We start from the raw sequence: 144179 nt of genomic DNA, 5'->3' as shown, positions 1-144179 counted from the left end.
GGCGGAATCCTGAATCGGGAAAGGGATAAAAAGTATCCTATAACCTTCTACAGATCAAGACGAACAAATTAAAAAAAAATTAGGCGAATCCGTCCAGCCGTTTGTGAGTGATGCTGTTACACACGAACAGTTTCATTTATATATATATATATATATATATAGATAGATCTTAGTATATTAGACCGTTTTATGACAAAACGCAGTTACTAAAACTGGTGGATAATTTAAGTTTCACTATCTTACCTTTACAACCCTACCGCATTCTGATACATGGTTTGACTTAGTTTGTTGTAATGACATGGACAAAGTGAAGAATTAGTGACAGGTTCCAGCATCCGGGTTATCTTACCATGAAATGATATATTTGGAAATAGGTCTAAAAGTTAAGGTAAGTAGTAATTGTACAAATGTAGTTAGAGATTTTAAAAATATTAATACTGAGGAACTTAAAACCGAATGTGCTAATGTACAGTAGAATGATTTGTATGAACAAAGATCTATTGACGATAAAGAAAAAATACTTGTTAATAATCTTAATATTTTATTTCATAAGAATACATAAAAAGAGTCCTGGCGTTGGCTGGATACTGATGTAAAAAATATGATAACTGAGAGAAATATTTTGTAAAGATATTATGTTTTATATTTTGTACAGATTTATCGAGCTTTGAATATAATCTCTTCAAATTCAGTTGGTCCAGATGGGGTTCAAGTTAGATTTCTTGAGTTAATTTTCAAGGAAGTTAAGCATGTACTATGTCACATTGTTAATGACTCCATTAGTGTTTATCGCAATGAATAGAAAAAAGCCAACATCTTGCCTTTATCTAAAATAGCTAATCATGTGCAATGTAATAATTTTAGACCAAGAAATATACTAAATGTACTGGGAGAGTTACTTGATAAGCTGGTAATATTACCAATTAAATAAATTTGTTAATATAAATAACATAATGTTTAAGTACCAGCCACGTTACAGAAGTTGTTACAGCACACAAACATCGCTAATTACATTTACCGTTGATATTAGAAGAACTATTAACAATAAAAGTCTAACTGTACTTGTGTTATTGGCTTTCAACCCCGCTTTCGACTGTGTCAACCATTTATTGTTAATGTCCACTTTTAAATCATAATTTTGGCAATGCATCTATCGAATGGTTTGATTCCTATTTGTGTCGTAGAATGCAAAGACTACCACAAGGCTCTACGTTATCAGCCCTTTTGTTTAATTTGTATATAAATAGGATAAGTGATAATATATTGTTTTGTAATACGATGAGGTACGCGGATGATATGCAGATATATATTCATTGTGACGTGATTGAATCATACAATTACGAACCTCCCTAATATTGATTATGATTTCTCATAACCTGTGTTAACCCAAAAAACAGACAAAATGATGAAATGATTGACTTTATGACTGTGTACTTTAGGTATAGAGATCATGGCTTGAACCTAAATATAACCAAATGTAAAGGAAGACCAATTTTAATTCGATCTGCTAGACTGCTAAACAACATTTTACAAAATAATAAAGCTCCGATAAAAATTTGTGAACGGACTGTTATACTTGAAAGAGATGTTGTTAACTTAAGGTCTAAGGTTCAGTGATACATTGTTTTGCAATAATAAATTAATTAATTATGTCACTAAAAGAATCTATCAATGCATATGTCTAATTAGACGCCTACGTCTTAAACCTACCTTGGATGTAAGAAAGCAATATTAGTCCCGTCTTTAGTGTTTCCTATAATTGATTACGGAATTGCAGCTTATTGTGATGTTAATAATGTACTAACATATCAATCGCAAAAAGCTCAGAATGCTTGCATACTTTATATTTATAACTTAAAATACGATGAGCGTGTAACACCGTACTATTAACAAATGAAATGGTTAAAAGTAAAAGAAAAAAGAACTTAGTGTATTAAATTTAGCTTTTAAGATTTTAAAGTATAAAAAACCAGAATCCCCCCTCTCCCCTCTACACCATCTCCCCCCTCATCCCTTTCTCTACTATTTTAATTTGTTTCAAAACCTTGGTTGTAAAATCCCCTATTCAGTAACAGTGGAAAGTTGCAGGAATATAGGTTTTTGTGTGCGATTCTAGACTCGAAGATGTATGGAACATCGATATTATGTTGTAAAATCCCCTATAAATATTCAGTAACAGTGGAAAGTTGCAGGAATATAGGTTGGTGTGCAATTCTAGACTCGAAGATGGATGGAACATCGATATTAGGTTAGCAGATTTTTCGTTCAAATTAAATTACTTAAAACAGCCGCTTCCGTTTTTATGGGGTTAATACCACAGCATTGCATAATTTAAACATGAAGTCTATAACATGAAATATAGAAAATCCGCTGAAAATCACCATATTCATATTGAATTATGATAGTATAGATTAGAAATTATTAAATATAAAACTTCAATATTGTTAGTGAAAACTAACTCCTTGTTGTTATGCACTGAAACAGTATGAATAAACAAGTTGACAAGGAAACTATAAAGCACGAGAGTAATGTAAGTTGATCTGCCAAGATGGCTGATAGAGGAGGCAGTCCTTGGGGAGTGTAGGTAGAGATGTGCTCGTTGGCTTGTAAATAACAAATTTAATTCATAAATGTTCAGAGAAACATGAATTATGAAAACTCTTACCTGAGCCATACATCTTGTATAATTATTAAGAAAAAACATTATATATTTAATTATTAAACATTACTATCAATGCTATAGAATATTGTTAACGTTTGCTTTCAACACTCGTAAACTATTAATAATAATCAATGGCATAAGGACATTGAAATGTCAAGATCAGTAAATTGAAGTTATAACATCAATACTCTCATAATACTTATACAGATTTATTTATATAGTTGATATTGTTATAACAACATCTTACTGTTTTCATTGGGAATAGGATATTATTTCTTGGCATTTGTATTTTTATATGCACTAAAAGTGTATAAAACTCTACAAAAGGTTACTAAGTTCTACATTTATTCATAACACTGAGCAAGATGCTTGTCAAGGCTTGTGAGTCAGTCTTGTCCACTCTCTGTTGGCTAGGGCTGGTAATCATATATAATTGTGTCTTAGTGCTTGATTGACTGTAGGAAAAATAGGCTGATAAACAAAATTGCGTCGTGTCTTGTCCACTCTCTGTTGGCTAGGGCTGGTAATCATAATATATAATTGTGTCTTAGTGCTTGCTTGACTGTAAAAAAATAGGCTGATAAAAAAAATTGCGTCGTGTCTTGTCCACTCTCTGTTGGATAGAGCTGGTAATCATATAGAATTTTGTCTTAGTGCTTGCTTGACTGTAGAATAAATAGGCTGATAAACAAAATTGCGTCGTGTCTTGTCCACTCTCTGTTGGCTAGGACTGTTAATCATAAAGAATTTTGTCTTAGTGCTTGCTTGACTGTAGAAAAATAGGCTGATAAACAAAATTGCGTCGTGTGTTGTCCACTCTATGTTGGCTAGGGCTGGTAATCATATAGAATTTTGTCTCAGTGCATGCTTGACTGTAGAAAAAATAGTCTGATAAACAAAATTGCGTCGTGTCTTGTCCATTCACTGTTGGCTAGGGCTGGTGATCATACAGTATATAATTTTGTCCCAGTGCTTGCTTGACTGTACACAAATAGGCTGGCAAACAAAATTGTGTCGTGTCTTGTCCATTCACTGTTGGCTAGGGCTGGTAATCATATAGAATTTTGTCTTAGTGCTTGCTTGACTGTAGAATAAATAGGCTGATAAACAAAATTGCGTCGTGTCTTGTCCACTCTCTGTTGGCTAAGGCTAGTAAACATATAGAATTTTGTCTCAGTGCTTGCTTGACTGTAGAAAAAATAGGCTGATAAACAAAATTGCGTCGTGTCTTGTCCACTCTCTGTTGGCTAGGGCTGGTAATCATATAGAATTTTGTCTCAGTGCTTGCTTGACTGTAGAAAATATAGGCTGATAAACAAAACTGCGTCGTGTCTCGTCCACTCTCTGTTGGCTAGGGCTGGTAATCATATAGAATTTTGTCTCAGTGCTTGCATGACTGTAGAAAATATAGGCTGATAAACATAATTGCGTCGTGTCTTGTCCTCTCTTTGTTGGCTAGGGCTGGTAATCATATAGAATTTTGTCTCAGTGCATGCTTGACTGTAGAAAAAATAGGCTGATAAACAAAATTGCGTAGTGTGTTGTCCACTCTAGGTTGGCTAGAGCTGGTAATCATATAGAATTTTGTCTCAGTGCTTGCTTGACTGTAGAAAATATAGTCTGATAAACAAAATTGCGTCGTGTCTTGTCCATTCACTGTTGGCTAGGGCTGGTGATCATATATAATTTTGTCTCAGTGCTTGCTTGACTGTAGAAAAATAGGCTGATAAACAAAATTGCGTCGTGTGTTGTCCACTCTATGTTGGCTAGGGCTGGTAATCATATAGAATTTTGTCTCAGTGCTTGCTTGACTGTAGAAAAAATAGTCTGATAAACAAAATTGCGTCGTGTCTTGTCCATTCACTGTCGGCTAGGGCTGGTAATCATATAGAATTTTGTCTCAGTGCTTGCTTGACTGTAGAAAAAATAGGCTGATAAACAAAACTGCGTCGTGTCTTGTCCACTCTCTGTTGGCTAGGGCTGGTAATCATATAGAATTTTGTCTCAGTGCTTGCTTGACTGTAGAAAAAATAGGCTGATAAACAAAATTGCGTCGTGTCTTGTCCACTCTCTGTTGGCTAGGGCTAGTAATCATATAGAATTTTGTCTCAGTGCTTGCTTGACTGTAGAAAAAATAGGCTGATAAACAAAATTGCGTCGTGTCTTGTCCACTCTCTGTTGGCTAGGACTGTTAATCATAAAGAATTTTGTCTTAGTGCTTGCTTGACTGTAGAAAAATAGGCTGATAAACAAAATTGCGTCGTGTGTTGTCCACTCTATGTTGGCTAGGGCTGGTAATCATATAGAATTTTGTCTCAGTGCATGCTTGACTGTAGAAAAAATAGGCTGATAAACAAAATTGCGTCGTGTGTTGTCCAGTCTATGTTGGCTAGAGCTGGTAATCATAAAGAATTTTGTCTCAGTGCTTGCTTGACTGTAGAAAAAATAGTCTGATAAACAAAATTGCGTCGTGTCTTGTCCATTCACTGTTGGCTATGGCTGGTAATCATATAGAATTTTGTCTCAGTGCTTGCTTGACTGTACACAAATAGTCTGATAAACAAAATTGCGTCGTGTCTTGTCCATTCACTGTTGGCTAGGGCTGGTAATCATATAGAATTTTGTCTCAGTGCTTGCTTGACTGTACACAAATAGGCTGATAAACAAAATTGCGTCGTGTCTTGTCCATTCACTGTTGGCTAGGGCTGGTAATCATATATAATTTTGTCTCAGTGCTTGCTTGACTGTACACAAATAGGCTGGCAAACAAAATTGCGTCGTGTCTTGTCCACTCTCTGTTGGCTAGGGCTGGTAATCATATAGAATTTTGTCTTAGTGCTTGCTTGACTGTAGAAAAAATAGGCTGATAAACAAAATTGCGTCGTGTCTTGTCCACTCTCTGTTGGCTAGGGCTGGTAATCATATAGAATTTTGTCTCAGTGCTTGCTTGACTGTAGAAAAAATAGGCTGATAAACAAAATTGCGTCGTGTGTTGTCCACTCTATGTTGGCTAGAGCTGGTAATCATAAAGAATTTTGTCTCAGTGCTTGCTTGACTGTAGAAAAAATAGGCTGATAAACAAAATTGCGTCGTGTCTTGTCCATTCACTGTTGGCTAGGGCTGGTAATCATATAGAATTTTGTCTCAGTGCTTGCTTGACTGTAGAAAAAATAGGCTGATAAACAAAATTGCGTCGTGTCTTGTCCACTCTCTGTTGGCTAGGGCTGGTAATCATATAGAATTTTGTCTCAGTGATTGCTTGACTGTAGAAAAAATAGGCTGATAAACAAAATTGCGTCGTGTCTTGTCCACTCTCTGTTGGATAGAGCTGGTAATCATATAGAATTTTGTCTTAGTGCTTGCTTGACTGTAGAAAAAATAGTCTGATAAACAAAATTGTGTCGTGTCTTGTCCACTCTCTGTTAGCTAGGGCTAGTTATCATGTAGAATTTTGTCTCAGTGCTTGCTTGACTGGAGAAAAAATAGGCTGATAAACAAAATCGCGTCGTGTGTTGTCCACTCTATGTTGGCTACGACTGTTAATCATAAAGAATTTTGTCTCAGTGCTTGCTTGACTGTACACAAATAGGCTGGCAAACAAAATTGTGTCGTGTCTTGTCCACTCTCTGTTGGCTAGGGCTGGTAATCATATAGAATTTTGTATCAGTGATTGCTTGACTGTAGAAAAAATAGTCTGATAAACAAAATTGCGTCGTGTCTTATCCACTCTCTGTTGGCTAGGGCTAGTAATCATATAGAATTTTGTCTCAGTGCTTGCTTGACTGTAGAAAACATAGGCTGATAAACAAAATTGCGTCGTGTCTTGTCCACTCTCTGTTGGCTAGGACTGTTAATCATAAAGAATTTTGTCTTAGTGCTTGCTTGACTGTGGTAAAATAGGCTGATAAACAAAATTTCGTCGTGTGTTGTCCACTCTATGTTGGCTAGGGCTGGTAATCATATAGAATTTTGTCTCAGTGATTGCTTGACTGTAGAAAATATAGGCTGATAAACATAATTGCGTCGTGTCTTGTCCACTCTCTGTTGGCCAGGGCTGGTAATCATATAGAATTTTGTCTTAGTGCTTGCTTGACTGTAGAAAAAATAGGCTGATAAACAAAATTGCGTCGTGTCTTGTCCACTCTCTGTTGGCTAGGGCTAGTAATCATATAGAATTTTGTCTCAGTGCTTGCTTGACTGTAGAAAAAATAGGCTGATAAACAAAATTGCGTCGTGTCTTGTCCACTCTCTGTTGGCGAGGGCTTGTAATCATATAGAATTTTGTTCTCAGTGCTTGCTTGCCTGTAGAAAAATAGGCTGATAAACAAAATTGCGTCGTCCTCTCCACTCTCTGTTGGTAAGGGCTGGTAATCATATAGAATTTTGTGTAAATATTGTGTATAAAGATGTTTTGTAATCATTCGTATTAATAATAATATCATTTTAGTTTAGTGATTATAAATTGATCTCATTTCTAAATATAATTTTACTGGAAAGGGACATTATATTATTTTGAGGTTTTATGCGAAACTTCTAATCAATATCACAATTTTGAATATAAAAGCTTGTGATGGAATATTGTAATATAAGAATAAAAATGAATTTGGAAGCCAAAGATCTAAATATGAGCTAGTAGCTTTGGAACTTTAAAAGAGAATATTGGTTATTGCTGGTTATTATTTGGAGATGGATATATGCCACCGAGGAAGTTTTTGTAGGCCTTGTTAAAATGTACAAATCCTTAGTGCACTATTTTAAATTAATTTAATTTTTAGTACATTAAGTCATAAGGTTTAGTCAGCAATAACAATTTAAGCGCTAAAAATATCAACCCGACCTAGTTTATAACGAAACCAACAGTAAAAACCGTATCACAATCCGTTGAGTAGTTAAGAAAATATGAATGCACAATCAGACCAATACGAAAAGTAACTAATTTATACTACGTATTTATTGATTATTGATATTGAAGGTAAAAACAGAAGCTGACTTGATGATCAGATCAGCTGCTTTTCGATATATTAGTGCTGTATCAGTTAAGTATTGCCATAAGATGTTCGTTTAGTGCCTTAATATTATGACCTAAAGTTTAAGGTTTATATATACAGTCTGAAAAATTATATGGTTCTTTTCTTGTTTCAGTAAAATAATCCTATAAATCCATTCATAATTTTTATAGTTAAAAATATTACATACTTTTTTTCTTAAAAGTTTCCTATAACTTCTATTAATTATAACAATATAAAATAAATATTTAATTTAAAACAGACCTTTAAATTGATCTCTATAAAACATTCTTTTGAAAAAAAAAATTAAAGTTGATATTTTGATATTTTTAGAAAAATAACAATGCAGTATTTATACATTTAAATTTTAAAATTGTTATTGTAGCGCAAAAATTGCACATAACACTCATCGTACATAATAAAATGAAACATAAAAAGTAAACTCATGTCGTGTAACTGTGTAATTTCAGATAGACCCTGTTCCCATAACTATTTTATATATACATATATATATATATATATATATATATATATATATATATATATAACTATTATATATATATACACATATATAACTATTGTATATATGTATATATATATATATATATATATATATATAATAGTTATATATATATATGCGTATTTTACACATATATATATAATAATAATATTACACTTGTAATATATATTAGTGTAAGAAGTAATAAAACAAAACGGCGTCACTTACTCAAAACAGATTCAGCTAAGTATTGCAGGTTTAGAGTATACAAACTCGACAGGCACTTTAACACACTCATTTCATGAAATTTTAATGCTCATTTATTTAAAAGTGTGGTTTCAATGAGTTTAAGTATTTTATTGATTACAAAAATGCCATATATGTTATACTTTCACTGTGGGTTTCGTTAAATAGTTCATAAAACCCCATTGTTGCTTGAAGAGGATTTTTATAATATTATTGATTGTTTTATTTATTATACTGACGTGGATCAACATTGCAAAAAAATGTTGTTTTGCTAATGTTGCTTATATTTATTAATACAATTTAAGAAACGCTTTGGATTCGGGTTTAATACCTTTTGGATAATAAAACTTTATCATACCTTAAGTAAGGTATTCAAAAGTGGAATTCTTCCTATTTTCCATCACATTTTAAGAAGAAATAGTAACATTTTCGCTCTTACGAGCGCCATACGCTCTCCTAGTTCTACATAAAGACGATGGTTTTAAAATCACAAACAATAATAGTTCCATTGTCATTAAAATATTAACCACTTCAATCGAAGCAATATTTGTAAACACCAGAAACATCCTTGCAAAAAACAATCATTTGTTTAGAATCATAAAGAACCTCAAATATATCGGAATCATTTTTATCACTTTACTGTAATTTGCTGGCAACTTCCGGACAGAAATCTATGCACGAGCATCTAAAACAGCAACGGAGTTGTCGCGCCCGAGCTCTTAAAGCCCATTAGGTAAGAGCTTTCTTGTGGTGTAGTGGTTGCATCTCAGCGAACAAGTCAATATTTCACAATTTTTAAAAGTATTTTACTTTGGTCTGTTTTTGAACCATGTCTCTTAAAGCCCATTAGGTAAGAGCTTTCTTGTGGTGTAGTGGTTGCATCTTCAGCAAACAAGTCAATATTTCACAATTTTTAAAAGTATTTTGCTTTTTGTTTCTGAACCATATCTTTCAAAGCTCATTAGCTTTCCTATGGTGTGGTGGTTGCATCTAAGCAAACAAGTAAATATTTCGCCATTTTTAAAAGTATTTTGCTTTGGTGTGTTTTTGAACCATGTCTCTTAAAGCTCATTAGGTAAGAGATTTCTTGTGGTGTAATGGTTGCATCTCAGCGAACAAGTCAATATTTCACAATTTTTAAAAGTATTTTGCTTTTTGTTTCTGAACCATATCTTTTAAAGCTCATTAGCTTTCCTATGGTGAGTGGTGGTTGCATCTAAGCAAACAAGTCAATATTTCGCCATTTTAAAAGTATTTTGCTTTGGTCTGTTTTTGAACCTTGTCTCTTAAAAGCTCATTAGGTAAGAGATTTCTTGTGGTGTAGTGGTTGCATCTTCAGCGAACAAGTCAATATTTCACAATTTTTAAAAGTATTTTGCTTTTTGTTTTTGAACCATATCTTTCACATCTCACTAGCTTTTCTAAGGTGTGGTGGTTGCATCTTAGCAAACAAGTCAATATTTTACCATTTTAAAAAGTACTTTGCTTTGGTCTGTTCATGAACCATGTCTCTCAAAGCTCATTAGGTTAGAGCTTTCCAATGGTGTAGTGTTTAGCATCTCAGCGAACAAACAATGTCTCACAATTTCCATCAGTTCATTTTTACTTTATTCTATTTTTGAACCTTCTGCATTTTTTTAAAGCAATTAAAAACAACCGTAGATTTTTAATTTAAATTTATCTATAGTTAAAATGCTTTATATAGCCAAAATACGCCTTTGTTTATCCGTGGCCTGGGTAAGTTACACAATCCATGTTGATAATCCTCGCACAAGATGACGACTTGCTACAATTGAAAAATGTCGAGTGAAAGAAAAGACCAACCCGTCCCTCCCCTCGCGAACAATATTGTCTGTGTTTCAATTGTCAAGAATTGCTGTCAACGTTTTCTTTTTATGCAACTATATTCACTGTTCGAAAAATTTAATCTCTTTCGAAGAGAGCAACAACTCCCTACAACAGTCATTCAATAAGAACTTTAGTGCAAACTTTAATTTTAGTGAAACACAGTTCACTTGGGGGTATAACTAGTAATACAGACAGGCATTGAACGATGTTTAAACATAAATATGATAAATATAAACACTATTATTATCTGTTTCACAGTCGGAATATACCTACTGCACTGTTAAACCTACAACATTAGGTTGTGTGCTATGTTAGGTGGTAATTTGCAGGAATTTGTTCATCTCGTATTATTTATATACTAAGTAATCTGTAAAAATTCGGTTTACCTCGTTTATTGCAATTGACCAGTCAGAGAGTGATTATAGAAGGAAATATAATAAGAGGAAAAAACCAATTATGGGGTTCGGGGTACCTGATAGTATAACATACTAGAAGTCCTCAACCCTATGATCGACGTATGAGGGAATTCAAAGGTCCCTTTTTTGTTTTTCACCCATTTGAGTAGAGGTTGTGCTTTAGAAAATTTCCTTCGAACAACGCCCATAGCTGAGTTTTCTGCTTGACTTTCCTTCCAGAATCATTCTTTGACAAGAATAAAAATCATTATCATACATCGATCGGGCCTGTACATAAATCATAATTGAATGAGTCTGTCAAATGTAATCAACTGTTCTGTGTAAACATGGTTCATTATTTACAATTTGTTTACATGGTATAGTGAGTACATTTTTTAAAAGTAACCATAAGTTTTGACTCCGTTTTAGAATGTAGCGATTAGCTAGAACTAATCTACCTTAGAAAATATCTTAAACATAAGAAGGTTAGAATTTTGACACCAAAGAATCCCTTTGAAGCAGTCGACTATGCTGGATGAAATTTCGCTGGACTGTTATTTTTGAACTAATGTACCAATTCTAGCCTTAATTGTACTAAACTATTTAAACACTTTTGCTATAAAAATAAAGACTGATAAAAAACCCATATTAGTTATATTTTGACAGAAGTAGGTTTCTCTGATCTGTGTTATATTATTTTCTTTATCGGGAAACAAAACAAAATCAACTATGGCACCGGAAATACGATTCACTCGAACCACAAGTGCTCACACACGTGCAAACCCTTCGAAATTGCGTGTACATCCGCGGGTAACTACTATTAAATATAATAAAGTTATAAATCATTGTATTTTGAATATTGTGCTGATCTCTGTTGTTTAGTATAGAGGGTGTATTTTTAACCATCCACCATTGGCATCTTGTAAAGTTGAAAAGTATAGCAAAATTTTAAAGAGGTTTAAATATAAGGATTTGGAAAAGTCCTGCAATAGGCAAATATTTTCCATTATGGTGGTCAACTTTTTTTGTTTATAATTATTCGTTCTTGAATATTTGTTTTATAATCTCAACTGTATATCAAACTAATTTTGGTACACAATAAAACCACAAAGCATGTGCTCATTTGAAAACATAATTAACAGCTTTCTATTCAGGATATTGTGGTGACCTCCTTCTCCTTAAATTGTTCGTACTGTCAGATCTGCCATTATATTGCAGCGGGGTTTATTAATTTCATCTTTTTAATATCCCCAAACCAAGAAGTCCTCAGGTTTAAAGACCTCACCAGGCCAGGGCAATTTCTACTCAATAACTTCCCGAATCGTACGTGTATTCATATTAAAACGGAATATTATATTTTACAATACACACATCAGAAGAAATTGCTGTAGTATATTTATTATTAATTATTAATGTTTCTTTTCGAACAATATATTTCAAAATTCATCAATTTATTGTACGTCTACTAGAGTGGAATCTATGTTGCCAGCTATACGAATATACATTATAAACTGACTCAATAGGCTTCTTGGATTTACTTAGGGTTTGTTTCTTTTTTGGGGGGCATTTGTTTGATCTTAATAAATACAGCACTTAAACTAAGGTTGTTTTTGTTAATATAATATAATACTTATATTCATGTTCATAGTTCACGTGGAGTACGCCTATCCTCTCGTAATACGATAAAATGATAAAATTAGGAGAATTCATTTACCTTACAACCAACAGATCCACAAAACTTTCAACGTGTTCTATCTTATTCTGTGATACCGGGTAGTAAAATCATGCAAAATAGAAGTGTCACTAACTAGTCAAAGTGATACACCTCTAATTTGGTACACGTACAAAGATGATATTTTTATGATTTTGGCAGTACGATATAAAAAAATCTTTATTGTATTTAAACATTTCCTAGTACGATATAAAACATCTTTATTGTATTTAAACATTTCCTTAGGGGTAGCCAACTTAACTTTCTCTCCAATCTTAATAAATGTGATGTAATTTGAAATTCACTTGATCTATCTCAATATACTCAGTAACATACTTAGATATTGATGTATGTCTTGAAAATCGTAATACTAAAACTTAAAGTCATATCAAAGACTACAACAACATGCAATATTTGCTACCATCCAAATCACATTAAAAATCAATCCCTAATAACCAATCAATAAAGACAAAAAGTCTTTATAGCAAATTAATCTGACCTTTATGACTATATAACTAAACTCGTCTACAATGTCCTTTTTGAAAGGGGACAACCAGGATAACGAATTGGAGCAACTAAAAGCAATTTAAATGTTATTAATCCTAACGATCCTAATTCATTACTTGTTTAAATAACAAGTAATGAATTAGGATCACTTGTTAGCATTACTTGTTATTAAACAAGTAATGAATTAGGATCACTTGTTAGCATTACTTGTTATTAAACAAGTAATGAATTAGGATCATAATTCTTCAATTGTAGAAGAATTCTTCAAATTCTTCATAATTGAAGAAATTCTTTTCCCGTTTGAAATCCATACCTAATACAGGAAATTGATTTTGTAAACACCCTAATAACATTAAAAAACTGTCTGTTTATAAACAATTCTTTCAAAATCGAAATGAAACTATGAAGGCAATTCAGGAAATAATAACATGAAATGTTTTGTGTGCAATCCCTGTAATAATAGCCAAGATGTGGAGTTTATAAGATGTAAATCAGTTTTTATACATCTTTTAAAAGTATCACAATAGAAAAAGAATATTCCATGAAAGGTAATATCTAAATAAAATTAATATTTCAATAAAACTTTCTTTCCTGTTTAAAACTGTAAATTATTCAACAGAACAGCTGACTTTAAACTTGTTGTTTATCTGTATTTGCGCGCGCACACGCACACACGCGCACGCACACACGCGCGCGCACACACACACACGCGCGCACACACACACACATATTTTGTTTATAATATTTTTTGTTTATATTATTTATTAGTTTGAGATATATTTGTAAAAAAGAGGAGCTCTAAAGAAGTGTTGTGGTATTCCGCAAATTACATGTGTTAAGTTAACACATTAATAAAAGAAAATTAACAATGCAACTTCATGTTTGCATCTCAAGGCAGTACAAAATGGTGGCTAATTATAATTTAAAATATTTTTAATAATATAAGTAATGAGTATCAATATTTATTTATTTACGGTGAGGAAACCCCACAATAACATTTATAGCAAGCTTTGGTCTGCCTCGACAAACTACGGTCTCCGGCCTTATCAATTGATGTTTGACATAAGGAAACGTTCCTATTAGTTTATTGATGGTGTTCACAAAGATAAGAAGAGGTTATTCATGTATACAGGGTGTCAATTAAGTCTGGAACCTCTTTTTTAATTTTTGAACCACAATATAAAGAAATACCAAAGTTCACACGTGCTTACTGGTGGTAGTAACGCACACATCTGCCGAATTACCGACCGGATAATCCCTTTGGGGGACGGTCCACAATAAAAATAGAATTTTGTCTGACTCCTTGTCAATGACACAGTCAATGAACATGGACGTGTAAACGATATCGGGTCGGATTAAATGACCTTCATATTTATTGCCATTATTAAAATAGTGGTAATAAAAGTCAGCATTCAAATAACTCAACATTAAATGTTTGAAAACTATATTTTACAAAACAAAAACAAAAAAGAATATTTAGTAGAAAATATTATTACAAATCTTTATAGGTTTACAAATTTAATTATTAATTAAAAATTATTGCTTTACGGATAAAAAATAATTTGGCTGTAACCTATCAGGCCATAATAGAAAATATCCCATTATATATATCGTATTCTAACTTCCAGTCTTACGTCTTCTTGTCTATACACCAAAACTAAATAAGATTAAAAGCTAACATTAAAATTATTTCAGTGTACAAAAGTACTTGCATAACGTCTAAAGGTAAAAGTCTTACCTGTTTAAAGTTACCTCAGTACACAAAGTACTTGCATGATGTCTAAAGGTTGAAGAAATCTAATCTTCCTCACAAAGCTAGCCCAACACCTTTAGCCATTCAACCCCTGCTTGCTTCACTGAAATTATGCAAACCAGCCAAACCGCCCGGATATACAGATTATGTGTTTCAAACTGAGCGTTTCATAGTTTTAGTCGTGTCACTACAATCACATGTCAGGTCTTCTTACATACTCCATTATGTTGCCACAAATTGATCTGCCACTCCAATTTTAAATTTATTAGTTACATGAAAATCGATTCAGTGACGTTCCCTCTTTTCGAAGATGGTTTATATTCCATCGACTGCGTTTGTAGGCTCCGAAACTATATAATTATTATGAAATTCGAGGGTTTGCCAAATTTATCAGCTTTTGTTTTTTAAACACTATATATTTATTCTATGCTTCATAATAAATTAATACCACCTGGTTTTACACTCCAATTCATTTCCATTCAACTAAGAAATTTAGCGCAAGGTAGGTTTTCTTGACTTAAATAGATTTTCACGAGGTGAGAAATCTTGCATTATGGGAATGTGTAGGGCACATAAATACTCCTTTAGCAGTGCCTCTTCACCCCGAATCTCTGGCAAATCTGTATTACACAACACTGGGAGCCAGGGAACGTGGGGCACATAATACTCCTTGAGTAGTGTTTCTTCACGCCGAATCTCTGGCGGATCTGTATTACACAGCACTGGGAGCCAGGGAACGTGGGGCACATAATACTCCTTGAGTAGTGTTTCTTCACGCCGAATCTTTGGCAAATCTGTATTACACAACACTGGGAGCCAGGGAACGTGGGGCACATAATACTCCTTGAGTAGTGTTTCTTCACCCCGAATCTCTGGTGGATCTGTATTACACAGCACTGGGAGCCAGGGAACGTGGGGCACATAATACTCCTTGAGTAGTGTTTCTTCACGCCGAATCTCTGGCGGATCTGTATTACACAGCACTGGGAGCCAAGTAATGTGGGGCACATAATACTCCTTGAGTAGTTTCTCTTCACACCGAATCTCTGGTGGATCTGTATTACACAGCACAGGGAGCCAAGTAATGTGGGGCACATAATACTCCTTGAGTAGTGTCTCTTCACACCGAATCTCTGGTGGATCTGTATTACACAGCACAGGGAGCCAAGTAATGTGGGGCACATAATACTCCTTGAGTAGTGTCTCTTCACACCGAGTCTCTGGTGGAGCTGTATTACACAGCACAGGGAGCCAAGTAATGTGGGGCACATAATACTCCTTGAGTAGTGTCTCTTCACACCGAGTCTCTGGTGGAGCTGTATTAAACAACACTGCGGTCTAGAGGATGGTAGTGCCACATAGTACTCCTTGAGTAGTGTCTCTTCACACCGAGTCTCTGGTGGAGCTGTATTAAACAACACTGCGGTCTAGAGGATGGTAGTGCCACATAGTACTCCTTGAGTAGTGTCTCTTCACACCGAGTCTCTGGTGGAGCTGTATTAAACAACACTGCGGTCTAGAGGATTGTAGTGCCACATAGTAGGCTATTCCTTGAGTAGTGTCTCTTCACACCGAGTATCTGGTGGAGCTGTATTAAACAACACTGCGGTCTAGAGGATTGTAGTGCCACATAGTACTCCTTGAGTAGTGCCACTTATTGTCCTTATGGTCCGCTCGTACATGATCACTGTTCAGGCACAGCAGAGCGCAATATTCAGCAGTGGGATATACCAGGGTCATAGCAGCAGCGCTTTTACTCCTCTTGCCGATCCGGCAAATTTGCTATACGGTATTTACTCCTGTGCTCTTTTACTTTTACTACTGTTTTTTTTTGAAGGTATGAGGGATCGGTCTAACATAAATCCCAGGTACGCCTATAGATCATTGTGTTTAACGCCATTGAAGTGAATGTTAAGCTTATAATTAGTCAGTGTATTGTTTATGTGTGAAAATTGCCTCCGTCTTAACTGGGTTGAGCTTTAAGTCCCAGGTTTCTGAGGCAGGAGTTTCTGGGATTACTTTTGGATTAATTTGATAATTAAGACGGAAAACAAAACATGTTAGATTAAAAATTTAATTTCCATTCCAACATAATTTTTAATTATCTAAGTCAGGTTCAATCTGAACCATCTGCTGTTCATACTCACACTACTGATAACGCCAAGTGCAGTGAAGGGGTGTGGATTACCTAACCTGTCTTGTAACATCTAACTGTTAATGTCACGGTGTTTCGTCTGCTGCTATGCCGTGTATATGTAGTTTTAATGCGTCTCTGTGAAATGGATGTTTGTTGTGTTATATTTGTGTGTTTACCCTATCAATCCCATAATTTTTCGCGAGAATCTGCCTGAGTCCCGGCTCCTGGCACTGAGTGATCTTGTGTGTTTTGAGTATCCCAGTCCCAGCTATATTCTACTAGAAATGTTGACGTTAGTTAACCATTGTATAAATATATTCGGAAATTTCTTTTAGAACGTAACAAAAATACGTTGGAATTGAAAAGGCTACAAAAACGAAGAAGCCATTCGGTGGATTAAAATGTACGCTGTATTCTGATGGTGGTTTAATATCCAAAATATATAAATTTTGATAAAATCCTTAACGGTTGTTTTTGGACTTGACGAATGTAAGAATCGAACAAATTTATTTTAATTACTTCCACACAATTTTATTTCAAAAAGCGTTTTCGCCGGTAGGGCATCATCAGTTAATATAAACAGAAAACGTTTATACAAGTAAAATAAAAAACATAGCAGTTAAAATCAAATTTAAAGCTAATGGTAAAGACCAAAATTATTAATTTATACAAGTATTATGTGGAGAAATATGGTTTATAATTTTTATTTTTACTGGTTTTCTTCTTTTACCGAACAAATATAGGGAAATATCACTAAAGTTTACGGAATATTGAGAAATACATTCATTTTTGAAAACAATCATACATGCAATTTTATTTCTTTTGGTCCATGAAGATTCTAACTCACTCGATGATTCAAAGATTCTTATTAAAACTTATAAGATTTGATAATGGGATTCTGTTTCAATTGTTTATTGTTTCCCCAGTCATGAAAAATCCCACCGTTCCAAAACGTATTCTACAAACAACGTATTATTTTAGTTTTTTAGCCTTCGTCACAATTGTTAGTCGATAAGCATAATTCCAATCTAAGGTCCAATCTACTGATGTAAATGCGCGTTGATACTGAAGGTAGAAGAACTGGAGTGGGACTTGTCCAGTGTCAAGTCAGTCTTCCAGTGTGCTTCTTGTTCATCACTATCCCTCGCCCTATTACCTATTAAACAATATACTGACGACTACGAGTATTTCTAACATCTATCAGCACGTAGCTAAAGAGTCCTATTTCATTACAAAGACACAGCACGATTGTTTAAATGTTTTACAACAGTCATTTCCCCCTGATATGTTTATTTGTAGTGGAATGTCATTCTGAGAATACATATACCCATTTCCATTCAAGCACAAATTTGTATATTTTGCAAATTTAGGGATTATGGACATATTAGATGTTAAATGGAAGAGAAATGCTTAGTCTTAACTTCGACTCCAATAAAGCCAAAGCTTTATTTCATTTTTCAATTAATGTTATAATTATTTCTTATCACGAATCTTGGGAAATATCAGCACTACAGGTATATGTGGTCTACTAACAATTCTGATCTTCCTACAAGTTTCGTATCTCTCTAAGTAACTCCGTACAAATTACCAAATTTATTAAGGTACCTTATTACCTATTTAAAAAACGCAATAAATTCAGTTTGATAAAATCAGCTGCTTGCCAGACATACTCCTCGCCTCATCTCAAAATAAGTACGGTAGGATAATGCATTTTATGAAATAATATGGACTTAATTGCAAATTGTTGTTTCCATTAAATTGGAAATGACAGATTTCAACTGTCCTTTCTAATTCCACATAAAATATTAAGTTATGGGTAAATTAAGTAATTAAATCAAAACAAATCCAAAATGTGGCCATATGTCTATAGGAGTGTTTGACACTGTCTCGCCGGTCTTTTTAAAACAAATCCAAAATGTGGCCATATGTCTATAGGAGTGTTCGACACTGTCTCGCCAGTCTTTTTAAAACAAATCCAAAATGTGGCCATATGTCTATAGGAGTGTTTGACACTGTCTCGCCAGTCTTTTTAAAACAAATCCAAAATGTGGCCATATGTCTATAGGAGTGTTTGACACTGTCTCGCCAGTCTTTTTAAAACAAATCCAAAATGTGGCCATATGTCTATAGGAGTGTTTGACACTGTCTCGCCAGTCTTTTTAAAACAAATCCAAAATGTGGCCATATGTCTATAGGAGTGTTTGACACTGTCTCGCCGGTCTTTTTAAAACAAATCCAAAATGTGGCCATATGTCTATAGGAGTGTTTGACACTGTCTCGCCAGTCTTTTTAAAACAAATCCAAAATGTGGCCATATGTCTATAGGAGTGTTTGACACTGTCTCGCCAGTCTTTTTAAAACAAATCCAAAATGTGGCCATATGTCTATAGGAGTGTTTGACACTGTCTCGCCAGTCTTTTTAAAACAAATCCAAAATGTGGCCATATGTCTATAGGAGTGTTTGACACTGTCTCGCCAGTCTTTTTAAAACAAATCCAAAATGTGGCCATATGTCTATAGGAGTGTTTGACACTGTCTCGCCGGTCTTTTTAAAACAATTCCCTCTCGACACTGCGAATCCATATTTATATTAAAATAAAAATGCTTATTTAAGTTTGATAAAGATGGACATAATTACACAAGCCTATATCGCGTATGAGAACCTACGCCTCACATCGCGACATAAAGAAAGAGGGAGGGACATTTTCTGCTCTTCTCAAAAAAGTTTGAACAGTAAAAGTTTATCAAATGCCCAAATAAATAAATTTGTGTGCAGGTGAGTAGTATGCTTATGCAATGCATGATTTTAGTTTTAATTAAACTCTTGGTGAAGGAGCTATAGTTCAAATCTTTGTTCTACGTGTTATTTGAATATCGCATAGAATACACAACACCTTCGTAGAGTAAACATTAAGTCGTATTTACGTATATAAATATAATCTGTGAATTTAATTGGTCACATTTCTATTTTATGATGCGGTAGTGTGCGCACGTTGTTAAAATTTAATATTCATGCGAAGTATTCAGTAACTTATTATAGCATAATTATTTTTTATAACCCTGTCTTTCATTAATTCTCACTATTATATGTACAAAATATCAGATTTTTGTCACACATACCACGAGCCCTTTGTGTGTTTTAGGCCTCAATAGAATTAAAGCTTTCGAGAGAGCAATAATAATTATTATTATATTTCTATAATATGTAAAATTATATTTTAAAACTTCTATATAGGATAACATTTATAACTTATATTTGTGATGAGATATGAGATTCATGTGAAAGATTTAAATACTGAACGCGTATTTCCTTTAAGCAAATGACAGACAGCAAATTTGTGTTCAGTTGTGTATAGTCACTCGGCTCTGGGAAGCTGTTTAAAACTGGGATACTTGGTATCCAATCTAAACACCTTGGATTCACTATTGTTTTAACATCTGCTTAACATTTTTTGTGACTACTAATACATACATACGTGTGTGTGTGTGTGTGTGTGTGTGTGTGTGTGTGTGTGTGTGTGTGTGTGTGTGTGTGTGTGTGTGTGTGTGTGTGTGTGTGTGTGTGTGTGTGTGTGTGTGTGTGTGTGTGTGTGTGTGTGTGTGTGCGCGCGTGTGTGTGTGTGTGTGTGTGTGTGTGTGTGTGTGATAATTATATATTATATTATATACCGTATATATATATAAAGAATACGTGAATATAGTGTACTGTTTTTCAACAGGAAATTGCGTGTGAAGCCGTGGGCAACTGCTTGTATATATATATATATATATATATGGAATTATATATATTATATTTATATTTTATATATATCTGCAAGTGAGAGATCCGGGTTCGACTCCCGGCGGAGCAAGTACTTTTTGTGATTCAATGTTTATACCGTATATATACAAGCAGTTGCCCGCGGCTTCACTCGCAATTTCCTGTTGAAAAACAGTACACTATATTCACGTATTCTTTTTCTATCACATTCTACATACTCCTGACATAATTTATTAATAGTCGTTCCTTAGTGAGCCTTTTGAGCACATTATGAAGGTAGGTACTATAGGCTATTTCCTGCCTCTATCTTTCGTGGTTTTTGCTAGGTGTTGATAAGTTGTTTAGTACAATTAATTTATATGGATGAATTTCGATAAACTAATTAGGTTAAAAAGAATTAAATTTGGTCTGTTAAAATTAATTTTCTGTCTAAGATATTTCCAGTATTATTGTGGTGTTTGCCTTGTGCTCTGATCAAGAAAATGTGTCAACGAAAACCTTTTTTGATCATAAAGCGTCGTCTTTCGGCTCTTTTCATCTATCTTCGATCCAACCAAATTCGATTACCTTATGTGCAGACATTTACGGCTTTTTGAGGTGGTTTTTATAACAACGTTTAATAGTATTTTCATTGCATTAGATAGTTTATTGATCATTGGTGTAATCTAAATTTTAAATGAGGCAATAACTTCTTCTATCCAATCTGCATTACATTACTGATCAAGCACGTTACAATAATAATTTTCTAAATTTTAAATGTAAACAAATGTTTCTGCCTCTTTGATGAACTTCAGCTGCAAGTATTAAGTATCAGTTCACTTTGTATTACGTGTCGTAGCGCAGTCTGCCGGATCGAAGGTAAAACATTCCAAAATCAACAACTGTTTATAAATAAAATATTTATTAAATAAACAATTTAAATTGGACCAAATTGTGAATTTAAACAATTCTCGGATTCCATTGAAAACACACACAAAATTTCATCAAAATCTGTCCAGTCGTTTAGGAGGAGTTCAGTCACATACACACGAACACAAGAAATATATATATGTATATATATATATATATATATATATATATATATATATATATACTAAATGACATTAATGACTCTTCAGTTATAATATAACCTTTCAGCCACCAGGTGTTTGTGAGGGTGAGTGGGTGTTAAGGTGGTGGAGGGGGGGTGGACTGGCCGGGGGCTTGTTGACTGTAGACACACTCACTCAACTCATCTGCCCATTCAACCTGTTTTTCCACGGAAGATTAAAGATAAATCTTGCTACCTCGGTAGCGCAGATTACGAAGTGTTCTAATGAACTCTTGGTGTAAATTATGTACACGTTTTTTAAGCCAACGTTGTACAAATCATTGGTTATTGAAATGTTTACCAATTATCGTTATTGTTTATTAAGGAAAGTTACATGTGTTTGATTGTGTATTTGGTCTCCCTATGTGTTAAACAAATCTTATATAGGCTATCGTAAGCTGTATAAATATGTATCATTATGGTTTTCGATATTTTCGTTGGTGTGTGTAGGGAATTAACAACTAGAACATATGTTGTGATCTGAATAAGTTAGTAAGAATAAATTTTAATTCCGACAATAGTTTAGAGTTTAAAAGCCAACAAGAGGAGTCATTAAAGCTTGCTGTTGAAACGATGATTTGTAATATAAAAAAATATGATATACCTGCAATCGCCTTTTACGGAAATTAGGTTATAACACAATTATTTTCTGGAACATTCACTTTTACCTCAGTTCTGGTTACTAACATTGGTGCTCGCGCGCGCGTTTGTGTATGCGTGTGTGCGTGCGTGTTATTTACTTTCCCTCTTCCACGTTCCTACATACTACACCTCTCTCCCACTGTCAACCTTAAGGAGAGTCCAATCGCAATTTCAGCATTTATAGAAATATTTGTTAATATATTTAAAATGTTTTGTTCTTTCTATGATTTTGAAATAAAGATATGAATCATTTTGTTATTTTTAGATTTTAATAACTGTTTTTAAACTTGCTGCAAATAAGTTATGTTTATTTAGATTTACTATAGTTAGGTTTGTTATAAAATAGTAGTTTATTTTCTAGAATTTAAACTGAAAATGTTGGGAAATGCCTGTCTACACATTTGCGTATTTTTTAATTCAACGTCTAGACTGTTTTAATTGACACAGAAACGGTGTTTAGAAAGTTGTAAACTCCATTTTTTTACTCAAATAGCGATAGGCTACATACAGAACTGTACGCAACACAACAAAAAAATTATAAACTTTGATCACTAAATCACTGATAAAGAAACGTGAAATGACGTCAAACGTCAAATGGCTTTTGAATGTTAAACTTTGTAATATAATATTTAAGCTAGAGTATTACATTTACTTTATATTATTTAATCAGTGGGGTAATATAAAAAAAGAAGATCGGAGTGATTTTCATCAATCTGCGAGTTGCCGTGCACTCACTGTATTTATGACTCGTTTTCATGGAGTAGCCTAAGTGTCGTTGTTTAATGCTCTATATATACATATATAGAGTATTATATATTATACAATATAATATCTCTACATTATACAGTTCTTTTTGAATAACAAACTAAGCATATTATTTAGTTTTGGATATTCGTTAATGCTTTGTTGTTTGCAATTTATTAACGCTATTCGTTACAGGATGAATATGCTAAGCGTAATATTAGTTTAACTTGCGTATCACACAAGAACAAACTAATATTTAATACTGGCAATATCCATGTTTATCTTAATTATAGCTACGGTAAATATACTTTTTCTGTCATCGAAAATAATTTAAAGCAATGGCATTAGAGCATTAAAGTAAAGATGGTAAACAAATTGTTCTAACATACAGTACTAACCAGATCATTGAGAACGGCAGTATACATTCCTAACCATATGCCCGGGAACGGCAGAATGCAATACTAACTATATCATTGAGGATGGCAGTATACTATCTTACTGAACAACTTGAGATAGTAAAATGCGGCTCTCGCCAGATTATTGAAGGCAGTTTTGCAGTCCTGCCAAATACTTAGAGACGGTATGATGCCCATGCCAGATCGTTAGAGACTTTATTATCTGGTCATGATCAATTCACCAGGGACATCACTATACTGTTATGATCACCTTAGATTTGAGAAGGAATTGTGAACTCTTGGACGAATAGCTTAAATACTTCTTGGCAGATCACCTGAGGCTGATGTATATTAATTACCGGGAGCCAATGTGCGGGCTGGTATGTTGGATGTTGCCGATCTCCTATGTCGGCACTTTGTTACTTATAGTCCAGTGATGAGGATTTAAGCCCGTAATTTAACCGTTACAATAAAGCGGTATCACGGAAACCCCTCCCACACTCAGTCAAAGTCGCTTTGTTGTCGTGATCTCTATAATATACTGTACGGGAGCTTTCTACCACTTCAAACTTGAACTAATACACAGTCTTTTGTAGTAGCAATGTTGGGCTTAACAAAATAACTACAAAGATTACAGATTCTCATATCTCTTCTTGCATTCACTGTCACTTTCATCTAGCGATGTCTATAAATATCTTGTACTGCAGCTGTAAAATTTGAAACGATTAATAGAATGTCTTATCAATTTCATATCATACTGAAGAGATTATATATTGTGTTGTAACTTGTAGTAATAATTGAAATGTTGTTGTTGTTTAATTTACTAAAATAACTGTAGCTCCGTGCGTTTTTATAGTAATTTTATTATTAATTTACTATGTAGATGTTTTGATCAGGTAACTAAACAGTTGCGAAAGAACTCACAAATAGAAACACTCGTTATAACGTATATGACGTAGTTGTGGTATGCCGTTTTATGTGAAAGGCATTGGCAAAGTTAACCAGAATAAACAATCGCAGTCCAACACCGTCACTCCTGTTGTCATGCTATGCTACTTTATGCTGAAGGCATTGGCAAAGTTAACCAGAATAAACAATCGCAATCTAACACCGTCACTCCTGTTGTCATGCTATGTTACTTTATGCGGAAGGCATTGGCAAAGTTAACAAGAATAAACAATCGCAGTCTAACACCGTCACTCCTGTTGTCATGCTATGCTACTTTATGCGGAAGGCATTGGCAAAGTTAACCAGAATAAACAATCGCAGTCCAACACCGTCACTCCTGTTGTCATGCTATGCTACTTTATGCGGAAGGCATTGGCAAAGTTAACCAGAATAAACAATCGCAATCTAACACCGTCACTCCTGTTGTCATGCTATGTTACTTTATGCGGAAGGCATTGGCAAAGTTAACAAGAATAAACAATCGCAGTCTAACACCGTCACTCATGTTGTCATGCTATGATACTTTATGCGGAAGGCATTGGCAAAGTTAACCAGAATAAACAATCGCAGTCTAACACCGTCACTCCTGTTGTCATGCTATGCTACTTTATGCGGAAGGCATATGCAATGTTTTCATCTTAATAAACTATCCGCAATTTCATAAAAATATTGTCGCACTCATTGTTATGCTGTCGAGGTTTGTTAATGCTGGTTGTAGCGGTACACTATCACTTGGGTTTGCATATGTTGTTCTTATTGTGACTTGCCTCCTTGTATACTATCACTTATTGTTGCCCGTTACGGAATTGCGACGTCGTGAAGGTGTGTGCACTCTTTTTCACTGTTGAACCAGAACACATAACTAGTCTAACACTAAGATTTTCGCACTCACTGTTAATCGCTACGGTGTATCGCGATTACCGATACTAGTAATCTATAAAGTCTTGGAGTCTTACTTTAAGAGTAACTATTCCAAGGGGGTATTAACCAGTGACAACATAAGTTCAATCTCATAAACTATTGCACTCACTGTTATGTTGTGAGTAATCGCCACGGTGTATCGCGATTACCGATACTAGTAATCTATAAAGTCGTGTGGAGTCTTACTTTAAGAGTAACTATTCCAAGGGGATATTAACCAGTGACAACATAAGTTCAATCTCATAAACTATTGCACTCACTGTTACTGTGCATGGGAGAAAACTACGATATGCTGTTGACTGTTGCTTGTATAGTTCTCCGATATGGTAAAAAAATCAAATTGTATTTTCATAGGCGATTACTTGAACAAAAATAAATATAGTTTTGTAAGTTTTGATGGTAATTCTAAATTAAGACTTTTGAGTTTATCTACCCTATTACACCATAAATGATTAAGTTCAGTTTGTTTTAATATTTAAATACTTGAGAATTTAAGAATATAGTTATTGTCTTAAATCTTTTACTTCTGAAATAGAAATATACAATAATTAAATATGCTACACAGAGATAAATGTATATTTAAATGTCGGAAATCACTCTTTACAAAATACAAACCGACAACACGTTATTTATAGCTATTTAAATCAATTTCCACTCATCGAGAATGTTTTTTATATTGGACTGGGTAGCAAACTTGTTAGACATTTGGTGTGAGACTTACAGAATGTATACGTTGTACCGAGTGTAACTGAGGTTTTCCCAGACAGGTCCATGATGCTTGGGCAGCTGAGTGGACCGTAGATGACTTGTAGGACACGGTATCACGACATTTGTACCGACGGGCGAGTCTCTGTGAGATGATGTAGATGAGATGACGCGGGGAGTGGGTGGGGTACGTACCTGTGGACAGCGTGCTGGTCCGGGCTCCTGTGGCCGGGGCAGGGTGTGCCTCACCGCGCGCGTGCGCACACAGCCATTGATCGTATACCTCATACTCTCGGCCTCGGTCCACATCTCTGTTACGGTACCGAGGTAAACAAAAAGCACCCGATGGTATAAATAAAGTAAGTGATTCAGACATTGCCGCACCTTACACACGTGTGTGTAACACTTCATAAGGACATTTTATTTCGTTTTTTGTCACGCATGTTAAAATTTAACATCAATACAATTTTAAGACAAATATATATTATTATTCAGTTACCATGTACGATAAACGAACAAAAAATTAAATTGCAACAGATAGACAAAGATAATACAGTGTATAATATATAATCCGAATTACTAATATAAAATGAACTTATGAACATAAAACCTGACATATAATAAAATGTTTTGAATTGGACATGCGTTTTTAGCTTATTATACATTTTAATTTGTGAGACAAAAAGGACCAACCAGTAAAAATAATGTAAGAGTTCGTGTATCGAATGTAAAAATTTTATCTTTTGTTCTTGAGGATGAGGAGTTGGAGCCCAAACCTCAACATTTCAATTCTTTAGAATATCTTTTTACTTAAAAGTAGTTGAACACTCGTATTGTGTACCAAAAGCACACACTTGCCTAATGTCATACAAGTTGGTTAGTGTGGTTGGTAGGAGTAATATAATCTGCCATCCTATTAGTGTTTACAGTCGCACTTTGCGTCATATTAACCACTTATCACAGGGCTGTTTTTTAGTTTAATTTTTAGAAAGATAAAAGGAACCCAAATCTTTTCAGAAAGATTGGGTTCTTTTGTGTTGGGTTTAATTATTGGCATAGCTTTAGCGGGACCTAAAATTCCATTTCTGTTCGTCTATCTGGCCGCACAATATCTCGGAAACAATCTATCAGGAACTATAAATAGACTTGTAATTTTGCATGAAGCTACATTTCTACATGAGCAACACTATGTTCTATGATGGTGCATGTCACTCCATGGGGTTTTACTGAGCGTTAGCGAATATTCCACACTGGTCTTATGGGCAACCTTGACGGGAACAAGAAAATAGCAGAATAAATAAATTTTAAACAAGCTGAGTACAACCTTACTTGATTTCAGCATGTTATATTTTTATTCATATAGTAAAACGAAAAATAATAGACAGATGTCATTGTTAAAAGTCGGTGACAAGAATTGATTTCAACGCACTGTTAAGTTGTAGTGCCCTCTCTACCTCAATGGAACTTTTATTAAGTCCTCCCCCGTAGACTAATGGTTATAGTCTCGGCTCTCTAACTGAGAGATCACGGGTTCAAATCCCGGGGAGGGCCAATCATGTATAGACACGAGATAAACCAGTGAACATCGAAGCCTACATAGCTGTAGCTGAGGCTTAAAAAAGAGAGAGAAAAAACTTTTATTATTTGAACACTGCTATGCAAACTAACTGAATGAACAAAATTGTGAATTATCATGTACAAGAAATATTGATAAATATCGTCTGCAGACGTTAAACTTTGCACAAAACTTAATTTTTACATAAACATAAAGTTTTTTCTATGATGACGCTCGTCCAAACATGGAATTAACGGAACATAATTTGAGTCTAAGATTGACACAATTTTAGGCTGACACAATTTCTTTTTGTCCACCAGGTGGATGTAAAAATTGTTTTTTCTCTATTATATCTGTCTGTCTCTCTGACATTAGGTCATCTCGAGAATGAAACGTATATAGATTTGAAATTTTGCTAGTAGCATCAGAGAAGCGCGAAGTGTGGCGTAAACCTACCTTGTAACAGTGTACGATTACTGAACAGTTTAACCCACGTAATTCTATTCGTACATATATTATGATCGTGGAACATTGTACTATATTTCTATTGCATCGTATAGTGACTGTCTTTAGTCATGAAGGCATGCAGATGAGTGTTAATAACACTACATGGGCACCTGTACTATTTTAAGAATTTCAAGATGCCAACGGACAAAGTCTTAAGAGACTACCTGTTTCTGCGACTTCGGATGGATTCTCCTGCAGTGTAACAGATGGTTAAACCGGAACCGTTTTCAAGCAGAAGTCAACCACGGTTGCCTCTTAAGCACCAGTTATATAGGGTGAATACCACCCTTCCTAAGCACCCTTCCACAATGAATGGCGCCTAAATCGATAAATACTTCTTCTTTTTAACGAATACCTCCAAATGTTGACCTCTAGAAAATTATTTTTAACACCTAAAAAACTCCCAAACTGGCACTTTTTGGAGAGGGTTATTTATTAAAGTCTCTCTCTCTCTTTTCAGAGAACATTATGTATAAAAAGTTTTCATTGATTTCACTTCCTGTATGCAGGGTCGTTCAAAATGTAAAAAGTTGTAAGGTTTCAGTTTTTTTTACTGTTAACGCGTTACAATTTTTATCAAATTCAAATATTTATCCAAGGTTACGAAAGAAATACTTTTTCTAAAAAATATGCGGCAGTTGTCACAGCTCCGGCACATTTAAATTATTTTTAATTGTTCTAATTTAGGATATTTCAAACTAATAAAACTTAAAGAATTGAAATAGCAAGGTATGACTTTCATTACATGTATCAATAGCTCACGTAAAAACTAAATTGTTGTGTATTTAAAGTTTGGCTGTGTCTTTGATGGTACAGAAATAGCAGCTGCAATACTAATTGTCATGACATTACGTTGCATTTGCTATCTTTACATTTGAACATCTTTCAAAAATACTCTCCCCCCTCCCGAAGTGCCATTCTGGGTATTTTTTGGGTTCGAAAAAGGGGTTTTCGTGAAATTTAACTGAAATGACGATCAGTTAAACATCCAACGATCTGAACTTGCTCTATCAATCCCCAACTGAATGAAGACAAGGAAGCGCTCCTCAGGACTACAGACTTCGTAATCCGATTAAGTTACAAATCTATACTGCAATGTTTCGTACCTGAAATACTTGGTACTTCCGTTGTCTGTCTGTCTGTCTGTCAGTTCGTGTGCGTTAACTCTTGGTAGAATTAACCTATAAGTTTCTTTTACAATGCTTCTGAGTTTGTTGGCTTAAAATTTGTTATGTAGATTGTTCTTGGTCCAAGAAAGAACGCTTTCAATTGTGGTATTTACAGGACGAAGGGCATCATAAGTTTACTAAAAAGGTTCAAGGACTACGCGCTTAGCAGGGAATAAGTGGTGTTGCGGGCATTGGATAGAAGGCGTCGTAAGTTTCCGAATTACTACTTTCTGGTTTCTATTCGGTAAGAACTTTCGTTTCGTTCAATCGGTTCCTTCGATACTTCATTGTATTAGTTTATTGATATTATAAGATAGACGACGACGGATAAGGGATGGTAAGGAAATAAATATGGAAGGAATAATAAAACGGGCACTGGTTTGGCATTTGCCTTCAGGTGGGTGCGATCGAGTTTTGGTTTGGATATATATATATGTTCTATGTTATGAATAAAATAAACAACATTTTGCAATAAAAACTTTCACTTCTCTTTCGGTCGTATTTTTACTGTTAATTAAATTATCAAAAATAATTCAGAAAGAGAGGTTTGTGAATATTTTGAAAAATATTTGTCCAAACATCTGAACATTAGAATTATTCCACTTTTACACATAAATAAATATACAGTCTGGAGGCTAGTATAGATCTTAGCTTAGCAGGAAGTTACCACAATAACAGGCAATGTAATAGTACAAATAATTTGTAATATAATTCTATATTATTACTAGCAGTTGCCTGCGGCTTCGCACGCAATTTCCTGTTGAAAAACAGTACACTATATTCACGTATTCTTTTTCTATCACATTCTAAACATTGCTGAGATAATTAATTGATAGTCGTTGCTTCGTGAGCCTCTTGGGCGCATTATGAAGATATGTACTATATTTCCTGCCTCTATCTTTCGTGGTTTTTGCTGGGTGCTGATAATTTATTCAGAACAATTAATTTATATGGATGAATCTCGATAAACTAATTAGGTTATAAAGAATCAAATTCGGTCTGTTAAATTTAATCTTCTGTCTAAGATACTTCCAGTATTATTGTGGTGTTTGCCTTGTGCTCTGATCAAGAAAATGTATCAACGAAAACTATTTACCTTCGATTTAACAAAATTCGATTACCTTATGTTCAAACATTCACGGATTTGTACAATGAGGTTGTTTTCATAATAGCGTGTAATAGTATTTTCATTGCATTAGATAGTTTATTGATAATTGGTGCAATCTGAATTTAAAATTAGGCAACGACGTCTTCTATGCAACCTGCTATTACACTACTAATCAAGCACTTTACAATAACAATTTTCTAACTTTTAAATGTAAACAATAATGTTTCTGCCTCTTTGATCAACTTCAGCTGGAAGTATTAACAGCTGTTAAGTATCAGTTCGCTTTGTATTACGTGTCGTAGCGCAGTCTGTCGGATCCAATATAAAACACTCCAACATCAACAACAATATATAATTAAAAAATTAATTAAATAAACCGTTTAAATTGGATCAAATTGTGAATCTGAACCATTCTCAAATCCCCAAATCCCCTTCAACACACACAAAACATTTCGTCAAAAATGATCCAGTCGTTTAGGAAGAGTTCAGTCACATACACACGAACACAAGAAACACACACACACACACACACACACACACACACACACACACACACACACACACACACACACACACACACACACACACATATATATATATATATATATATATATATATATATATATATATGTATGTATGTATGTATGTATTATATATAAATATAATGGTATTAAATTAATCCTGTCCATATTTTAATAAATTATTATCATATATTTTACATGCGCCGGTATAACAACAATACTAATATCCAAACGCGTCTCATGCCACAAACATAGAATGAATGAATTGATTCCAGGGTATCTTGAAGGTCCTAAATAATTACCTAGATGTTCGAGTTTAATTATTGCTGGGTTTAAACATTAAACCATAAGGAGTTTGTCCATCAATAATTTTGATTTATACACTTTCTTACGGACTTAATTCATTACAGTTTTATTATAACTTGTATTTCGTTACACCTTCAGTTAGATTATATCATCTAAGTTGTAGCTGGTACATAACCTTGCTCTCAAAATTGTCCTTTTTTATATACAACACCATTTGTTCATAATATTTATCAGTTATAATTCAATAATACTCACCATTTACATTATTAGTCAATAAGTGTACGCACGCACGCACGCACCCCCACACTCAGGAGCGCAGAGGATTGAGGCCAGCCCGGCACCTGCCGTTTTCCTTCTCGGGTTTTCAGTGACATTTTACACTCAAGACTATGCAATACTCTGTGACAATTTCAGTGTATTATATCACTTTTCAGTGTATCAGTGGTATCTTTATGTAGTTCGTAGAACACATAATTTGGTACATAGGTTAGCCTTGCGCCATAGGAAGACTTTTCTCTCCGACATCAGGGCATCGCCCTACTGGCCTCCAAAGTTGGGAAAATTCTAATAAGAACTGCAATGCAACAAATTGTCATTTGACTACAGTTTTAAATATATATATATAGTTTTGAAGGCATAGAGTTAGCTTGATAGTAAAAACACATATTAATTCAATCTTTTCTGCAATCGCTGATGACACAGAGTATATTGAAATAAGAAAACTAGAAGTTTCATGAGTGTACTTTTAACTCTACATTTTAGCATAGATATTAGCAGTTACCCGCAGCTTCGCACGCCACTTCGCACGCCAGGTTTTGCATCTGTATGAGCACTTCTGGTTCAAGTGTATTATATTTCCGACGCTAAATTGAGTTTGCCTTCTTTCCACGACCAAGAAAATTTGTTTAAAAGCGCATATTTATGGTCATTTTAATTTACTTCGGTCTTTGTATTTCTTTTCATTGCTGAAGAAAATATATATATATATATATACATACATATACAGCTTTGTGAATCTTACTTTTGTCAAAAGACAACTAATTTAGGTTTGATAACAGTCTTTAAATGTAAAGTAAATGTTAGACTACATCGTCTCTTACATCTGCACTGCTACAAGTTACCCGCTCCTTTGCACGCAATTTAGTAGGCGTTTTACGTGTATGACCACTGCTGGTTCGGGTTAACTATATTTCCGACGCCAACGTTGAGTTTGCATAGTTGCTACGATCAAGAAAATCTGTCAAAACGTTTATATTTATGGCAATTTTAATTTACTTTGTTAGATAGTAATCTTATATTTGATATCTAATACTTAATATTTATTTGATAAAAATATACCACTAAAAGTACATTAACATTTACACTACCCTTTTTCTTCTTTATAAACTGAAAATATTGTTTATGTTTTTAAAACATTTTTAGAGCTGGAATTAGTAAATTAGTTCAAAAGCATAGTTCAGTGAACTTTCACCTAGCATACTTCTTGCCGACTGCTTCAAAGGGAGTTTTAGATGTCAAATTCTGATCTTATGTTTTGGGGCATGAATAAGATAGATGAGTAGTTACCTCATCGATAAAATCTGAAACGGCGTTAAAAATATTTGTTCTCACTATAAATGCAAACAAATTGAAAATAATAAACAATTTTACACAGAACGGTTGTGTAAAAATATGTTTGTTTTATTGTTTTTCATGTTTATGTACATTAGAAATGCTCTTTTAATTAATATTTCACAACTTTAAAGATCAAGATGGGATTTTGTTGCTGCTTTAAAGACCAGTGGGGCCTACCCCGGATATATTTTCGAAATAAAAATATGCCTATACAAAGCACAGTATAGCATAGTTTAGTTTCATTTTTTTCTGTAATTATTTCTGTAACTGGGGTTATTGGGATCCTTAGTCCCAGGGACCCTAAGGATATCCATATCAAATTTCAGCGCAATCGGTTGAAAAGCTTATGCGTGAAAGCAAAATAAACAAACATACGCACTTTTGCATTTATAATACTATTAGGATTAGGATTTGTAGATACAGTTTTGAGTAATTATAACAAAAATAAATTCATGTGTTGTGACAGTAAATGTTCTAATATGTAAGGTAAGACAAAAAAATTAAGTTAATTTTACAAACACACAATAATTCAAGTACTGTTTAATAAATAATGAAAATTCTTTATCACGGCCATTACTGCTGATATTTATAAAATGAATAATGAACGATTTTAATTTTTTTTGTAGACTGAGGTGTCCTGCGAATCACAACAACACTATAAAAAGCAAGCTACGCGTACATGTACTTTATTATAAAGTGGTTTAAGACTCAAGTTTTAAGTTCAACCATAAGTTTATTTTAAAGACACATAATATACATCATAACTTGGTGCCCCTAGTGTTTGGCTACTTAATACGTAATTGTCTCTAAACAGCAGTGTATAGTGTGCAGACGCTTTGGAAACTTATCTTTTATCTTTTAAATATAATTTGTAACTGCTTACATTTGTAAATCTAAACCATTCTCAAATCCACCTGAAGACACACAAAACTCATTAAAATAGGTCCAGCCGTTTAGGAGGAGTTCAATGATATACACACGATACATGAAATATATATATATGCAACGCAAAATCAACTTTGGCGTCGGAAATATAATTGTTCATAAACGCACAAATACAAAAATAAGAACAAATGTGCAATTTCGCTTAACATCTTAAGCGTTGAACACTGACATAATATGTACCTAAAATATACTAAGGTACACAGTTTCTACACTACATAGACACCAATCATGTATTACTGAAAATATTAGGACCTAGACATTAGGATTCCTCCACATTAGCCTAAAATAGTTCAGGCTAATTTTCACTGAAATCGTTGGAGATATCCAAGCATGCAATGTTGGAGACAAATTAGAGATATTTCACGTGTACTTATAAAACTGTTTCATTCTCCGACTTCAGGGTCCCAAAACATTGTTCTTTAAACTGAAATCTAAAATACCTCAGAAGATATTTTAATGGCGGTGACTTATCAATTATACTTTAATTAATTTATGTAAAAGTAAATAAGTTGTTGAAACACAAGCTCCTTTATTGTCACTGCCATCTACATACTGTTTTAATACAATGACAATCCACAAATATTTAAACAATAACTTAGCATCGTGATTTCGCAATCAATTTTCAAATTCGAAATCCTTTCAATTAGCATTATGTATATGTCAGATGTGCATTTATTTCAGTGTTCGTAGTTAAAAAAAGATCAGAGAATCAGCGAATTTGTGACTGACATTCATATTAGCATTTACACGTATATGAGCGTTACTGGTTAGAATTAATTGTATTTCCGTCTACTTTCAGGCTTTGTAATCTACTTCCGGTCTAAAATATTTCCGATGCAATTGATGAGTTTGGTTTGTTGTCCTGGTGAGGAATATATACTTAAGCCTGGGAAGATTACAAGGGCGATTCATTTTTATTTATAAGATATCGAATTATATACGAACTGTAAAATACTTGTAAAACAAATCATTACAAGCATCCCTTGCTGTGCCATTCAGGATTTAGCTCACATATCTATAAATAATTGTACAGACAATAAAAACTTGGTAAGTCTAGTAAAATAGAAGTATGTTTTTTATTTTATTTTATATTATATTTTCTTAGTAGTATGAAAAATTGAATTCTTTAGAAGAATATCTAAATATAATAATTATTTTTCACTGTAGAGAAAACGTAAATGTCAAATAGAAGTGTGAAAACAATCTACATATTAATAAATTTACCAAATATTTGTTTTTTAATGTGATCATACTAACTCTTATTAGATTGTGTTAAAATAAACAAAATAAAAAGTTATATTTAATTTATGTCGCTAGTGATAAATTATATAACAAACGTTTAAAATGGACTAAAGTGGAGACATGTTACTGTACCACATATCGCATAAATTATAATATATTTCAGTAACACTTATTCATTCTGAATACCCACTCGAGAATGTGATAAACCATAAGTAGGTTTACAATAAAATTGAAGACACCACAATATGAGTGTTTTATCCTGGTGCGACGCATCAAGGCAACAGCGACGTCGCACTGTTCCGTTACTGGCCGGACCCCAACAGACTCCCTTGCTGCTCTCGGGTATACCCATGCCGACAGAGATATTACGTAGTTCTTCATCTTATTCTGCACTTTAAACAGACTGTCAAGTACAATTGCTGCTGCGTTAGTATAGTTTAATTCAATAATAATAATAAGTTTTTATACGTTTAATCATACAAATTATATAGCTTTCATATATGTTTGTGGACACATTAATTTGTACTTTTTGGGCAGTTTTATTTTTTAGTATTTATATAATTTGTATTTTTTTATGTGAGAGATTATTCGAAATAAAGAGGAGAAGTAAGAAGTAATCGACGTATAAATATATTTTTTTTGTAATTATCCAATAAATTACAATATTGCTAAATAGTAGTTTATTGTATATTTTGTATAAATTATTTCTCAAAGTAAGTTTGACGGTGACACTGTAAGACTTGGATTGTAAGAATTTTGTAAAACAGTTTTTTTTATTTCTAAAACTAGTTCAATCTATTTAACAACCGTTAGTAACTTGAATATCACATGCTTCAGTTATCATAGCAGTGCTCATGAAATGATGATTCTAATGATACAAATATTGGAGATAAGGAGAAAGCGTCACTGTCAGGACGCTCGGCTCGCTCAGAGCAATCAGCTGCTGAGCTTTATTTGATCTTTACAATTTCCGCCGCACTGATCCCTCCTCCCTCCTCAGTCTTCACTATCAGGAAGCGTTCATTTCAAGAAATCTGATCATTGCTCATTTAATTTTACCAATGATCTTTATAATTTCCATTCGATAGTTTAATATTTAAGGAAGGGTTTGTTATTAATGTTTGAACGCGTTTATTTAAAGTAACGTTTTTCCGCATTTATTAAGTATATTTTAATCACAAATTACTACCTAAAGATATTTTTTATAACATACTAGCTGTTTCCCGCGGCTTCGCACGCTTTTCGTTAGCTTTGCCTTACGAATGTGTTTGCCTCACAGTATGTGTACTTATGGATCGAGTGAAGTACATTTCGAACGCCGATATAAAGTTTGCGTTGTTGCCACAATCATGAAAATATGTGTATGCTTATAACCATTGTACACGTACATGTAATTTATTATGAAGGGGTCTAAACCTCAAGCTTTAAGTTCAACCAGAGATTTATCTTAAAGACAAATATACATAATAACTTAGCGCCTTCAATTAGTGTTTCTATTTAATATACGTAACTGTCTTGTAATTGCAGTTTATAATGTGCAGACACTTCTAAAACAATAATAATTAGGTTTTATCTTCAGCATCAACGCCTGGTTGCGTGTTAAATCAATGGCCATAACATATAAACCTTCTCCCTGTAAAATTACACATACATACAAATTTGCATAATGATAGGTCAAATAGTTTACGATTCTATATAGGACAAACACACAAACATTCGTTTATATATATATATATATATATATATATATATATATATATATATATATATATATATATATATATAAAATATAATATATATATAAAATAGAATTAATAAACTGTTTATATATATATATATATAGATAAACAGTTTATTAATTCTATTTTGTTACCACGAAATCATGTATAATTAGGAATGGTCTTATTATTCCCTTAACGGCCGAATTCGTTTAATTTGGACAAGCCTTTAATGTTATTCTTTTCACACATCTCTTTTAATGTTGTTCTCAATGGAAATAATGTAAACTTCTGTAACTTCCAGCCATTTACAAAAAGTATCAGTAAGAAGGGAAAAGCCATGCCCCGTGAAGATCCCAGCATTAGAGTAGTCAATGTGCGTGCACTCTTTACCATACTAAATTTTTGTAGTTTCACGGACGGAAAGGTTTTTGAATGTTTATCTTATTTTAAAGCAGGATTGGCAACAACTAGTCCTATTTTAACCTTTTAATCAATGTTGTGCCATAAAAAATAACCTCGAGCACAACGGCCGCTCTAGGCCAGTGCAACCCGTGCAGCTCCGTACATGGAAGCCGTCTGCAGGAAGGTGCCAAATCAAAAGAAACATTAAAATATACGTAAAAAATTGTTTTCATTTTACAATTATATCCATAACGAGAATTGATACCTGTACTTCTCTTCATTGTTCTTCTGAGAACTCAAAAATAGACTATGTTATAAACAGCATCCGATCCGTGTTTTATGTACTATCTTGTACTACTCAACGGGAACTGGGTGAATGAAACTACTTTTAGTATATAATAACGGCCGTGGGAATAACACACTGGACGGAGTATCGAGGTTACGGTTCATGACTGAGGTATTTAGAGGTGGTGGTAGGACAAGGAGGGGGGAGCGTCATCCCTTGGCCAATAAGATTTATTCATACGATACCCATTGTCAACATATTACATACACTGTAAGAATAGATATAGTCCTGCACTATATAATATACCACAGATATCACATTTTAGAATTTGAGTAAATTCAAAACCCGCCAACTAAAATAAAACTACCTATTATCACGGCATATTCGGGAGATCTAGGAGGGCTTACACCCCTCCCAAAAAAGAACCCTCTGACAAGGGCATACCATTTATTAAAACTTTCGCAAAGTTAAAAATTTTAGGAATTTCCAATTTGATGAATTAAAATTTGTTTATTGATTTAGGAGTACAAATTTGGATTAGCTACGTCCTTCAAACACTACCACATAACAAAACACTGCTTTCTTCAGTGGCACGGCAGGTGAGCTTACTTGTTGTAACATAATACTTGGAAGCTGGTGAGTAGAGATTTGGACTAGCATTTCATTATTTGACTAGAACGCAATTTCTTTACGTTATGAAAACGTTTGTGAATATCGTGGAAATAAAATAGGAAACCAATTTAAATCTGTCAGATATTTATTATATAGGTATAACTTAGGTAATTTAAGATTAAAGATGTTATAGAAATCCGTTTCCGATTCTAATATATTCTTGAAGCTGACTGTCATTAATATATGTTTAGGAGAAATAAAGTGTAAATTACTACAACATTGCAAGTAGGGACATAGTACCATGCACTGTATTAAGTAGATGATGAGTGTGTTTGGAGAAATTACTTTATTTTTTAAAATTGTTTTTGTATAAAATCCTATACCCAGCTATTAAGTAAACATTCTATTTCTTTAAACATATTATAAAAAAAAACTAAATATCAATCTACTACTCTTACTCAAAAAACATGAGTTAATGGGTTTTGCCCTCAAACTCAAATTCTGTTTATGTCACTGTGTAACTGCATATACTATTAATTCTGTTCTCACTTCACTCATAACAAACTCTTATACTAAAAACATGGAAATTGCACAAATACATGTCAACTGTAGGGAAGTTTGGAGCTGTGGTCATTACAGAATGGATAATAAGTATTAAAAATATATTATATAAAGTTAAAAAATTAATATGTTGGAGCGGTAATAAAAAAGAAAGAGAACAGTAGTGGATTTAAAGGTGTATGTTAGAAGCAAGAGATTTAACCAGTCTTTAAAGAAGCACAAAAATTAAGCAAACTAAATCACCCATTTCCAAAAGAACCCTAATTCCTTTGTTATTATAGATAATATTCAAAACATAAAATTGTTACACTTCTTAAGAAAATTGCTTATCCGAACATGAGTGTGACTGAAATAGAAGACATATGTTTATTTGGCATGAAAAATGAAGTTAAATGTAAATGATTATACCACTATTAACTGCCTGCTTTAACAATACCCTACATAACAAATGTATAAAGGCATAAAAAAATGACGCCTTTATCCATTTGGCTATGAATTTGTTCATTCGATGGTATAATGTAATTCAATGGTATATAAATAATTAATATTATTTTTTTTTTAGTTCCTATTAAAAAAATTATGTACAAAAGAAGTGAAAATAAATTATTCTTATTCTTAATGTAAACCTATATGTTTTTTCTTCGCTATTTCCTCCTTAATACAATCCTTCCTTCTTAAATGATTGATCACATTAGTTAAACTCTATTCACCTTCGGCTTAGTCCAGTGTCTGATCTCTGACACCGATACTAGCTTAACTCAATATTTGCATAAAATCAACTCTTTCCACCATAGCAATGTTTTGTGTAGAAAACTTGGTAGCTCCACTGTGCTTTGAAATCGCATCTAAAAACATCATAGTGTGCCTAATGAGACAATGAAAATACCTCTTCTTCTAGACTGCACTCTGGATAACTTCTGGTTAATCATACTGAGCTCCTTTGTAGCCTGAGTACAAGATGTATTTGATCTCAAATAGATGTGAATAGTTTGTTTTAAACATCTTTGTCGCTGACTTGTTATATAACATTATAACACATACTGGTGAGTTTAAAGTAACTTATGTGAAAACATTCATAACTTTGTTAATTAAGGTTGGTTACATAACAGTGTTTAAATAATATTTATAAAGCATTAGATTATTTGAAATGAAACGTTTATTCCATCTTCAAAATCAATTAATTGTAACAAAACAACAATAATATTATATTTCTGTACCTAGTTTTTGATCAAATAAAGTGTTAACTAATTAGGATGTATTTTTCTATTCTTGAAAACAAACGTTACAATAGGAACTATTAAACGAAACAGAAATATAAGCTGTTGCAGAACTGCTGAGAGAATAAATACACACACAAGAGAAGATAAATTCCGTTTTTGCGTGGGAGTCACCAGGATTTTATATTTTCAATTTGGAATTTTACTGTTGTCTCCTGTTAACCTAGACAAATACGCATGCACACAAACACACACACACATATCCACACATCCAATATGAAAACATATGCTATCACATGTAATATTGCCGTATCTATTCGATCGTATCTCTCTTGAGGCAACTACTTTTGAGGCAAAAATAATTTACGCAAAAGTAAATTTGTTTATAACTTTATTTTTTTTAATAGATTTTTTTACTTATTCTTAAGAAAAATGTAGTTAGTAACTAGTTTAATACAGCAAACAATTGTTCCAATTGATTAGTATCATGATTCAAGAGCCAATCCTTGACATGGATTTTTAAGGTTTTCATTGTGGGTGAATTTTTAATGTAAACAGGTAAACTATTGTAAAACTTGGATCCGAGGTATATAAAAGACTTCTGCAGCAAAGAGCTATTCTTTCTCGGTAGCCTAATCTAATTCTATCTGCCTGGTAATATATCCTCCATGTGTTGTTTGCAGATCAATAGTGACTCCTGGATTACCACTAATTTGGAAAAATAACCATAGCACTTTAAAAACATATAGATGCTGCAGTGGAAGTATTTTTAGCTTAAAAACAATGGAAAAGCATATTCATGTCTATTTTTCCGAAAAATAATTCTGATGAATGATTTTTGAATACTTGTAATTTTCTTTAAATGTACTGCCTCAGCATGACAGACCATAGTTTAATTTAGAATTAACAAATGCATAATACATTTTTATTAATACATCGTCATGACAAAGTTGTCTAATAACATTTTCTAAGAAATACAAGTAAATATGTTGTAATTGTTTTTACATGTACTTTCCAAAGAATGTTTTCATCAATTTGGAGTCCCAAGTACTCCACAGTGTTGCCCTGAGTAAGGGTGTCACAATCACATTGATTCTGTTGACAACTCAAATTACCGTACTTCAAAGGTTCATCATAATTGAAAGTTTGAGTTAATGAAAAATTTATATAATATATATATAGTGATTTTTGAGCATTTAACACATTTCACGACGTAGGTGATAACTACCTTCGTAATTAAGTGGCGTGTTGATATCGGTAAAATCTGTCAGAAATGCGTATGTTGTTTTTTTTGCTTAAATCACTCGACAGCAGTTATAAAATATGTGCAAAACTATCAAAACGTAAATTAAACAATTTTTTGATGAACTTTTATACATTAAATATGTGCGTGTACCACATGTGGTACACGACGCGCTGAACTAATAAGACATTAATCTACCGCGTCGTGTACCACACGTGGTACATGTGTTGCTTTCTAACCTGCGTCTAGCTAGACATTTAGCGAGCATCGTTGGCGCGCTTTTGTCTTTCTTCTGTCAGTCTGGTTCGGTTAATTTGTAGGTTACCACTGCTAGTGACTGGGTGTGTGTTGAATGAAAGTTATTTTGTGGTGTTTTCGTAGTGAAATTGTAATAAAATGGACGAACAAGAGATCGATGATGCTCTTGAAGGCCACAGTGATAGTGAACTTACTGATTTTTTCTGTGTCAGGGAGCGAATACTTACCATCTGAAGCAGATAGTGAGGATTTTCAAATGCAGACGGTAATGATGAGGAACTTGATGCAAATGAAGTAAGTCAATGCATTAAATATCGAAGAAAATGTAATTGTTACTTCAGATGACGTAAGCCTTCAGAATGCAGTTCTTTATTTCTCACAAAATATAAGCTTAAGTGATGAATTAGGTTTAAATATTTATGAAAATAATACAAGATCAGAATTAGAAGAACCTTATCAGCAAAATAATGAAACCGCCAATGGCGATGTGGCCCGAAACTGATGATGGGCCAAATGGTGAAAACTGAAACAAGTACCGGAATGATGACGATGGTAATGAGTGGGATGACATAAAGAGTACTGTCAGACAATTTCCCTATACTGACAATGAAGGGTTAGTATATGATTTTGACATATCAAATCCTGTAACAGTATTAGAGCAGTTTTTAACAGACGATATTATTAACCTCATCGTAGAAGAAACAAACCGATATGCCCGGCAAGATATTTTCAAACAATATCCCCAAACAGAGGTCTTTTATGAGGCAGTGGATTGACTGTAACTAGTGGAGAAATAAAACAATTTCTAGGGATTTTGATTGTGATGGGGATGTGCCCTTTGCCTCAAATAAGGTTTTACTGGTCAAATGACACCATGTTTAAAAATGACTTCATAAAACAGGGCTATGAAGAGAGAAGCGGTTTGAAATGCTTCTTCGATGTCTTCATTTTCATAATAATGAAGAAGCATAGGCGAAGAACCCAGGATGAAAAAGCTCCAAAAACTGCAGGTCATATTAAATGATAGATTCAAAGCTGTCAGGATTCCAGGTGAAACTGTAGTTATAGATGAGACCATGGTCCCGTGGAGAGGCAGGCTTAATTTCCGGCAGTACTTGCCGCACAAATCACACAAATATGGTGTAAAAATATACAAGCTTTGTTCTCCTGATGGCTATACCTGCAAGTTCAAAATATACGTAGGTAAAGGTGACATTACATCTGGAAAAAGGCCACAAACAAAAATAATGCTGCATCTTATTCATGATTTCTTAGGCCCACGGCGTTTTGCTGTACGCTGATAATTATTACAACAGCGTCGAGTTAGCTGAGGCCTTGCTTAAAAGAAAAACTTACCTTTGTGGTACCTTGAGAAAGGATTTGAAGCCCAATCCGAAGACTGTTATAAGCAAGAAATTGAAAAAGGGTGAAGTGTAATGCGCAGGAGAACAAACAAGGTGTAAAAGTAATCAGCTGGGTCGACAAGAGGCGAGTAAACTTGATAAGTACTCGACCTGAGGATGGGGACAACTTATTGCCCAGTAAAAAAACCAATAGAATTAACGAACCAATCATGAAACCTAGCTGTGTTTTAGCTTACAATGATGCCAAAAAGGGGCGTAGACGTATCAGACCAAATGAGTTCGTATTATAGCCCATTGAGCAAAACATCTAAATGGTACAAGAAGGTTGCACTAGAGTTATTGCTGGGTACATGTGTTGTGAACGCCTTTGTGGTATTCAACAGTGTTAGGGAAAAGAAAGCTAAATGGGATATGCTAAAATTCCGATCTGTTTTGGCAAGAAAGCTTGTAGAGGAAAACAAGTAACTGTAATCCTGCTTCTAACCAAACTCTCAACACCTCCGATTTCAGGTAATCTTATTTATAACTAGTGTATATCATTTAAAATTATATAATCTGAATCCGTATTGTTTTTAGGAAACAGAACAAATAGTTTACACGTAAATTAGGCCTCAAAGTCAGTACAAACAATTTTAATTATAAGCTTCTTGAACATTTGACTTTAACCATATTTTCAACATTTAATGTGCTGTTTTCAGCAAGACGATTACCTACTCAAAAACACAAATTAGTTAAGAGAGATGGCCTTGCTAAGCAATCAAGAAAACGATGTTTACCTTGCTATGAGTCTCTAGTTGCCTGTCATGGAACAACAGAAGCCAGAAAACGTTGCAAGAGAGTTACAACTTTCTGCAAAGACTGCACAGATAATCCAGCGATGTGTTTGGACTGTTTCAATAACAAACATTAGACGAAAAATGTCATGTAAATTTAGAGTTATTTTAATACTTTAGTTATTTTCATTACTTTATTTAATTTTACGAAGTATTTGTTAGGTTAGACTTGTCACTTTCTGCTGATTAAACTCATAACTTATAACGTGAGCAACTTTTTTATCTACCCGTAATAACTACTCTAAATGTATGAACATATATTAAGTTTAAGAACATAAAGGTTTACAGGTTCATCTTTGCTGATAGGCTTATTAGCTATCACAAAACACGGCAAACAACTATTCAGATACTATGGCAATTTTTTACACCAATTTTGGGCAAAACGAGTTTGCATTGAATGAAAAATATTATAAGAGTTTTATAGATGGCGTAGACAGAAATGTAGAACCTTCTAGGCAAACGTTAGTTTAAGAGAGCCATTTGAAAATGCATTGTTCGTGTACCACGGGTGGTAACATGACGCGATGCTGTAATGTGGGCCGTGCGCCACACGTGGTACACGACGCGCTCGTGAGAAGATCGCCGTGTACCACACGTGGCGCACGTCGTCGTGAATGTGTTAATGCAAGTCCATTGTTACTAAGCCATAATTGAAGATAGTATAGATCTTGTTATATATAATTCCACAGAAGTCGTTTAGTTGGAGCACTATAAGATAAAGCTGTATCATCAGCGAACCTAGTTAGTTTACCCTAAAAGGGGCCTCTATAAAGATCATTAATAAAAATTTAAAATAATATGGGATCCAAAACAGATCCTTGCGGCACACCTGATTTAAATCCATCACTGGCGCAATCTGGATTGAAATTGATATATTATTAACTTCATATTTACTGTCTGCATTATACTACTGATCAATCACTGTTTACTTAATATTTCATCAAATTTATATGTTAACAGATGTTTCAGCTGATTTGTCGACATAAATCTGAAGGTTTGAACAGCTGTTTAGTGTCAGTTTAATTTGGATTATAAAACGTAAAAACTATTTTTCTGAATTTAAAAATATTCAAGGTAACTTTCCTTATATTTTGCTTCATAAAACCTTCCATGGAGTTCAATGAGCAATTTACAAAAGGAATAATTAATCAAAGTGGTCCAGTTGTTCTTAAGATTTCCGCTTAGCAACACATTTTGTGATTAGTTTTTATTTATAAGGTAGGAAGATAAAAGTACAAGGTTGTATTCTCCAAGAAACACTTCCAAGATTTTGATGAATTTTTGTCAGACTTGTAAAAATTCAAGTTGCACAAAGATAAGGTGCAAGTTTTTCAATAAATCTGTGAAGAATCTGAGCCATATCTGTGTCTAAGACAGTTATGGCTCACATAAAGATGAATATAAGCCATTTTAAACAACAGGTTCTAAGAATGTGTCTCAATATTGAGAAATACTTAGGTTTGGACTAATACTATAACAAATTCATACCTGTTTTAGCTCATTTAAGATATTTATTATACAATATCTTACAGAGAGTGTCAAAAATTACATAGACCAATACATGTGATCACATAACGTAGCCATGGGGGAAGGGGTTGATTCAATACAAATATTGAGTTAAGCTCTATTCACCTTCCGCTTAGTGCAGCGACTAAAATCTGACACTGGTACAGATGAACACTAACATGCCTCAACGATTCATTGTTTCCCTGGCTACAGTCCAAAAAGCAAGACTGGTATAATGCAAAACTTTAATAACGATTATTTTGGAATGTTGCATAACCTTGATAAGGATTTTCCCCTTATACCTAAAGTATATAAGAATTAGGTAGGACTTCCCCCTAGGTCGTAATAGGCTTTTCAGTCCTACTTATGTGTGTATTTTCTTCATCAGGACAAGGCAAACTCAACTATGTCAACAGGATTTTGACCATAATAGATTTCTGAGAACTAGATAATTGAACATATACAGTATTTTGATCGAGGCAATATGGCAAGCTAAACTGTGACATAGTACGTAAGTGAATTTAAATGGTCTTAAGTAGGAACTTTTTAACCGAATTAGGCATCTCGGTCCTACATAAGTATATTTTTTCTTCGTCAGAACAACAAGGCACTCTACTATGGTACTGGAAATATCTTAGACCTGAAATATATGACAAGGACTGGAAATATACGCTTTTTGACCGAAGTAAGTTTCCGAGACCTGTGTGATCCGAGATTTTGTGAGATTCTTGATCGGGATGACAAGGCAGATTCAGCTATGACGTTATGTATATAATTAATTAGAACCAGAAATGCTCCTACAGGTGCCAAACATGATATAATAATTAAGTTCAACTCTGATACTATTTACCATGAACTTAAATAATATCTACCTGATGTATGCTTACTTACGTTTTAAAATGTTTGTAGGACTCCCATCATATTACATCATAATTGCTTTTACTAAGTAATATAAGGAATTCCGTTCTAAAGATTGAGTGCGAAGCCGCGGGTAACAGCTAATAGTATCATAAAAGTATGAGAAACATTAAAAATCCTTAAGATGTCTGGTTAATTATATTTCCAAACTGCTCTTACACTTGAACTCATAAATATAAGTCTATTGACTTTGAACTCACCAATATGTGTATTTACATCTGAATTTTGGCAATGTTTTCATCTATCGATATAATACGAGTGTAAGTAGGCATGGCGTATATAAAGTATGCAGAATAACTTTCCACTGCTCATGTTTGTAAATTTATCTTCGTTCTTTAAATGTTAGCGCATTACATGTTAGAATTATTAGGCAGGATAGAAAATAACGGGAGCTGTCCAATCGATCTAGCCACCAATACTAGTTTGAAAAAAAATTCACAGCCATTAATTCGTTGAATTAAACAGCCTTTTCTTGAACAAGCCCCATTTAAAGGAGTTCCTCTCTCTCTTTCCTGGGAAAACCAACCAAAAAAAAAACCCTTCAACCACTTTATCATACTGGAATTGGTTTGCTGTTTGTCTATTTTCAAGAGTCTGGTCAGAAGAAGTAGCACAATATTTTTTTAGTTTTACACATTTTCTTCAGTTGGTTTTTTACAAATTGCAGGTTTGCCAACGTTAAACTATGTGGCAAATTTAGTCTCACTTATCTTAACGATTTAGGGCTCTAGCTTTAAGAGTAACAGTGGTATGCTTTCGCTTACTCGCCATACAATCAGCTCTCTTTTAATACACAAATAATCACAATAGTGGAATCAATGTTTCCACTGAGACAACAAACAACACACTGTCGACCACTGCAGACTACAGTGCAAAGTCCAGTTGTTCTATAAGTCAGTGTGTGTATTTTTGGTGCACCAAGGAAGGCGGAGTACAGTCTGGTCCATAGCGCGTGGACATGTGCAATGTAAACTCACACTGGTTTGGAATACCTAACTCTTCACTTAGAGAACATTTGAACTCCCAGAAAATGTGTTTTAATAAACAATATTGATAATTTTATAACAAAATAAACCCACTCTCATGCTTGAAACCATGTTTTTCTGTCATTCCGGCTAATCTGAAAAATCGCGTAATCCGAACTGGTTTGGTCTCAATTAGTTCGGATTAGCGGGACTCCAATGTACTAGAGGTGTAGTAAAATATGTTTCTGTGTGATACAAATTGAATTTCTAAAACCATTGATTTCTTTTAAAAAGATCTACATACACGGGAAACAAATAAAACAAAACACAAGTATTACAAATTTGTTATTATTATTTAACAATATAATACACTGAGCACAAAATTTACAATAAAAAAGATTCAGGCCTTAGCTAATAGTGCATTAATATAAGGATTGTTTCGTGATAGTGCTTCTTTTTTTAGTTTTGCGATGGCTGCTGCTACATCACTATCAACAAGATTCTGTTGTTTCAATTTCTTGCACTCCTCTATAATTTCTTCCATTATCTTCTCTCCATCCTGAAAAAAATAAACATATGGAATTATAATTATAATTTATAACAAATAAGTAAAACAAATTAATAAATGTTTAAATATGTACTATTACTGTTTTATACAGTGTTTTTAAACTCTTGTCTGATATTCTAAGGGCTCGCTACTGGTCCATAAATAATGAAATATTATTACAGATTAAAATGCTTAGTTGTTCATTAGTGTAATTTGCTTTTCCTTACATATTTGCACCTAAAGCATGGTTTAAGTTACAGCTATGTAATTTTATATAATTACCTTAAAAAAAAAACGAAAATTGTTGCAAAATACATACTTGAACTAATTTTAAAATAGCAGCTGTTTCAACATTTTAATGTTATACTGATGTTTTACTGTTAAATATTAGTTTGACATATGTTGAATAATTTCTTTATAAACAGCAAATAAAGTTTATAAGCCTATACTATTTCTTACACTCTTTTGAAATGCAAGGGCAATCCAGAAAGTTGATTATGTTTTGATAAAAACTAAGTACAAGAAAAAATGTTATTATATACATTTGAAAGTAAGACTAAAATACAATTTTTCAAAATAGGCACCATACAACTTTAGGCACTTATCATAGTGGTGAACCAGTTTTAAAATTCCAGTGTTATAAGATTCTGCTGCCTGAGACTTTAATTTACGGTAACCTAAATTCTGCCTAGTAATTTTGTGTTACCAACTCAATTGGTTATTCTGCTTAGCCAACCGTATTACCAACCACACACAACTCATGGGATTTTCAATTATGTCATACATTTTAACCTGCTATTATAAAGCAAAATAATTAGCAGTTTACACATTAGAAAAATTCAAATTCAAAATGTAAGAAATTTGTTCAGAAATATTTAGTAAGCTATAATATAGTGTTTTTCAAATATAAAAGGTTGAAGTTTTTGGAATTCAGCAAGGGATACTTGATATTACTGTGATTTTTTTATAAATTATTCTGTATTATTTGTATGTGTGGGTGTGTGTGTGTGTGCATGTATTTTTTTGAATATGCAAGTGTAATGTGAATGTATGTATGTATTGAAAATATGTATGTGTACATGTTCATAGTAAGTTGTATTAGTGAATATAAGGATACATATTGATGATATTCTATTGTGAGATGTGTGAAAGAATTCTTGTGCTTGAGTATAGGTCGGATTTTTTATTTATTAATATTAATATTCTAGATATTTACATTTAGTTAAAGCGGTTAATTTTGATAACTCAAGATACAACTTTTTTTACTAAGTCTCTCATATTATATTGTTCAATGAGGCCTACTTATTAAATTGTATATATAATTTATAATAATGTCTTTTATAAGAATTCAAATTTCATATACTATTTTAATTCTTAGGGAGTTGGGTCAATAATACTGGAATATAGAGCCCTGTATCACTTGACGGCAATTTCTTATCCAATAAGTACACGTTATTTCCTCCAATCAGGCTTTGCCTTGGAGGTTTCATTTCCCAAAAACAACCAACAAAAATACTGTTCATTGTATTTTCCTTTTTTTAACTGGTAAGTGTAAACTTGGTCAGCCTGAGCAAATCATTTTTGTTTTGTATATGCTATGTTATGTTTTTTTATATATGCTATGTAATGTTTACCTTATTTTGAATTATTGTATTACTGTTGGATTTATTGTAATTATGTGTTGTTATTTGGAAATAAATTTATTATTATTTAGCAGTCTTGTAAGAAATTTCAGAAAAGTAATTATTTTGATAAATGAAATATTTAGAGTTACTTAAAATGAAACAGAAAGTTAGCACTTACTACCAAAATGATATAGGTTGTAATATCTAACAATAAGGGTTCAGTGATGGTCCAGGGTACAATGAAGGGGATGGAAACTGGAAGCCCTTCTTCATAGCATTGCAGACTGCTTTATACAGCAATTTTTTTCTAAATTCCAAAGTATTTTTTTGCTGTGAATTATACTTTGGTATTACCATTTTACTGAAGTAAATTGTTGACACAACTGTATGACTCATTTTACGAAGAAAAAATAATAAAATCAAACATACTAAGTTTTTTAAGAATTGGAAATAGGCCTAGCTTAAACTTAATCATTCATGCAACAATGTTACTTGATCTGGAAACAAAAATCAAGCCCTACATATAACGGTACCACTCACAGATACTTGTCATAAAATTCAATAATATAAATTGCTCTATTTCCATACCTGGATAATTTTGCGTTTTTTTTCCATCATTCTCTGCTATTATCAGACTCTGATGATCTTCAAGTTCTGAGAGCTTCCTCTTAGCGTCCTACAACATAATATGAGATACAGAACTAATCCATGCTTGATAACTATAACATAAGCAATGTCATTGTCGGTGCTGCTCCATCCCCTGGCTCTCGGAAAGGTGATGAGTGTAGTTTTGGTGACATACTACTTATTGGAAGATCTTAAGTTATCCGTTATATAAATTCATATAGGTTGTAATAACTTAAGAAAGGAGTTCAGGGGTGCTCCAGGTTACAATGGAGGGAATAGAAAATGGAAAGATGTTGATGCATACTGAAAGAGAGACCGGGGTTCACTTCAACAGGAGAAGTGGTACACGCTTGAGTGTTACTTGTTGTTTGTGACCACTATGTCTGAGGCTCTACGATCCTTGGCTGCAGTGTCAAGTTATCTCTTTGAGACCATGGTGGGACTGAGTCACAAGGAATAATGAGACAGAAGATGGAGCTGACTGTTCCTTTAACCGTGATGACTATGGGCGTGTTCTTGGGGTTACCCACCTAATCACGAGGGATCCGGGTTCAATGACATGTGTTCATTGGTGGCCATTTTCATATTCAATGCTTGGCTCCATCCTGGTACACCCTCAGATAACTTTATTATGCCAAGGTACACCTTACTGTGACTGCCAATTATAAGACAATGTAGTGGTGTTGCCTTACACATAAAATCTATTTTAATATGAGCAGTGTTTACTGTCATAGACCCTGGTATAGAATGAGTTTAGAAGGAGTCACGCATAACTAGTGTGTGGTGTACAGCCTACCTTGCATTAATTACAACCACCTGGATCTTTTTTTTCATGCCTTGTTTGTCAAACTAGCAATGGAAGTCAAATCTGTCATCTACCTGGGGAACATGAATTTAAATATGTTTTCAAAAGCAGACCAGAATATCAAATCTACACCTACTCTTGAAGGAATCAAATGCAACCTACTAAAGTAACAGCAACCTTGGCCTCTTTTTTTAGAACATGTCATAGTGGACAACTCGGTTGAGGTCAAAAGGAATGGCATCATTGATGTCCGAAGTATATTAAATTATAGGAAGATGAGTGGCCACAAACTTGTTTATTTTTATATTTTGTGCAGAAAAAAATTAGGAGGCAAACATAATTCATAGTTTACAGACATTTCTCAAAATTTAATGTATTTTCTCAGCAGTTACAAGCAGAGAGAAACTGGGATGAGGTATAAGCTGGGTAATGTGAATGAATTAGAAAATTTTATATCCACAAAACTTTTTATACGTGTTTGGCCTAATTGTATGTAGTTAAACAACAACAACAAAAAAAACCCTGAAAACTCGAGAATCTACAGATTGGGAAAAATACAGAGTACTCTGAAATAGATTAAACAATTTAATTTAATAAAGAGGATTTTTGAAACAAATTAGACTCCGTACTAACTTCTAAAGATTTCTGGTGCTGTTTGAGAAAATGTGATATAGTTGGAAAAAGTGAGAATGTAAATCTCCTGTAAAATACAAATACTAACAATGTGATCAAATACTTTGCTAAAATGAGGTTGGGATATAAGGTTTATTCAGACACTTTGACGTTTTCAAATCAAACAAACATAATGAAGATATTTATAACCTTAAATTTACTGCCAAGAAACTGCCAGAACATGAGATAAATTCCGTTATCGCTATATATAAACGGCAAAGATCTCACCCACATATTAGTAATTCTCCAACTTCCTGAAATCACAGAGAGTTGAAATTTGGTGTATGTAAGCCTCATGACTTAAATAGAAAAACAAAATATTTTCAAACTATCAAATATCCACAGGAGTTGAAAAGGGATTGCAACTTCTAGAAGAACTATATTTTTGTTTTCCAATTTTCAGATATTCTAGAAAGATGAAATTTGACAAACACATGCTTTATGAAGTAGGTCATGTATACGGAAGTAGATGACGATGACCAGAAGAAGATTCTTTTTCAATGAATATTTTCCAGACCAATGAATTTATAGATTATCTTAATCAGGGCAAACACTACAACAGAACAGCCTTGGACTGGAAGTCAGTTATAATGACTGGAAGTAGATGCTTTTTAATCAAAAAAGACTTCAGACATATTTATGTGATTTGTGTGTGTATTTTGTATGATATTTATGTTTGTGTGTGTTGTGTATTTTCAATAAAGGGGCAAAAATACAAATTCTACAACACAATACAATGGCCAAAAGCAGAGGCCTTTCGACTGAGGTAGACTATTCAGACCAACATATACATTTATTTTCTTTTATCAGACAACAATGGAAATGCTACTAGGGCACCTCAGTAACTTAGACAGGAAGAAGATTACAAGGACCGAAAATAGTTTACCAAGTAGGCTTCTCAAATAAAGTTTTTTTTTTATTGTGACAACAAGGCAAACTTCACTAAAGTGTGTTAAATATGATTGATTTTATCCAGAAATGTTTCTTTACACTATATGCCCGAAATAAGAGGCAGTTTTAATATAAAAGACATTTTTATTTCTTCCACAATTTTAATTTATTTTAAAAGCGCTTTTGCCAGTTAAGGCGCCATCAGGATTGTTTACAGAAAAACATATGTACAAAATAGTTAGAATAAAATGTAAAACTGATTGTAAAGACAAAAAAAAACTAATAAATTATGTAGAAAAATATAGTTTGCAATTCATAACTTTTCAATAAATTTTTTTTTTACTAATGGTAGCAAAATGTCACTAAAATTTATGGAAGGGTTGGAAATACATTCATCTTTCAAACTGTCATGCTTTCAATTTTGTTTCGTTTAGTCTGGGAAGTTTCTTTAAAAACTACACTTGATGATTCAAAATTTATATGGTGATTTTCCTTTTATAGCATGTTCAACTAATTTAGATTTTTCAATGTTTTCTTTTTTATAATTGTTAATATGTTCTTTTAGCTTTGTTTCCACAGGTCTACTAGGTTCAACTAGGTCGTTGTTATGATATAGTCATGTTTACTGTCATGTACAGTATGTGTCTATTACTAGCTGATCTGAAGCCTCCTGCCAAGCAAGAACTGAGTCAGCATATACCAGTGTCAGATTTCCGATGCTGCACTAAGTGGAAGCTGAAATGGAGCTTGACTCAATATTCAAACCTGTAAGTGTTGAACATTATTAACATGTTGACTGTGACAGATGCCCTAGTGTACTTGCTGCCTCATAAGATTACTCATCGTCACTCAATATAGACCAGCAGTAAAGGTGTTAACATGTAAGTTTGGTAGTACACATTGGCCCCAGGAGGGAACACTCCTGGATGTTTATATCTCAGTTGAACGTAACCCTATGTGTGTCAAGGAGTGGCACATCACTAACTGCAAAAGTCAAGAATACTGGAGTGCTAGGGTCAAAGTCAAAGTCAAAGTCAAATTCTTTATTGCCATAAACACATTGTATACATGTATGACATCGTCAATATTTAAACAGTGATACTAATAAATGTATTTAATAATTAGTACAATATAAAATGAACTCTTTTACATCATAGATACTTAATTCAATCAACAATGACTTAAGCTTAATTTTAAATTTATTGTCATCTAAGCATTTAATTTCCCTAGGTAACATATTATAAATTTTAATCCCCATTTCATATGTTGATTTAATGGTTGCTTGATAATTGCATTGCCTGATTCTAAGCAAGTTTCTTTGTCTAGTATCATGATCATGAATTGAACTATTTGTAGGTAAAACATTTAAATTTATCCTAACATACAATAATAACTGTAGTATATACAATGATGTAACAGTCAGAATACCTAAATCTTTAAATAAAGGCTTACAGTGAGTCCTACAGCTAGCATTGCACATAATTCTTAAAACTCTCTTTTGCAAGATTAAAAGTTTTTTTATATTACTATCACAGCCCCAAACAATGATTCCATAAGATAAATGACTTTGTATGTATGCATAATATACTGACAATAATACATCTAGAGTTACATATTGTTTCAGTCTTCTAATCATAAAGGTACCTTTAGAAATCTTATTACAGACATTTACAATATGAGCCTCCCATTTAATATTTGACTGTAACAACACACCCAAAAACTTAACATCATTGACATCAATAGAGTTACTCAAACTAAATTTAATACATTGAGTTTTATCTTTATTTAGACATAAACCATTGGCCGCAGTCCAATCCTCAGCTACAGAGTTAAAATGAGACATTATTTGATTTACTAGATTTATATTTGAACAACTAATTTGTATTGCTAAGTCATCCGCATACATAAAAGATGATACACAAACATTATTAAGGGCAGAGGGCAAGTCATTAATATAAACAATAAACATAGTTGGTCCTAATATTGACCCTTGTGGCACACCTGTAATTACTTCCAAGTATTGAGAGAAGCAACCATTATAAAACACTGATTGAAACCTATCAGATAAATATGAATGAACAAGTTTAACAGACTTTTCATCAAATCCATAAAATTTGAGTTTATTTAAAAGTATCACATGATCAATAGTGTCAAAGGCCTTCGACATATCGTAAAAACTACCAACCACAAATTTTCTTGCGTCTACATTAATTGTACACTCCTTCACATAATCGACTAACGCCATACTGGTACTCTTCCCTGGTCTAAAGCCATACTGACTATTGGAAAAAAGATTATTATGTTCAAAATACTTAATTACTTGGTTATTTAAAAGAACTTCAAAAACCTTAGATACAACAGGTACTATTGACACAGGACGATAATTAACATAGTCACCTGTTGAGCCCTTCTTATGCAAGGGAACAACCTTCACTAACTTAAGACATTGTGGGACAATACACCCTTCAATACAGATATTAAACAAGTATGACAAAATTTCAGCAATAAATGGTGATGCCAATTTTAAAACATGAGAGTTGAGATTGTATACATCTAAACATGAACTATTACTCAAAGATAAAATAGCTTTATGAACCTGTTCAACACTAACACAGCCAAATGAAAAAGTTGAATTTACATTATTACCTTTAATGACACTTGTTAATCTTAACTTATCAAGATAGTATGACATATCATGTATTTGCTGAGGCACTTCTTGGACAATAGACTCAACTTTACTTACGAAAAAATTATTAAAACCACTACTAGTTAAATTTACATCAACCTTATTAACAGAGGAACATTCATTAGCACCTAAGGTTTCTTTTACAATTGACCAGATTGCTTTAGGTTTATCTATAGCATTCTTAACTTTATTACCATAATGAGCTCGCTTGGCTTGCCTTACATTGCATTTATACCTTGATTTCAGAACTCTGTATGAATCCTTAAAACAAACCTGACCAGTATTTTTAAACAATTCATACATAAACAAACATTGCTCTTTCACTAATCTAAGCTGCTCATTATACCAGTTTGGCTTTTTAGGCTTATTTTTAACAACCCTACTGTATTTAATAGGGCAGGCTATATCAACAATTTCTAAAAACTTAGCTAAAAACAACTCAAACTTATCATTAACTGAGCTTAACGAATACAATACCAACCAGTTAACCTTGCTTAGCAGGAACCCAAAATATGCACTAGTGACATTATCAATTGATCTGGATATCTTAAAATTAGGCCTACTTTTAAAATTTTTGTTACCAATTGAGACATCATTTTGACATGGATCCAATTTACCTTTAAAAACCACGCTATGGTGGTCAGACATTGCCATTGGTTGCACAAAAGCAGAACAAATTCTATCAGGATGCACAGATACAGCTATGTTGTCAATACATGTACCAACAGAATAACCATATAGGCTAGGTCTAGTAATATCATACACAGTATTCCTCAAGTTAAAACTCAAAAACAAGTTGTTTAAAACCCTATTATGCAAGCTGTCACTTAAAATATCTACATTAAAATCATTACATAAAATAATCGAGGCACCAGTTTTATTTTTATCAGATAAAATATTTAACACATTATGCAAGTTTTCAATAAAACTATCAAAATTTTCATATACAGGAACTCTATAAATTTCTAAACAAATAACATTTAAATTCTCAATATAAACCGCCGCTACTTCACACACAGAAGGTACGGAGAGATTTACAAGAAAAGACAATTCTTTAAACTTCAAATCAGATTTGAGAAAAACTGCTGTGCCACCTCGTTTAGCTGAAGGCCGATGATACGCACTTGCCAATACGAACCCAGGAATGACCAATTCTGCAAGATTGTCTCGATGCTCCCAATGTTCACATATGCAGACCACATGACAGCCAAATTTGTTAGAGAGAAGACTAATTTCATCTATCTTATGAAGGACACCCTGAACATTCCAGTGAACCACTGTGAAGTCTACATATTGAATTGCAGAGGGATCTGAACTAGGCTCACTTAGGTGGCCCGAAGTGACTGATTGTTGCTGTCCAAAAAAGAATCATTTCTTTTCACAAAAGGCTTAGGCCTATTCCTAGGAGCCCGGTAGATTGACTGGTCTTGACAACTGTGGAGAATGACTGTTGGACTTAGTGGGGCTCTTTAAGTGTTGCTAGCCTGAACATAAAGGCATGCCATCCCCTGTCCGCTTTAACAGAAGAGCTTCTTTGGGTACAGAGCTACCTTCTCCATACACTTGTTTTTAACATTTCAATCAGCTGTTTCTTGTCTTTGAATATACAAAAGGCAAACAAGATTTTCACTAGATTAAAAAATATAATTCATTAAAACTAATTACAAGAAGAACTTTACCAAATTTCAGATCATTTTAATAATGTTTGTCGTTTGAGTACTACCAAAAATTAATTTAGTCATTTTTTGTACATCCAAGGTCTAATCACTGGTAAAATGGTTAATAATAAGTCAATGTCTAAGATCATACAAAACAAACATTATGGTAAATGAGGACACACATTTCATGATCAGCAATAAAAACTGAGATGCAGTTCTGAAGGATCGTCACTGAGAACTGGGATGCAGTATTGAAGAACAAGACTTATGTAATGATAATATTGCTTTATATAGTCATAGCCCTTAGATTATGGTAGTGAGTATTTTTGTAGTTGTTATATTGACACCATAAAGAAAATGGTGAAGGATCATCCCTAATTTTGTTGCAAGTCACATGTCACCTAGTAATATGGTCTCCTCTACAATGTTCAAAATAATACACTTTCTAAATTATGTTTCACACCTGTGATTGTGGCAATAATAACATTGTAAAGCTAGCTATTATTCTTATTCTAGACACTGTACCTGTATGACTGATGGTGGGAACCTGGCCATTTGGGCAATATGGATTCCAAAGCTCTGGTCACAGGCACCTGGGCGCACCTGGTACAGCAGAGTCAGAGTGTCTTGCTCAGTTACTGCAGTCACATGCAGATTGGCCAGTGTCTTTACACTCTCTGACAACCGAGTCAGCTCATGGAAGTGAGTGGCAAACAATGTGAATGATTTTGATGTTACTGCTAAATGCCTAGACAATTATCAACAACAAAAATAAACACATAATTACATTAGAATAGTTATATTACTATAATGTTCTAAAAGATTAAATATTTTTCTACAATTATAATTATTATTATTATTAACCCTAAAAGTAGACATGGCGGTACGCGAGGTTAGGTTGGTGATTACCGCAAACGATGTAACATCCATAATTAAAGGTATTTTTCAATGTATTTTACACAGTAAGAAACTTGAAAAATGGCACTATTAATACTAGCTGGTTTTATTTTTTTAAGTTTTAAAACTAATCAGTTGAAGTAATTATTTGACTTTGTCAGATCTGCTTTCAGCAGACAGAAATAACACATTTTTTAAATGCGAAAGTCGTATATGCAGTATTTTCTTATTTGTAATGAATGTTTCATTATTTTGTACATTTTTAATTGTTATTTGAGTGGGTTTAGTTGAGTGCTATGCTGTGCCAAATTTGATAGAAGTAAAAACTTTTTTCAGAAAACAGATAATAAATTTTCAACAAGGAAGGGTAATGAAATGTAATTATTTTTTCTTAATCCGTAGCTCTTTTCCGTAGCTGAAAAACTATATATATACTATGTTATATTTAGTTAATTATTTTGTACTTATTATGTACTTTCAACATATGCTATCAAACTCCTGAAAATTTGTAGCACTATAAGTGAATATAGTCAGCACTTTGAAGGTTAAAGGTGTTTACTAACAAAACATTAAACACAAAGCAAGATCTACCTTACTACCTATCACTAGAGGTGTCCCTCAGGGATCGATTTTGGGACCAGTACTTTTTATTCTGCTAACGAATGACCTTCCAAGCTATCTTCTTGACTGGGCCCAAGCAATGCTATATGCAGATGACACAGCCCTTCTTATTGCACAAAAAGACTCAATATCCCTCGAACTTAACTCTTTTATAGCCCTGAATATGACTAAACAATACTGCCAACATAACAATCTTGTTCTTAATGAGAGCAAAACACAGCAACTTATATAGAAAGGCCGAAGAACCAGTGACTAGTATGGCTTACCAGAAGCTCAAGATAACGAAGCAAAGTACCTCGGCATTATAATAGATGACAAGCCATCTTGGAATCCACACATTGACGATCTCTGTAGTAAGCTTAACTCCAGTATTTATGCTCTTAAAAGAGTAAAAAGTTCTTGTAACCAAGATACTACCAGGACAGCATATTTCTCTCTAGTTGAGTTCCACCTGAGGTATGGATTATTAGCATGGGGCAACTCTTCAGCAAGAAACAGGGACCGTGTTCTAGTTCTGCAAAAAAAAGGCTATTCGAATATTAGCAGAACTGACTCCTCATGAGTCATGCCGTCAGGCTTTTGAAGAACTTGGAATCCTGACAGTGGTCTCACTCTATATTTGCGAGGCCACCTGCTACACAATAGCTCAGAAACCTGACCACCTAAGGTAACAATCATAACTATAACACTAGAAACGTATATGACTATGCCCTGCCAACGCACCACCTCACTCTGTTTGAAAAGAAACCTACCTACATGGGGAGAAAACTTTTCAACCAACTCCCAGAAGATCTGAGAGACGTAGAGAAGACAAGAACTTCAAGACATCGCTCAAGACCTGGCTGCTACAGAAATCTTTTTACACCCTAGAAGAATTTTTCAATGCCTCACTATTTATGGTAACATTTCTGTACCATATATAAACTTAGCTTCATCGTCTCTTTTTAACTCTAACTGTTACCTATTTATATCTTCTTGACTGATTTCAAATAAGCTATTATTGTTCATACAATTTTAAGATATGAAATGTACACATCTTTAACAATGACGCCATTACTGTACTATATGTTCATGTAAATAAAGAATTTTGATTTGATTTGACACATTGTCATTGTTAATCTTATGGTATTTGGTTAAAAACATGGTGCCTGTAATTATTTTCAATAAAATAAGCTAAACAGTAAAATACACATGAGAGATGATTGGAAACAAAAGGAGCTAAAATTAGATGCTGCTTACTACTTAATAATTCTGACATTGGCAAATTCTAAAAGTGACTTTAACACACTCAGAAACAGAATTTTGTTTATTTTATATATATATATATATATATATATATATATATATATATATATATATTATGTTATTAACTCCACTTATAGGGTCATCTATCTATATATATATATATATATATATATATTAATGTAATGAAACTTTAGTAGGTGACATATACAAGTAAAAAACTAAAATACAGTACTTTTTTGATCTATATATATAAAAATGAAACTGTTCGTGTGTAACAGCATCACTCACAAACGGCTGGACGGATTCGCCTAATTTTTTTTTTAATTTGTTCGTCTTGATCTGTAGAAGGTTATAGGATACTTTTTATCCCTTTCCCGATTCAGGATTCCGCCCCACTGGTTACAGAAATACCCGTAAGAAATGCATTGCAGCAAACATATGTTATTAAGTGAAAGAGTCTTTTCAAATTTTTAATCAGCTGTTCTTTGTAAACATATATAATGCGACAAAAAATATATTTATATATAAATTTCTTTACACTTATAGTTTTAAAGCATAGAGTAAGCTTAAGAGAAACGACAAATTTTGTTTAAACTGTTTCTGCAATCATAATATATAAAAATGAATGTTTGTGTGTTTGTCCTTTATAGACTCAGAAACTATTGGACCGATCACCATGAAAATTTGTATTTTTCTATGTAGAAGGTTTATACGCAATGCCCATTGATGTAACTAACCACCAGGCTGTACTGCAAGATATAAAAGTTATCAAAGCGCCTGCACATTATAAACTGCAATTACAACACAGTAGTTACGTATATTAAAATATCCAAACACTATTTGAAGGCAAAGAAATATACGGGCAAAGCTTAAGAGACGCGTGCGAAGCCGCGGGAAACAGCTAGTAGTTATTAAAAAACTATAAATATTTTTAGTATGGGAACTTTTTTTTAAACAATTGTATGAAAACTTTTTTTATCGTTGAATAGAGTACAAGTACACAAGGTTTCAGACAAATTTAGCAAAATATAATGTTTCTATGGATTATCAACTAAGCATGTCATCAGACAAACCCATGCACTCAGCCAGCTGGGAGTGAACATCAAACAAAGAGAACTAAAATATTCACTAGCCATTTGAAAAGTCCCAATTCTGTAGCAACTATGATCAATTAAGTGTTTTGATGTAGTATTTATAGCTTTAATGTAAACGATTTTTTAAATTATGTCTTTAATTGGATAACTACAAATAAACAAAAGTTTCAATAGTCGGAAAACCAACAAATCTTATTTTGTTTGTAAATACGACATAAAAACTATTTTATTACTGTTATTTATAGCAAACAAAAGCCTATTATCTGTAATATAGTTTTATTACTTTTGTAGTCATTATCGGTCAGCAGTCATCATGACACAGCTGTTTCTAAAGCAACCATTTTGTAGGTTTTTACATCACCCACGAGTCAGTTTGGGTTGTTTATTGTACGGTGCGCATGTTGACTTTGTAATTAAAACAATAATATATAATTTTCTTTTACTATAACACGTAATTTGAAGAATCGTATAGTTCAATATATATTTACGTAATTTCATGTAAACAATAATTTGTTTTTCAGTTGTGATATAAACACATATAATCATTTTGGGAAGAAATACTTTATTACAAGTTATAACTATTACTGAGATAATGTTATTCTAGGTGTATTTTTTATGTGAAGGATTGAAAGCGCCATCAATTTTTTGATACAAATTCTAACTTTGAAATTTCATTAAGGAGTAATTTAAGAGTTGTAACAAAATCAAAAATTGCAAAAATGTGTACAGTTTTATAAGGAATAATATAATATGCAGCAGTATTAAATAGAAGTAAAATTTTATTTATGGCGTTATGTTTAATAAACTCACTAGAAAGTGTTAATTTGTATATTCATAACTATTATATGTATATATGTATACTCAAAAGAGTATATTATTAGAAAATAATATTATTTGATTTACTTCAACAAATTAAAAAAATGTATAAACACACAAAAAAACTGTTTTACCATGAAATTGCAAAAATATTGTAAAAAAACTTAAAAAGAAGAAATGTAATACTTCAAAATATAATCAAGTGATAACAAAATATAGAAATGCCCGTACATTTAATAAATTTTGGTTCAATAAAGTTAGAGCTAGCGACATAAAATAAAGTACGAAAAAATTTTTAGGATTTTTGACATCTAATATTATGTTAGACCAAAATGTTGTGAAGAAGAACATACAATCTTCATTGGTATTGTGTAAAAATAAATATATAAGAAGAGTTTATAAAAATCAAAACATGATGAAATTTTGTATAACAATAAAAGTCCTCAGTATAAGTTTGAGTTACTATAAAATAATTTTAAGAACATTTCTACATCTAATATTAGGTTCGACCATAAATAGCATAATCGTGGTACATAATGTACTACAAAATATCATGTCAATTTCTTGATAAAGTTTTGAAATAGGCCAAGGCCTACAGAGTATTATATCAGACTAGTAAAGACTATTTATACTGAGTTATACTGTAATTAGAAATCATTATGTGTTGTAAATAGTAAACTACAGTTATTATTATTATAGTTCTCTGACGCTAAACGTATGTTTCAGTTTCAGACAAACTAGAGTTAGCCATTGTTTCAACTGAACAATGGTTTTTCACTCAAATAAATCTATTAATAACAAATACAATTATTAAGACATTATCACAACATTGTAACTCATACACTTACACAAGATTATACACAAATCACACATTACTGACAATACATGACAAACTCGATTAGCCTACAATACAAAAATGGCTACAGCAAACTCTGCTATTTTGTGTGAGAGAGAGATTTCTTTTAAGAAATCAGTCAGTATTCGACAACCTATATCATGAAATACTAAACTGATAGAATGTTTCTTCTGCTACAACTACATATTTTTCTATTTTTGCAATAAATAACTAAAAGTATATATTTTGTTTCAAAAACCGTCCCATATGTCTTTATACCACTTTCTAAATTATCTCTTGCAAAGGTTAAAAAAAACATTTTTGGTAAATAAAATGGCAGACATACTGAAAGAAGACAGATTATTTCCTACTGCAGATTACACAATAAGCCAACCTGTTTAATGTCAAACGAGTGAATACGATGGGGTACCCAAAAAAAAACCGGAATTATTTTATAAAAATTATATATTATCAAATTTTTTACAATATATCTCCTTCAAAATAATCTCCATTACAACTAATACACTTGTCCCAACAGTATTTCCATTGATCAAAACATTTTTTGTAGTCATCTTTAGAAATGGCTGCAAGCTCAAGCTTCATTTTTTTTCTTAACCTCTTCAACGCTGTCAAATCGTTGACCTTTCAAGCCTCTTTTCATGTGTGGAAATAAAAAAAAGTCGCATGGAGCGAGGTCAGGCGAGTAAGGTGCGTGGGGCAGCGGAACCATGCCGTTTTTGGCTAAAAACTGCCTAACTGAGATGGCTGTGTGTGCCAGTGCGTTGTCGTGGTGGAAGAACCAGTCTCCAGTCTGCCACAAATCGGGTCTTTTCTGGCGAACACTGTTGCGCAATCTTCTTAAAATCTCCAAATAAAATGTTTGGTTGACAGTCTGACCTGGAGGAACAAACTCAGAATGAACAATGCCTTTAGCATCAAAAAAGCAAATCAACATCGTTTTGATGTTTGATTTGACTTGCCGACATTTTTTTGGACGAGGTGAAGATGGCGACTTCCATTGTCTTGACTGTTGCTTCGTTTCTGGGTCATAACCGTAGCACCATGACTCATCACCAGTAATTACCTTTTCCAGAAAATCGGGATCATTTTCGAGATGTTCTTTCAGAAGGCGGCAAGTTTCAACTCGATGTGCCTTTTGATGGTCAGTCAGAAGTCGAGGAACAAATTTGGCAGCAACTCTTTTCAGTCCTAAATCTCCTGTTAAAATTCGCTGAACCGAGCTCCAAGTTAACCCACTACTCTCTGATAGTTCCTCAATTGTCTGCCAACGGTCGGTGAGCACAAGTTCACGAATTTTCTCAACATTTTCGTCCGTTCGAGAGGTTGATGGACGTCCAGAACGAGGTTTGTCTTCAATCGACATGTCGCCATTTTTAAATCGAGCGAACCACTCGTAGACCTGAGTTTTCCCCATAGCATCATCTTTGTAAGCTGTATTCAACATTAAAATAGTTTCTGCAGCATTTTTACCAAGTAAAAAACAAAATTTCACAGCTGCACGTTGTTCACTTAAACTTGCCATGACAAAAAACGAAACAAAACAGGGTTAGCGAAAACAGTCACTACGAACGAACAGAATGCACTAGGACAACGGAACTGGGGTCACTGAGCTCGCAATGGGTTGCGCAACACACGCCTAGCGGCAGGCAGGAATGTGTACTACACGCTGCCGGCTGCCAGTAATACAATTCCGGTTTTTTTTTGGGTACCCCCTCGTATCTTTGATTGGTTGTAAATGGCGTATATTGTGGGTTCCGCTCTCTTGATTGACTTCTAGAGTTAAAAATAATGTCAGATACCTTTTATAAATACAAATATAATTTTTTATTAAGTACTGTTTAGTAATGGACAAACACAAACTTTATTTATAAATGTAAATTGTATCAGACAAAATTTTTTTTTTTTTCAATAGAGCCACCATTAACCCTTTAAGTACCAAGGACTTACTGAGGGGATGAGCACTCAGTGCCAATCATTTACAACAGGTTACATCCCTCAGTGCCAAGCACTCTTTTGGTGTTTGTATAGTGTTCCACCAAATGATTCACAACTTTAAAAAAGACATAATGATATGAATTTCTTTTAATATGTATTAATATTTATTTTTATGATAAAATCTGTTACATTTTAAAAATAATAAGTTTTTAATTTTTGAAATAAGAGAATAAAAGTTGCACTTTTTTATTGTTGCATATATAAATAAGAACAAATATACCAAGTTGGAAAATGTAATGTACTGTATAACTGGGTTTAGAAGTTTTTATATCAGAGCAGAAAAAAAGCACCTGCAACTGATTTTCATATTTGGTAAATAGCTTTCTTCATCAAATCAAATCAAGATGGTTAATCTATTTTATTTTATTTATAATGCATAAAATAAAACTAAGTACAATGCCATATATCAACATTTAGTAACAAAATAATAAGTATTCGAAAAACCGATCTAGTTGGCCATCTGCACTTTTCGGAAGTACAGGCAGGCCGCCCTCATTGGCACTTGGCACTCAAAGGATTAATATATAATCCGTGGCACCGGCTTTAGGATCTCCTCATCAAAGGACTCTGCTGCCTGACTATTATTATGAGTTAGTAACAATTTCTGTTAATATCTCATCACTTTTTAATTACTTCCCACCAAGAAATCCCTTATGCTATGAAAAAATGAAAATTTGCCGATACTACTGTATTATGGATGGTCTAGTGATTCCCAATGAAAAGTGTCTTCGTTCTTGCCACAAATGAGTCCAAGCATTATTCTGAACAATGTTTGAGAGAAAACCCAATTCAATTGGCAGAAAGTGCAAAACCCAATATCCCGACCATCTCTGGATACTGACTGGCAAGACTCTGAAGATCAACCTGACAAAGTGGCAGACAGACTTGATCCATCTACATGCACCCCGGAAAATTTTGAAAATGTTTTAAACTTAAATTAACAAAATCATTTGAGAAATGAGCTTACTCTGCAATTGCCCAGGCTATTCCACAACCTTCAAACGTAGATGTTCCTCTTCCTAATTCATCAATTATCACCAAAGAGTTGCTCGTAGCAGTCTGAAATAATTCACAATATTTAGACAAAGTTCTAATGAAATCAACATATTTTTAATAAACTATAGTAAGTATAGTACACTTCCATAACATTACATATATATATTAACCTTTTAAGAAGTAATCATGTCATATGACATGGTACGAAACCTACATGAGTAAAAAGTCGTACATGAATAGGACTTGTGCATATTACATGTGAATAAAGTAAGAACTGTTTTGTAGTTGTAAATATGTCTAAAAGATTTTATTTTAGCTAAAAACACATTTTAAATAAGTAGTAATAAATATTATAATTTTTAAGACTTGTTTTTTACAACTTTCACAAAATTTTATAAGAGTAAGATTAGAAAAATTATATTGTGTGGTACTAAGCAAAATGTGAATTAATGCACAATGCTCTCTACATTCATAGGAAGTGGATTTCATTTTCTTGGATTTTGTTTCAGTGTTGCTGCAGACAAAACATTGGTACTGAATCTTCCGTTTCCGCTTTCCACCGAGTGGCAAAAAAGTCGAAAAATGCCACTCAACAAGGTGCATTGGATTCTTGTACCCTAATAGTGAATGTTGTATTTTTATTTTTTTCTTGGTACAGAATGAACTTAAAATCGTTGTATTATGAGATTTAGTCTGAAATCACTGCAAGTCTGCTTTTTATTGGTGGCAGGTACTATTTTATGCTTGTCATGTACATTGAGCACAGTGACATACACCAAGTGGAAAAATAACTTGCAGTACTGTTTAGCAGTTTTTTTGTGATATATCACTAGATGATATTACTACTATATCTGCTTTTTCAACAGCCCCATGTTTTTGTTGTAGTTACAAACAGATACTGGTTTGTTTGTAATGTTTCAAAACTTTACTGTGGGTACCATTTTTTCATGTTTGTAAATGGTTGATAGTATAGCCACGAGCCACACCACTTTTAAGCAAGCAACTTATCCGTATGACACCCCAACACTTTCCCTTTTTTATTTTTGTAGGAAAACATTACATACATTGGTGGTCACTTCTAACAGTTTCACAATTACCAGAGGCATTATCAAATAACCAACATACCGCTGAGGGCTGGAATACCAGTAGTTGTCCAGGTAAATTACATAATTCAATCTAACGTATGGTGCAGATATAACTAGGTCCACACCAAGTGTATCATATTATACTATGAAATATCAGAAGTTGTCCAGGTAAATTACATAATTCAATCTAACGTATGGTGCAGATATAACTAGGTCCACACCAAGTGTATCATATTATACTATGAAATAAAAGTAGTTGTCCAGGTAAATTACATAATTCAATCTAACGTATGGTGCAGATATAACTAGGTCCACACCAAGTGTATCATATTATACTATGAAATACCAGTAGTTGTCAAGGTAAATTACATAATTCAATCTAACGTATGGTGCAGATATAACTAGGTCCACACCAAGTGTATCATATTATACTATGAAATACCAGTAGTTGTCCAGGTAAATTACATAATTCAATCTAACGTATGGTGCAGATATAACTAGGTCCACACCAAGTGTATCATATTATACTATGAAATACCAGTAGTTGTCCAGGTAAATTACATAATTCAATCTAACATATGGTGCAGATATAACTAGGTCCACACCAAGTGTATCATATTATACTATGAAATACCAGTAGTTGTCCAGATAAATTACATAATTCAATCTAACATATGGTGCAGATATAACTAGGTCCACACCAAGTGTATCATATTATACTATGAAATACCAGTAGTTGTCCAGGTAAATTACATAATTCAATCTAACGTATGGTGCAGATATAACTAGGTCCACACCAAGTGTATCATATTATACTATGAAATCCAAAACATTACCATTGTTACAGTCATACAGAACACAGAATTTTATTCAAAAGCGTTTCCCTTTTTTTGTAATGTATTGCCTCCAACCTAATCTGCCTTTCCATCTAACCAAGGTTTTCATCAATTACTAAGTTTTGTTTTAGAAAGTCATGTATATGTGCCTAGTATATAATTAGTGTACATATTTGATACAATTAGTTCTGACTAGTTAGAAGTGAATTGTCATCAATGTGTATCATATGTGATAACAGAAAAAACCTTTCTAGACTAAAAGGTGAATTTTGGATTCTAGTAGAGGATCAGTATTCCAGTATTTTTTTATTAAGTTATCTTGTTATGTGACGTGAGCATAATAACAGCCACGTAACAATAAATTGCATGTGGGCTGATTTAAATCCAGCGTTTTAGTTTTAAGAAATTAGTAATTTCATGTTGAAAATTAGTGTGAGCATATTTATTAGTATCTCCTGCTATGTGGGAAATTATATCCCAACAAAACAGCTGATATAAAATATTGCTTTCATTTAACTTCTTAAGAGTTTTGCCATCTACCTCTAAATTAAGGCTGGATTTAGATTTATCAAATTTTTTGGCTGAAAACTATCGTTGTGGTGCTACTGACGTATATTACACAAAAGGTCATTATCTGTACTCACGCCATTATTAGGTAATCGCTCATTTTCCATAAGATCCGGTTCTGGAGTTTGTATTACTGAAACGTTTGTAAAATTCAGGGGTTTATTGTTTGTTGTAGTGGAATCAATTTCAATGTCCATAGAGTCAAAACTGTTAGTTTAATCATCAAAAACATCTGCATCAGAATCATACACTATGTCACCATCTTCTTTACTAATCAAACATTCCACTTCCCTTATAATTTCATCACTTCATAACAAACAATCCCGATCATACTCCATTTTCACAAGAATTCTCACAAAAATACAATAGTTTATGGCAATACACTTAGGTCCTTGCACTAAAAGGAAAATTCAATCATTAACTGATGACCACATAAAAGGCATAATGTTACAATCAAGCTGAAAGAAAGGTGGGAATTCCAACAACGATGTTGGTGGGCGTTTAGTTTAGCATAATAAAGTGGATTTCATCACAATCTGAGGAAAATAATCAAACTTTCTCTGTTCTGTTGTGGATAGTTGCTATGTTGTGCGCACTGTAGTTTACATATGGCATAACAACAGCATACTAATAACTATAGCATATTATTTTGTTAACATTATGTTTCAAAATATAAACTCCAAATCTGTCATATGACATGATTACTCCTCTACAGCAAAATAGATCACGTCAAATAATACGATTAATATTTTAATGAATCTTTTCATACTTGCTAGAAGGATAATATTAAAATAACTACGCAACTGCGGACATAAAGTAGAAGTATTGTTAATAAAATTTGAGACAACATCTTTTGAAATGAAATGAAATATGCCTTTATTCAAGAGGCGGAGTTAGGGCCTTAACTTTATCTTTTGTGACTTAAGAGTACTCTATTTTTTTAAATAATACAGTAATAATTGCTCGTTATATGTAACTATTTTTAAACGCATATCTAACATAACCTTATGGAGAAGTAATAAAAAGAAAACTTAAAAATCACAAGTGCCAAGATATAGTAAGTTGATGTCAATATTGTGCATTAAAGCATGACATCTTTTGTGGTTATCTCAATTTAATTATGCGAAAATAAAATCAACAATGATCTGAACATCTTCAATGGGTTTTACACGAAAAAAAGTTTTTAATTGTGAACCTGTGAAGTTTCTTGGAGCAATTGGACAGATTTTACTTTGATACAATTAGTAATGATCATAAATTTTTCCAACATTTATTTATATTTTTCCAGGCCTTTTGAAATCAAAGATTTGATCGTAAAGTGACTCCACAAATAAATATATATTTACATCCCTCAAAATAATAAATATTAAAATAACATACGGCAAAGGATTAGGAAATATGGCAAGTCAATATAAAATTAACAAATAGAGTTACATTTTAATTTTCTTATAAATTGAGATGAAAGTAGAATTGAATTTTCAATAGGTTTGTCATCATTATTCAAGGTTATACTTGGTTCTTATTTAATTAATGATTGGAAAACATTTTACGAAAACAAAAATCAAGAAAACTTATCTAAAATGAAGTTTTGATTGATTGACACGATCCTCTCGAGTGTTGTGTATCGATGCATAAACCAAGACTTTTAACCTTTCCCTTAATTAGAAGTCCATGCACGTTAAATCCGGGGATCTGACTGGTCCACCTTTCCCAATCCATTTTTGAGGACATTCCAAACCCAGAGTTTATCCACATTTCTTGGATTGTTTGTTCAGGAATTTTAAGCAATAAATTAGGCAAGTTCAACCAATAAACGAAGAAGCGGTCTTAAAGACTATAAAGTTCAATTCCAGGGTAGAACTTTGGAAAACAAAGGATTACAGTTCAAACATCTGTAAATAAGGTTAGTTGAATAACATAATTGTTGAACTAAAATAGTTAGAACCAAGGTAATTGTAGGAAAAATAATGACTTAAATTACAGCATATAACGGGGAAAAAGTTTTAAAAAAGATCAAACATTCACTAAAAACTTACAGCAAGTACAGAAGTTCAAAATGCTGTAATGCAACAAAACGTCAAAAAAATTAGTATTCTAGGTGGCATTTCTCAACCATCCAAGATAAAGCAAAACCTTAAATCCCAAATTTTTCTTGTTTTTAAAAGATATATTGACAGGTGTAATGAAATTCAAACCTTGCTATTTCAGTTCTTTAAATTTTACTAATTTGAAATATCCTACATTTTAAGTATTAAAAAAAAATTGGAATTTACTAAAAAAGTGACAACTGTAACATATTTTTAGAAAGAGTTTTTCTTTGCTAATCTTGGCTAAAAATTTGTAATGAGATAACAGTTAAAAAATCTGTGAAACCATACAACTTTGATGTTTTGGATGACTATGTGTACAAGAAGTGAAATCAATTAAAACTTTTTTCAAAACGATTCAGTTGAGCTCAATCATTTTGAACTGATTGATGAATTGAGCTCTTTAAAATAAGGTACGACTCAACATACCTTTACATTTAAGTATTTCAAAAATGATCCCTAACCCCCAAAAGTGGCATTTAGGGTGTTACAAAGTATTTTCCCAAATTTTGTGAGGTCGAAATATGAGGGTTTTTGTTAGAATGAAGAAGGTAGGTTTCTCGGTTCAGCCGCTATACATCACAGATAGGTGGTCTGCCTCTGTAAGTATCTGTGCAAGATAACTCAGAGCACTTGTCTTGCTAAGTTTATTTCAGATCAGCTGGAGTTCAGCAATAAATGAATTGGAAAGAATTAATACAAATAAAATGCTCCACTTCCATGTCCCAACTCCACCTACTGAAACAAGTTTGCTCGCAGGTGTCATGTCCCACACTGGTTGTTTGTGTGACTTGCACCATTTATACCAATCACTACAATGTGTTGTAAACCAATCAATACTCTAAACAGAACATGAATACTGTAGTGAACTGACCCTGATAATAGAAGCAGTTTCCACCATTTCTACCATGAAAGTGGACATCCCCTTGACTTGAGAATCGCTGGCTCCAACACGGGCAAGAATACTGTCCAACACCGATATCTCAGCAAACTCGCAGGGCACGAAACTGCCAATATGTGCGAGAAGTGCCACTACACCAATACTGCGGATGAATGTACTTTTACCTCCCATGTTTGGTCCTGTCACCATGCAGAATGTGCATTCGCCTATTACAAAAACAGAAAGATCTATTCATTATTTTTCCTTTATTCAAATGTATACATTTATTTGTGAAATTTCTTCTGGCAATTACAGTGAATTCAACTTTTATTTCTATTAAATAACACCACATTATGGACATTACAGATATTTAACAGCAAAAGCATTAAAGAAAAAACAAAGATTGGCTAATAGTATTGTTGTGTTTTAATTAATTTAGGCATCACAAAATGAAACCTAAGTTGTGCAAGTAAAAAATAGCCATGATAGGTGCAAAATCTTTACCTGTTACCCATGAGCTAAATCCAACGTATAAATAAATCAAGAATTGTTTTAAAATATGGCCTTCAAAGATTTTGTACCTGCTTCATATACAATTTTATAATTCTTATAAGGAAATATTATTATATTTTAGTTGATATAAAACACTGATGTCAAAGATTACATAATAGTTACAAACCTTGTTTGAAATTCACATCATTAGCAATGTACGAGACTGCCTCTTGCATTTCTAGGCAAGGATGGCGAGCCTGTTTGAGTGAGAGGATTCCAGTGTCTTTAGCGTGCATGACTGGGCGCACATACGGCACAGGAGCACTCACTGCTACCATTGCCAGACTTGTCAACACGTCCAGCTGAGCGACCAGATGACCTAGGCTCTGAAGTGTCTGGCTGTACCCGGCTGAAACATGACACTCTTACATTCAGGCAGAAGAACCAGGACTTATTAACAAATCTTTTAGGTGTAATTATGTAATTAGAAATTGTCCAGCTTCCTTGCTCAGGAGATTGAGAGAGAGAAAACGATCTGTTTGATATTATTGCACATTATTTATTGTTAATGTTTAACTTTTACTTGCTGCTACCTCTATGTCTGATGGGAATAGATAATGTTTTTTAATCTTTTTAAGTATTACCTAAAATTAGTATTAATGTTATGTTATCCAATTTTGCGTCATTTTAATAAAAATTATTACTTTTCTGAAAAGAAAATAAGAACACAATAAATTTTGTCTTTCTAATCTATGATGATCTAAAGAAATTTATCTTTAAACAACAAAATTGGTTTCAGCCTTTAGAAAACTTTATATTTAGTACAAAACTGAAATTTGTACCTAGGTCCCTAAGGCAATAAGCTGTGATGCTAAAACTCAGCTACTAGGACAACAAACCTTCCATTATACAAAAAACCTTGGAATTATACATTTTAGAATCAGATGTAATGAGGACATTTTGGTTTTTAAATAACTGAAAGTGGATTTTAATGGGTTAAGTGGACTAAATTAAATGGTATGTAACAAAATCCTTTTCTTTAGAAGAGTTCACTATTGGCTGTCTCATACTCCTGGGTTGAACCTATACTGGGCACAGAAAAAACTGACGTGTTATTTACATCTGTACAACCCTATTGTCCAAGAGTACCACGTGACTAACCACAAGTGTCATAATATTGGGGTAAAAAGATGGATCGATTGTTCCACTTTGTGGTAATAAACATCTACCACATTTGAAACTGTGAAGGAAACAGGATTTTTCCGGACATGTGCCATCGTTCAGTGATAAAAAAATCAGTAACACTATTTCGAGATCTGCAATCTGATCTCTTCTTCAGGTAAATACAGTAACTAACCTAACACATAATTACAAACTAGGTTAAAATAAATAAATCATACCAAAGCGTTGTGACACGCGTAAGTCAGGAATCACAACCACAACCACCATGTTGTGTGTCAACTACACTAAAACATGCAATCAATCAAAAACTAAATACAACACTAATTATTAAAACTAAGCTACAGAATACAGGTTACAATAGGTCTGCATTCGCCAACCAACCACCTACGACTGACCAGAGGGCAATAGCAAATGGTAATCATCATGGCAGAAACAAAATGGTGGCAAAAAAGGAAGGGGTGGGTGTTTTTTATCATTGGTTCATACTAGATGAACTTCTTAAAACCATACTGTGAATCCGCATTGGTTTATTACAAATATCTAATCTGTTTCATACTTTTGGTTTTCTTTTCAGTTCATTTTTCACAATTGGCAACCAAAACGGCCTAATCTCGACTGATTGGTTGGTCTGCCAATTTAATGTATGTAGCCTCGATTAATTTCCTTTTAAAGAAATGAGGTTCCCGATGTATTATGTCATGTTATGAAACATAGTGTTACTGATTTTTTTGTATCGCTGAACAATGACAAATGTTCGCAAAAATCCTGTTTCCTTCACAATCCTTCCAACGTCAAAAACAAACTTCAAACAAAGGACATTTGAAAATGTTTTGACGAGGTATAATACTATATTTTTAGCTCATTATACCATGGCTACAGACTACAAGTTTTGATGAGAAATAGAGCCCATTATCACTCCTGAAAGAATCTCGACAGAAGGCAGCTCCCACCACCAACCTTACCCATCCTGACAATCTAATCACTCCGAAAGCAAGCACAAGGTCCTTTCAAGACTAAGTTTTGTCCTAAAAAAAAAATGGAAAAAATCCTTACATCAACTTATGAAATTCTAAGCAGACTTAGTCTTCAGCGTGCATAAAGCTGAAGATGTAAACACAATAAATAACTAACTTTAAAAGTATTATGATAATGGTGGTACCTGCAACACTTATAACCTCGGCAACAATAGCCTCCTGCTGTTTGGTATACTCATCTCTTGCTTGTTGATATTCATTGTTAAGATCCGTCAACTCGTTGCTGCGGAACCGCACTCCACTCTTGTTTGCATCCAACTCTGTGTATCCTTTTACATTGCGAATCACTTTTTCATCCTACAACACAGATTAATCTTATTGTTTTATTTATTATAGATAGAAGGGTTCACAGTTCTACTTTAATGTTGAACTGAGTAATGTTATGAGTTACTCTTGTACCTAATTTTACTAACATACCTTTAAAGTCACTCTGAAGAAATAACCATATTGTGAGTTGGACTCCAATTTGATTGTCTTGCCAGGTTCCAATGAAAGATCTCTTGCAGCTTTGTTCAAAGTTTTTCTAATGTCATCTTCATAACTGTCCATTTTATACCTCAGTTCTAGAAAACACAAGTAAAACAATGTTTGTTGCATTTTGAAATTGAATAAAGCATGTAAACTTGTGGTAATTCAAATAAGTTATCTGTATTTTATTGCGTTTTTACTGCATTCCCTTTTTATCTTGATTTTTGTGTTTATCTGGATCACTTCCAGTCTTAATTAATCCAGATAAACGAGATTGTACTGTATGTGATCTGATAATTGGATTATTTACATCACAAACATTTATAAAAATTGGCAAGTTTAAAAATAACACAAAAGTTACATATGAGATGTGACATATTAATTATTTTCAGCTTGTTGTTTTTGTGAAACCTCATTGTTTTCAAGCTGTTTTAAGGGTTCCTAGTGGTCAGGTGCTATTGGTCAGTTTGTGAGTGGAAGTCCTCACTATAAAATATAAGAGAAGAGAAATTTCAATGTTATAAACATTTGTTTATTAAACATGTGGAAGCGCAACAGTACATGTTCAAATTATTGTAATACAATCAGAGCAAACATTTTTTTGACAACAGTTCAGCTCTGCTACAGCTACTTGGAATAACTGTGCTCCTATTTGCGCTTAATGCTGGCCGCACACCAAACTTCATGTGACCTGATATGACTCCTAGACCATTGTAACAAATGGGATTGTCACACACCACTTTAACATGACAGGAAACATGAATGTTGAACAACAGCGCTGTTGCAGCCAACATAGTATTATGACAAGACATGACTGAGCCAACAAAACTGTGCATGTGCGACTCCTCTTCACAGTTCAGCAGAACTCTCAACAACAGCCTGATTTTAGGATCACTAGAAACTGAAACTAGATTGTACAAATTCAATGGAAAAATTCTTATTTTACTTGCACAAATTCCAGAAATATCCTTAAGGCCACCAGTTCTTAAAGACCAGAAACTGCTTAAGGTTGGAGCTGCTGGAAACTGGTAACAACCAAAAGCTGGAAGCACTATAAAACCGAGACCTGCCAGGGGCTGAGCGGTCAGAAACCGGGAACTGTCTGAATGCTTCCCTGGACTGGCTTCTAGAGTCAAAAAATAAAGGAGACTAAGAGCTGTTAGAAGCCAGGAATCCTCAGAAGTTGAGAACCTGAAAGAGCTTTCAGGAGGAGTTTTCAAAAGTTGAGTGCTACTAGAAATTGGGAAGTCTCAGAGGCTGGGAGCTCTCATAGTTTAGATGCTTTTAGTTTGAATTTCAATGTAAAAAGCAATACCTGACCATTTTATGAATTAGAAAATGTTTTAAAAATGGTTTTTATTCTATTTAATTTTATTTCTTTTATGAATAAAACTAATCTGCTCCATTATTAACGGATATTGGAAAACACCTTTAGTTAACACTTTCACTGCCGCACTGTCACCCATTTTAAGGATTTTAAAATAAATATAGTCTTTTAACCAATTATAAGATAACCATGGGACTTAAACATTTTTTAAACTTAGTTATTCCTCTTTCTACACAAATGCTCATACATAAATATTTTTAAACAGAAAGTCTTGTTTTAAATCTTAAAAACATAATGTATTTGTGTAAAAAAGAAACAGTTGACCAAAAAACATCACCACGTACTAGTTTATAACATAAATAAATTTCTTATTATTATTTGCTGTATTTAGCATTGTCAATATTGTCACTATAGCTACACATATTTACAATTGAAATCCACTAATGTTTGAATATTTTTACAGTGTGGAAATTCTTGAAACATGGTTCTTTGCATATGGCAATTTTGCACTCGCTACACTGATAGGAAGTGTCTCTTCTTGCAGACATGTCTGATTGTTTTTAGTTATCAAAGAGCATAATACAAGTTTTTATTACTATTTTGCTTATATTTGTTATTGGAGTTAAAAAACAATGTCAACATACTTGTTTGCATCTCCAAGATGTACATCGGTAGTAAACTCAGGATCATTATCTGAATCATCACTTTCATTGTCACTTGAAAATATGAGTAACTCTCTTCGATACTGTCACGATTCATTATATTTATTCACAAAATAATCGTTGTAAACTAAAGTAATAGCAATCAAAACAATAATAGTGCAGATGACAATTTAGCAGAATGATAGCAGTGCGACAACAAACGGGCGACATGGCTTGACGACGAGTTTGTAAACAAACCACTTTTCCTGATATTGCAGATGACTGCCAACATAGATAATCATAGATCATAATCCATAGAGTAAGAAATAAAAACATGGAAATAGCGAATTACTATCAATACCGAAGTACAAATACATTTTAATTCATTTTTATTATTCTAAAAGTAGATGCCATCAAAAGACGTTGCCGGCAGTCTCTAGAATTATATGCATGACATCAAATGACATTGTCTGCAGTTAAAGTGTTAAGAGTATAAACTACTATTTACATATATTATATTTATTAATCTAACATTTTTAGAAATTTTAAAATTAATGCCTCATTCAAAAAAATTTTCTTATAGGTCAAGATGTTGCCGATGGAGGAAATATGCAGGATGTTCAGCGGCTGAATGGTCCACAAAATTCTTTCCCTCAATGAACCGCGATACCTAGGTGAGAGGCTCACATTTCAGGCGGAGGTGTCTCAGAGGGAGAGTCGCCATGGTGGAGCGGTGCACTTTCCAAAAGTATCAAAAGAGTGTGGGAGAAAAAGTTTTTCATTTTTTGGCCAAAAATTGTATAATGACCTCCCGCATAGCCTTAAAGAAAACATATCTGTAGATACTTTCAAACGTAGATTAAGAAAAATGCTCATTAGTAAGTAAGTATGTCACTTGTGATTTATTTATATCTTAATGGAACTATGTATTAACTTGAGTTGTTCTGTAAATCAGTGTACCTAAGAAACGCTTCAAAATAAAGGCATTTTTATTTATTTATTATTTATTTATTATTATTTAGGTGGTATCAGTTAAAAAAGTATGTAATTTTAATTTTTTTAACTAATAAATTATTTTAATGGTTATTGGCATAGTTAGTGCAAAGTTAAGAGCAAACACTTTTTTCTGAAGTATACACTTATGTTCAGTCTCTGTAATTGGGGTTTTATAAGTTCCAGTATGCTTTCTAAAATAGGAATGTTCATCCTGATATAATTGTGAAACTTGTTATGGGTAACTCTAATTTCAACTACCTACCCACCATGCAGCAATATCCCTAGCTTGGTTTATACTGTAAATCTACGAGTATACTTCCTCTGAAGACCAACAATTGGATATAGTTCCAAAACATCACAATCTTACAGGTATTACCATTACTTCCCATGTAACACCAACTAGACTATCTTTTTACATACTTCTCCCACAATGGTAACAACAAGCGGGGACTAAACAGCTTTGACATCCCTCCTTTTCGTCAATATTAGCAACAGAGTTGTGTTAGGGAGTAGCCCTCTACCATGTGTGACAATATGTTTAATGATTTGACCTTTATTCTTGTTCTGTCATGTGGTGTTGAATTGAGTGTGTGGCCAGCTTAACATGTATCCACACTAACATCTGTTGCCCCACTTCTTTCCAACATTGTTTATCAACCCATGAATGATCCAAGAATTGAATAAACTAGTACTGTATTACAACAACTAACTTAAAATATATTAATTTTTATTCACAGGTTTTACATCATATTGGTAGTAGAGAGAAAAAATTACATATAGTGCATAGCTATGTTTAAAATGTTTTACTAAATTTTATTATCATTAGATCAAAACTAAATTATACCTCAGTCATGAACATTATTAAAATTACCGTACCTACATGTGCTAATCTTACCTGATACATTCAAGGTGTTCATATAACAGTTCCAAGATTTTTACTTACCTTTTAGATCATCATCAAATTCTGGTTTTATCAAAAACTCTCCTTTGTCAACCAAACTGAAATCCAGTGTAGATTCAATCATTTCCTGGAGATTTTGCATGTCCAGTAATAGAGCTTGCATGGGTTGAAAGAATACACTACTTATTGTAACATTTTCTTCACCTAGAGTCTCGAGAAGAAATGGGAATTTCTTTAAAGCTTGATATATCCTATAAGGGAAAACAAGAACAAACAATATAACAAATTAGTATTTATTACATACAAACAATCAGTTTGTATACTACTTCAATCTTTATTTTGTAAATAACATAAACTATAATGTTGGTAGAAAAATTTAAAAACTATTTTTGAAACAAATGTAATGCAGTATGGACAAGACAATCATGATTTTCTTCCAATTTCATTTATAATAATCACAAAGAAGAAAATACTAAAAAAGAACCCAAATTTAGTCCCTAGGGGAGTAAGTCAATGGTGATTTAATTTTGTTATTTAACCCTCGAGCGCTTTTCGTCGTGGCCGTGACTAATTAATGCCTATTATGACAGCCAAAGTCACGCCTGTGACTATATAACAGCGCTTTGTATTATATTCATATTAAAATAGCAGTAAAATAGTCAAATTCGATATCATTTGAAAGATGAAGATTTGTTATAGTACATATAATCGGAACAATGAATAATTGTGGAGCCAGTGCATTACGTCATACTTTGTTTTGACGATACGTTACAACTGCGTACTGTTGACAGCTAACTGCGGTGTTGCGTGATTTTACAAACATGGATCATGATACTTTGGAACATTCTAGTGAAATTCCAGATGTTTTATATGAATATGTATCTAGTGAAAATGATGCAAGTGACATTGAAGCTCCTGATATACGAGGGGGTACCCAAAAAAAAACCGGAATTACTTTATAAAAATTATATATTATCAAATTTTTTACAATACGACCTTATCTCCTTCAAAATAATCTCCATTACAACTAATACACTTGTCCCAACGGTATTTCCATTGATCAAAACATTTTTTGTAGTCATCTTTAGAAATGGCTGCAAACTCGAACTTCGTTTTTTTCTTAACCTCTTCAACGCTGTCAAATCGTTGACCTTTCAAGCCTCTTTTCATGTGTGGAAATAAATAAAAGTCGCATGGAACGAGGTCAGGCGAGTAAGGTGCGTGGGGCAGCCGAAACATGCCGTTTTTGGCTAAAAACTGCCTAATTGCCTAACAGCCATCTGTGTGTGCCGGTGCGTTGTTGTGGTGGAAGAACCAGTCTCCAATCTGCCACAAATCGGGTCTTTTCTGGCGAACACTGTTGCGCAATCTTCTTAAAATCTCCAAATAAAATGTTTGGTTGACAGTCTGACCTGGAGGAACAAACTCAGAATGAACAATGCCTTTAGCATCAAAAAAGCAAATCAACATGGTTTTGATGTTTGATTTGACTTGCCGACATTTTTTTGGACGAGGTGAAGATGGCGACTTCCATTGGCTTGACTGTTGCTTCGTTTCTGGGTCATAACCATAGCACCATGACTCATCATCAGTAATTACCTTTTCCAGAAAATCGGGATCATTTTCGAGATGTTCTTTCAGAAGGCGGCAAGTTTCAACTCGATGTGCCTTTTGATGGTCAGTCAGAAGTCGAGGAACAAATTTGGCAGCAACCCTTTTCAGTCCTAAATCTCCTGTTAAAATTCGCTGAACCGAGCTCCAAGTTAACCCACTACTCTCTGATAGTTCCTCAATTGTCTGTCGACGGTCGGTGAGCACAAGTTCACGAATTTTCTCAACATTTTCGTCCGTTCGAGAGGTTGATGGACGTCCAGAACGAGGTTTGTCTTCAATCGACATGTCGCCATTTTTAAATCGAGCGAACCACTCGTAGACCTGAGTTTTCCCCATAGCATCATCTTTGTAAGCTGTATTCAACATTAAAATAGTTTCTGCAGCATTTTTACCAAGTAAAAAACAAAATTTCACAGCTGCACGTTGTTCACTTAAACTTGCCATGACAAAAAACGAAACAAGAACAAAACAGGGTTAGCGAAAACAGTCACTACGAACGAACAGAATGCACTAGGACAACGGAACTGGGGTCACTGAGCTCGCAATGGGTTGCGCGACACACGCCTAGCGGCAGGAATGTGTACTTCACGCTGCCGGCAATACAATTCCGGTTACTTTTGGGTACCCCCTCGTACCTTCAGACATTTCACTTTGTGATCTTTCAAGTGGCAGTAGTGAAGAGTAGGAAAAGGACCCTAATGAACTTTCAAGCTAGGGTCAAATTACGCCAGTGCACAGTTTCCTAAAGCCAAAAAAAGGGCCGAAGCATATTTTGGTGCTCTGGCTGTAATACAGGTGTGCACAGGGAATGTTTCCACTTATTAGAACATTTCTGGAGACCCCTTAGGCCAGAGAAAAAAAGTAAGGCATCACAAAGCAGTGACTCCGAGTAATCACGGGGAAAAAATTGTGTACAAAGTGTATATATTTGTAAAACTTATTAAATTTGGAATAATATGGCTATTTTGAAACTGTTTTTTTTGTGTACATAGTGTAATCTTGAGTAGTAGATGTTAGGACATGACAAAATTTTGAAACTTTTTTTACTTCGGAGGGCTACAAACCTGAACAGGCAGAGGGTAAGTACAATACTGTTATACTTCGTTTATTCCTTATTGTTTTGTGAATACACTGATACATAACATGAACAATTTAATTACAAAATTGTATTTTATACGGTTTTTTAAAAAGAGAACTGTAAAAACACCAAAAAAGCTGTGGCACTAAGGAAGTGGGTATGTGGCACTCGGAGGGTTAAATATTAAGGTTTTTGTTTCAATAACTTAAATTTCTTTTCTCATATAATTTTGTTTAAGCTTTTCACACCTGAGGAAGAGAGTGTTTTATTTTTGTAATATACAATGATATCATACATATGTTGTCCTAATATCCTTTCAAATTATTTATTGTCAATAACTAACTTTAAACAAAAATTATTCAGCAATTGAGAAAACACACATTCAGAAGCATGTGCATGTGCTTGCACATGACATATTGCATATACAAACAATCACACACACGTAAAATTACATAAAGATACTTTTGTTCTGTTTTCTACATATTTAAATAATGACTGCAAAAACTTAAATTAAAAATAGCCATCTGAACAAATCCTAGATTATAGGAAATTTGTAAATCACCTGTAACAATCTTGCATTGATGCCTTTTTTCGTTGGAGACGATTTGATAGAACTTGAAGATCAGGTATGTGACGTAAGTTCTCCTCTGTCAGGGCTTGACGGAGCCCTGTATCATTGGCTATAGTATTTACTATATCATGACGTTCATTAATAGCTGCCAGGTCTCTCAGAGGCTGCTTCACCCATTGAGCCATCAATCTACAACAGTCGGAACTGTAATAACTGTCAGATTTAACACATTATCAATTGATTATTTTTGTATTTCAAGTGATTTTTTTGTGTTTCAGTTGTAATTTATAATTTTATACATAAATTAAATTAATTCTTGATAAGTTTTCATATGTGCTTGGTGACTATTTGTAATCCTTTACCACAAATTAATTTATAATTCTTAAATATTTAAAATATAAATATAGTTTTACACTTTCCTCACTATATCCTTGCATTGTAATACAATTACAAAATTACTGTCCTCAAATAGTGTGCAACATTACTAAGATGCAACACTATGTTGCTTGAGATCTGATATATACTGACAATGATATATATATATATATATATATATATATATATGTATTGAAATGTATGGACACACGCAAGGCAAACACGTGACTTGTCTACTCACTTAGTAACTCTTGTGAGTTAAAATTAATAACTCATGTACATACTTAATAACAAAATAAACTATTAAAATTTGTTTAGGAAAAAATTAAAATTAGGCACAATAATTAGGCGGAATGTCTCCCGAGTGCAACTGTATGGAAAGTCTAGAGAATGGATTTAGCTTTTAAAATAAACACCACGGAAAATTGGTATTATTATTGACTTTGGCAATACAATGTATATATATTACATTCGGCTATATATATTGTCAACGCAATAAATATATTCTATTATAAGCATTTCACGGTCAAGAGAAAATCGTAAATGGTGGAAAAATTAGAATTGTCCACAATATATATATCCATGGGATTGTGTACCTTCACTGGGTTCCTGAAGGACAAACAATAAAATTAATCAATATTACTCTCGAGGTACTTTCTAAAGTATGTAAAAGAGTAGAAAAAAACTACCCAAAATGTGGATGGACAAATCATCGCTTCTCTACCAAGACAATGCATCAGCTTATTCCGGGTTATCTGTCAAGAGGTTCCTAGTCAAGTACTGCATCCCAGTGTTAGAACATCCACCTTATTCACCAGATCTTGCACCATGTGATTTCTATCTGTTCTTTAAAGTGAAATCTGCATTAAAAGGGACAAGATTTTTTAGTATGTGGAAGCTGTAAAAGAAAAAGCGGCACATGCCCTGAAGGAGCTGACAGAAGAAGACTTCCAGCACTATTTTCAGCAATGGAAAATTAGCATAGAGCGTTTAGGGGTAGTGTTGGTAATAATAAGTGATTATGTATAAAATTAAAATAATTTTTTTTACGTCAGTCTCGTTATTTAATAGCCACACCTTGAATTTACATAAATGCATCACCATTTTTTAATGTCTGACGTAGCTTTTCTCCCAATAAACATAAATTATTGTTCAATAATTTTACTTTACTTTACAAAATTTAAACCAAAAATATGTGCTTTACCGATGACCTTGCTGGGTTCGACAGTGGTCCAGCAGTCCTAAGACACTGTGATGTTTAGCAGCTGAGTGTCCAGGCTGTGGCAGTAAACTGAGGGCAGCCACTGCAGCCGAGTCCAGGTGAACAAACCTACTGTGGTCCAGAAGCTGCAGTTTGAACTGTCCAAAGTTTTCTCCATCATTACACAGCTACAACGAGACATTACAAACATATAAATAGCCTGCTATATCGTATTCATATAATGTATTATAATAAACCTTAACAGATAATTTATTAGTGGTGTACTAGTAATGAAACTTCAGACTGATGTAACCCTTGCAGCACCGTAAGCACATAGAAGTGCGAGGGCTGACCATGCTCTAGATACCATAAGAACGGTAAGTATACACGGTAATCGATTGTTTGCTTTGTTTTGTGATGCTGGTTCTGAGTTAGTTGACTAAAGTGTGCAGGAAGTGACTGCATGTCTTGTTATCTAATCATCAACAAGATGGAGTTTTTACAAGTTTCCAACTTCATAAATAAATAAATAAACATGCCTTTTATTTCAAGCGATTATCAGATAAAACTGTTTTTCATAATAACTCACGTCAACATGATACAATATATTTTAGACACTAAACTTATTTAAAACAGTTAAAAGTATAAAACGTTCACTCCAGTGAAAAGAGGTGCTTCTTTAGCTGAAGTTTAAAATGGCGACCTTTAAGCAATTTAAGGTCACAAGGGAGACCGTTGTACAACTTTGGACCAAAATGGGAAAACCCCCTTCGACCAATCTCCAACCTCACTTTGTTAAAGTGAAGTTGGTTACTCTGCCGAGTGTTGCGGCAAACAATCTCAGCACGACTGCACAGCCTTTCTGCCAGGTACCGTGGCTCCCGCTGGAACAGTACATTGTTTATAAGGCAGCAAGTCTGCATCCTACACACGGCATCCATGGTCATGAGTCCTGCAGCATCTCGAAAGGGTGACACGTGATCTCTTTGACAGAGCCCGTATACAAAACAAATTGCAGTGTTTTGCATTCTTTGAATTCGTTCTGCGTCTTCCTTTGAGATGCTATTGTCGTATGCAGGAAAACAGTAATAGAAAATTGGCAACACGACAGACAGGACAAGACGCAGCTTAACGGACTCTGGAAGGGTGGATCTCAGCATATACACGCCTTGCAGTCTCCCCAGTGCTCTCTGAGAAACATGTGAATATTGTGTGAGAAAATGTGAGAAATGTGAGAGTCTTTATAAAATGTGAGAAACATACACAGTAAATATCGCGCATCGAGACCATATCGCGCAGACCTTGGATGATTTGAGTTCACACAGAGTGGGGTAAATACCCCTCCGACGCTGTGATGCCGCCCTCTCCCAGTATCCCCACCACTTAGATTAGATTAGATAGATACCCCACCTCAGTATTCGCTCTATTAGATCTTCTGATTGATCCTGTCCAGTCGGTCTCGTTCACTGCTGCGATTCGTTTAGTTGAACCGGTCACTACAGAGTTACTGAGCCTTCCCGCTAGAGCGTGTTTTACCGGTCATCGTGCTGACCGAAAAAAATGAATGACTGGATGTAATGACCGAGTGAACAAAAGGATCTGCAAGTAAAAAAGTGTTGGAATAGAGGAAGAAACAGCATATCGTACAGTGAATGGATAGATCTATAACAATAAATATATTATTTCAGGAATCTAGTAAATCAAATATATTTATTAAAACTTATTTTAAAAATGTAATTGTAAGTTACCAGATAAATTACTAAATATTTTAAATGTTAATACTTATAATCAATGGACTTGGTTGATTTATATGCCTTTGATTTATCATAAGTAAGGTTATTCCCTACAAATGGGGAGACTACTTACTTTCCCCATTGAGTTATATGATTACGGTTTTATTCTTAATCGGTTATCAGGGAATGAAAGTAACGACTGAACAATTTTGAGGACCTAGTGTAACCTAATGCATAAACTATAGTTTTAGTTAGTTCCATATAATATTAAGCTATTTTCCTTGGATAAGAGTTTTTAAATGAACTTAATAATAATATTGTAAGTTTTAATGATAATTAAAAATAATACATCTGGTTTGAAAAAATATCAAATTTATTCAGTTGGCAGGAAAAAGTGAACAAAACGTTCTAGGTGAAAGGGTCTTTTGAAACACTCTGATCTGGATCACTTGTTCACTTGACTGACCCGTTTGAATTAAACGACACATCTCTAATGTCCATTGCCAGCAGGGGACCCCTCCTGCACGATACTGCTCAGATATTTGCTTCTGCACAGGTTTCTTTACGAGCTGTTGACCTATAGCACATCAGCCATAACAGTTTAGGAGCTCTGGTTTCTGCTGTAACCTAGCGGCTATAAGGAGTACCACATGCGCTGCCAGTGGGACGCCATTTGTCTAGTTGAACAACAGCTATTGCAAGTTAACTTGTTTTTCACTATTTCGTAGTTAATTTCTCGTTATTCAAAGTGTACTTACTCAGTCCTGTCACTGCAAATGAGATGATGTTCATATAAAGTGAGTTGTTCACATTCTTAGCAAAAATCCACATAAAAGTTGTGCGTTTATTTTTTGTAGTAGTTCACTTAAATAGTTTTAGGTTGGCAGTGTTGACTCGGGGTTATTTCCCACACTGGTCTTGGGGTAATTACGTGCACGTTGCTGCCATGCACGGTATTCCCCCAAATGCTTCAAAATTGTTTACATTTTGGTCACAATTTTTAATTCATTGTAGATACCGAGGATGTACCTTAGAGCAACTCAACGTCAAAGCTGGACTCCTGATCAACTAAAATCAACATTGAAAGCTATTAAAAATGGAGGCTCCATAAGAAAAGCCGGGAAGGAATTTGGAATTCCAGAATCCACATTAAGGGACAAATTAAAATAGCTGACAATGGAGATTTATTTCCAGCATTAGGACGAAAAGCAATTTTCACCCCAAAGCAAGAAAAAGAAATTTCCGATCATGTAATTAAACTAACAAACCTTTTTTACGTGCTTACTCATATAGAACTGAGGTGTCTGGCTTTTGAGTTCGTTAAAAAGAATCACATTAAATACAACTTTAATAGAGAGCAAGGCATAGCTGGGTATGATTGGCTTTACTTGTTCACTAAAGAAATCCTGCAGTAATAATAATAGTAATATCTTTATTGCATTTAAACAATTTCTGACATTGTATTGCAAATGTCAACTTTAACACATTTTGTAAAAAAAACCATGTACACGTTTTCAATCAGTCAGATATACATTTTAAACATTCATACAGACACATCCATTCCGACATCAGATCCAGCTGTTGAATTTTTATTTTTAAATTTCCGAGTGGCTCATCATGAATTCTTCAACAGAGTAAAACGCTTTAGTCACCAGCAGTAAAGCTTAGAGAACCCCGACAATACTAGCATTAACAGAATTCGAGCTTTCAGTAGGGAGACACAGACAAATTTTCTGATAGGAGTTTCTTACTCCAGCAGAAGAATTTCAAGAACCCATTGTAAAGGATGATGCTTAATCTTTCTTTACAGGCACGTGCTCTGTTGGCTCACCTGTTGTTTCTATTTCAACCAATTATGCTGAAACTGCACCATTAACAGGAGGCATGTGTTATGTTATCTCACCAGTCCCTTCTACTTCAACAAATTGTATCGAATCTGCACCATTCACGGAAGTAACTCTGATCCCAAAACATATCAATAACAACAATAAGGACAAGGATAAAAAAATGCATTCGAAAATACTTACCAGCACCCCCATCAAGATGAGTTTGGAAGCACAAAAAGAAACAAAATGAGGAAAAGAATCTGCAAAAAGAAGGTGGACAAAAAAAAAGAAGCAAAACAAAAAAGGGTGTACAAAATCATCCATAAAAGCAGTAAAGAAATTACCACGGAAGTTGGGTTTTAACAAGGAAGACATGCCTAACCATTCACACAAGAAGCAAAAAATGATTCAACCATTTCTGAAACAGACAAGTCTGAGTTATCATTGAATGAAATGTGTGATGACAATGAGTTTGACGACAATGATATGACATTCAGTGATAAAAATAATAATAATGCATTTTCTGTGACGAATTTGGAAGAAACAATGAACAGTGGTCCCAATGCTTCAAATGTGGATTCTGGGCACACTCGGAGTCTAGTGGCTGGGACAGTCCTGGATACTATGAATGCGATTTGTGCATAAAAAAAGAAGCGAAGACGAAAACATTGTGCAAATAATGTTTATAAATTATACTTCTCAAATATAACACCTATCTTGTTTATGTTTCTTTTTTTAAATAAACTTATTAGTTTTATAAATAAAATATGTCAAACTATTTTTGGTGGTTAATTTTATTTTTAACACTCATAAAAATTGTGTGAAATTACTCCAACCCCTGCGCGGTGTTACCCAATGACATGGGTAATACTGTGCACATTCAAGGCATTAGTTAGAATGTTTCATTCTATAAGTATAACATTTACAGCTTAGTGGAATTTTTATATTGATAATGTATGTTACTCTTTAGAAAATATATATTGGAGACTATTTCAAGTAATCTATGGTCAAACAAAATTGTCCTTCCTTAAGTGCGCAGAATTCCCCCAGTCTCTCCTATATTGTATTGTATTCCACATACCAAAGTTGGTATGGCTGCTTGAAAATCCTTAGTTTTGAATTCTTAAGTATCAGAAAAGTTCAAAGCAACCTAAACCATGAACTAAAAACCCCACACCAAGTAATCATGCACTATTATGCATTACGTAGCACCATACATATAGTAATTGGCCTTGAAATCATAATTTTAATATAAAGCAATCCGTGATTTACTTTTGCGATAAAAATGGAAATTTAATATTATTGTAATCACATCATTAAAACCAAGATTTATTATAAAAAAATATTACCTGTACTTATAAATGCTAAGTATGAAAAATGAATATGGGAGGATTGAAATTTTGTACAACTAAATTAATTAGTGACACTATACCGTTAGAAAACAGATGAGTTTGTAAGTCAAATTTCAGTCTTGTTGTGGAAGTATAAGTAACAATTTGGTTAATCCGTCAACATTTTGATAGCGAACGATTAGTATTAGACTTATTTCATGGATGAGAAATAAATCAAAGTAACAACCTCTAAATATCTAATAATGGCTCCAAGTGCAGAGAGAGCTGTAGTAAACTTGCTCTCAGGCAGAGCATTGACGCTCTGTTGCTGCCCTTCCTCAAACATGATCAGTCGATTGAGGTCTTGAGTAGTGTCATCTCGGTTAAATTCAGAGCGCTTTCGAGAAGTAACCAGTAAACCACTCCTCTCGATCACCTAATACATAAAACACAATATGTCTTATTGTTTTAAACAAATCATTATATATAGGGTGAGTTAAAAGTATGGATACACTTTGTTTAGTGTTTGATGCCATTTTGTTCTGGGTTGAGATAGAAAGCTTTAGTTTCCACTATTCTTCTTCTTTGTCAAGACCTTAGACAATAACCAACAATCTTTAAATGTATGCACATTCTGTACATTGAATAGTGTCAATTGATTGAAATAGAGAATTAACTATTACAATTAATTGTAAAACTCTATAAAAAATACATTAATATAAAATACTACAATATTACTATAAAATTACCTTTCCAATGAGGTGTCACTTAATGGGTCTTTACAATTAAAAATTTTGAGCTGCTTCCCCTCCCCCTCCCAAAGAGTCCCATAAATGGGCAACATTGTAACAGTGACTAAAAAGAAGTTCACTTATATTTCCTAGAAAGGTGTCCCGAGTTCCACCCCTCCATCTTTACTATCTCCATCAAAAACTAAACAGAGAATATCCATACATAGATACATATATATATATATATATATATATATATATATATATATATATATATAATGTTTTTAGTTATTTAGAAAGTGTTTTAGGAAATATAGATTTGTAAATTTGACTTGAAAAATGTCTAAATTCTCATTTGATTCTAAACTCATAGTGAAAAGATTACACATAATACCTCATGGTTAGAGCACTTGTTACGGTTTTAATCATTAAAAACAATACTGCCAGTAGGTTTAAAATGCTGTACTACTACCTAACCTCGACTTTGAAGATTAAGTAAATGACACAATTTAACTGAAAAGTTAACAAGTCAAATATTTAAGAATTATTGTTTAAAAGTCTATTATTTACATGAAGTAAATAATAGTACAAATTATTTATAAATATCAATTTCAATATTAACAGTGTTTACTTTTTTAATAGTTTCTACATCAGCAATGTTGTCGGAAGGCAGAAGACACTCTCTAAGAGTTAGCTGGACCACCAAGCTCTCAAGATTGCTGTAGTAATCGTCATCAGCAAACTCACACACAGAAAATGTGTTTTCTATGGTGTCAACCAGAGCAACTCCCACAACCTGTTCACAAACAGACATACAACTCAATAAGGTATAAGAAAAATGTACCGATTGTTTTGGGTAATAAAATTCCATTAAAATTTGTGTAAGTGAAACATGAAGGATATAATGATTTTCAAATAATTGACTTATTTGTGAATATTTTTATTATTTTATATTAAACGCTTTTTAATCTTAAAGAGCAAAAAAGAAGCTTTTATTCAGTACTCATTTTCGATTCTCCAAAAATCATAATTCCTTAAATTATATATTAAAGGAATATACCACTAACAAATATGATTGTAATTATGGATAAGGTAGGAGTAAATCACAGCATGTGTCACGTAATGGGCTTCGGAGAGGTTGCTTGCAAAATTTCAAACCCTTTAGAACATTTCATTCTTGAGATGTCTACAGACAGATACACACACAGACAATCATAAAACAAGAAATGTTTGCATCTTCCCAGCAGACAAAAGAGAAATTGTGTCAAACTACTGAGTGATGACTTCAATGATGCTCGATCAAATTCCATGGTAGGACATGCACCATCATAAAACTCAATGTAGAAATGAAGTTTCATTACAAATTTAAAGTCAACAGATGAAATTGGGAGTGCCGATGGCCGAGTGGTCTAAGTCATTGGACTTTGGGTGTGAGTTAGATATAGCGCTGGTTCAAATCCTGTCTGTGACCGTTGCACTTTTTATCAGTACCATCGACCTTGTACTGTATCGACTCTCCCCCTTATTCTGTTTGATAAGATCCTCGCACAGGCTAGTGGCCCATGAGGACGGACAGAATGAGGCTTAAAAGGGGATCGGTCGCTCCTTTTATAAAAAAAATCTTTCTCAAGATATCTTGTCACACAATACATTCAAATTGTTAAGGTTTAGTAAGGTTGCATAACAGTGTTCACATAATAAAAGTTCCAGGGATCTATTGAGGGTACTACAACACAAGAAATGCACTGAAACCAAATCTTGTCAATGGCTTTCAACGTTGACTCTCTATACTATTATTTTTTTTATTTTTACTTTATGAATAAAAATTTTACATGTTAAAATTTCAAATAATTGTACTCAGTTTGCTTACAAATTTATTTACTCTCTTATTTTCTAAACTAACTGGTATCAATTAAATTTTGAAAACAATATATACATGTAGTTTCAAGCTGAGGCCAACATAAAAAAAAAAAACTAAAGCTAAGAAACTCGTTATACATCAATACTTGTTATACATGAACTCAAGATCTCATCACAGCATTTTGCTAGGAACAATTTGATAATCCCCCCTAACAGTCCTAATTTAGAACCCATTTGTTGTTTTCATCAGAAGAAGCATTTTGAAGGTCAGTACTGCACTGATGACAATAACGTGGAAATGATCATGTTCAGTCATTGTTAAATCAGGAGGAAATCTTCTATGACAACAGCATAAAAAGGTTGCTTGTAAATGAGATAAGTGCCTCGATACTGTTGACAGTTATGTAGAAAAGTAGATAAAAGTTTGAGTTTTCAAAATAAAATGTATACAAAAAGTGTACTTGATTTTTTATATGTCAAAACGGTACTTGATTAAAAACATGCCTCGTACACATATTAACACTTTGGCTGCCACGTGGAAACCACAAGAAACCTCAAATAACTACATATATGTCCTACATAGTTCTGTCTATAGCTGACCTTAGACTGGTGGTCAGTGGAGGGGCGAACTGCTATGATGCCTGAACCGGCAACCTGGTCTGAGTTGGAGAACAGCAAATCTTCAAACTGGTACAAATTTCCAGGCGAGCCCTTTATGACAAACAGAAACCAATTGGCAAACCAACAAAAGTTAACTATGTTCAGTTTTTTAGTTAAAAGAAACAAGAGTGATTCTAAATTTAAATTAGTTTGAATACAATAAGAGAGTGGCCAACTGTCATAGTTAGCCTAGATTGTCTAAAACAACCTTCCCAAAGTGGATAAAACATAAAATGTAATCTAGATTAGTCTCAACTGAAGATAATTTAAAAATAAAAGCTGGTATCAAAAAATACCTCCTGTAGGATTGTAAAGGTGAGTAATTATTTAACTATTCTTTAAGTTAAATTTAAAATTAAAATACCACAAGAAAGGAATATTATAACAACAAATTGTCATTATTATTTTTTTAAATCAATATCTTGAAGTAAAGTTTCAACCTAGATACCGACTTCAGTTAGTGAACTGTCTTATGCCAATATGTCGTTGCTATTTATACATAAACAACTGAATTAAACATAAGAATATTCTCACCAGCATATTTACTAGTACCTTGAACTCAAGTTGCCAAGAATCATTGGAAGCTGTAGAGCTTTTGGTGTAGACCTCAACCCTGTACTGTTTCACAAGCAGTAGCTCTCGCACAAACCCCTCAAACTGTGCTTTGTTCAGGATCAGCGACTCTAACTTCTCTGTACCTGCAAAATAATTATGTATCATCTAGTTAATATATTAAAAAATGCTAACTTTCAAACAGATGTAATCAAATAAGAACTATGTTAATTGGTTGAGATGGTTAATAGCTAAAAGAATTATCTTGTTGATCACAGTTTCAGTTTGAATAATTTTTAAAGAGGAAGGTTTAAAGAAGCTTGAGTAGAATCACTTTAACTGACAGCCCACTAAATGAAAACTATTTATTATCAGAGGAAATACCATAAGCACTCCAGGACTGGAAACTTGTACTAATTCCCTATTGGTTAGAAAGTCACATTTACTAGTAGCTAATTTATTTTTCAATTTTGTACAGTTATTCATAAGTTTTGATTTCAACAAACCACATCAATGCTTTTTTTGTTGAGAAAGATATCACTCACTACTTATTGTGATTAATAACCAACGTGTGAGGTGAAAACTCACTTTTTGCCCTCAGCCAGTCTGTTCCATAACAGAGTGGTGATTATATGGCAACATATTGGGAAATGTTGTATCAAAGGTCAAGGCTACATCTTCTTCATGGGCAACTGTGTGTTTAAAATGTCATATAATGAATTAAAAGAAGCTAAGTTACTCTCTCTCCCTCATAGTAGATTCAACACCTTATTGTTCTTGTACTGACCAGTTGGCTATTTTTTACCATACATATCTCAAACTGCTAAAGCCTATAGAATGGCTTATTAAGCATCTGTCTGGAATATCACATACATCTGTTGGACTAGAAAAAGCTGTAGTTCGCTGTCTTGAGAATTTTTAAACCAGTATCAAGAATTGCAGGGGCCAAAATTATGACAATGATTCTAACATGTCACCTTACTCCGGTCTTCAGGCCTGAAATAGTCTGCAATAGCAGATGCTGACCGATTTGTACTAAAAGGTTATGAAAAATACTAGTATTGTTGAGGCAACTATCTGAAGACTCTGTTGTAAAACCTGCTTGTAGGCTTGAGGCACAAAACTTTAAGACTAAGTTTCACCACTTTTCTTTTAGTTGAGTGGGACGACATTTTAGAAAGAGTTGACAAGTGTTCTAAATACTTGCACTGTGAAAATCTTAATCTTGAGGAAGGAGTAAAACAATTAAAAACTTTGAGAGAATTCGTCAGGCAGAAGAAAATGGTGTCTGCAAGTAACATTCTAGTGTCGACTTCAAGAAAAAGTGTCTGTTGGCATGAAAAAATAGAAGAAAATTCACAACTAATTTTATCTTTTATCCAACAGAATTTTAAGTCAATTTTGCAATTCAAAACAGACGATTTTTCCTTCAATTTGTTTTATTTCTTTATTACTGGATGTATTGTACTAAATTTTACTTTGTAGAATAAAGAAATGTTTGTGTCATAAGGTATAATTATTACTGGTTTTTTAATAACCTGTGATTTTAGCAATCTGGTTGTAGTCTGGTCCAGTATCTGCCAAATTACTAAGAGAGTATTGTACCTGGGCTATCCAAAAGTAGATTACGTTTTGCTTTGTAGCCACTAAGGGCGGCCAAATATCACAGCTATTTTGATGTCAGGGCACTTCTCCATCCAGTGGCTATCCAGCCTTGTTACTGAGAGGTTACTGTCACTCCTTGCTTTACAATAGCAGTTTAAAATGTGTGACACAATTTAAAATCCTGCAAGTTAAAAGTACAGTTGGTAATATGGTTTTTGTTGGCAAAGCTGAATTGAGATATATCGCCAACTCTTTAAAGTTTATGGGAATGATGTGATTACTGAAGGTGGAATGTGTTAATGGTCCATAAGATTTAAATATGGCCGAACTAATGTGTATGATGACGAACGAAGTGGACAGCCAAGCATTGTGACTGGTGAAATTGTCTCTAAAGTTAATGAGATGAAAAGAGAAAAAAGACCACCAATTCACAATAACAGTACTCTCTATTAGTTTCCCTCAAATTTCAAGGAGTTTGTTACACGAAATTGTAATGCAGAAGATACGTTAACAAAAATGTTGTGCAAGATGGGTACCAAAAATCAACACACAGGAAATCAGACTCGAGAAATCCTGGACGCTTTTAAGTCAGAGGTGTTTCCACATCCGTTTTAGAATCAAGACGACTTTGCACCCAGTGACTACCACTTGTTTCCAACAATGAAGAACTGGCATGACGCGCAGCGCTTTGATGACGACGTGGAACTGCGGAAAGGTAGGACTGGTTGAAGTCTGAGGTGGCAAAATTTTATACGCTGGAATTTCAAAACTGGTTCACCACTATAATAAGTGCCCAGATTTGTATGGTGACTATGTTGAAAATAGTATTTTAGTGTCACTTTCAAATGTATATAATACCATTTTTTCTTGTACTTTGTATTTTGCTTGTAGCAAAACGTAATCTACTTTCTGGATAGCTCTCATAATATATAGTTTGAAGATATGTGTTCTAAACTTTTACTACTTATTCACACAATTTTTAATATAATTTTTTACTTATCACACAAAGAACTTTTGAACAAAATTAGTATATTTTAATATTTATAACCATAATATATTCTTGTGGTCTAATTATGCCAATAACATTACGTAGTATTTTAGTGTATGTCATTACAGGCTTTTCAATTTCCAGATCCAGGGTTAAGACTGAGTACTAAAATGCCAAATAAACAGTAAAACATATTACACCATGACTTGATAACAGTAACTTGTTGAACCTCACTGTATTCAATTAGCTTTACACTTTACTAATAGAGCTATGTCCTGGTACATTATTAACACTGAGTGTAGATTGTATATCAAAATGCCATATAAACAGTAAAACATATTACACCATGACTTGATAACAGTAACTTGTTAAACCTCACTGTATTCAATTAGCTTTACACTTTACTAATAGAGCTATGTCCTGGTACATTATTAACACTGAGTGCAGATTGTATATCAAAATGTCATATAAACAGTAAAACATATTACACCATGACTTGATAACAGTAACTTGTTAAACCTCACTGTATTCAATTAGCTTTACACTTTACTAATAGAGCTATGTCCTGGTACATTATTAACACTGAGTGCAGATTGTATATCAAAATGTCATATAAACAGTAAAACATATTACACCATGACTTGATAACAGTAACTTGTTAAACCTCACTGTATTCAATTAGCTTTACACTTTACTAATAGAGCTATGTCCTGGTACATTATTAACACTGAGTGCAGATTGTATATCAAAATGTCATATAAACAGTGCTACATTTTATTTTCTTATTGCTGTATCTTCACGCACCACTGCAGATAATATCTTATACATCCTACTTGTCCCTGAAATTTATGGATTTAAATTTTGTACTAAAATGTCAGATACCACCATATTGTCAGAAGAATGCCAAGAAAATTGTCAGTTTCTTTATCTTATTAACTGACAGTGATAAGTGATAAAACTATTATTTACATGCCTGACAGGGTTGGTTATAAGTGTATAAAACTAATAAAATGGTGGGAAAACAATTTATCATTTGGTAGTTTTAATCCTTTCCCTCCCATTCTGAATACCACCGAGACCTGCAAGGATGATGACAAATTCCTTCTAAGGTGAAATTCCTCTATACAGATTTCATGAAATACTAAGTAGTATTATTACACAACACAAATTGGTACTCTTCTCCTAGACTAAATTGGAAGAAATGATCAAGTTAAGAGATATACAAAACACAATTACTAAACATTTTACCTGAGCCAATGTATTTGATAACTGCAGAACTTTTAAAAAATTCTTTGGCAGCATAAACAGCATTAGAACCATGCAATGTGTAATAGTCTATGCGATTGAAGAATCTTACTGTTGTAGCAGGTTTCTGAAACAATGATTACACCACAAATAAATTAATAAAATAGAATGAAAATACCTTGTAAATACTAAATACAATTAATATATTTACAAGCATTTCTCAGTACATTTACTTTTTATCAGAGCAATTCAGTCATTCTTTGCTTAAAGTTTGTTATTGACAATGGATGATGTGAAAGGATAATAGTATTCCAGACACTTGTCATCATTACATAAAATTAGCAGATCAGCTACTAAATCTGTTGAAGTTATGCCACTTAGTTTACCAATATTTTTAAAAATATTAGCATGAAACCTAAAATATTCTAACAATCAAACAAACCTCAGGCATTTAATTTGTACACACCATGACAATGAGGTTTCGGACCGAAACATAAGGCTGGAGGCATCTGCCCTTTACACCCAAACATCACCTTCCTGCTCTCTTTGTTTCCGATAACACAATGCAATACTACAGGAGATATCAACATTGATTTCATCTTCACTCTTCCACATTTCCTGTTACGAGTGACATGTGTTGTTTAGTGCTCTTAGTTCTGTGCAGTGACATCACTTGGGTCCATTCTCAATGAAATATTGGAGGGAAATACGATAAATTTAAGAGATAACAATATGCTCATGGTGTGTTTATTTTTTTAATGAAATTGCGTGTGAAGCCGTAGGCAACTTTTAGTTAATAATATTTGTTTGCTGCAATGCAACTTTAGAGACCAACATGGGATTTTCCGCAACTTTAGAGATCGTTGGGGCATAGCCCAGAGGGATTTATCAACATGAGAATAGACCTGTAGGTTAACCCTTGGGACCCTAATACTCAGTCCATGTAAAATTTCAGTACAATTTGGTGCAGTAATTTGTACATGATTGAATAACACACACCACACATGCACATGTGCACGCGTACGCACACCCACACACACATACATAGACACCATTTGAATTTAATATATTAGTATAGATGAAAACCCAAAACTATTAATAGTACAAATATTATTGTAACTGTTAAACATTAAAACTGTTAAAAATTGTAACAATAACAATAATAACACTGCTGTATGGTGCAATGTACAAGGCCGATTAGGCTGTTTATTTTGATTCTGTTTTGATATTGATTAAACAGAAAAACAAGTAGGGCAAGGCACGCAGGCCAGGGTCAGGAATTTTTCTGATAATAGTGCATTAATTAATAACATTAATCCAATCCACACAGTTGCACAATTCACTGATTAAGTTCTATACTAGATGACATGAATTATTATAGAAAGGAGATAAAAGTTAAGTCTAGATATCTACATATGATAACAATCAACATAGCTATCAGTGGTAAAAAAATCAGAACCATTATAATAAAATTTTAATGAACATTAATAATAAAATATTGTTTATAACATTTCTAAAAAGTGTTATGGATTTAATCCATAACACTTTTTATACTCTAGTATTACTCTATACATACTATATTTATAAATTGTATTATGCTGAATTTCGCTAAAATATAACCATCAGTTTGGTCTTTCACTGATTTTAAACTTAATAAAATTAAGGTTTTTTTTTGGAACTAATTAAATATTTCTACCAGCCATTTCTGAGAACATTTCTAATTGTAACAATTTGAGGTAAATCCAACATAAGCTGCGGTTTGCTACATGTACATTTGGACTCCTGAACCAATTTTTTAGAACAGGTCTAAGATATACCAAGACTAACAATAGGCCTCACCTAGCTAAACCCAAGCTCATAAACCACTCCCTAATGTCCAAGCACTGAGTTTACTGATCTTACATGTAAAAGAATCTTAATTGTAAAAGAATTTTTATTAATCTTGTGGCAGGTGTTTTATTATGTATATTGTCTCACAGTTGAAATCTGAGGGATCAATATTGTTGTTCAGCCCTGATATTATTAATATATCTGATATTAGTATTTTGTGTACAACTTCATTTTGCACCACAGCAGGAATAATGGCTTCACTCAAAACCCTTGAATATTCAGGAGAGCCTAAAAACAAATTGAATAAGATTTTGGTTAAAATCATTATTATTTCCACTATGTTTGAGCTTTATATTCACATGATATTTGGAAACGAATTCATTGGTCAAGGCTTTGAATTTGGTCAACATTAAAAATTCAGCTAATTATGAAGCAAAATAATCATAATTCAAAACATAGTACAAATTTATTTATTTTGAAAAAAATTATTTAGAACCAGCATTTAACCTATTACATGCAAACAATAATTACACTAATAAATATAATTTGAGAATCCATCTTCATACACTTGCATTCACAATAATAATTAGACTAAATAACACGCAAGACTATAATGGTACCTGGAAATGTCATGATTTTAAATATTAATAAAACTTATTCAAATATAGTTCAATCAATGAATCAATTAACAAATTACAGCAATAACTGCGAGAGAACACTTTTAAATTATTAAATTTAAAAACACAATGAATTGTCAAAAAATAATTTCAATGTCTTACTACTAGAAACATTGATAGAATCTAAAGAACATTGAAGTTAATGTGAGCTGTATTTATTATATTAGCCTATGATTATATTTAACAGAATTAGAAGAGAAAGCGAGAATGAGAGCTTTGTCTTGGCACATTAACTTAAAGTACAATTTTTACAGTACTAAAACTATACATATATTATTATTGTGTTAATAACTAGCTATTACGTGTAGCTTTACACACAATTTTCAAAATCCTAGTCCTTACACTATTCAGTAAAAGTATTTATGGTGCAATATGATGGAATCATATGACATTTTTCAAACATATGTAGACAAGATACACCAGATACATATTATTGCAGTGTACATGGTTTAGAGGATCAGAGATTAATGCAACTCTTATATCATGTTTTCCATGTGTAGGAGCATTTCTGGTTTGAATTAATTATATTTCCGACACCACAGCTGAGTTTACCTTGTTGCCCTGATGATGAAAATGATATTTCCGGTGCCACAGCTGAGTTTGACCTTGTAGTCCCGATGAAGAAAAAATATATATACATAAGTATGACAGAAGTCTATTTCTGTTTAGGATGAAATCTAATAGCTCCGGAATAAGGAGGAAATCCTTATCAAGTTCATGCAAAATTTCAAAATAATCATTAATAAGGTTTTATGTTACACCAGTATTGTTTTTCAGACTGCACTCTGGGATAGAATGGGTAGTTGAGGCATATTGGTGTCTGTTTTTCTTAAGCCACTGTTAAAATGACATATCACAATGTCAAGGAAGCCCACCAGTTTTGAGTACCGTACCTTATTATGAAAACATTCACAGCTTTACCCATTAAGGTTGGTTTTATAATGGTGTTTAAAGAATATTTCCAGTGCATTAAATGGTTTAAATTCGTCACTGGCACAATCTGGAGTAAAAGATAGGTATTAACTTTGTCTTTGCTATTTGTATATTAACCGATCAAGCACAGTCTTAAAATTTAAATTGTAAACAAATATTTCTGTCTGTTTGATGACCTACAACTGAAAGTGTCAACAACTATTCAGTGTCAGTTTATTTTGGATTATCTTATAAAATTATAAAATTCTCATGTCGCAATATTAGTTACCTTACTCATCCGAAACGGCTTTACCGATTTTTACCAAATTTTATATGCATAGTCAGTAGGTCTGAGAATGGGCTACTATCTATTTTTCATACCCCGAAGTGTTCAGGGTGGTCCACCAATTAAATTTAGAAGATCATGGTTTTTACAGCACCTACATATTGGAAACTGCAATTATGAGACGGTTACGTTTGTTATATAGCCAAACACTATTTGAAGGCGCTAAGTAAAGATTTATATTTGTATTTGAAACAAATTATCTACGGTTGAACTTAAAGCTTGAATTTTACACCACTTTATAATAAAGTACTTTTACGTGTACCTTGCGTCTTTAAATTTTGTTGTTTTTTGCAGGACACCTCAGCCTACTAAAAAATGTAAATCTTCTATCATTCAATTTTTAAATACGAGCAGTAATTGCCATCATTAAGTAATTTTAATTACTTATTAAACGTTACTTGAATTATTTTGTCTGTAAAATTAACTTGATAAACTATTCAAACGACTGCGCTGAAATTTTACATGGAGATTCTTAAGGTCCCTAGGATGGATATATGCATATTCATATTTTTAAAATCCCTCCGGGCTATGCCCCACTGGTCTTTAAAGTAGTAACATAATCCCTCTAAAGTTCTGAAATATTAAGTAAAAGAGCATTTCTAATGTTATCAACTGTTCTGTATAAACATTGTTTATTATTTTTAATTTGTTTACATTTATAGTGAGTGAAAATATTTTTAACATCGTTTTAGATTTTAACAATAGAAAAGTACTTATCTATTTTACAAAATATCCCAAAACATAAGATTGACACCGAAGACTCCCTTTGAAGCAGTCGGCAAGAACTATGCTAGATGAAAATTCGCTGGACCATGCTTTTGAACTAATGTACTAATTCCAGTGTGGCATTGTTAACGTACTTTTAGCTGTGCATTTTATTCAAATATTAAGTAACTTATTAGATCTAAAAGATAATGTTACTAGCTAACAAAGTAAATTAGAATAGCCATACATATAAACTTTTAATGTATTTTCTTGATCGTGGCAACAAGGCAAACTCAACATTGGCATCTGAAATCAAATTCACTCAAACCAACAGTGGTTGTACACGTGCAACGCCTACTAAATTGCGTGCAAAGGAGCACGTAACTGCTAAAAGTGCAGATATAAAAGAAGATGTAGTCTGACATTTACTTTACATTTGAACACTGTTATTAAACCTAAATTATTTGTATTTTTACAAAATGGAGTTATCAGTGCTCTGGATGTATATATATATATATATATATATATATATATATATATATATATATATATATTTTGTTCAGAAAAGAGGCAAAATCAGCAATGGAAAAAACGCTAATATCAAAGTAAATTACAATGACCATAAATACACCAGTTTTAACATTTTTTTCTTCATCTTGAGAAGAGGGTAAATTCAACATTAACATCGGAAATATAATTCACAAGAACCAGAAGTCTTCATACAGGTTTGCACCGTAGGTTGTAGAAAAGCATCCGTGTAGAAGTATTGCTTTTCACACAGGCAATTATATGTGGCATGCTCTCGAGTGGGCACACCATTCAGTTTGTTTGTGTTAACTAAACATTGGCTAGCAAAAAATATTGTAGAATTCATTGAGTTAAGGATTGATGTAATTAGTAATATTATGATGTGTATCATATATCATAATTATATATATATACAGAATAAATTATTTTAAATAAGAAAATATGAATGTTTAATGTTTTGTAATTTTTATATTCTGTCATCGTTTACAGTGCTCCATGTCATACACCACATTCGCACATACTAATAAGAATTTATATGGCAAAACAACGTTTGCTGGGTCAGCTAGTAAAACCATAAATATTACCATTTTTCAGAATTCTAAAATAATTAAAAATAAGGTATTCCAGAGTTGTTTTTTACGCTGATAATGCCACTTTGAGAGTTAGTGCGTCATCTAAGGAGTAAGTCGAAATGTCAGCCTTTCTCAGTTTGTCAAATCTAAATCAGTTTTCCAAAGAAGTAATTTAATTTTGAATCCACAAAAAACAGTTTATCTTCAGTTTAAAGCAAATAGAGGCAGAAATAAAATTATTCCCAATATACAAATTGAACAAGATTCTGTACTGAAAGCTAAAGAGGTAAAATTCTTGGGTCTAACTTAGGACAGTTTTCTAAATTGGAATAAACATTCAGATAAGATCGTCTCAAAAATTAATTCTGGTTTATATGCACTCCGTAGAATGTCAAAACTATGTACAGACCAAACACTAAAGTCTATAATATTTTTCGTATATTCATTCACATATTACATTCGGTATTTCTTTATATGGATCTACATCGGCAAAAAATTTGGATTCAATTTTAATCATTCAGAAAAAAGCAATCCGTATTATTCTAAAATTACAATGGAATGAATTAGTTAAAACGCATTTCTCACGATTGGGGATAATGACAGCTTATAGTGCATATATCTATAGCACTGTACCATCAGTCAAAAATCGTGTAAGTAACATTAGTACCTGTGGCGACATTCACAACTATAATACCCGAAATAGAGATAATGTGGTTATACTTTAGATTGTTATAATTTGCAATTCTATTAAAAAAAAAGGCCAAAATATATGGGTGTAAAATTCTTTAATATACTTCCAAATTACTTGAAATTAATGGAAGGGACTAAAATTTGTTTCAAATTAAATTGCAAAATTACCTAACCAACTTATCATTATATTCATTCTCTGAATGTTTTTAAATTCATAATAGATAAAGATTGTATGTATTTATGTTACCATTTATTTTATACTTATCTAAATTATTCATAAATTATGTTATTAACTCCACTTATAGGGTTATCTATACAGGGTGATTCATGAAGTTTCTCCCCCCCACTTCTACAGCACATTGTACTAGTTAAAAATAAATGAAAAAATGTTATATAAACATAGGTCCGAAAAATGCTTCGTTAGCGAGTTACAGCTAGCGAAAGATTTCGCCTGAATTCCTGGGTAAAGAGTAAAATAAAGCCATACTGAACTTTTGGAAAGGTTAATTAAGTAAGAAATATCGTGGATTCTTATGTATTTTTACCTGATAAAGCTAATAAAAATAGGTTTCAGAACTGTACCTGTAGTAGTTTTTTGAGGGATTCAGGGTTAAATGCAAAAAATTGGGGCACGAAACAATGTTTTTTTTAAGTTTGATGTACAATAACTTTTGTTAAATTGGTAATAAATACGTAAAATCAACAAACATTAATTGTAGAGAATTTAATTCTGAGAAAATTGATATAATCAAAGTCTAAAATAAAACAGAAATAAGTACCAAAAAATTGATTTTATTCAGTATAATACATTACTAGCTGTAAAGAAATACCGTACGGTATTTAGTTAAAATAAAACAAAAACAAAATGTTTGTTCCTTAATGATGAGATAAATTGAGAAAAACAAGATTAACTGTTAAATAAATTTGTTTGTAAATAAAAATATCATGTTTTATTACGTTGTATTTTTTTTTTTTAATACAAATTTACATCAATGTTCGAAAATAAATGAAGCAAACATTTTCACATTATTGTTTACTAATCATCGAAATGCAGTTTTTTTGTTTTATTAATTTACTAAAGTTGGTAACGCACGAATAACAGCTGATCAACAATGGTATTCTGTACTGTTACGTTAGAACTGTGTATTAGTGGTGTTTTGCAAGCTACAGCAGGAGATCGGGTTTCTGTGAATCGTGTTATTAAATGCAATTTTTCTGTGAGTTATAATTCGATTGTTTATTCAGCGAAAAAATGCCTTACTTATTTACATCAGAGGAATACGCTGATATGGTTTTTATTTTGGGTTACTGTAATGGTAATGCTAGAGCTGCTGTAGAAGAATATGAACTACGTTACCCTAATAGGAGGGTTCCAGATACCAAAACAATTTCAGGAACTTTTCGTACTCTTCGGGAAACAGGATCACTACCAAGTACTAGAAACCAATTATGAACGAGCTGTCCAACTTGATGATGATATTGTTATTAATGCTGTTCATCGCAGTCCAGGTGTAAGTACACAAACGTATTTCTAGGCGGATAGGAGTTTCCGCAGTCAACGGTGTGGAGGTCATTTAATCGAAAACAAATTTTATCCCTTTCATAATCAAAAGGTTCAACACCTACAGCCTAGGGGATGGTCCGCTTCGCTTGGAGTTTTGCAACTTTTTGAATATTAATAATCAACTCTACAAGCGTATTTTGTTTAACGGATGAGGCACAATTCACTCGGGATGGTGTCAATTAACTTGCACAATGAACACTCATGGGCAGAAGAAAATCCACATGAGGTAGTGGAACAAAACTTTCACCACCGATTTAGCGTCAATGTCTGGTGTGGCCTTTTGCACAATCGGCTGATTGGACCTTTCATATTACCTGGACGCCTAAATGCCTGAGTTCTATTTGCATTTCCTTCAAGAAGAGTTGCCGCAGCTGTTAGAGAATGTTTCTTTACATCTCAGACAAAAATTTGTACTTCCAGCATGACGGAGCACCTCCCCACTTTTCACGTGCCGTTTCTGCTTACTTAAATCATCAATTTCCTTGGACACTGGATTGGTCGTGGAGGGGCCTCACCCTTGGCCCACCAAGATCACCAGATCTATCTCCATTGGATTATTGCATCTGGGGATGGATGAAAGACATTGTATACAAGACAAAAGTGAATTCTCGTGATGAATTAATTGTCCCGTATTATGGATTCGGCTGTGCAGAATACAGGGAAGTCCTGAAAATTAAGAAACGCAACAAAAAGCAATACACAAACGTGCTGCAAAATGTATTGATAATGATGGCCTCATTTTCGAAACATCTATTATAAAAAGGTGCGTACGGTTGGCCCAACCTGATTAATTTTGCTTAAAACTAGTAATGTATTATACTGAATAAAATCGATTTTTTGGTACTTATTTCTGTTTTATTTTAGACTTTGATTATATCAATTTTCTCAAAATTAAATTCTCTACAATTAATGTTTGTTGATTTTATGTATTTATTACCAATTTAACAAAGTTATTGTACATCAAACTTAAAAAAACATTGTTTCGTGTCCCAAATTTTTTGCATTTAAACCCTGAATCCCTCAAAACCTACTACAGGTACAGTTTCTGAAACCTATTTTATTAGCTTTATCAGGTTAAAAATACATAAGAATCCACGATATTTCTTACTTAATTAACCTTTCCAAAAGTTCAGTATGGCTTTATTTTACTCTTTACCCAGGAATTCAGGCGAAATCTTTCGCTAGCTGTAACTCGCTAACGAAGCGTTTTCGGACCTATGTTTATATAACATTTTTTTCATTATTTTTACTAGTACAATGTGCTGTAGAAGTGGGGGGAGAACTTCATGAATCACCCTGTATACAGGGTGTACATAAAGTCCTGCACAGGTATAATATTTTCTGAACGATAACAGATAAATCAACAAGATTTGGTACATCAACACTATACCTAAAAATCTACTTTTTGAAGGAAACTATCAGTTTTTTTGTATCATCATGGTGACGTTCCCGCAAGGAGTCAGAAGGAAATCTTAAATAGGAGCATAGGTCAATATGCACATCATTTTAAAGGGCTTATCTAGCAGAGTTTTAAATGCCGCAAACCGCACTCAAAAAGATTGATCCAGTACAAAATGGCGGCTGTTCAAAGGTTTTACTTGGTTACATTTTATTAGTAGCCATAACCCCAGTATAGCAAAACTGCAACCAAAGAATACTGCAGCTAAATACTACATTATGCTTGTCAGTTGTACAGAAGTGAATTATGATGTTAGTTATCCTCAAGGGTTACAAATTTGGTCCTAATATATTGATAACGGGGAAAACCTGATAACAGTAACAATTAGAAAGCTCTTATCTTTGGGTCGCAATTTGGACTTTCCTATTAGCCAGTCTATTCATAGTAGGCTATTCTAGTTTTCTTGTTTTAGTAGTGCTGTCCAACCTTTCTAAAAGTGCGCAATTCCTCGTGTGATCGTATGTTGTCTCCCCAACCAACTCCGTAATAAGAAGTGTTTATACGTTCACTTTCGTCAAGCGACATAGTGTAGTTGAAGGACTACAAGCAATACGATAACTCTTTTGTACTAAAGCGCACTGTAAATATTTTTACAAAAACTCAAATAATATTAATTATTATTAAATAAAAAAATTGTATACATATTAAATAATATATTTTACTAATTTAACAATAAATGTTTGTTTGACAACGTTGTAATCAAAATTCATTTGAATACATACACTCCAATAATACACTTTTCATTTTTGTGAGGCCTTTCATGTTCAAAGAACACATTATCAGACCTTCATAAATGAATAAAAGTGGTTACAAAATAATATTAACAATTTTGTACTTAAATAAAAAAGTCATAAAAAAGCAAGGAGATAATATTCTATAACAGGAAAGTATATTTATGTCTATGTAAAAAATAAAGTTCATATATAATTAGATCAAATAAAGTAACAATGGATTTTGAAAAGACCAAGGTTCATTATTTCCTAGATTATTTTGGTTCTTCTTTATAAAAATTGTGTTATATGAATCGACGAATTTTTTTATTTTGGATTTCTTTTAATAATTTTGCATTTGAAAAAGTGCCCAGTTTGAAGTGCATGTTCTGCCATGGCCGATCTTTCTTCTTGTTGGTATTTTAAACTTGCTCCTTAACTCTCTTTTTTAACTTACTTTTTGTTTGGCCAATGTATTTTAAATCACAATTGTTACAACTCATTTGATAAATTCCACATTTTTCTTCTTCATTTAGTTTATTCTTGGGATTTCCCAATATATTCTTTAGTTTTCAATATATTGGCATGTTTTTTTAACTTTTAGTAATATCCTTTTAGTTTCAGGTTCTTTTCATTTCATTTGATAGAGAGTTGTTCTAAAATTTCTTTCCATAATTTTCTTTTCCTTGTTAATTATATTGTCAGTCATGTCAGTTTTGTAACCATTAAAAAACGTAATTTCCTTAATTTTCTTAGCTACATTTTAATAAATTTCTATTGAGGGAGTATGTAAAATCCTATGGATTAAATTATGAAAAGCTGCTCTTTTTTGTAAAGGAGGATGAAATGAATCAAATGGGATGAATCTGTTGTTTTGTGCCGGTTGTCTGTGTATATCAAATTCAAAATGGTCAGTTTTTTTGTAATTAATAAATCTAGAAATGGGAGTTGATTATCATTTTCTATTTCACAACTAAATTTTATTGAAGGGTAAAATAAGTTGAGAGAATTAATAAAAGTTTGAAGATTTTGTTTCTTGTTGAAAACAGCAAAAACATCATCAATGTATCACTTGCAGATTCTAAGAAAATAACCCATTGTTTCTTTTGCATAGGTTTCAAATTTACTGAGAAATATGTTTGCTATTAAACACGAATGTGGAATTCCCATGGCAGTACCATCAAACTGTTTGTAATATTTGTATTAAAATTGAAACACATTTTGGGACATACCAAGATTTACTAAATTAATGTATTAGTTAACAATAGTTTTTTCTAAATTTAAGGAAATCAGCCAGTCCTCGATGATTTTAACAGTAGTATCTTTAATAGGTACATTTGGATAAAGAGATTCTTCAGCATCAAATGGATACAAGAATCTTCTTCGATCTTTCAATCTTTTGTGGAGTTTAAAAAATCATACCTATCTTTAATGGAGAAAGTAAGGGGGAATTTGAAATGTTGAAACTCTGCACTAACCATTTTGATATCAATGAGAAGAGACTATGGGCCTCATTTTATTACCAGATTTATGTGTTTTTGTAAGACAGTACAATCTTGGGATAATTGGATTTGATACTTGCAGTGTTTTAGCGAACCTGTAACTGATGCAATATATTAATTTAAAGGATTCTTGTTGAATTCTGGGCCTCATTTTATTACCAGATTTATGTGTTTTTGTAAGACAGTACAATCTTGGGATAATTGGATTTGATACTTGCAGTGTTTTAGCGAACCTGTAACTGATGCAATATATTAATTTAAAGGATTCTTGTTGAATTCTGGGCCTCATTTTATTACCAGATTTATGTGTTTTTGTAAGACAGTACAATCTTGGGATAATTGGATTTGATACTTGCAGTGTTTTAGCGAAGCTGTAACTGATGCAATGTATTAATTTAAAGGGTTCTTGTTGAATTCTATGTCAGGGGGTTTTGTTAACTCAGGATATTATCATTCGAGGCCAGAGTTTTGATAATGAACCACTATTTCACAAAATTAATTAAAAAACACTCTGTCCCTACCTACTATTGACGCTTCACTAGCGCTCGGCCAATTACTGATGTGGGGTTGTAGGCTTATACAAGCTCGATCCGGAATTGAATTGAACTGCACAAATTATAGTTGGATAAAATTAAAAACAACTGCATTTGAGCCCAGAAACAAAATTCTCTCAAAAGTAATGCATTTAAACGCGTTTCGCGGCTAAACCATTGACGATAAGGCAGAACGCTACTGGACCTTTTTTTATAGATCTTGTCTTTTCCTAATTCCCACTGAAAATTTTTTTTGTGTTTTAGCAACAGTTTGGCTGCAATTGGGTCCGGGTTCTGGCAAAAAAAATTTTAAATACATTTGATTTAAACGCCTTTTGTGACCAAACTGATGGAGGTATGGCAAAAAATCACTGGAACATTTTTTATAGATCACTTCACTCTACAACTAGCATCTTTTCATAAGATCCGAGCTACGACCTACAGGTTAGATACTCCAAGGCCTAACACAAAAGTCTACACATGGAAATTGCTAAAAATGTACATTTTTGATTTTGGAAGTGTTTTTTGGGTTAACCAGTAAAGATGCAGGAAAAATTAATGTGCTTATATTGTAGACCAGACAATTTAATAAAACCCCTCAAAAATTAGATTTCAGCTACACCCAACGGTTTTGTTGCTAAATGGCTTGAAAGCAAAAAATTACACCAGTTTAAAACAGTTTTTAGTTTTTTTGGGAGGTTAAACAAAATTACTTTTTTAACAATGCATAACACACCACTAATGTATGATATACATTTTTTTGTCACATATTGCATATATACGCCATATTTAAAAGTATTAAAAAGTAATTCCCTATGATGCTGCCTCTATATCATTTAACAGTAACTACTTTAAATAATTTATCTGCAAAAGATAAAGTTTTCAGAATGTGATGCCAATATTTCCCCAGTGTGATAAACAGAGGTCAGAGTGGCAGTGAATGTAGTGCAGCAGTTGATTAGTCAATTATCGGCAGAGACACTGCTCAGGACAGCTCCTCACTTAACAACATCAGCTATCAACATTGCGAGTAACAAAAATGTGAGTCACTAGTTTATTGATTAGTGTTAGATTTTAACTACTAGAGATTATATTTAAAATATGTTAAGTAGTTCAAAAGTGTAGGGCCATAATACAATTTAATCTTAGGTTTGATAATAGTTTGAAATTCATCACAAAATTGCTCTTACATTTTCTGGACAAAGTTCTAATAACTAAAAACTTGACATTACATATAGTGTGTGATACATGATGAAATGATAACATGAAAATAAATTATTTGTTCTCATCGTTTTTCATGAAAATTTGCACAACTTTAAAATATTGCTATCAATAGGTTACTAATTTTTGTATCATAAGAATTAGGTTTTTGTATTAAATAAAACTACTGGTGTGTAGCAAAAAAATTATGCCAATAGGGAATAACCTATATGTAATAATATTCCACTTTGATAATTTTGTATGGATTATGTCTACTAATACTGCATTGTACACTAACCAAAAGTTTGTTTTAACAAGACAAGCACTTCAATTTGTATTCTAATATTTAATTATTTGTAGTTTTCAAACTAACAAGAAAATAAAATTATTGTAAATTGTAGAAAAAGAAAAAGGATAGCTGACAGAATTGACTATTTTACTTTCAGGCATTAACTTTTGAATGCAAAACTTTTTACGTACAATTTTATTTAATCACTATGATCTGTATTTATTAAATTAATTCTTTATTGCAATAGGACAATATACATTGTACTGCAAGCGTCATTGTAATATATGCACGTATATAAAATACCAGATATCTATTTTACAGTGTGTACAAATAAACAATCCTTATCACAAATTCAGACATACATAATAACAGAATGCATTCAACAGAAAAAAAGCACACCTGACACAGAAAGGCGTTTTAAACAAGCTTTAAATTGACTGAAATTTTTGATGTTTTAAGCACTTCAAAGCCCATTGTTGAGTATAACACCATATTGTTTTGGAAGCTGTTGTTCTTGTTCTCGTATTCAATAGTTGCTCCTACCCCTTCTCTCATATTAATTGTGAACTTCCATACCCCTCACCAAAGTAGACATTGAAAAGCAGTACAGAACCTCTTTGAGGATATACATATGCATATGCTGGGTAAAGTCAGCAACTCGAGCTCCCTGGAGGTATTTCTACACAAAGTAGTGAGTTTTGTGTACAGTGACTCATAAAAATTATACACTATAAACTTTATAAGTGAGTTTATTTGACTTAATTTAAAAAAGAATACGGCTGGCTGTTAACATTAGTAGGAAGAGAATTAGACCCACACAGATCCCTGAGGGACTCCCAATAATGAATTTGATCATAAACAGATCACTGGCGATTTACATTGGAGCTGTGTACTCATGTAAAATAAAATGTGTTTCTTGTAAAGTCAGCTTTTTATCCATAATATTGTAAAATTTAATTTTTAGCAGTATTACCATCAAAGTCAAAAGCTTTTGAAAAATAACACTAAAGATGCTACTTGATCCTCCTAGTCTAGACTTAAAATCAATTCAATGAAATTTAAAACCTAAAAGATTAAAGAGAATTGTATGTTTTGGTTTAACATATGATACCTAAACATGGATCTCCACTGCAAGGCATAAATACTTCAAGATTTTAATTACATTAACAATATTCTGACATAGCCAAATCAAAGTGTTCCCATACATATTTTAACAAACTGGTATTAAAACAATAATCTGACAGTTACGTTTTTATTTCAGAAAATTTGAGCTTTACAATTAGTACGCTTTTTGACCGAAGTTTGTTTCTGAGAGGTACATACTTATATATTTGATTGAACAGGGCAATAAGAAAAACTAAAGTTTGACACTGTGAATACACCAGACCAGGAGACCATAAACTGGCTGTATGTAGACTAGGAGTCTATTCATACAGCCTTAAGTAGACACTTAACATTCAACCATGGCTTTGGAAATATCTTAGACCGAAAGTAGATTACAAAGGGCTGGAAATAATAAGTTTTTAATAAATTAGGTTTCTGAAAACTACATATATATTTTCTTGATCAGGGCACAAAGGTAATCTCGGCTGTAGCATTTGGAATATAATTCCATTTGAACCAGAAATGCTTTTATATGAGGAACACCTGACATAAGAAACAGTCCCTTAACCTCTGATACTCAAAACCATGAACAATGAAATAATATGTACCTGATGTACTTAAGTTTATAAAATACATAGGACACCTTTGTATTACATCATAAGTGCTTTAACTAAGTAGGCTATAAATTTTAAAAACTGCAATGCCACAAGGTATCAGCTAGATTATATATATATAAAAATCATATAAAATTTTGAACAGTTTAATTTTCTTATTTGGGAAATAGATTTGGATGTACATTTACTTCTAAAATGCATGGCTATTATCAGAGATATTCATTGGTGTTGACTTTTGAAATATTAAAAAAATCATGAAACTCCATTTTGTCAATATAGGAAAAAGTCAATAATGGGTAAGTCAATAATGGGTGTCAATAATGGGTAATAATAATGTGTAAATACATAATAGAATGATTTTATAATCTTCCAGAGGACATATAAATTAACACATATTTATCTTTTTTCATTGAAAATATTTAGCTTAATTCAAGTCTCATTTCTTTACATTTAACAGATATGAAGAACAAGGCTTACCTGGCCCCAATGCAACCCATACTGAAAAGTACACTGGATGATATCAAATTCATCGAGAATCCAAATGTTATTGTCTCAACACTAACCTGGCCCCAATGCAAGCCATACTGGAAAGTTCACTAGATGATCTCAAATTCGTGGATAATCCAAATTTTACTGTCTCAACAACCTAGCTGGCTCCAAGGCAAGCCATACTGAAAAGTTTACTAAAGTCGGTTCCACGTTCACTGTACAGTACAGGTCTAATGGGACATACTACTGTTACTACCTTTACTGGGAACATTATACTTAGTGACATGTGGGTTGAGTCAACTGTCATCATGACCCACATGAAGGCTATTAAATAGATTTTATTTTACCCTAACCATTGTATCTTACCTCATGTTCATATGTGTTTTATTTATCTATAATGTTTGTATCACTATAACATTTTATAAAAATATAGGAAAAGGAACTTAATTTACGTAGTATGAAACAATATACAGGGTGAGTCTGACCACCCGTGCAGTATTTACAGCTGTCTTAATAACTGACTTCCACACTTTTTCTATCTCTTTTCTCCATAATTTGACATCTCCGAATCCATTAAAATTATTTTCAATTTTGAAAAATGCCCCTAAAGGGCCCAATTTGGGGGGTAGGGGTGCTTTTTGGGGAATTTTCAGATGTAAACATGGGTTGTGTGATACATCAATTTAAAGGTCTAATTACACCGAACATTTTGGTGCAAAGAAAAGTTAATTATCTTTAACCGTATGTACAGGATGTACCAAAACGTTTTGAAATAGGACTTTAAAATAAAGTACCGTGTTACCCTACCTACAATACGGAACAGCTCCAGATTGTTTTTCCTAACTTGCTATTGACCTATTTTTTAATTAAATATGTGGTTCGGGCATTTTTCACTGGATTTTCTAAATTTCAAAAATATTCAAAATTTAAGAATACAAAAAATCCTAACAATCAAAATTCTTAAACAGCAACATATAATAAATTTTATATAAAATAAAAGGTCTTTTTAAAACAAACATTTTTTGTATTTAACTTTTTTTCCTATCTCTTACTGTTTTAAAATGTTATGATTTCAAAAGAGTATGATTTTGTTATGATAGTGTTTAAGAGACAATTATTATTGCAATGATAGTAAAAAGATTTTAGCTTTTACACGTGCAAATGCAGGTACAAATATGATGTATTTCTATCTATATTATACAGTTTATCCGCCAATTCACTCTGAGTATTTTTAAACTTATGTTGCAAGATGTCATGGTTTTGAACAGGGTAAAGACATGACAGGAAAGAATCTGTTATCTTATCTGAGAAGGCTTGTATATATTTTATTAGAATTTGTCAGCCTAAACACAACAATAACATTTGGCTGCGGATAAGACGGGCTTGTAAAAAAAGTTAAAATCAAAGTATTCATCAGTTTGGTGGGAGTGACAAAACTTTGTGGACATGCTTTGTATAGGCCTAAGCTTGCACACAGTGCTCAGTGTAATATGTTTTAAAGTTTATTGTGTTTATGATCTTACATAGTGTTATAACTCTACTACTGAATGGACAATCATCAGATCCTATTATGCCCTAAACATGGCATACTGATACTGCTTTGGAAATATAAATAAATTTTTTTTAAATAGAAGTAAACTTTATACAAAATATATAAAAAAAGGGCATGGAATTTGAGTGGAGGGAACAGGGCAGCCAACTGCATCTAAGGATAATTTAAATTTGCATTACTCTGCTATTTTTAACATATCTACAAGGGTGGATTTTGTTGTGTACTACTGGTTGTGTACTACTCTATCATTTGAAACTCTCTAGACATAAATTACTCATATACAAAATTGGTTTACATGGGAAAGGTAGGTCTGAGCATATGTAGGATACTTCTGAGTATGAATTCATCTTCAGTCAGGACATTTTAGCTATGTTTATTTTAGGGGGGTAAACCCCAGGGTAGGACAGTAAAGTTGGTCCTCGGGTAGGCAGGTCACCTTTGCGTAGGGTGTTCAATTCTTATAACGACTTGGATTGTAGATATTAATGTTCAAACATCCAAGACGATATAAAATATTTTATGATTAATAAGCTCTGAGTGAATGTTCAGTAAAATTTATTACTAGATTTTTAACTATTAAATATTATCTGGTTTGTCTTAAATAAAAATCACAGTTCTAAATAAAAATAATGGATTTATTTTAAACTGACAAATTAATAAGTTCAATGTTTCAGAATTTTTATCACTCTATTTTCCACAAAGAATTGACAAACCGTTTAGTAATTTTAAAAGGTTCTTTGGCAAGAAATAAAAATATCAGTCAAATATATCAAACTAAAAACTGGAGCTCTCTTCTGAAATAAAATAATAAAGTTATCAAATAAAAATCAAATACCACTTGGAAATAACTAAAATAAAAATGTTCACTTCTAATTTCACTGAAAAATTCAAAAATCTAAACTTCTCTTTCTACTAGTTGTACCTTAACTTTCAAGTCTTTGCAATTCAGGTACAACTCTCTCAAACAATTATTAAAGTTCAATTTATTTCCAATTATTAATTCACAATAAAACAGTTCAAATTAAATATTAATAAAATACTAAATTTCCAAAATTCAATCAAAGTTATTAACAAAGTTCAATTTTAATTCACTTTTCTTGCAAGTTTGAACCAAATGTACGTAACTTGTTCGATTCTATTGTGCATTATTGTTCATCAAGAATCAGTTATGCATATTGCTCTGTAGTTTCTATAAATTTAATTTTTCCTATAAAAAAGAGAACAAAATTAATTTAATAACAGATCTGGAAGACTGTTTCAATACAATGTACAATAAATTTGGTGCTTTACCTCAAAATCCCTCGCGGAAAAAAAATCATCAACTTAATTCACAATAATTACCAAAAGAAGGGGCGAAAATTATGAGCTGGCGGTTTTTATAGTTCCCCTTCCCCCCCTTCTAATGGACATCCGCGGCGTTCTCTCATTGGCCCAGCCGTATCCAACTTGAGAACAATAGCCCTCTCAGATCTGACGTAACTGCAGTACACAAGACATGTTCTGATCAATTCAAGGCAGTGAACCGCCTTCCTAATAATTTAAAGTTACCATAACTAACTTGCCAAAGGATTACATATTCGTATTTATCCTAACTTTTCACAATCTAATTAAAATTAAATCCCAATATTTCTTTCCCAAAATTTTCATTTAATTTAAGTTTTAATAACAAATCAACCAATGTAGCTTTAAAAACGCTACAGTTCTCAAGTAAGCTGGTTGGTCCTCGGATAGGTGTGATAGTGACATAGTAGGTTAGGTAAGATTTTTTTTTATTTTTCTGAATAGCAATGTAATAGCTCCTGGTAAAATAGGTTTGAAAGGAAAAATTAGATTATTTGAGGTCTCTAGTATATAAATTCCCTTACTTGTGAATTATTTTGCGTTTTAACAGTATTTTCTTTATTTTTTGGGCTTTCTCACATTTATATTCGATTTAGTGCTCTTTTACACCCTTTTTGAGCAATTTTAATTTGAAAAACAACAAATGGTGTAAAGTGGCTTACGTAAATATTGAACTGAAGAGTAGTTGTATGACAGTGATTAGGAACACCATACGGTTTGCAAAATAGACAAACACCCGTGTGGAGTTCTTGTGTTACACGGTTTGCACACCACCAAAGTGGAAAATACCAATATCTGGTTCTCGAGGTTGACTCTATACCAGAAGTATAGTTTAGATACAATTAACAACATCTTATCAATGTGCTGACCAGTTCTCACACTCTATTCATCTCAGAGTACAGATGTACTTCAGTCTCATATCTCATCCTGCTAATTACTACCAGGGCCACCACAGAACTATGGGAGCTGCACAGTATCACTCCAAGAGTGGAGTTGAATTAATAAAAATGATACCACCATCTCATTAATTATTATTCTTTTCCTCTCATATAATCATCTTTTTCTGCCCTTTAGATATGATAAAATCAAAAGAAAAGTCCTGAACCTATATTAAGCTTCATGGAAACTTTCAGGGACCAAAATAAGACTTTCCTTTCCTGAACATGAATCTACAAAGTAGAACTAGAGGTCCCTAAATAACTTTTTCATTACAATGGAAAACATTCCATATGGTTTTGGGAATAAACTTTAACTTGGGAGAATATGGGGTAAAACTTAAATACCTACTTCTAATTCCATAAATTCTATTCATACCGAAAGTAAAAACAATTATTTTTGTTACAATTAACTGAGAAAAGTATGCTTAAGGAACCTTGTTCATACATAAAATAAACTAATACTCATATTACAAAGACTAAGGGCATTTTGATAATCACATTTTAAACCAAGACATCTTAAAAATCATTGCAACTACAAAATAAGGAGGAAAATGGTTTAAGGTGCAGAGATATTTTTAAGTTATTGAACTCAATGTTATTTGCTATATCATTTGTTTTGAATGTATAAAAACCAACCTAATTAATACTTGTATTAATTATTTACAGGAATGCTGCAGATCTATGCTGGTTGGTCATGATAATCATCACCGTCAGTAATGTACAATCATACCCATATCATCGAAACCAACTACAAATATCCAACATACCTCCATCTTGGGTATACCACCATCATCAAAATCAGCAGGTAGGTCTACAGCAACAAGAAATACCAGACAAGTATACTCAAGTGCAACAAGAGGATTTGGGCCAACAAAGTGAATTAGAATTTGGTACACAGCAACCAATTCCTGGCAAGTATACTCAAATACAACAAGAGGATTTTGGTCAACACGATGAATTGGAATTTGGTTCACAGCAACAACAAATTCCCGACAAGTATACTCAAGTACAACAGGAGGAATTTGGTCAACAGGGTGAATTGGATTTAGGTTCACAGCAACAACAAATTCCTGACAAGTACACTCAAATACAACAGGAGGATTTGGGTCAACAAAGTGAATTGGAATTTGGCTCACAGCAACAACAGATTCCAGACAAGTATACTCAAGTACAACAGGAGGAATTTGGTCAACAAGGTGAATTGGATTTTGGTTCGCAGCAACAACAAATTCCTGACAGGTACACTCAAATACAACAGGAGGATTTCAGTCAACAAGATGAATTGGAATTTGGTTCACAGCAACAACAAATTCCCGACAAGTATACTCAAGTACAACAGGAGGAATTTGGTCAACAGGGTGAATTGGATTTTGGTTCACAGCAACAACAATTTCCCGACAAGTATACTCAAGTTCAACTGGAGGATTTGGGTCAACAAAGTGAATTAGAATTTGGCTCACAACAACAACAAATTCCCGACAAGTATACTCAAGTTCAACAGGAGGATTTGGGTCAACAAAGTGAATTGGAATTTGGCTCACAACAACAACAATTTCCCGACAAATATACACAAGTTCAACAAGAGGATTTGGGACAACAAAGTGAATTAGAATTTGGTTCACAGCAACAACAATTTCCCGACAAGTATACTCAAGTTCAACAGGAGGATTTGGGTCAACAAAGTGAATTAGAATTTGGCTCACAACAACAAATTCCCGACAAGTATATTCAAGTTCAACAGGAGGATTTGGGTCAACAAAGTGAATTAGAATTTGGCTCACAGCAACAACAATTTCCCGACAAGTATACTCAAGTTCAACAGGAGGATTTGGGTCAACAAAGTGAATTAGAATTTGGCTCACAACAACAACAAATTCCCGACAAGTATACTCAAGTTCAACAGGAGGATTTGGGTCAACAAAGTGAATTGGAGTTTGGTTCACAGCAACAACAATTTCCCGACAAGTATACTCAAGTTCAACAGGAGGATTTGGGTCAACAAAGTGAATTAGAATTTGGCTCACAGCAACAACAATTTCCCGACAAGTATACTCAAGTTCAACAGGAGGATTTGGGTCAACAAAGTGAATTAGAATTTGGCTCACAGCAACAACAATTTCCCGACAAGTATACTCAAGTTCAACAGGAGGATTTGGGTCAACAAAGTGAATTAGAATTTGGCTCACAACAACAACAAATTTCCCGACAAGTATACTCAAGTTCAACAGGAGGATTTGGGTCAACAAAGTGAATTAGAATTTGGTTCACAGCAACAACAATTTCCCGACAAGTATACTCAAGTTCAACAGGAGGATTTGGGTCAACAAAGTGAATTAGAATTTGGCTCACAACAACAACAATTCCCGACAAGTATACTCAAGTTCAACAGGAGGATTTGGGTCAACAAAGTGAATTAGAATTTGGCTCACAGCAACAACAATTTCCCGACAAGTATACTCAAGTTCAACAGGAGGATTTGGGTCAACAAAGTGAATTAGAATTTGGCTCACAACAACAACAATTTCCCGACAAGTATACTCAAGTTCAACAGGAGGATTTGGGTCAACAAAGTGAATTAGAATTTGGCTCACAGCAACAACAATTTCCCGACAAGTATACTCAAGTTCAACAGGAGGATTTGGGTCAACAAAGTGAATTAGAATTTGGCTCACAGCAACAACAATTTCCCGACAAGTATACTCAAGTTCAACAGGAGGATTTGGGTCAACAAAGTGAATTAGAATTTGGCTCACAACAACAACAAATTTCCCGACAAGTATACTCAAGTTCAACAGGAGGATTTGGGTCAACAAAGTGAATTGGAGTTTGGTTCACAGCAACAACAATTTCCCGACAAGTATACTCAAGTTCAACAGGAGGATTTGGGTCAACAAAGTGAATTAGAATTTGGCTCACAACAACAACAATTTCCCGACAAGTATACTCAAGTTCAACAGGAGGATTTGGGTCAACAAAGTGAATTAGAATTTGGCTCACAGCAACAACAATTTCCCGACAAGTATACTCAAGTTCAACAGGAGGATTTGGGTCAACAAAGTGAATTAGAATTTGGCTCACAACAACAACAAATTCCCGACAAGTATACTCAAGTTCAACAGGAGGATTTGGGTCAACAAAGTGAATTGGAATTTGGTTCACAGCAACAACAATTTCCCGACAAGTATACTCAAGTTCAACAGGAGGATTTGGGTCAACAAAGTGAATTAGAATTTGGCTCACAGCAACAACAATTTCCCGACAAGTATACTCAAGTTCAACAGGAGGATTTGGGTCAACAAAGTGAATTGGAGTTTGGTTCACAGCAACAACAATTTCCCGACAAGTATACTCAAGTTCAACAGGAGGATTTGGGTCAACAAAGTGAATTAGAATTTGGCTCACAACAACAACAATTTCCCGACAAGTATACTCAAGTTCAACAGGAGGATTTGGGTCAACAAAGTGAATTAGAATTTGGCTCACAGCAACAACAATTTCCCGACAAGTATACTCAAGTTCAACAGGAGGATTTGGGTCAACAAAGTGAATTAGAATTTGGCTCACAGCAACAACAATTTCCCGACAAGTATACTCAAGTTCAACAGGAGGATTTGGGTCAACAAAGTGAATTGGAGTTTGGTTCACAGCAACAACAATTTCCCGACAAGTATACTCAAGTTCAACAGGAGGATTTGGGTCAACAAAGTGAATTAGAATTTGGCTCACAACAACAACAAATTTCCCGACAAGTATACTCAAGTTCAACAGGAGGATTTGGGTCAACAAAGTGAATTAGAATTTGGCTCACAGCAACAACAATTTCCCGACAAGTATACTCAAGTTCAACAGGAGGATTTGGGTCAACAAAGTGAATTAGAATTTGGCTCACAGCAACAACAATTTCCCGACAAGTATACTCAAGTTCAACAGGAGGATTTGGGTCAACAAAGTGAATTAGAATTTGGCTCACAGCAACAACAATTTCCCGACAAGTATACTCAAGTTCAACAGGAGGATTTGGGTCAACAAAGTGAATTAGAATTTGGCTCACAACAACAACAAATTCCCGACAAGTATACTCAAGTTCAACAGGAGGATTTGGGTCAACAAAGTGAATTAGAATTTGGTTCACAGCAACAACAATTTCCCGACAAGTATACTCAAGTTCAACAGGAGGATTTGGGTCAACAAAGTGAATTGGAGTTTGGTTCACAGCAACAACAATTTCCCGACAAGTATACTCAAGTTCAACAGGAGGATTTGGGTCAACAAAGTGAATTAGAATTTGGCTCACAGCAACAACAATTTCCCGACAAGTATACTCAAGTTCAACAGGAGGATTTGGGTCAACAAAGTGAATTAGAATTTGGCTCACAACAACAACAAATTCCCGACAAGTATACTCAAGTTCAACAGGAGGATTTGGGTCAACAAAGTGAATTAGAATTTGGCTCACAGCAACAACAATTTCCCGACAAGTATACTCAAGTTCAACAGGAGGATTTGGGTCAACAAAGTGAATTAGAATTTGGTTCACAGCAACAACAATTTCCCGACAAGTATACTCAAGTTCAACAGGAGGATTTGGGTCAACAAAGTGAATTAGAATTTGGCTCACAGCAACAACAAATTTCCCGACAAGTATACTCAAGTTCAACAGGAGGATTTGGGTCAACAAAGTGAATTAGAATTTGGCTCACAGCAACAACAAATTCCCGACAAGTATACTCAAGTTCAACAGGAGGATTTGGGTCAACAAAGTGAATTAGAATTTGGCTCACAACAACAACAAATTCCCGACAAGTATACTCAAGTTCAACAGGAGGATTTGGGTCAACATAGTGAATTGGAATTTGGCTCACAACAACAACAAATTCCAGACAAGTATACTCAAGTTCAACAGGAGGATTTGGGTCAACAAAGTGAATTGGAATTTGGCTCACAACAACAACAAATTCCAGACAAGTATACTCAAGTACAACAGGAGGATTTGGGTCAACAAAGTGAATTGGAATTTGGCTCACAACAACAACAAATTCCTAACAAATATACTCAAGTACAACACGAGGATTTGGGCCAACAGAGTGAAATAGAGCTTGTTTCACAACAACAACAGATTCCTAATCATGAATTTGTGCAACTTCCGCAAGATAGTTTACAATTTAGTAATCATTCAACAGAAAGACCTGCTGATTTGTTTCCTCGGAATCAAGATCCTTATGATTTCCTAAATATAAAAGTTGATGAATTGGAAAAAACAATTAAATTTACAGTTAAATGATTCTGAAAGTTTATCTCATAGCTTTTCTACAGAAAGGAAGACTGCTGACTTACCTGCAGTTCCATTTGGGGATGTAACAATCGGACAATCTGATCCGAGTGTTATTAATAATGATGGAATTGAAAGACAAAATGTCTTAGTAAAAGAGAATATTTTGGAAAAAAAAATTAACGTTGGTGAACTTGACTCTAATCAACCCGAAAGTAAAAAAGAACCCACTTTTTGGGAAAAGCTGAAAAACAAAGTGAGTGACGTATACAGCAGTACTCGCAAAAAAGCAACAAATTTAGTTACAAAAATAAAGGATAAGGTACAAGTTTGATGAGTAACTAGACATTTCATTTTTTGTACTCAGTGTAAAAAGTCTATTACATATTTTAAAAATCCTTGTAGAGTTTCTGTTCATTTATAATTTATATTGTGATATTTGTATATTGCACCTCCTATCCTCAAAAATAGTCTTATGGTAAATATCAAAGTGCTAAACCATAATATTGATAAAACTTGTTAAAAAAGTTTTAACTTCTAAGAAAAATCTGCAATGAATTACTAATTATTAATTTCATATCTGTGCAAATGTTAATGAGTCTTCTATTTAAAATATTATACTTAACATTTGTTGGTCATTCGAAACATACCTTCCCCCTAAAACATTAGATTAAGCATGTTGTCATATTCTAATTGCCTACTTTAACTTAGTGTAACTCAATTAGATGGTATAGTATATATAAAACACACAAGTACCAATATTTATTAGTTAATACTGAACAAAAAACCTGCACTGTGGTAGTTGTAGGTTTTATATTGAATATTGAATAATATCATGTCATCTCCAAGATATGGCAAAGGCACTCCTGAGCAATTGCGAGCACTCCAGAACTTTCTTTAAAACTCATCCAGAGATTGTTAAAAACTCACTGAATACAATACAGTGTATATTCAAATTAAATATAATTTAATTTTTACATAGGTGTTTCTAAAATTGGAGGACAATATTATTAATTGATTTCACTATAACAAATATTAGAAGTCAGAGTTTAAAACCAAACAGGTTTTCAATCCTCGTCTAAAAAGAATGTTATACTAATCAGATCCCTAAAACAGATTATTAACATTGAACTATAACAACTTACTCAAAGTTCCCCTACTGTATGCATTAAATGCCGTTGCCACTTGTCAATAGTATTAATAGTTCACTTTTTTAGAAATATGCTTCAAGATTAGAAATATGCTTGAAGCCTTGAGCTCTTTATCCCATATCGACTTGGTCATATTCTGTTTGATCTATGTTTACAGAATATGAGTTACCAGATGACCGAAATTACAGTTACAGTTACAGTTACAGTTACCGAATCTAGTTACCAGTGTCGCTACTGATCCTTCAATTGGATGGCTATGCACTTGAACAGAGTGGCAGTTCCTTTAGATGTTATTAGAGAGCCTCCAGCATGATTCATGTGAGAAGATGTACAGAGTGGCAGTTCCTTTAGATGTTATTAGAGAGCCTCCAGCATGATTCATGTGAGAAGATGTACAGAGTGGCAGTTCCTTTAGATGTTATTAGAGAGCCTCCAGCATGATTCATGTGAGAAGATGTACAGAGTGGCAGTTTTTTTTTTTTTTTTTATTACAGAGCCTTAAGCATGATTCATGTTAGAAGATGTATCACATGACATTCATTTACTTAGTTTTAAATGAGTTGTTTACCATTCTCTTCGCATAAGCATGGCCGTTGCAGGTATAGGCCACCTTGTAGATTTATTTCAGTGTGTGACGATGCTACTTTATACAACATGGACATACCAATTGTACCTAATTTTACTGTAATGATAAGTTTCTTTTATTTTTACACCACCACTACATTCTCTCTCTATCTTCTTACTTTGAGTTACTATTAGTAAGATAGATTAATAGTAAGATAGTACCTGTTACAAGTTGAAAGGAATACTTATTTGAGTGAACTAATTTCAAAGTAGGTTTCAAAATATTCCCATCCAGTTGTCTGGCAATATGCTAACCAGTTATAAAAACTGGCTACTGTACACAAGCAAGTACACAGAAAGGTAGCTTACAATTATTACCAGTAATGGTATGCCCAATTAAGTTGTGATATCTCTTGTCATTTAAAAGTTATAAAGTCGTCCAAAGACTTTACTGTCACACCCTGTATAATCTTAAAGTTATCCCAAGTATTGTGAAATTTAGTATCAAAGACTTAATAATTCGTTTAAAACTTAAGACCTAATATTTTAAAACTACAAAACGTGTATCTTATTTTTAGCCCTAAGCATATCATATAAGAATAACAGCAATCACCCAAAAACTTAAGTGTTCAAGTGTTAAAATTATGAATTTTTAAATTTAAAAAAGCATAAATAAAATGTAAAACAAACTTTATAATAAAGTGTCTAATTATTATTTGCTATAAATTATATGTGGGATCAAAACTATATAGCTATGGTCATGCTTTATGATTACCCAAAATGTTATGTCATTATGTGTAAAAATAGAAAATATTGCAAAACCAAATTTTGCTTGCCTCAATTTCAGAAGATATAAACTGATAAAGCTCATTTCCATAGACTTAGATAACATTTACATTTATTTATCTACAAAAATTATTAACAACACTAACTATTCCTGAAAAATATTTTTAAATCTTGTTATGAATTTTTATTCTGAACAAAGGACAATGTTTTGAAAAAATACGACAGGACTGAAACAACAAACCTTTAAACATTTTTACACAATCAGATTTTGTTCTGTCAGTGTTTTCTGATTGTCTTCATTGCTTGAATGTGTGAACTGCATTATTTAAAATGTTTGATAATTTTTAATGCCAACTACTTTGCTGAAAATGCATGCTTATCTTTACTCAAACATATTCTTGTTTCAGGTTGTTTTACAAATTTGATTGAATTGAGTTTGTAGATCCTATTATGAGGTGTAAATATTCATCTCTTCTAAAGTTAAATCATACAAAAATTATTCAGTTCATTCTACACTTCTGAATATCACTATCTAAGTATTATCATGAAACTTTTTGTGTTTATTGATTATTTATTATGGCTTCATTAATCTCTACACTTGACATATTTTGTGTTACACTATTTTGAGTTTTTAACCTACATGGATACATGAGAAATTTTAAATATTTTTAGAGGAAAAGTTTAGATTATTTATAACACAATTTTGCTTAGTTGAATAAAAGTTAAATTTGAGATCAATTGGAGGTAGCCTTTGACTCTGTAACACAGTGTCCATAATTTTAATGGGAAAATACCTCACACCCTTGATGAATTCAGTAATTTGTACTCAATATTGCACTGTAATCTGTTGTAATACTGGTTAGGTTAATAATTTTTGTAACATTAACCTGTAATTTTATCGCAGGAAAGTATAAAGCAGACTGCAACACCCTATCCTACGACTTCAAGTCTTATATGGGTCCTCAGTGACTGCTGTATGACGTAGTTACTCTCCTGTTGCCGAGACACTCAAAATCCGATCTGACATGAATTTCTTTATTATCAGATGTACTTGCAAGCAGACTTACACCAAAGTACATGTAGTAGACTGCAACTATACCCAAGCTCTGAATATTTTGCCAACTATGGGGGTTTTTGACATATTTTTTGAATGTGATTTAATGTTTTATTTGTATCACCCGAGCCTGCATAATGAAGACGTGCTAGTTAGACCTTTGAGTAACTACATATCAGGATCTGCATACAAACTAATAAAGACTTTAAACATGCTTAATTTGTTTATTTTTTATTGTATCAGTTACACAAGAGATAAATCATTCAATGTAATAAATTGAGGTAGGAAAGAGTGAGAACTTGGACGGCCATCTGTGATAACAGTGATAATCAAAGTTACGTGGTGCTGACCTAGTGTCAGACCTCAGAACTAACTGAAATGAACCCCCGGACCTCAACACACCGTCCAATGATTTGTTCGTACCAATGATTTATCTCCTGTGTAACTAATACAATAAAAAATTATATAGTTTATTATAGTTTATTAAAGTAACTTAAGCCTAAAAATCACATTATTTGATATAAAAAAAATAAATTTAGAAATAAAATCTCATGATTGTTATGTGTTGTACGATTTTTAATTTTGATAATTCCATTATTTCTCCACAGCAGCAGGTAATCTTATGATGTAGGATTAAAATCCTTCCAAACATGTAACTAAGGAAAACGCAAGCAAACGACAAAAGCAAGAACTTAATTTATGTTACAAAATTAAGTTTACCTTTAACACGTTCAATGCTGATGACGCCAGTTGGCGTCACACGGAACGTGCCTTGTATGCTGATGACGCCAGTTGGCGTCACTCCCACCTTTTTGCAAGCCAAAACTTGTAGCCATATTATCCTGTCTTATCAGTCAGTAAGTGGTTGTTTTTCAGAGTGATTACTCGTGTAATAAGTTATACTTATTAGTTTAAGTGTTCGTTTTGAGTTTAAATTATCAGTGCGTAAATAAATATATGTTATAATGAGTTATAATATGCCGAGTACCTCTCGTGAAACCCAAGATATGACAATAAGTGAAATTGACCGCGAGTTGAATTCTGACACGGAATCTGAAGCACTGAGTAGTGGTGACAGTTATATTCCCGGGGAAAGTGATTGGGATTTAGATAGCTGTGGTAATGACACCCAGGGAAGATGAACAGGATGGATCAGTTCAGACGCTTCCATCACCTACTGTTCCAGCTAACCGGTTGCTCCCCATTGCCATTGCCAGTGCAGTCCAAACTACACAAGGTAGGAGAAGAGCTGATTTACCTCAGTTAGTATGGAATGACAATCCTGCTTTGAAAACTTTTATATTTAACCAACCTACTGGTTCTTAAGGTTCCTATACCGGGGTAATAATAAGCCTATGGATTATTTGACATTAATTTTAGATGACGTTATGCTGCAATCAATTGTTAGGGAAACTAATATATACGCAGAAGAAGTATTTCTTTCTAGTTCCCATGCACAAACACTCACGCATGAGTTACTGGCGAGACCTAAAATATCCAAGAGCTAAAGGTATTTTTGGGCCTCTTTCTACATACAGGAATAGTAAAAATGCCAAGACTAGAGAGTTATTGGAAAAGAGATGAACTGTTCCAAACTTGTGTTTGGGAAACACATGTCACGTGATCGGTTTATGGGTATTTTACGTTGCCTTCACTTTTGCCAAAGTAGATCAAGATAGTACTGATCAACTACAGAAAGTTAGGCCCCTGATAGACCATTTCAAATAACAAAATGCTTAACATTTATGTACCAAAAAGAGAACTGTCCATTGATGAGTTGATGACCCTGTGGCGTGGTCACCTAGTCATTTAGACAATATATAAAAAAAACAAAAAACACAAATACGGTATAAAGTTTTATCTTCTTTGTGAACTAATGGACTTACAATGAAGTTCTGTATATATTCTGGAGCTTTGGATGAGTTAGGTGGTGTGGGACACACTGAAAAAGTAGTACTGCATCTACTAAGAGAACGTCTGAACGCAGGCCATTCAGTTTATGCAGATAATTTTTATAACAGTGTCAATTTGACTAAACAGTTGTTACAACAAAGAACGTACATAACAGGGACTTGCGTGTAGATAGGCAACAAAAATCCAGTAGAAGTTGTCCAAGCTAAACTCAAAGAAGGTGAAACATGTGCAAAATATCATGAAGGAGTTGTAGTTGGAAAATGGAAGGATAAGAGAAACGTTCTATATATATCCAGCCAATTTGAAAATGAGATGAACGTGTCAGTGAATAAAACGAGGAGTAGAAAAACAAAAGCCTCTTCCAATAATAGAATACAACAAGTATATGAGCGGCATAGATAGACAGGATCAGATGCTTAGTTATTATCCAGCAGAAAGAAAAACAAATCCGTTGGTACAAAAAGGTATTTGTGCACATTTTACAAATGGCAGTTTTTAAATGCTTTTTTACTGTTTCGTCAAAACAATATTGGAGATAAAATGACATTGTTGACATTCAGACTTGACATAATAAGGAATCTTTTGAATGCCGCATACCAACCAGCCGTTGCCCCGTGCCCCGTGATATGCCAAATATTTCCCGGACACCAACCGACAAAGCTCCCAATAGGAGATAAAGGAAGAAGGCTACGAAAACGTTGTGTAATGCGTTTACAGTAAAGGTATTCGTAAAGACACAATATATCAATGTGAGGCGTGCGACAGTAAACCTGGCCTATGTCCTGGGTGACTGTTTTATAAATCACCACAAGTAAAAGTATAAAAGTGTCAATGTATATAGTGTAAATATAAAACTTGTTGTGAATATTATATTTTGTAAAGAATAAAAACTATGGATACAAGGTAAGTACCCAATACATTTATCAATACTTATATTATAATTCGAGTTAGTTTCGTAAAAACAAGAACAACGCCACTTGGCGTCATAAGCATATCCCATCAAAACTAGATGCCATATGCTGATGACGCCAAGTGGTCATCGGATTATTATGATCCGTATTATGGGATCATAATAATGACGCCACTTGGCGTCATCAGCATATGGCATCTGGTTTTGATGGGATATGCTGATGACGCCAAGTGGCGTCATTTATTATTTTTTACATTATATTGCTAATTTTTGAATAAAACATTTCGTGAACATGTACATAATAAATTAAGAAATAATAAACATCCAAAAATAAAATAAAATATTTCAGCATTTGCACAATAATGAATTTCCATGTCAGCAGTGAACGTGTTAAATGGCAAATGTAATTTGAATTTTAGAGCATAAAATTATCAATAATTTTAACACTAACATTTTAAATGCTAGTTTGTTATTGACAGTATACATTTTTTATTTCATAATACCCACAATCACACAACTATCAATGGATAAACGTCAGAAAACACACTGTAAAATAACAAACAGGAACAATGTCAATCAATCAAACAAAAATACCTGGCGAATGGTTACAGAATCAATGTATACACCAAAATTAATGTAGTAGTTTAAGGTTAGGTTAACGAGTGTAAAACCAAAGAAATGTAAAGGGATAAAATCTGCTTGAATTCAAGTTAACAAACGTTTTTGTTAAAACAAACACATTAAGGTAAAACAACGAAAACATTAAAATGAAGTGTTACGAGCAGTTAAAAAACAATGTTACAACAAAACTATAACCTATAACTTGTAGTATTTATCAGCAAACTCATCAGTCTTCTTGAGATTTTTAGAGCCACACATTTTGAGATTCTCTAGCAGCATGCTGGAGTCTTGCCCCACTGAAGAATAGTTTCTTGATGTATAAAGTTCTTCTATGTGTTGGCAGAGAGAAATCGTTTGCATGTTGGGTGTTGTGGCTGTGAACTTCACCTGTCTTTGGCAAGTTTCCTTTTGATTCATAAGTGATAGATAACTTCAATAACAAAGATGGATACCACTGTCAGGATGTAAAACGACTTAAGTCTCTTGAGGATTTTTATAGCTGCAGACTTGCCATTATTTGCAGAGTCCGTTTCTGCAGCACCAAGATACGATGAAGGTTTGCAACAGTTATTGAGCTTCTCCATAAAGTTATTCCATTTATAACATGTGCCAAAATAAAGCATAATATACTACTGTTTTCAGTGCTCCAGGGGTACCAATAAGCTTTGGTCTTCTTCAATGCAACAATTGCAGTACTGAACACAAATGATCTTTGAACTCAGGAGACTCTGTTATATTGTCTTTAAATCATCCATAAGCAAGATATTTTGTCTTAGCAGCATTAAAATCAAAGTTATGTTAGAACAATACTGTTGTGCCTTTCTGGCTCATAGAAAAGTCTGAATGTTCAGATCCTCAGTGGAATTGCTGCTTGTAACCAGAATCGTGTAATCAGCATACATTATTGGGTAGCTGATATTACCCAGGAATTTAGGTAGGTTAGGAGTAAACAAGACAAACATAACGTTACCCAGCACAGAACCTTGTGGAACACCTCTCATAATATTTTCAGTCCCAGTAGTCATGTTAATCTGCAATAATTGTAATTATCCTGACCTGCCATGCTCACATGGGATAGAGAGTGTTAATATTGTGTACTTTAGCTAGTCAGGTATTCCTATATAACAATTTAAGCCACAGCAGTGCATGCTAATCTACAAAAAGTGTAATTATCCTGACCCACCATAGTAACATGTTGCTGAGAGTGTTAATATTGTGTACTTTAGCTAGTCAGATATTGATATATAACAATTTAAGCCACAGCAGTGCATGTTAATCTGCAACAAGTGTAATTATCCTGACCCACCATAGTAACATGTTGCTGAGAGTGTTAATATTGTGTACTTTAGCTAGTCAGATATTGCTATATAACAATTTAAGCCGCAGCAGTTCATGTTAATCTGCAACAAGTGTAATTATCCTGACCCATTATAGTAACATGTTGCTGAGAGTGTTAATATTGTGTACTTTAGCTAGTCAGGTATTGCTATATAACAATTTAAGCCGCAGCAGTTCATGTTAATCTGCAACAAGTGTAATTATCCTGACCCATTATAGTAACATGTTGCTGAGTGTGTTAACATTGTGTACTTTAGCTAGTCGGGTACTGCTATATAAAAGACAGGGGCCTAGTTTCTGTAGACAAGTCATGTCAAGAGTTATAATAAGAGTGTCAATGTAGTATTTATACATCTGCTGTGACTGTGTGATATACTCTTTCCCAAGTGTATCCAAGTAGTTTGAATAATATCTAAAAGATTGCAAAATTAACCTACAAGTTTCCAACTAAAAAAAAAAACATGATATAACAGCTGTCATCACAAAAGAAAAACAGCTGATATCTTAAAGCACAGAAACTCATGCTTGGTAGTTCATAAAACTAGTATTGCACAATATATGTCAAGTGTGGTGATTATTAATCAAACTGGAGCTTCATCCCGAGTACAATGGTTAAAGGATTAAAATAAAAATTAAATTTTCTAGCATTTTATTTAAACAACAAAAAGTGCAAATCCTTGGCAGCCACCCCTTTTTGAGGCTGGCTTTTTACAATTGGTCTATTTTAAACCAAAATATAATGTATTAGGCTATTTACATTATTTTGTATCACAAAGTTATTAACAATTAATCACAGAAAGTTAAGTTTACCTCAGGGAAACGTTTGAAGAACGATACAAAGACACTTTGCTCGTACGAGTCTGAAACAAAGTAATAACAAATAAGACAAATTTTTAAGACATATTTTAAAGTTACAGAATAATGTCATTATATTCTTAGATACCAGCAACCAATTTAGTTTCCAGTTTGGAACAAGGCAGATGAGCATATATTTACTTTTACTAGCAACATTGTATCTAACAAATAAGAGCCATATGATATGATGTACAAGGAATTCAATATAAAAAATATGTAATAATTTTTTTTTAAATCTTTACACTGTGAGTAATGTTACTTGTTTAATTTATAACATAACCTAATGATTTCAAGTTTGATTTTATAATGGTTATAATGGATTTTGAACCAACAATTCCTTTAGGCTCAAATATATATATACTGGTTTAATAAAATATATATATATATATATATATATATATATTATTATTATTAAACCAGTATTGTTTAATAAATTCATCAACTGGTCTATTTATAAATGAATTTGCTAATAAAAATGTATTAGTGTAATACGATAATTTGTTCAGAAAGTTCTAAATCATCTTTCAATATGGAACCTTAGATACATGATGATCCCATTGATAGTATAATTAGGGTGGCTAACATTCAAAATAATAATTAGCTTTTCTTATGTATATAGCATTATAATACATACAAGTTGAACATTAATAATGTTGTTAAATAAATGACACATTTTGCAAATTTATAATCAAGATGGTTCACTAACATTATACTTTTAATAAAATCATATTTAAATTCAATTATGTGTACAAGTACTTCAACGTAGAAGCTATTAAAATTAATAAAGAGGTAGCTTCAATTTATCACTAGTGTATATTAAAATTAATAGGCTACAAATTAAAATAGGCAAATAAAATCAACAGTTAACACAGTTGCTATTTTGTTCTGGTTGATTCACTTAATATTCAGTTCTGTGAAAGAGTAAAAAAAAATATTATCGTTACTTGTTTTTGGTAATTGTTTATTATTTTAGTATATTAGCTGGTACACTGTCCTTAATTTAATTTTTTGTATTGGATGTTAATGTATTGATATGTTTATTACCCTATTTTTGTCATGTTTTTATGTAACTTTCATTTACAAATTTCTTGACTATTATTGTGTCTTTTGCAGTTGTCTTCTTCAGAGTACCATGTTAGTTTCTACGTTATTTATGTAGAATGGTGTGTTGCCGTTAAGTTTAAATAAAATTAAACATAAATGACAGACCAGGTGAAAAAATATACTACATTTGCAACCATCACCTTTATATTTCAATGTAATCATATAATTCAATGAGTAAATTAGCAAGTTACAAGTTACTTTAAAAATTATTTTGTGGGAAAATAAATTGAAGATAAAAAGAGGTTTAATTAGTAAATTTTTACAACCATTTTGTACCCATATGAAAAACTCTATCAGTAGACTGTGTTGTTGAATTTAGCTCCAGTATACATACCTTCCTGTTAGTACAGCGTCTGAAATCTGACTTCGAGAGATCTAAATAAAGTAGGTGACGAAGAATCTCAAAATGAATTCTTTACATCGTTTCAACATCAGATATACCTAGAATACAAAATATAGTGTACTGTAGGTGAAGATATTCTAATTGTCTCATCAGGTGCACAATTGAGTGCACTATGATGTTTAAGACACGATCTCTGAGCACGGTGGAACAACCGTTTTTCAACACATAATGTAGCTATGTGGGAAGAGTTGATTTAATGTGAATGTTGAGTTTGAGAATGTCCTGGGACTGGACCTGTAAAACATTGCATACGATCGCATCTCCGAATAGAAATGTCTGAAAGAAGCTTCCTCATGGGATATGCGGGCGATACTGTTGTGATCATCACTGCGAGGATTTTCGATGAGACACAATGGCTACTCAATCGGGTCATGCTGCGAGTGCTGGTTTTGATGGATGAGCATGGCCTGACTCTGGCGACGGATTGACACCGTCGTCCTGGTGGACCGATTATAAAGACAGTGCTGTGAAGAATCTCGGGCATGACGCTTGATACCAAGCTCACATTCAGGGACTGTATCTCTCAGGCGGTAAACAAGGCGTTGGTTGTCACTGCCTCTTTGAGTCGACTGATGAAGAATATCAGCAGACATGTGCCGAGTAAGTGGCGACTACTTATGTCGGTCATGCACTCTATGCTCTGTGCTGTGAGATATGGACAAAGTAGTGAAAAATCCCATCTTGGTCTCTAAAGTTCTGAAATACTAATTAAATGAGCCTGTCAAATATAATCAACTGTTCTGTGTAAATATAGTTTTTTATTCTCTATTTGTTTACATTTATAGTGAGTAAGTTTTCTGATGAGTAAGCATAACTTTTACCACCGTTTTAGATTTCAGCAATTAATTAGGTAAGTACTAATCTACGTTATAAAATGTCCTAAAACATAAGAAGGTCAGAATTTGACTCCAATAACTCCCTTTGAAGCATTCTATAAGAGCTGTGCTAGATGAAATTTTGCTGGACTATTCTTTTGAACTAATGTACCAATTCCAGCTCTAAATGTTCTAAAATATTTGAACACTTAACCCTTTCCGGGCCAGGAGGCAATATATTGCCGCTATAGATCGTGTCTGAAAAGTGCCAGGCGGCAAAATATTGCTGTCAGTGACATATGCGAAAAGCGCCAGGTGGCAATATATTGTCTCCTCGATATTCGTCGTTTTTTTAAAACAATACGACGTCAAATGATTAAAGTTTTATGTTTTTTTATAGCTTGGTATATTTGTAGATAATTAATATGAATATCACTTTATTTTGGAGGTCTATGCATTTTTATTTTGTAATTGTCACGTGACATTATCAGCTGACTGCTGCCAGTGTCGTAAAAATGTGTCATACAAAATTTATTTATGAGAGAAATAACACAAAATGTTGTATGGATGTTCCTTTCTAAATGTACAATATAATAAAATAGCTTCCCAAAGAAAATTATTTTTACGTTTTTAGTTATTTGCAAAAAAACTTAAAAAATTTTTTGTATGTAATCTATTAAAAACATTTTTTTTATTTTAAATTACTTAAAACTAAATCTATATATTTTTTTGTTGATAGTGTATATCTATACGAGTAATTTGGTGCTACTTTTAGGTCATTGTCTCATTTTTATGAAAACTCCACCAAATCACCAATTTTAGCCTGGCACTTTTGACTAGTCACAAGGGGATATGAACTGTGAAAAAATTTGCAACATCTCATATTTGCTCCTGGCTCTGAAAGGGTTAAGGTCTGTTTTGATAGAAATAGGCTTCTCTGATCTGAAATATATATTTTCTTTGTCGGAAAACAAAATAAAATCACCTATGGAACATAGGTACTAAGAATGAAGTAAATTATAATAGTCATAATTATAAACGTTTTGACGTATTTTCTTGATCATGGCAACAAGGCAAACTCAAAATTGGCACTGGAAATAAAATTCACTAGAAACAGCAGTGGTCATAAACATCCAATGCCTGTGTGCAAGGTCCAAAATTGTGTGCAAAGCAATGTGTAACTGCTATAGTAGTGCAGATATGAGACGATGTAGTCTTACTTTTTTCATACATTTAAAGATTGTTATGAAACCTATCTAAAATATAAAAATTCTTGATCAATAGAGAGGCAAAACCAGCTTTGGAACAAAAAAATACTAAGACCGGAGTAAATTAAAAAGACCATAAATATACACTTTTTAATATATTTTCTTGATCACGGGAAGAAGGCTAAGTCAACATTGGCGTCGGAAATATAATTCACTCGAACCTGAAGTGCTCATACAGGTGCTAACCGGCAAAATTGCGTGCAAAGCCAGATGTAACTGTAACTGTTAGTAGTATGATATAGCGAACATGGCTTGGGAAGCAAGAACTCTTCTATATCATGTACTCGTATTATCTTTACATATGGGTGACAACTGTCATAATGTAAGTATTGAAATGTGTTTGTATTATTGATGTTGATTTAAGTTTTTAATTATCAATAACAATATCTATATCCATACAATTTAGAATACTATACTGTTTTGAATCCAACCTCATTACAAAATTATGTATAGATCTATTAATATTGTTTCTAGGAGCAAACTCCAATTTTGCCAATATAATTAATTTTAATTAGTAGCCTGGAATAAGAATTACTTACACTTTTGTTTAACTTCCGGTCCTCTTAATCACGAACACTGTAAATGGGTAGTCTACCTGATGCACGATATGTGATTAATTCCACTTTATAAAAATATCATAGGACTCTATAATATTAGATCACAAGTGTATTCACTAAGAAAACTATATACTTCGACTTTGGAGTTACTCTACATTGATCTAAAATAAATAGTTCAAGTGTTACTAATTGTGGGAGCTATTCAAACAAATACACGGAATGTTTCATATCAAAATTGGGGGTGAAGCCCCTATATATGTCCCTGTATATGTATTCCAAATCTTTATATATATATATATATATATATATATATATATATATATATATATATATATATATATATTTCTTGTGTTCGTGTGTGTGTGACTGAACTCCTCCTAAATGACTGGACCGATTTTGATGAAATTTTGTGTTTGTTTTCAATGGAATTCGAGAATGGTTTAGATTCACAATTTGGTCCACTGGAAAATTTTTTTAGTTAATTTTTCATTTGTAAGTAGTTGTTGATTTTGGAGTGTTTTACATTGGATCCGACAGACTGCACTACGACACGTAATATAAAGTGAACTGATGTTTAACAACTGTTAACACTTTCAGCTGAAGTTCATCAAAGAGGCAAAAACATTTGTTTACATTTAAATTTTAGTAAATTATTGTAAAGTGCTTGATCAGTAGCGTAATGCAGATTGCATATATTAAGTTATTATCTAATTTTAAATTTAGATTGCGCCACTGATCAATAAAATATCTATTGAAATGGAAATATAATTTAAACGCTGTTATAAAAACTACATTATTGTACAAAGCTGTAAATGTGCGCACATAAGGTAATCGAATGTGGTTAGCTCCTTTGACATTGTGTATGGCATTTTTACTGTAGTTAAAGGCAAATGGGGATAACAAGCTCTTGCTCCTATACTAAAAGCATATACACCTTATACATATTTCTTGATCGGTGAAAATATCAAAATCACTTCAGCATCAAAAATTAATCTAAGTTGGATTCCGAAGCCAACGTATGAGACCATTCTTTGGTCAGTGCAAGAGCATAATTCAATTGTAGGACCATAAATAGATTAGACCGGGAGCAAATTTAAACGACCGGAACAGACTCATATTGACCGCAGCAACTTTTTAATTGTACGATACACTTTCATCATTGGGACAAAAAGGCGAACTCTTATTGTTAATGAAATCGTCGAATAACTTCAATAAATTATCATGGAATGTTGGAGGGAAATACAATCTTATAAAAACCGTTTCACTTTACGACTTCAGGATCTCAAACCTCTGTTCTTTAAACTAAAATCTAAAATGGATCAGAAGATTGGAATAGCTTTGAGTGAATATCGGTTATCTCAGGACTGTTTATTATGTCATAGAAAAAGAATACATGAATATATTGTCCAGTTTTTCAACAGGAAATTGCGTGCGGAGCCGCTGGTAACTGCTAGTAATATTATAAATGCGGAAGAGCTTTTATTCGTGTTTTGTTTTCAAGCATGAACTACTCAACTGATTGTACTGAAATTTTACATGGACATTCTTGCAGTTCCTGTCCGGAATGAATATAGGCCTATTCTTATTTTGAAAATACCTCCAGGCTAAGCCCCAGTAATCTTTAAAGTAGCGAACAATCCCATCTTGGTCTCTAAAGTTGTGTAATATTACTTGAATGAACCTGCCAAATGTAATCAAGTGTTCTGTGTAAACAATATTTATTATTGTTTACATTTATAGTGAGTAAATATTAAAAGATTAACCTTAATTTTTCACACTTGCTTTTATCTGGTATGCATACATATTCAGGACCAAGTGTACCATAAAGTTAAAACTCTTATTCTAGATGGATTGTGTGTGGATGTCGTCTTAGGGCATGAGTGTTGAAGTTTCATTTGATGGTAAGGAACCTCCACTGAAAGTGTGTGGACTATTAGCTGCTAAAGTTAAACCAGTACGCTTTTTTGAGAATATAACTCTTGACCTATTGCTGTAAATCAAGGCGTTATTCAGAAGAAGATGTAAAAACTTTTAATATCCTAAGGTAATATTTCAAATTTTACATAAGTAACATTGTTTATTAAAAATGGCAGTCAATCTTAGAAAGCTACACGACATTGCTTTAAAAGATGATAAGACATGTTTTTTGTGGCTTCAACATGTTGGACTAGTACCTAAGAATCCATTATGTGAAATTTGTGGAAAAGAAACAAATGTAACTGTGAGAGGAGCAAACATGGTCGTCTTTAGATGCAAAAAAGAAGGTAATGGTGGACACAATTTTAGTAAAAACGCACTGAAGAATAGTTTTTTGAAGGGTCAAAGTTCGGATTGCGCAATATTGTGACTTTAATGTACTTCTTTTCCAGAAATCAGACAAATTACGATTTTTTAATTCTTGAGTGGAGTTTGGATTTACACAGTCCATCAAGAAGTATGATATCTGACTGGCTGTCATTTTGCAGGGAAGTGTATTTTGTGTGGATTGATGATCAGTTTAATAGGGAAGAAAAGCTTGGAGGTCCTGGAGTGGTGGTGGAAATTGATGAGTGCAAAATTGGAAAACGTAAAAATAACAAAGGGAGGTTGGTAGAAGGAACCTGGATTCTACGTTTAATAGAAATTATACCGGAAGGACAAAAACGTGGGGGTAGGTATAGAATAGAGATTTGTCCTGAAAACAAACGAGATGCTAAAACTCTCATTCCTCTTGTACTAAAACATGTACAGCCTGGAACAACCATAGTCACAGACATGTGGAAATCTTATTTTGGATTAAGTGATTATGGTTTTGTCCATTTTACTGTCAACCATAGTGAAAACTTTTTAAACCCAGCAACTGGTGCCAACACTCAGACAGTTGAAAGTTCGTGGAGTGCCGTAAAACACAGTCTAAGAAGTGGTATCCCAGCTGACCTTCTCGCAGATCACCTCTGTGAATATTTATATAGAAGAGAGGTACGATTTTCTGAAGAGGACGCCATTTCTTCCATTTTCTTAAAAGCAGTAAAAAATTGCTACCCAGGCGAAAACATGTAGATATGAGTAGTTTGACAAGGTTTCCATTTTCTATTCTAATTATTGTTATATTATAATTTATTTTTCTATTCCCAATGTTTGTTAGCATTTCTTAATTATTTATGAGTTTTGCTGTTTGATCGTTCTCGTTCTGGTTCATTTAGTTTAAGTTATGAGTTTCCCTAATTTTGGTTATGTTCATTTATTATTTGTGACATCATTAAATTCATATTTTAATTTAAAACATATGATTGTTATTAGGGACTATAGATACTTTTATATCGATTGATAGTCTATGATTCGAGATGCGAATATTACGTATCATTGATTATATTCTTCGATATAAAATACCGGGTCCGCTTATCGTACCCTACCCCATGACTTGTGTCTCAGTGAAGGTGTTAACAACAAATTATGTAGCAAGTTATATCAGTTTAAAATTATTTATACTATAAAAATCATCAACTTATGCAAAGTAAGACTGTAAACATTTTACCCTCTCATTTCCATACTATATTTTTTTATTTTGAAAATATAGGTACTTAGCTTTGTCATCAAGTTAATTGACTGCTAATTATAGTTAATCCTTAATAGGCTGACTTATTTTTTATAAATGCAATCTCATAAAATAGTTGTTCTTACCCATATTACACAGCTGAGATGGTTTAGACATATTTAAAATGTGCCAGAATACACTATTTTAATTTATTATTTCTATCACCAATGACTTTTGTAAACAGAGATTGTCGTATATCAATGCACGTTCACAAATGAAAATAGCACTTAATGCCAAATTGAACAAATCAGAGCGTTGTTGGCATAATCATTCAATTTCAGAGCTGAAGACCGTTCCGTAATCCGTCGTAATCCTACTATTATGCAGCTCCAACAGCTCCAGTAGTGCAACATTTACTTCACCTAACCTTACATTACACTCAATACAAAACAAAATTGCTTTCCCGCCAAACTGCTGTACAGTACGCCAGCTGGGTTTTTAATAAAATCTGATAGACACACATTATTATTCCGGTAATAGTCATGAGTTGTTTGTTAAAAGCAAAAGTGACATAATTATTATTCCGATTGTGTGAGCTATTGTAAAAATTAAATTATATATATTTGTGTTAACACTTTGTTAAATGAATACCGTTTAAAAAAGTACGAGAAATGGAAATTAAAAACCAAAATATTATTCATCAATATTATGCTAAATTGTAGATGTTATTACAAATATCCTTCTAAAACTAACTATACCCACGACATGATGCTAGGAGGAGTGAATGGTGATTTTTGTGACAAAATATAAAATTACAACGATTTCAATAATCGAGATGCTAATCTCACGTACGTTACGATGTAGAAAATAATGGTCTTTTGGTTCATGACCTGGCTGAAGACATAGCTAGCCATTAACCAAAAATCTTCTAATATGGTCTGAGCTCCTTGTCTAACCAAGAGGTGAACTATCTTATTGCCTGTGATCTCAAGATGGCTCGGTGCCAAGTACACGTCGCATCGTTTTGACATTTAAACCCCGACAGGGTTTGGAAACAATTCCATGCTAATATTGTGACGTGATCAGGGTAAAATGAATAGCCAGCAAAGCTGCTTGGCTATTAGGGAATATCAAGATGTGCTTAAATTATGGTAAGCCCTGCTTAATCTTAGTGAAGCACAAACTAAGATAGCGCAGACTTCAGCCTAAAATAACTTATAGTACAGTGACGGCCAAGACATTGTACAAAGTCTGTCTCCGGACCGACTACACCAAACCCGTTATTGCCGTTCATGACAGAGCCATAAGTAAAGTAAACCAGTTGATACTTTGCGCTTAGAAGAATTTGTTTGCATTCCCAGTCGGATTGCTGTATAAGATGCGCGGAATACAGTTCAATGAAACAAAATTCAGTTTGCATGGCATCTAGAGTCATGTCAAGATTGGATTTGGGGGAACAGTTGACTATGGTGGAGTGACCCTATCCAGTGAAGATGAACCACTCTCCTAAAGACGGCAGTCATCAGTTTGAAGAAGGTATTCCTGGCTTACGCTCTATTGTGGATGGAAATGTGTCAAAAAAGATTTATTGTGCGTTGGTTGACGTACTAGGAAAGCCCCGAAAATCCTGACACATGAAGCCTGTGAATGCTAATAAGTCTGCGGCCTGCGTCTATTTGTCATGGCTATGGCTATCATACTAGAGCTCCGTAAGTGATATGTGGCCTAATGATTAATTTGACTACACCCAGCATCGGGCCCCAACAATTAGGCGTTTTGTGTCCATCAGCCTACATTAGTGACCAGAGCGCACATTTTACTCTGAGTAAACCCTCCAAATTGATCATTACAAGTCAAGAATGTTTCAAAGGTTAAACTTGGTTGAAACCACGAAATACTGTATGGCTATTACTTCTGATATACTTTTGCATTGTGTCTAACTTCACACTTTAAGCCACAAAGAGATCCGGACCTACGAGTCTCGTTTTAGTTCTCACCATGTTCGCCATGTCATTCCTGCAATCCCTATTACTTCCATAAAAATAACTTTGTTAATGGTATTATTAAAGTAAACTTTGAATAATTACAGTGGTTTTAATAATAATCCGTTTTAAACATGTACACATTGCATTGTGTAATGTTAATGTACACATTGCATATTAGTGTTCTATTTGATTGGAATGTATAGACCGTGAGTATGTGGAGAGTATTTTATATTTTCATGACATATAACTTTAGGTGAGATATCACTACTAATCCCTTTAATATTAAAACAGTTTTAATTAATAAAGGAGATTAAAATTAATATCAGGATTAGAAAAAAGTAAAACTATATATCTATATATATATATATATTACATATACATATATATATATATATATATATATATATATATATATACGGACAGCGATCTTTATCAAATGGGCTCATGTGGGCTTTAGTGATAGGAGAATCGAATAGTATTCTAATACAGCCCGGGTAATCACTGCCGACACATCGCTAGATGTTATGGCGGTTGCTGAACCAGATCGCGTTGTGCATCATGGACAACACCCTGCCCCTGGTCTTTCTCAAATTAAGATAGCTATGAAATTGTTTCTCGACATGACCTTATGCCTTATCTTCTGTGTTTACAGACTATTAACTCCCAAGGCGAGCCCCAAATTCGTATCCTTCAGAAATTACAAATATATTGATTCAGATGCTCTTCTCAATGATGCGTGGACTTTACTTTGAATGAGGTAATTCTAACCCATACTGTTCATCTTATGGTCAATAAATTTAGCTCTTTGGTTTCTTCTCTTTGTGACCAGCACGCTCCACTGGTGACGAGGAGTATTATTTATAGGCGGCCAGCTAGGGAGCTGGATCACAGATGTTATACGTAAGTTTCAGGGTCAAAGAGATTCTGCATTTCGTACAGCGAAACGTACTAAATCATCTGTCGATTGGCTAATATATATATATATATATATATATATATATATATATATATATATATATATATGTAATATAAAGGTGTTTGAAAAGTCTGGTACGGCTTAAATATTTTTACAAACCATAGTGAGATAACAATCTATAAACGTTGCAACAACCAAGTATGGATCATATGACTATGTAAAATATTTTTCCTTGCTATTACCATGTCACGTGATCCAGTCAGAAACGGCAGCGCATAATGTACTTCACAATGTGTACCTAAAGACAACCCGCCATTTTCTGAATTGGATAAACCTTAGTTTGAGATTTCGGTTTTCGGCAATTGAACTCTACTAACTGAGCTCTTTCAAATGAGGTTATCACTCGACCCATGCTTTAATTGAAGATTTCCAAAAGTTTTCCTCTGTGGGCCGTCCCCCCATGGTTTGGCATGGTCACATAGAGGTATTAAAGCAAGGAAAAATAGTTTAACATAGCCATATGAACAACTGTGCAAAGTTTATAAGATGTTATCTGCTATGGTTTGTAAAATAGAAAAGCCGCGTACCCAGACTTTTCAAACACATTTTATATAAAGACTAAGGACAGAGCCAAGCAACAAGTTCGCAATACCAAAAATAAGATTATAAACTATATATAACTTTCTGTTCCAACAAATCAACAACATCTTTTATGGAAAAAGGTGAAAGATCTTGTCATAGGTAAATTTAATAACTCTGATAAGTCCCATCGCAATTAATCTAAAAACAATCAACAACTCGTACTTTGTGGATATCCCTGTGGGTCTATCCGGTGTGCCGTGATTATACCAATGATGTTGAGTGTTTGCTCCACTTAAAGTCGTCGTCGGCATCAGTTCCTCTTTACTGGTGTGACCTGATACAGACGTTATGAATGAGATCTTGAGGATTTATAGTGACACAGTTGGAGCCGATAAAATAACATTTGAAATTGTTGAAATTATATTTTATCCCGTAGTCGTCCCCTATATATTCAAATAATATTTTTAACAGAACTCTCTTCTTCAACATTACGCGTCTGTTTGGAAACTTTCTATTGTTCGCCCACGTAAAAAAATTGTGTGCATTTCCCTGGTGACCCTTCAGATATCCGAGACCCATTCTAACATTCTATCAGCTTTTCTAAATGCCTTGAAGAGTGATGCCATGTAGGCAAATATGTTTCTTTCTCGAATCCAATAAAATCTTGTCCAACTTTCAATTCAGGATTTCGTTCTAATCACAGTACAACCAGTGCTCTTTTAAAAAATCAGACTGAAAGATACGTTCGGCAATAAAAATAAGGCTTGTTACCAATTTTAACGCTTTTGAGTTGTTCTAAGGCTTCTCGACTCGCGTTTTAAGGAAACCGCCCATTGCTCCTTTTCATACTGTATAAAATCGGATTCTCTGATAGCGTGTGGAGTGGTTTTGGGTCGTATCTTGTCTGATCGTCAGCAGTGTGTTAGGTCCCTACGACAAATACTCCTACTGGCAACCTGTAAATCTAGGGTGTGCCACAAGGCTTCTGTCCTTGGGCCTCTTTTTTTCACATTATACGTCCACGACTTACTGCTATGAAAAAATACGTTTATTATTTTCACGCATCTGTATGCCGAAGATTTTCAGATTTCTACAGTCACTTTCCACTTTCCCGTTCAAACGTTGTTGCTGGCATGAACACTGAAAATTACGCCATTGAACATGGATCTTCAAACACGGACTGAAACTTAACGAAAGCAAGACTCAAACTATTCTCATTGGAAGTTCCAGACTATCTGAGCAGTATCGACTTGAAACAACTTTCCTACGCTCATTTATGAACGGTCATCCTATTTCATACAGACGTGACAAGGACAACGATCTGCCAAATCTTGGACTGGCTATTTAAAAAAATCTTAGGTTGGGCCCATATTCGTTACTGAACTTTGTGGACAGAGTACTTGCTGGCACTCATAAATCTTAAGCAATTATGCTATTTATTTCCCCTTTAATTTGAAAAATAAATGCTAGTGAAGTACACTGAGCAATTTGAATACTCGACCGTGGCGAGCCTCTTTGTTTGTCTATTCCTTTCATAAATCTTCTATTTACAGTAAATCATTCATCACATTCCGTTGCTTGTCCAAATATGGAACAATCTCCCGGATCAATATCCAATAGGTATTCGTAGTCGAGGGAGCGATTTCGGGGGTGCTTAAGGTACCATAATGTTTCGGGCCTGACGATATAGTGGGCATAGGGTAATGGGACGATGGCTTTGTATGAATGGTAATGGGTGAATGTCTGTTAATTTCCTTGTATTTTTTTTTTTTCTATTTACGTCATTTTTAATGTTATGAAAAAAACTTATTTTCATTTTATTTTGACATAAACATAGATTATCATATTGTTTAATATAAAAAAATAATGTAGACCATGACTGTGGCTCTATACTAATAGCATCGTTTAAAAAATTTATGGTTTTGGTGTAAAGAGAGGACTTAATAAGTCACTAACCGCGCCAAATGAATATGTTTTTTTCTTTGTGTGTTCAAAAAAGACATATTTTTCATTTTTATTACCTCAAAATGAGATTAGAATACGAATTTTTAAATTAAAAAAAAATACAATTTTATCTGAAAAAAATCAAATTCAGCCAGCATTAAAATGAAATATTCAAGAGCTATTTAGACTATTGATATGCGCCTGCTCAAATGAAGGTTTAATGAGTACCCAAAGCTCACGTTTGCAGGAAATCTCTGTGTATTAAGCACACACATTTGTTATTTTGCTCTCTCTCTCCCTCTCTCTCTCCCATTCCCCCCCCCCCTCTCTCATCTCTCGTCTCATCTCTCTCTCTCGTCTCGTCAACCTCTCTCCCCTCTCTCTTTCATCATCTCTCTTCCTTTCTCTCTCTCCTCCCTCTCTCTCTCTCTCTCCTCCTCATCTCTCCTTCTCGCTGCTCTCTCCTCATCCCATCTCTCTCTGCTCTCCCTCTCTCTCTCTCTCGTCTCTCTCTCTCTCGGCTCACTCCTCTCCTCATCTCTCTCTCTCTCTCTCTCTCTCCTCTCTCTCTCTCTCTCTCTCTCTCCACCCCTCTAACGCTCTCCCTTTTTCTTTGAATGTTTAGCATATTAATACGCAACACCGCAAAATAAATTTACACAATAAAATGCCTTAAGCATATAACTTAAAACACAAAAAAACTATAAAAGTGTCTATTGTTTTGAAGTTTGTTTTTTAACGATGAAAGGATTGTGAAGGAAACAAGATTTTCCGGACAATTGCCGTTCTTCATGATACAAGAAAAAACAGTAACACTACGTTTTCGATATGTGGAAATCCCGATCTCTTTTTCAGATAAAATAACTACCTACACATAATTACAAACTGAGGTTAAAACAAACAAATCATACCAGAGTCGGTGTTGTACACGCGTAAGTCCAGAATCACAACCATGTTTGTGTGTCAATTTCACTAACCTCTAAAACAATGCACTTATAAAAACTAAACACAACACTAATTATTAAAACTAAACTAACAGAATACAGATCACAATAAGGTCTGCATTCGTCGACCAACCGCCTACGACTGACCAAGAGGCCAATATCAAAATGGACGAGCTCCTCGTGGGGCCACTTGAGTGGAGGGCGATCATTACACCTCGGAGAGAAAGATGGGGATTTGGATGGGGCCCCTGCCTGCCAACTACAGATAGCCCGTGCATTGGAATAGTGGAATGAGTAGTCCGCGCGTTCTCGCTTATCACGTACTCCTCTTGGATTTAATTTAGTTCAGTACCTGCAAACCTATTAAAAATGAATCACTGTATTTTCAGGATTATATTCTAGAGTTTAACTCCCTTTCTCAGTAATTTTGGTACAGCATACATATATTTAAATTATTATTTCAAAGCTGAATGTTGCAGATGCAGCACAATTAAACATTGATTTCATTAAACCTTGATTTTACAACGTAATTAATGACAGGCAATTAATCTTGTCTACATACAAATAAACCAATACAACGGAGTATCGAAATACCCAACAAGCCACAAGGAAGTCTAATGTAATAAAGTAACCTCGTTACATAGAGTGGCGTAGCTAGAAAAAAATCGAGGGTGGATTAAACATCCGGGAGATTAAAAAGAGCCCTACTCGCAAAATTTAGAAATTTGTTTGTTTAATAGTGAATTATCAAACTAATTGTACTTTTTAAATTTGCTTATTCACTCAAATTTGACTGTCACCTTTCATGCATGCAAACATTTAAACTTTTCAAAATATTCGAGACTTGTGTTCTTAGCATAGTACTTAAATAATGATCTTCAGGGACTCCAAAATAGAAAAACAACCATTATTAAATTGTGTTTTTTAATTAAATCTTTTGTATTTTAAAGTGTAAACCAGTAAAATTGTTTTGAAACATTAGATTTGGTTCATTGCTTTTTCCAACTGCCTAAATCAAATAAATATAATTTGTAGGTTACATTACTATAAGTTGGAAATTATTCGATAATTGCCATGTACTATAGATCAGGTCAGCATTATAATTGCGTAAGCCAGACGACACATGACACGTATCAGGCTTGGTTGAAGTTGCATGCACAATTTTGTCTATAGCTTATTTTGCATTCTCAATTTATTCAACAGACAGAGAAATCTATGGCTATTAGTTAAGACTTGATCTAATAATTTGAGGTTATTATAATATTAATACTTAACAAAGTGTTTCAAACTAAAGTTCTCAAAAGAAAATACGATAAGATATCAATATGATGAAATTATGATAGGCCTACTTTATTCGTTGTGCACCATCTCACATTTTGTCAAGTGTCTTTGGAGTTATAAAGAAAGTTCA

The 144179-nt window shown here is 33.3% G+C and overlaps 2 protein-coding genes across 2 annotated transcripts; one reads left to right on the top strand and one right to left on the bottom strand.

Annotated features, from left to right (window-relative positions):
- Positions 1-47154: 47154 nt before the first annotated feature.
- Positions 47155-136834, bottom strand: LOC124360659 (DNA mismatch repair protein Msh2-like). Its single transcript, XM_046814475.1, is given in 19 exon segments — positions 47155-47381; positions 49583-49606; positions 49608-49670; positions 56859-57081; positions 64825-64916; positions 70303-70535; positions 70988-71209; positions 73142-73313; positions 73434-73579; positions 77392-77600; positions 80604-80801; positions 82192-82376; positions 87326-87514; positions 88441-88605; positions 90270-90380; positions 90882-91027; positions 94723-94846; positions 128692-128741; positions 136544-136834. Coding segments are annotated over 19 exon segments (2742 nt in total). The 5' UTR covers positions 136575-136834; the 3' UTR covers positions 47155-47222.
- Positions 107634-117041, top strand: LOC124360660 (transcription factor SPT20 homolog). The gene is made up of 2 exons (XM_046814476.1): positions 107634-107788; positions 114941-117041. Coding segments are annotated over exons 1-2 (1587 nt in total). The 5' UTR covers positions 107634-107786; the 3' UTR covers positions 116526-117041.
- Positions 136835-144179: the final 7345 nt, after the last annotated feature.

Source organism: Homalodisca vitripennis, chromosome 4 (assembly GCF_021130785.1).
Source record: "Homalodisca vitripennis isolate AUS2020 chromosome 4, UT_GWSS_2.1, whole genome shotgun sequence".
Lineage (NCBI taxonomy): Eukaryota > Metazoa > Arthropoda > Insecta > Hemiptera > Cicadellidae > Homalodisca > Homalodisca vitripennis.
Note: the sequence above shows the minus strand (reverse complement) of the source record. Positions and strands in the feature narration are given on the sequence as shown.